The 144,179-nt window shown below is 48.7% G+C and overlaps 1 protein-coding gene across 1 annotated transcript; it reads left to right on the top strand.

Moving 5' to 3' along the window:
• Positions 1–36,434: 36,434 nt before the first annotated feature.
• On the top strand, positions 36,435–94,710 carry SMIM26 (small integral membrane protein 26). The gene is made up of 2 exons (XM_069607533.1): positions 36,435–36,707; positions 93,727–94,710. Exons 1-2 carry the CDS (start codon positions 36,566–36,568, stop codon positions 93,876–93,878), a joined length of 294 nt encoding a protein of 97 aa, XP_069463634.1. The 5' UTR covers positions 36,435–36,565; the 3' UTR covers positions 93,879–94,710.
• Positions 94,711–144,179: the final 49,469 nt, after the last annotated feature.

The following is a 144,179-nucleotide window of genomic DNA, read 5'->3' as shown; positions in this document are numbered from 1 at the left end:
ATGGAAATAACGAAGCCACAAGTGGCGCAAAACCCGTTTCCGCCTCCGCCGCCACGGACACGGAACCGGAAATACCATGATCGCCAAAACAGGAAACAGAGAGGCGGCCATCATATAAAAGCACAATCCATTGCCATCCAGAGCCAGCACAAGCACAATCCTAACTCTGAGAAGCCAAAAGGGACCACCAGCATGTCTGCCAGGATTCCTGCTCAGAGGCAGCGCAAACAGCGCTTCAGCGAGGCGGAGCTAACCGTCTTGGTGGAGCACATTGTGGACAATGCTGAGATGCTGTTCAGCGCCGACCAACGGCGTGCCACACAGCAGCGGAGGAAGGAGGTGTGGGCCGAAGCTGCACGCAAGTGCACCGCCGTGGGCGTGGCAGTGAGGAGCGTGAAGGACTGCCACAAGCGTTGGGACGACCTGAGGCTGAGGGTACGCAACCTCATTTCCACGCACCGCCAACGCAGCAGTGGGACAGGCGGAGGACCCCCTTCCCCACTGAGGCTGCAAGCATGGGAGGAGAGTTGCAGCAGCGTCCTCCACCTAGAGGGAATCCATGGGATCGGGCAGGCTGAGGCAGGAGTGAGCCCACCTGCAGATGCCGGTAAGTGCCCAAACATGAATGCCACATGTAAATATGCAGTTGTGAGTACTGGGCCAAAGGACCCATTAACAACCCCCTCCCCCCAGGCAGTGCGTGTGTGGGCCAAAGGACCCATCATGATCCGTATGGCAACCAATATCACTGAATGCAGACACCAGCAATCAGATGCATGTGACAAACACTATTCAATGTACAATCTTAATGACGCATGTGATGCACCCATCTGCCACCACAACAACACTAATTGCATGCCCTTTGTGTCCCCACAGCCGTTTCAAGTGACAGTGATACTGCACAACAGGCCAGCCAATCTGCATCGGCAAGTACACTAGCCACCGCCACCACACAGGAGCATGCTGCCGGCAGTTCTGCACCTCTGGCCACATTACCAGCCACTACAGATGTGCGGCACACCACCACCACCGACATCCCCACCGTCTCCACACTGGCTGAGTCTAGACAGGTGCCACGGGAACCTATCATGGACACCCAACAGAACACCGAAGGCAGCAGCACTGCAGAGGGGGCGGCCTGCAGTGATAACAGTGCCCCGCAAGAGCACTCGGAAACGGGGCCACAGGGGGAGATGCCCACATTGGAAGACCTGGGCTCCTTCCATGAGCTGGGGTTCAGCCCCACTTCACTGGGGAGTCCCATGAGGTCGCCCACCCCATCCATGGCCGAACTGAATGCCCGCATGCAGCGGATGGAGGACCAGCAGGCTACCCTCACCCAGCTGGTGGAGAGGCAGCTAGAGGAATCCAGGCTGCAGAGGGAGAGCTACAGCGCCTCAGTGCGTCGCCTGTCGAGGTCCATTGGACGCTTTGCGAGCACCATAGTGACCCTTGCACGCCATGTGCGGGAGGGCAACGACCACACCTCCAGGCTTGTAGAGGCCATGTTGGTTGGCCAACAGGCAAATCTGGCACGGATGCCCTCAATCCCAGATTCTGGCCCATCAAACACTACCACCCCATCCAGCTCCACTACTGCCAGTCCAAGGAGGCGCTCGAGTAGGCTAACGGGTCCTTCGGGCAAGGTTGCACAGGCACAGAAGCGCACACGGAAGTGATGGCATGTGTGTGGGGCAGTGCAGGACACATGTGGACTACAAGGGTGTGAGAGGGGTGGGCACGTTTGGGTGGTGGGGTAGGTAGTTTTGGGGGTTTGGACAATGGGCTCTGGGTGGGGGTGGGCACGTTTGGGTGGTGGGGTAGGTAGTTTTGGGGGTTTGGACAATGGGCTCTGGGTGGGGGTGGGCACGTTTGGGTGGTGGGTGGCCCCGGGTGTACAGCTTCCCTGACCAATGCACCTTCTTCCCTGTTGTTATCACATCAATACATCACCATTTCAAATCATGTGTGGACATTGATCATTTATTTTGCAGTGCAACTATTAATTCATTGTCGTCACCATGTTTGTGCATTTCTGTGAATGTGCTGTGACTCAAAAGTAAATGCGAATCAGGGCATCCCGTGCTCTCTGGCCATCATGTGGACCCCCAGGGGGAGGCGGTGCCATCCCATCCCCATCCCCATCCCCATCCCCATCTCCATCCCCATCCCCATCTTCCTCATCTGCGTCTGGTGGCATTGGGATGTTCCTGCGCAGGCATATATTGTGCAGCATGGCACATATGAGCGTGATTTTGCCCGTCTTCACTGGGCTGTACAGCAGTGATCCGCCAGATCTGCTCAGACAGCGGAAACGGGCCTTCAGCAGTCCAAATGTCCTCTCAATCATTCCACGTGTGCGGATATGTGCCCTATTGTATGCCTCTTCATGCCTGTTCCTTGGTCTCCATACAGGTGTCATCATCCATGGCGTGAGTGCATATCCCGCATCACCTACATGGGATGTAGATGGGGGAACATGTCAGTGTTTGTGGCATCATGTCCTCATCTGCTGCTGTGCATTCGTGTATCATCATTCATTCATGCATATGTACCATGCAGTGTATGTAGGTATGTCTTGGGCATCACGAGGTATGTCGCTGACTGCATATGGGCCTACACATTAACTTGCATGTTTACTGTGCCCTGCGGGTGACATTTGATTGTGTGCATGTCACGGTGCAGTGCTGTCCACACATGGCAGAGTGACTCCACTGTACGGAAGTAGTAAATACACGTCGTCTCATTTACATGCCTCTCATGCTTTTTGGGGCAGTGTTTCAATTGAGGGTGGGTGTCTGCAGTGGCACAGGGTTCATGGGACAGTGACGGGATTGGCTGTGGCAGCGTGTGCACGGGCACATTGTGGTGCCCTGTCATGTCTTCCTTCATGATGTTTGGCATCCGCTGTGTATTTGGTAGATGGAAGGGGGGTGATGCATGTGCGGTCACAGCGGCACACTCGCAATGCTCATTGGCCTGGACACACACACACCACTCCGACAGGGTTGTAGCATCGTCAGCTGTACTCACCCAATATCCATGTGCTTTGTCCGGCATAGCGTTCCATGTACTGTGGCAACATGGAATTCCGCAGTACCATTGAGTCATGTGATGAGCCTGGGAAACGTGCGCAGCAGTGTGTAATCAGTTGCATGGCATCACAAACCATCTGGACATTCAAAGAGTGATACTGTTTCCTATTGCGGAACACCGCCTCAATTGCATGTGGTACTGTCAGCTCGACGTGGGTGCAGTCAACTGCGCCTATGCAATTTGGCATGCCTGCTATGGCATGGAAGGCCAACTTGGTGGCAATGACCTCGGGGAGGGTGCGGGGTAGGGCTATGTGTTCCGACACATGGCGCAACAGGGCATCCAGTACCTGTACCAGGATTTTTGAGAAACACGGTTGTGATATGCCGTGCAGCTCACCAACCGTGTGTTGATAGGTGCCAGTGCCAAGGAAATGCAGAACTGAGACAACCTTCAAGAGGGGGGGGGTGGCAGTGGGGGTGTCAATTAGGCTGCTGATGTTGTCCACAATCATGGCGGTGATGTGCAGGATTGTTGCGCGGTCCAGCCGGTATAGGGTGTGGATCTGTCCTGGGGTGAGGTTCCAGGGTGAGGCCCTGATGCGTGGTATTGGTGGCTGGCGGCGGGGTCGGGCTGGCTGGGCAATGGGGTTTGCCATAGCTGCAGGGTTGGCTGATTGCCGCTTGCGCCTCCTCCGCCTACGCCTCCTCCTCTGCGCCATTACTGCCACCATGTGCAGTGCTGCCTGTTGGTTGAGTAGGCCCAGTCCCAGTGCTACTAGACCTGCTGCCTGCATGGTTCTGTGTTGTGTTGGGCTGGGTGTGGCCCTTTTGTAGGCTCCCAGTGGCCTGCTAGGTCCAGCTGGGCTGATTTGGTGCACCTGTGCCCTGATTCAGTTCAGCAGGCAGTGTATAACGCCATGTTCGCGGTGGCGGCGGTTCCGCCACCGTGATCACGGTATTTACGCCATTTTTTTGCCGGTATTTCCGTGTCCGCGCTAGTTGTGATGCTCACGGTGTTTCGTGTTGACGGTAACGGGGGGGTTTCCGTGCAGACGGACTTAACGGGAACCCTATTTCCGCGGTGGCGGTTTAGGGTGGTGCTATTACCGGGGCCGCGGGTCATGATTGCGCGGACATGGAAACGGTGCCGGTATGGTTTTACCGGCAGTGTTAATTCCGGACCGGAATACTTGTAATGAGGCCCATAGAGTCCTAAAGAGCAGAATACACTCCTGAGACCTAGCAGAACACCCCCGTTATTGTGGACATTTCTTCTTGAGGAGAATGTAATTGAGCAACTTCTCTGGCATTTTAAATTGCGTGCACTGTCGGATGTAGCATTTAAAAGTGACATCAACGTGGTCATTAGCACCTTTTTCTCAAGTAATATCGGCTTGGTCCCTCTGAATGTCTACTATCTGGGAGACATTCAAGGTTTATCTTCATGCTGCATAGGCACAGAGAATGGAGTCCATAAGGAGGAGTTTGACGGAACTCGAGGTAGAGATCAGACAACTTGAGATTGAAATGGATCAGCCCCAGCAATAACATCCTGCTTCCATCCATAAAAGTTAAACTGGACCAATTCCAATCACTGGCAGATGAGGAGGTGAAATTAGTTTCTGCCCAGAACAGACCCGAAATATGGAAAGGACAGAAGATCTGCCGCTTACTAGCCTTACTGTTGTGTTCTGAAAGAGCCATCGCCTCTTTTGTTTTGCTATAGTCACCCCGAGTGGGACGGGTATGCCCAGATGTGGGTCCCATGACTGCTGGGCCGAGAGACCGAAGTTACTCCTCACTGATGAGGCCCAACAAGGCCAAAACATGTTTGCGGATGCTTGTGGTCTCGTGCAGAAGGGATGTGACCTAGTAGTTTGGGCTGGACTGCCCCTTTTGGGCTGGGACTAAGACTGATTTGCATATGGCCTTTCCCCTTTTGTAATGGCTTGGCCGGCAAAGAACAATAGCCTGGAGGGTTGCCCAGAGCAATGCCAGAAGTTAAATTAATTCTAAACCTTCCAGCCATCACCTCTTTTGTTTTGCATTCTGAACGGGGGCCTACAAACATAGCGACCATATTGAACGATGAAGGGTCACTCATGTCAGATCTGAGTGACATAGTGAATATGTTTCATACTTATTGCAGGACACTGTATGCTAGGAAGAATACACAATTCCCTATGGAACCTAAAGCAAACCTATGCGATATACCAATGCGCAATTTAAATCAGAGCACCCTATACTCCTAAATGCCCCAATCACGGCAAAAGATATAATGAATGCCATTGCAGCACTACCCACCTCAAAAGTCCTGGTATTGGATGGTCTAACGGTTGTATTTTTTAACAAATTTGGTCCTAATGTGTCTCTGCACTTGTTGAAAGTCTGGCAAGCAGCTTTACAGCAAGGCTCCCTCCCTCATTCTATGGCGAAGCCATGATCACGCTAATCCTGAAGCCCAGGAAAGACCCCACTTATTGTGCCTCCTATAGACCCATAGCACTATTGCCTATGTGTGGTGGCACATATCTAGTTGGCAGATATTAACTCTTGTCAGGAAGTTCTGTGGATTAGGGAGCAGATATAAAAAAGGGGAGGGCAGTGTAAGGAACTCTTGGTGACATCAGTAAAGACAGACACACGTGATCACAGTTCAAGGGTGTTTATTAAACTGTATGCAGGTTGGAAAAACGCCTAATCTAAACCTAAATCTAAAATAGGAGCAATTATCGACCATCAAATGAAAATAAGGCAGTCCTAGTGGCGTTGTGTCAAATGAAAAAGGGCCTTTACTAAGAAACCTATTGCCAAACCTTACAACTAATACAAAAAGGGTGTAGGATAGTTTTCAAAACAAGAAAGAAGTGTTCACAAATAATATGTCAGGATATGGTAGCCTGGGTCTTCCTTCCCCACGTTTTGAGCACAGGGTAAGGTGGGATATTGGAGCACAGCACAGTCTCGAGCTCTGCCAGCATGAGACAACAGTTCTGTTTTAGCTTATCAGGAGCCTTGATGGCCAAGTCTCTTTTACCTTCAAAAAGTCTCTTGCCTTAGAGGGTGAGTAAAATAAAAAACACAAAGTTCCTTTTCAGTTACCAATCACTTTCCACAAATCAAATATACAGTCCCCTTTCAGTGGGTTTTGGGTGATGACTTCCACCCCGGGATCACCCTCTTCAGGGCTTGGATCGTAAAACAGTTCCTATGGAAATCAAGGCCTTCACTGGTTGAGTCTCCTGTTTCCGAGGCTGTTATAAGTTTACAAACAGAAAGTTCTGCTCTATGTATTTCTCGGATGATGGCTTCACCCCTGGGTCCCCCTCTTCTGGGCGTAGACCCCTCATTGCTTTCAGCCTCCCTCCACCGGGTTCACTATGGCTTATTTCTCAGGTGATGGCTTCACCCCTGGGTCCCCCTCTTCCGGGCACACACCCCTCTTTGCTTTCAGCCTCCTTCCACTGGGTTCACTATGGCTTTCTCTTGGTTCCCAAATCTTAATGTATTTTCTAACAGTGCATAGTGGACATCCCTCTACTGGGTTCACGTTTGTCAAAGCACTGTTTCTTGTGACTTTAGACTTTGTCCCCTCTTCATCAGCATCCCTCTTCTGGGTTCACTCTGGCCAACTTCACATTCACATTTACTTTCAATGTTTGCAGGATTTACTTCCCTTGCTTTCTTATAGTTCTTAGTTCAAAGGCTTCTGACTGTACAGGGATTTTTCTTGACCTCCTGTATGACCACTTTGAGCTATCTCGGCGCTCTCCTACGGTCTTCTGGTATCAGTAATTTCACTCAGATGGGGATCGACCAGAGTTTATCGGTGCAGCACCCATGTGGTGCCGGTCCCCTTCTTCAGCTGGTCTCTCCTTTACAATTATACAGTTCTTTGAACTTCTTTTACTTTGCCACTTTGCCACTTTCATTACCCACAGCCTGGTTCTTATCAGTTTCCCCCTCCACTCACCGGCTGTGATGAACCGCTTGGTTGTCCTCGCAACTGGAGTCAAGTCCGGTACCACAGTAGCAGGAGTCTCCCTCGCTCCGGTTTATCAGCGTCAATACGCTCCGTGTATCGTTGACATCTGCTGCAGGAGACTTGGGCTATTGTCCTCGGTTTTACGATTCCTTTTGCGCAGGTTTTGCTGGGTTTTGTCAAGAAGGGCAAGGTTGTGTCTCTCCTCGTCAGCCCCTCGATGTTTGTCGCCTTTCTCCTCCTCTTGAACTGCCTAGTCTTCATAGGTTTCTCATTGTGCGGCCTGCCTTGCTCGTACTGTGCTCTCTTGCTCCCCTTTAATCTCTGTGGGGAAGGGAAAGGGCCGTCAGGTGTGTGTGATTCTGATTTGCCTGACTTTGCCTGACCCTGGTATTGGGACAAGTCAGGTAAACGGCTCTGGCGTTGGTCCATTGTCTTTCATGTTGTGCGAAAGTGTTCAAGTTGGAAAAGGGGGGGGCAGTGTTTTAGAATGTCCTACGGAAGAGGAATGGGAAAAAGTGTTGAAGGAAGGGGGATACCACGTCTCACCGGTCAGTGTCTGACTCCCACTCCCCGAGGACCCCCATCCAGGTGATCCTCCCTCACTAGTCCACCCCCAGGATCTGGATATAGCGATGGCCATGTCCTGGCCACCTGGATGACAGATCCCCAGGGTTTATCCAGGGAGACACCTTCAGGTTTCTCACAGCGAGTAAACAGGCATAGGGTGCAAGCTTTAATTGGCCACTGAGTGTTTTTTATGTTGAAGGGAAAGTGTGAAAGGGAACTGTATCTGGGCAATCACAAAAAACAGAGGCTCTGCCAAAACTAGGGTGAGTTGGCAATTAGTTGACAAGTTGTCCCACTGAGCTTGATCATAACCCTGGGGAGTGGCTTCCTGCAAGGGTTTGACAGCTGAGAACTAGGTCTGCTCCCCGTCACAGTCTTCAGCTACAACCCAAAAAGACTCCTTTTTGGGACACTGAGAATGCTAGGATCCCTCGCTGATTGTTTCAATGTGTCCCTCTTCATCACACGAGTGAAGCGGCTGCATCCCCCCTGCACAGCCCCCACTCACTCGCACAAATACTTGAGCAGCGTCTCCTGATTCTAGAATAGGTCTCTGTAGTACAGGCAAGTCCCAGTTCGGTCCAGAACCTTGCAACGTGCCACCTCAGCAAGTTCTACCCCATGAGGCAGACGGGCGGCTGTGAGCCCGGTCTGCTGCAGGGCATCCCTCTGTATCTGGTGGGTGATAGGGCACCGCTGTCACACCAGCTCAGGGAAGCCTTTCAAAAGCTACCCTGTGCTCGTGTAGCAGCAACGTCCTATTTAAATGAAAAGCTCCAAGCTGTTGTGTAGGAGCGGAGAGCTTATCACTTAAATAGTGCGCCGCTGCCACACCAGTATGGGCAGTCTTTCAAAGGCTGTCCCATTCTGGTGCAGCAGCAGCGCCCTATTTAAATGAAAAAAGCCCTGCTCCCAAGCTGGAGCACCCAGAAAAAGGGACATTTGTTTTTATGAGGAGTAAATCGTAATATATTTTTCAGTTTTTCGGGGGTGGGCTGCAGGGGTAGGTATGTGCAGTGCATGTAACGGACAAATCAGAGCAGGCATATTAACCATTTGTGCAATCTAACTGGACTCAAACTTACTTTTATCTCTTATTTGATTCATGTTTTATTTGACTTTTTATTTTAGTAGAATTATTTGAGTACTGATTAAATTAGAATTTTTAAGTTTTGGCTCCACCTTGTGGTGGTTAAGTTTCCCTTTGCATGTGAGCCAAAATGAATGCCCCAAATGACGACTCAGAGATAAGGTGTCAGGTTCAGTCCTTACCTCTTTACTTCTGGACTCCTTTGCTGGGAAGAGGTAAGGCCTGTCCTTCAAGGTAGCCACCATGCAACCCATGAATCCTGAGTGAAGCCAGCTGAAGGTAAGGGTAACTCCACTCTAGCTGACTCAAGCAAAAATGGAGGAAAGCGTTTCCAAAATGAAACCTGATCAGATAAGCAGCAGGTAGGCGAAATAATGACATAGGGTTGGCAGAGGCAGATATAGAGTCTGCCTTTTGCTTCGCTGAACTGTCTTTTGTCTTGGTTATCTGCAGTTAAAAGGTTTTGCACCTTGCATCATTCATATTAGCAAACGTTTTTTAGGATCAGACAGCAGGCGACCATTGCTAAACACAGTCGGTCATTGCTGACTTTCGCCAACGTCCAAACCAACCACGGTTGCCTATCCCCAAGCCAATCATTGCCAACCATGGCCCACCATCCCCAATCATAGCCAACCATTGCCAAGCATCGCCAAACATGGTCAATTCTTGCCGATCATGGACAGCGATTGTGGACCATGGCCGACTATAGCCATCTGTTGAACCATTAAGGTTGTTTCGTGAGTTGAGTCCCCACCACAGAGATCTGATGATCACCTCTAGACTGCGCCTTTTATAATTTCAGGGTCTATCAAAGACCTTGAAATTATATGAGGTTAATGGTCAAGGTGTATTATTGAAGGGGGTGCGTGTGGCTAAATGGCCGCGGAATAGGACGTGGTTCAAACAAGCTCCTACTGATCCGCCGTTGATCCTATGGAATGCAGAGGCTTTGAGTCGGCTGCTAAATATATAGAAACTAAAACCGAAGCGTGAAGATATGGAGGACCCTGGGGGCCAAAATCCGAAGTAAATCATGGCATGGGAAGTAAACTGCGAGCTGGAGGAGTTTGCTGTAGCCGGGCCGTGGACCTACCCAAGATGGTGGCGAATGCTGAACAAAGGACTTAGCCGCGAGGCTGCAAGTCCGAATGAGCAGAAAGAAAAGTGCTGGCAACTGCCCAACGAGAACAGACCCGAAAGGCACGCAGTTGAAGATCAGATTGCAGGACTCTGACAGCGGCTTCATACGAGGCAGGCCATTGCTGGAATTACTGAAGAAAGGAAGCGGTCAGCTGATCTAACGCTAAGTAGTAGCACTGTGCAGACGAGCGGTTCAGGCGATCAGGGAAATATACATGAGGACACACATTGCCAGCAAACGAGGCAACAGTGTTTTTGAGGGGCCGCTCGGCTGCGGGGAGGCATTCAGAACATTTGATAACTGCACTTTGATCGAGGCTCTAGCTCCGGACACAAGAAGGGATCTGGCACGACAGAAACCGCATACGAGAGCAAGGGCAGAGGCACTCAAGGTAACAGCTGCGGACTAACAGAGACATATAGCCCCGTAACGCACACTGGCAGATGGCGAATGAGCCAGTTAAAGTGAAACTGACACGATGGGACAAGCTCCTATATAGTGGTGGAGGAGACGCTACACAACACAGTGCAAGGAATGCATGGTGAAGCAATTAAGGATACCAAGGTGAAGGTGTAACCTGGAGGAAGAGCATGGGCACCAGAGTGCTACCATAGCACGTAGGCTAAGCTGGTGACAGTTGTTTGAAGGTGCATGGAAAAAGAATCAGACGAACACAGAAGGCCGATGTAAGGGCAGTAAGCATACACACTGGCCAACAGCCTGCTGACGCACTGAACAAGGAACTTTGGGAATTGCCCTGATGCCAAGTGAGCCAATATTAGCAACACCTGCAAGCAGGGTGCACAGAGGCCAATGAGTCCTGTTAATTTAGAGGACTGCAAATACCTGGGAAGGAAGTAAGGAGCCGGAGTAGACATCCGACCCCTCGAGGCTGGCTAAGTCCAAACTTGCATCCCAGACCGGCGCAGACACTGAGAGAGACTGGAAGACAGATAAACATAGAGCAAAAGTCAAACCATGGCACGGAGCTGCGGCACACCTTGCACTGTAGCTGAATGGTGGGCATAGGTGAGTGGGAAGCATACAGGAGCGAGGACAAGAGCTGCACGTATGAGATAAGCTCCGCGATATACAGATAACAAAGCGAGATGCAAATAATGCCCAGGGGGGACGAGAGAGCCACTGCAAGGAGAACACATCAGAAGAATTAGTGACAAACAGTGCACACCTCCCACACGGAGCAAGCAGACGACAGTCAGAAACATCACGGACGCCAGGGAGAAAGAAGACCTCCAGGGAGAAAGCAATAGCTATGTCAGCTAAAGCAAATAACAGTAAGGTGAAGCAGTCGTCCTTGGACACGTTTGCCAGACCGATGCAAACGATGGAAGGCGCAAAGTCACAGATGAATGAAGCAAGCGAAGGAGAGGCACAAGGCAGGTTGGAAAAGCAAATACTGGTCACAATAGCGGAATTGAAGGCATCTCTGGAGTTTAAAATAGATGCAATGCAAATAGACATGATTCCCCTGAAACAAGACGTCAGAACACTGTCGGAGCACACTAGGACGCTGGAACAGGAGGTGAAGACCAATGCCAGCAGCTGTAAAGACAATTCCCTGGAGGTCTCTACCTTGAAGCTACAAGTGCAGAACCTGGAAAATAGGGCAGAGGAAGCAGAAGGCCGTGCCAGGCGTAACAATGTGCGAATCATCGGACTGCCGGAAGACGAGGACGGTCATGACCTGACCAATTATATAGGGAACTTGCTTTTGCAAGAAGTAGGGGCCGGTGTGCTTACCCAGGTGTTTACAGTGGAGAGGGTGCACAGAGCCCTAAATTGGAGGTCACAGCCGAGGGCCCCACCAAGGCCGATAATTGCCAAGATTCTCAACTATAAGGACAGAGAGAAGATCCTGGAACATTTCTGTAAAGGGGGCACCATTAGTTGGGCGTCAGCAACAGTCACTGCATACCCAGATTACACCTTTCTGGTACAAAAACAAAGGATGAGCTATGGGTTGGTGAAGAGAAGATTTCGAGCGGCCAGCCTCAAGTTTATGTTATTGTACCCGGCAAAGAAGAAGGTGCTGCACAAAAACCCTGCTTGGTTCTTCGAAACCCCGGAGGATGTGAGTAATTGGATGGACTTGCAGAATATGCCATCTGAGCAGCGTGACCGGAACCAGGAGGAAAGTGATAAGTGAACTGACGATGGGGTCCTTAATGTACATTTTTGGGGGAGGAAGAAATGACTTAGGCTGAGGTGAAAGAGACACTCAGACAATTACGTAGATATATTTGTAGAGAGAGAGACTGGAAACCCCCATAACTATAGCAGAGCTAGATCATGTGATAGAACAGCTGCCCACCTGTAAGGCCCCAGGAGCGGACGGATTCCATAGTGAATTTTATAAAGCATACAAGACAGAAATACTTCCCCTACTACTAGAGATGCTAAAAGACGTCAGATCCCCGCGAGGCGACGGAGGGGAGAGCAGCATCATCTCCAACTGGAAACAGAGGCTGTGACTCCTGAACAACAGAACAGAGTATCCCCTGGAGGACTGGAGAGGGATCCCCGAGGGGAAAGTGCAGACTCGGAGGGAAGGCCCACGCCTGAGCACACACAGTGCAGTACGTAGGAGACCTCGCGATCATCACTCTGAACTGCTCTGATAGAGCCTAGCGAAGGACTACACTGAGTGCGCCCTAGCACAAAGGGCGCTCCCTCACCCGAATAATACCGCCAGAGAAGTGAAAACACAGGCACAACAAGACAACGGTATATCTGCGGGTAGATCAGCTGGAAACGAAGGGCCACACATCACGAACTGACCATATGGGCACAGCAATCAGTGGGGGATCTCCCCTGGCAGCGCAGGCTCTGTGCTTGGGGTGCGGTGAAGCGGACGCCATGAAAATATTTTTGGCAAAAGGCAACAACAAGCGTGTCATGACTCCTGCCCCCAGCCCTCTGAGACATCAGGCTGGAGCCAGGCCACGATCCCCTATATGGCCCTTAAGGGCCTCTCCATCCTACCAGAGATCCACTTGGAGTCAGGCATGGCACCTGTGGCACCAGGCTCACACATAGCTTTAAAGAAGCGCCTGGCATGGAACTTGTAATGTATTGTGGGCAAGATGGATGCCCCCACATTTCCTTGAACTGAGTATGCGGTCTAGCCTTTTGGGTGTGGTTCATCCCAGGGATACATGGGATACCTGGAAGCTATTTAAACCACACCCAGCCTGAGAAACACGCTTTGTGTTTCTCTGCACCTGCAGCGTGACACTCACCGTGCTCAGATCGGTTTCCTGAAGGCCTTCGCCTTTCCTCTGCATCCCGCGCACCTTCAAGAACAAGAACAGCATTGGGGAGCAGTCGGCTTCCATCCATCGCCCCTCCTGTCCTGTGGGCAGCTACCGCAGTGTCATCTCCATCTCGGCACGTCGCATCCTACGGGAGGATAAACGAACAAAAGCATAGACATTAGTAAGCATTCTTCATATCTTAGCTTACTCAAAAAACTCTAAGAAGAGTCATATGCTTCCCTGAACTCAAGCCGCTTGGGGTAACTTCAGCTCCGGAGCATCTCATCGACCTACAAGGGGAAAAGACATTCCAGGTTAGCCCGGAAAGCATAAGAAGGCGCCGCACATCATGCTTACTCACTGCACCTTACCCTCTCAGCCGGCAGCCACACTGGGATATTGCAGCACCTGAAAAGGACACAGAGACAAACACTGGTCAATACAAGGAAGAGCGGGCAGCATCGTGCATCGCGCATCGCGCATCGCGCTCTCACTCACCGTTAGTGCTCGGCTCCCCTCAGCAGCACGATGCCATCTCCGACCCCCTCTAACACCTAAGGGAGGTGAGACACGTTATAGAAGTGACAAGAGTCAAAAGGACAGTTCATAAGACTTGTTCAACCTACCGGTCGGGCTGAAGTTACAGCAAGCCCAGTCCGTTGGGCCCGTGCCAGTGAAGCAACTAGGCAGCGTAGAGCCCTCATCAGTCGACGCACCCCTGCACCGAAGGGCAGGGCGGAGAGCGCACAACACAACAAAGAAAGGTGAGGAGTGGACAAAGGGGAAGGTTTGGTCCCCAAGGGAAGAGGGGGTCAAGCAAGCAGAGACAATAGAGTTAAACTCTGGCAATCCTGTGTTTCAGGCCCAGTCTCCAGTAGAACAGATTCCAGGGAAGTGTTTGAGGTCGTAGGAGGTCCAAACAGGCTGATTGGCGTCCCCGTGGATACCATGTTAGCGTTAAAAAGCGTCAATCCTGCTTACCATTCACCCAGAAGGAGGGGCTGACCAAGGGCAACCCCCAGTTGATAACTCCCCAGGAGGCCCCCACAATGTCGTCCACGGAGCCCCAGGTGGCCTCTGGCCCAGAAACAAATGATCCTCCATCGAAGCTGAGTCTGGTGCTACCAGAAATGCGATCTGGCTTTGCCGCCATCAACACAAAATTGGATGGTATGGCATACAAAGTGGACAGAATGCAGGAGCACATAGACAAAGAGAGCAGCAGGACTTCAGAGGTTGAATCCCGAGTCAGTGCACTCGAACACACTAGCAACGAAACGACGCAAGCCATTACGGAACTGCGGAGAGAGGTGAAGTCCATTAAAGATAAGAACAAGGACCTGGAGGCGAGGTCGATAAGAAACAATATCAGAGTGATGGGGGTACTGGAATCTGCCTTGCAGAAAAACATGGAGGTCTTCATGGAGAAGCTCATTGTGGAAGTACTGCAGAACCCGTCTCTGTCCTCCCAATCCCTGGTGGAGAGGGCGCACAGGGTGTCACAGGTCGCCCCCAGGCCCGGCCAGAACCCTCACCCAATCATAGCACAGGTTTTGAATTATCAGGACCGGGATGCTATACTCCGCAGAGCAAGAGAACTTGGAGATCTCACCTATGAAAATGCCAAGGTATCCTTCTTCCCGGATTTCACTCCTGCAGTCCAGGAAGCCAGGCTGACCATCCTCGCGGCGAAAAGAGCACAGCGGGAACATGAGATACAGTATTCGATGCAATACCCTTCTAAATTAAGGGTGCAACATAATGGACAGAATAATTTCTTTACACCCCCAAGAGCGGTACACAACATTCTCAAATCTTTGCCGAAATAACTAGATAAGTCCCACAGTCCCGAATGTGGAGAATCCCGATGAGATGGGCTCGGCCCAGAGAACTTTTGGTACCTACTGTGAAATGATATTAACAAGGTGGACATTGTCAACGGGGCACTCCCGATGGGTCTTGGTAACATAGTGGTAAAGATGTAATGAGTAAGTCCAGTTGCTTAGGTGCAATTTGTTTAGTTAATCAGGTTCTCCCTGCGAGGTCTGGAGCGGACAAGGTCACTTGGGAGCCAGTGTCCAGCACCCCCAGCCCGTTTCCCAAGGTAATGAGGATGTTGAGGGATCAGGGATGGGGGCTCCAGTCACTGCAGGTTGTGGGTGGGCAGTGGCGGTGGGTGGAGGGGGTTTTGGGATTGTTTGGGGATGTTGATGAAAGGGGGGCAGGGGAGTAGCTGCGGGAGTTTCTGGTTTAAGTTACAACAAAAAGATTTGTACTTCAAGGAGGAGGCTGTCAGTTGGATATACAGCTGCATGATGGGGCGGGGTGAATTAGCTTTCATAAACAGCCCTCACCCCAGCTATGGCATATAAGGTCATTATTTGGAATGTGCGGGGACTCAACAACCCGCACAAATCTCGTAAGGTGGTGCAATATTGGGAACGTCCTGGGGCTAAGATTGCTATGCTACAAGAGCTCATCTTATGGCAGGGGGAAACCTGGGAGTCGCCAAGAGCTGGGGAAGCTGCAAGTATTACACTTCATACTCTGCCTACTCTGCCTACTCTGCCGGGATAATGACGCTTCTGCACAAGTCACTGGGGTTTCATTCAAGTGAGACACATATAGATCCACAAGGAAGGTATGTCCTCGTCACTGGATGCTGGAGGTCCACATTGCTCACACATGTCAATATATATGGTCCAAATGTGAACGACGCCGGGTTTTTTCTTAATCTAGTAAGACTGTGCCAGAGGTATATGCATACTAATATAGTGTGGCCAGGGGACTTCAATGTGGCATTAGACCTAAACAGGGACAGAACCCCAGGACATGGGAGGCGGCGCTCCAGGGCTGCGGAGGCGGTCCTCAGTGGTTTGAGCGAGTTGTAGCTGGGGGATGTTTGGAGACTCCTGAGGCCACAGGGAGAGGGGTATTCACACCATTCAATGGTACACAACACCTCGTCCCGGTTGGATTACATCCTCCGTAGCCCAAACCAAGTACACTGCACGGAGGACTGTGTGCTGCTCCCCAGAACACTCTCTGACCACTCCCCTGTGCTGTGGTCACTGCTCCTAGGCATGGCACAGCCTCGCCCCCAATGGAGGTTTAAAACGGCGGCACTGGGGGACGTGGTATTCAAGAAAGAAATTCATAGCTTGATCCAAAATTACTTTACTGAAAACCTCGGCACCATTTCCACGATGGGCGGCATTTAAGGCGGTCCTCCGCGGAGGCTTCCTGTCCCTCGAACTGGGGGTGTTAAAACTGATACAGAGGCAACTAATTGACACTGAGCCTGAAATTAAAAGGAGGGCGGAGGAGGTGGACAGGGGAGATGCACCGGGCCCGCAAGCTAAATTAAGAGGGATGCTGGGCCGCTTCGGTGCCCTAGCCGAAAGAGAGATCAAATACTTAGCGCAGCCAGCAATGGCCCGCAGATATGGAGAGGCAGGCAGGCCCGGCAGACACCTGGCTGCCATCATGAGACACGAAAGCGTATACAGGGATATAAGCGCAATAAAAACGCCTGAGGGGGGAGGTAGTGGTACACCCAAGCGGGATTGCGGACGTCTTTAGCCAATACTATGAGTCCCTGTATACCTCCAGGGGTACCCCGCCAGAAGCGAAACTGCAGAACTATATGAGAGAGGCCACTCTCCCAAAAATTAGTAATGAGGCAGCGGATGCCTTGGCAACCCCCATTACAGTAGATGAGATTGTAAATGCGGTATTGAATGAGGCTCAGTACACCTGCACTCCCTTCTGGGATTGCTGATCCCCGGCAGGTCACGAAAAAGGTGTAGATTTGACCCGGTGGCATGCACAGTACACACCTGGAAAAGGACTCTGAAGAAGATAGGAGTGGATCGCCCATTTGACCCGGCATCACAATCTGTCTGGAATATAGAGACCTTGGCCTCAACTTGCGACAAGGCCATTATTCAAGACTGGGAGGGGGCGGGCATCGCATGGATGATATGTACCCAGACAGGAAGTTTGTCTCTCAGGAATTATTTTCAGAAAAGATGGGGGGCAGCTTCCAACGCAAACTCCAGTATTTTCAGAATGAAAGCAGCTTTCAGAGAATGGTCCCCGGAGTACCCAGAGATGCCTCAACAACCCCACTACTACACTATATTAGAAACTCCCCCAGGTGTAGGGGGTTGGTGTCCACACTGTATGAAATATCTAGACTGATACACCCCGGGAACCACTGAAATGTAGGGGAAGTAAGAAGCAGGACTCTGGGGCAGAATTCACAGACAAACAATGGGAGGTTATCTGCCGCACCGCGCACGAGGCAGCGTTTAATTCTAGGCTACAGTTAATTCAACTTAATACTCACAGAATCTACATCTCTCCAGCACACATACACCAGTACGACTCCACAATACCTGCCAAGTGTCCGAGATGTAATGTGGACCCGGCAAATATAGCACATATGATGTAGGATTGCGATAAGATACGCCCCTTCTGGGAGGGAGTGGTCAAGGTTATGTCAGAGGTGCTGGGACATTCAGTGCCAGGAGAACTGTTGTGTTGCATGTTTGGGTGGCACCCCCGGGTGCCGAGGCAATATCGTAGGCTGCTATCCCCATGTATGATTATAGCGCAGAGATGCATTCTGATGAAGTGGAGAAACTCCTCCACACCAGGGGTGCAAGCATGGTTGAGAGATTTAATATGGTTCAGCGAGACAGACTCGAATACGCAAATCTTTGCGGACTCCCCAACCGACCCAAGGATAGTTGGAACCCTTTCACTACGTACCTACTGAAGAGAGAAGGTCCTCAGACATGCCCCGACAGTGGGAACTAATAGTGTGCTGTCATAACTGTGAGCCCTCTCCAAGGATCGAGTAGCAATAACACCTGATCTTGCCGTCTCTCCCTCCACGTGTTCTCTCACCCCGTGTTAAGTATGTTTATTCTCCCATGGCGTCTTCTTGTACGAATGCATGGTTTACTGTGATATCTGCAAAGGTTAAGCTGTACCCTGTCGAACACTCAATGTAACAGAATGTGAAAACTGTACGTGGCCCAGATGGTGGAGGTATGAATCAAAAAATAAAGATTTTTTTTTTTAAAACAACCCTACCCTGTGCTCCCCGCAGAGGCCACTGGTAGCGCTGGAAGGAGTGAATGCACAGGTTAGGCGATGTTTGGATGGATGGGAAGCCCAGGGAGTTTGAGGGACTGGTGGAGGACACAGGGTTGCATCAAGGGCAGCACATAACGTACTATAGACTCCGGCAGATCATTCAGAGGATGTGGCCCAAAGCTGAATTGGCCCAACAACCGGACGCGTGATAGAAACATTTTATGATGTGGCAGAAGAGGGGGCATTAGGTCTCCCGAGTCTAAGAGTTGCTGATGTCTAAGATAGGAAAGGAGATAGTCCAGGAGAGACTAAACTGGGAGGAGGAAGTGGGGGAACCAATGTCAGATGGGATGTGGAAGAGAGTACAGGGGTACCTCAAAAGGTTATCGAGAAATGTACGGTTGCAGCAGATCCAGTTATATGTAACCCACAGAGCATACTTAACCCCCGGGAAAATTGGTACGTTCAACCAGGCAGTTCTACAGATATGCCCGAAGTGTGGGGAGGTGGATGCGGGGATGGTACATATGTTCTGGTCCTGTGGGGAGATAAGCAGATTTTGGGATGAAGTGGCACAAATCATGGCCAAAGTGGAAATTAACCTGGATGTGAGTACACCCTGGGCATGCCTGCTGGGGGGGTTTCCAAGGCCTCGTAGAGGTAAACATGTGAGCAAAATAAAGGACCTAGCGTATATATTGGCGAAACGCAGGATAACGATGAGCTGGAAAGCACGAACAAGACCATCTGCAAATGTATGGTGGTGAGATAAAATAAAATGGGTGATGTGGAGACGGTGGTGTGGCAAGAAGCTAGGCATAGAAACGATGAAGCAGAGGATGGGGGTCTAGAAGTCTGAAGACAACTGGTGGCCGAACTGTCTCTACAGGATCAAGCAAGCCTGGAAAGTGACAAGTTGTGGAAAGTGGAAGTAATGGGGGAGCAGACCAAATGGGGCAAGAAGCAGTCTGGTGCGGGCGATGTAGGCTGGGGTTGGGGGGTTACGGATGGGGGTAGGGGAGAAAAATAAAAGCATATTACTGTGCGGGTACATTTAAGGTAACCACTGGTTTGTAAAGATGTATGGTTGTATGTTGAAAATCAATAAAAACATTTTATTTTTTAAAAGGTGTATTATTGAAGTGGCAAGAGTACATTTAGTTTATGGAGGGTGTTTGTTAAATGTTAAAATGTTAAAGGTATTTGTACCGCACACCGTCACCAACGGAGTTGGTCCCCAGGCCCTCTGGCGGATCTGCAAATGAGAAGGTAGGATGGGTTAGTAGGTGAAGCGGGAGTAGGATAGTAAGAGGAGTGGTGTTCTGTTGGCAGCTTCAACTCGGTATATACCGGGTGCTGAGCTTCGGTGCGAGTATTGGATCGATGTCAGTCCTCGTGTGCTGTTGTTGTTGCTTATGTGTTGTTGGGGTGTTGTGAATCTTTTGTCAAAGATTATATGAGAGAGACAGGTAGAGAGAGATAAAGACAAACTCTTACCATTCCAGCACCCAATATGGCATCCTGAAAATCATCATTGAAGGGATAAACACATGTTATACGTATAATTCCCACCTATGGAACACAACCAATCACTAGGGCACCCTTGAACGGCTTTAATATGCATGCCAATTAATCTGTTTTTACATAATGCCTGCTTCTGCTGTATGCAGCTCCTTCTTAACAAATGTATGATATACACAGCCTATAAGATAGTTAGACCGGTACTATTGCTTTGGAGAGGTTTAATACATTTTCTACCATGATCTCCATGTGAGCAGGAGTAGGTAACATTTTTATTTTATTTATTTCAAATATTTTCATGGTGAAACATATTCTAATGAGGCCTCACAGCGTTGACAACATTGACAGCTTCCACGGCCGCAAGGTTGATGAAATAGGAACTGTTCCATTTTCTAAGAGTATCATCAGGTATGGCAGACTTTGCTTAGCCAGGGGATTACACCAAGAACTGCACTAGAAGCAGCTAACATGCTTTAACAAGCTTGTGGCAGTGGGGCTTCAAAGGGAAGGCTGTATCAATCCTACTCAATGGCAAATAATCTGGCAGGGCTTCTGTATTGAGCTGCACAAAAGAGGAATACATCAGTTCAGTACTCCACTTATGCACATCTTCTGAACTAAGGACGTGAGACCAAAGGACATGCAGGACAGTAGAGGTGGCACTTTGCAGCAGCACAACATCTCACTTATCTCCTGACTCAGGGTCTGAGCCCAGGCCATTGTAAAAGGAAGGCAACATAATGTGTGCCTGCTGCACCCATGCACCAAAGCAGTATCCCACTTGTGTTCGGAATTGAGGGCTTCTTACCTGCAGATGCTGTAAGAGGTGAGAAGCACAACATGCATGCCTACTGTGTTGATGTTTCTGCACAGCATACTGTAGTGCAGCGCTCTGTGTTGCCCACATTGCTTCTTCCCACACCACAAGGGCACGCCGCTTGTGGTACAGGGAGGAGTGTGGGGGTGTCACAGGGCGCTGCACAGAAAAACACAGAGTGGCAGGCAGAGAGGTTGCTCCCATGGGGCTCTCCTGCGTGTCGAGCGAGCTACACTATGCACACCAGCCGGGTGTGATAGCAGCATAGATGCTTTATGAAGAATAATACTGTATCTTGTTAACAATAACAAGACAATGAGTCTCATTACGGGTTTGGCGGTAACCCTGCCGGTAAAACTGTGGTATTACAACCCCGGTGGCCAGGAAGTCAGGCGCCGGTAATTCTGTTAGTCCCCATTCCCATTGAGTCCCATAGACCTAAATGGGAATGGGGATCACGGAAGCACCGGCACCGTTAATAACGGTTTCGCCGCTTCCGTGAATCTCTGCAGGCGGGTCTGTTCTGCCCACCAGGTTTGACCCTGTTGAGCGGGGTGGCACCCGTCCGCAGAGTCGTACTGTGCCGGTCCGGTAGCAGCAGTGCCGGTAGGCTTACCGGCACCGTTGTTACTGGACTGGCACAGTCGTAATGAGGCCCTATGTGCTTTATTTAAGGAAGTCAACTTTATGTGTAGAAATGCTCACTTCTGCATATAGAAATGCTCATTTCTACACGCCGGTAAAATAGCTCAGCGGGTTGAGCGCTCACTGCTGCGTTCTGAGCGTGATCTGCAGGTCGCAGGTTCGAATCCCAGCAAAGCCAACTCAGCCTTTCATCCTTCCGAGGTTGATAAATGAGTACCAATTTCAGTTGGGTGATATTATATGTAAATATGTGCTCTGTAAAGCGCTTTGGATAAAGGCACTATATAAATAACACCTCATTATCATTATACATATCTTTCAGGCATAGTACCTCAATGTTCCTCTTCCTTGTCCTAGTACCTACTTTTAAGGTATCAGCCTCTTTGACAGAAACCCTTTAGGTGTCGGCAAATGAGGAAGGCCACACAGCTTGTAGATGTTGTTTGGCACACAGCTTGCAGACTTAATTGGTGCTGTAAGCACGCTACTGGTGTTATAAAAATGCTGCTTGATTTATAAGCACTCTGTGTTTATTTCATTGAAGTCCTGTTAAGCACAAACATTGTCAAAGCCAACAGTTTTGGCTTGTGTATAATATTAGGAACTTTCCGGGCACTGCTCAGATACCCAGGTAGTTGCACCCTTTTGCACCTGCAACTATCAATGGGCAGTTAATACCAATATGACTGTGCCTGGCAAGTGCCTTTGCCACGCCTACAAAAAAGCCCAACTGTTCGCATTGCTAATGCTTGTTGTATCAGTGTGCTCCCTCTTGTAGATGTTCCTGTTGCTGTCTGTCACAGACACACCTTGTACCCACTGACTTTCCTTATGTATTGCTCTTTGTGGTTGTTTTTATTAGTGCCTCTTTGATAGAAAATTGTATTTGGAAGGTTGCATTTCTTGATTTATGTAAGGAATCTGTGGTGGTATATTGTGAGGATGTATCACTTTGTTGAAATTACTGTTCACGCTCTTTCTTCAATATAACATTTTGACAAAAAAAGTGTAGAACCTAATGGGGGAAGTCTTATGTGGTGTGTTAAAGCCCCTCAATCAGGAAGATGGGTGAAATGCACAAAGGTGGTTCATGAACTCATAGATGTGGCACCAGGGACTGTAAAGCTTCATATCTTGACCTGCTGGAGAACACCTGGGCACAGTGGCGTACTGAGCAGGGGCATGGGGGGCACCCTGCCACCCCACAGACTATTTTGAGAGTCTGACTGGTACTTTCGTCAGTGGGCCACCTCTCCCATTCGGCACTTCAGTGCAGGTGCCCAACGGGAAAGATGTCCCGCTGGCAGGACAATGTGTGCTGAGTAATTCCTGCTCAGCACGGTCATTGTCCTGGCAGCAGGACACCTTAACCTTTCCAAAACCTTTGCCAGGACAATGTCCCAAGGAGCTCCGGGCAGCAGCAGAGGGGTTCTCAAGTGGCTCTGTGTCAAAAGAGCATTTCAATGTGAGCCATTAGGCACTAATGGGAGGGAGGGGGGTACTATTAGCAGGGACTTTTGTCCCTTTAGAAATGTGCATGGGAGGGAGTGATCAGGTGTGAGAAGGTTGCATAATGCTGCAGGCTTTATGAAATAATGACTATGGCTTTTCCCAAAGGGGATTTGTTAGGCTCACATTAGTCTGCATGATGCTATTGTGACTTTGCATGCAGGATGGGGAGAATAAAACTAAATCGATTCTCTTATAGCTCAACATATTTCTATAACAATGTATATTGTAAAGTTAATAATGAAAGGGTAGTTTCTTATGTAATGTGCTTTGCTTTCAAGGCATTGCTATAAATAAAGTATTATTTAAGCACATGAAATGTAAAGGGAACCTTAATAAATATCTATATAAACTAAACCTTTGGAGATGTGCTCAGTTGCTTAAATTGTCCACATCCCCATTTCACCATTTAACCAAAGTGTGTGATCATGGGTAGATCATGTAATCAGACTGTGTCTTATCTGCAGCTTTGTAAGTGATTCACTTCAAAGCTTTTGTGTTAATATATCATGCTGTTATTTTTTTTTAAAAGCCTGACGTCCGTCCATATATAACAGTGCAATTTAGGTATTTTGCACCACAACATTATTTGCCACTTAGCTTATTTATAACAACTTATTCTAAAGTCATTTCCATGGTGCCTCCTGTCGGATAGCACACATTGTTATGTGGGCGGGCCGCCGTTGCGGCCAGGACACTGACGTCCCGGACGTGACGTCAAGGGGAGGGGCGGGAGCGGGGTTGCGGCAGTTGCCGCCACGAGTTTAATAAAGAGAGTTCACTGCACCTCCGGCTCCTGCGTATTATTCCACGCGCTGGTAGGCGTGGGTTAAACATGCACACAGCGGGCCAACAATGGCGACGAGCGGGCACGGGCCCTAGCTAGTCGTGCCGAGGCCTGCAGTCGAGCAGTGCAGCGCGTCGGCGCGCCTCGGGCACGACCCCCGGCAGCGGACTTCAGCAACCCGGCTCCCGTGTGACAACACGCCCTCGCAAAGGACAGTGCCTCGAGGAGGCTGCAGGGAACCACGAAGCCCACAGAAGGGACTCTATAGCTCCCTGCACACGACCCATTGGCGAGAGCAGAACGCTCACCCCTGGGCGAACAGTGCACACACAGGCATGTCGCCCCACGTGCGCAGAGCGCCAGAAGCCAGCGTCGCACGCCCCACATGCAGGCACAGAGGCGAGACGCCCCACGTGTTGAGGGGAACACAGCCCTCGGGCACCGGGCACAGAAGCCACACCTCGCACGTGCCGGCCCACTAGCGACCACCTTCGCCCAGCAGTCATGCCGGACACGGCGAGCACCCCAGCCTCATCCTCGGGTGGGGCGGGAACGGCAGCACCTGCGTCATCAGGCATAGATGCGGCACAAGGGAACAATCAAAACACACCAAGTGAAGGAGGTACATCCCAGGTCATGCAAATGCCAAACCCGTTTGAGATTCGGGATACGTCGAATCTAGGACCCCGATGGACCATATGGCTCTGGGACTTTAAGTTCTACACCGGCGCCATAGGGGTAACTGTCATGATCACTGCTTCCAAGGAGTCAGGAACAGCCCAACGTCCTTGGAAGCAGGCCCCTAACCGTTATCTTAGGCACCAGCCGGGCCCCACTGGGACCTTTTGGACCTTGTCCTGGCGCCGGTGGCACCAGGCTCATCAAAGCCATCGGTCCCAGGACTGGAAGCGCCGGGCTCATAATATGTATGAAGATGCTTGGGTGGACTTACCTGCAGCAGACCATGCTGCTTACTTACCAGCCACATAGGAATCCTCTGTGAACAGGAACTACTTTCTTACCTGGGTGGGGCAAGCTCCACTCCCTGGATACAACACGGGAACTCTTCTGGAACTGGAACTCTTTTCTTACCTAGGCGGGGCCGTGGAGGAAGACGCCTCATCTCTCCAAGGCTATTTAAACCACACCCGATTGAACAAACGTGCTTCGCGTTATTCTGCATCTGCAGCAGAACGCTCACCGAGTCTGTTCCAGTCTTTCTTCCTTCCGATCCTGAACCTGCAAGAACAATACTTACCACTCCTAGCACCTGCAAAGACAAGAAACAACAGGTTAGCACTGCAACCTTTACACGCAGCGCTTTCCTCACCTGATCCATCGGCAGCGAACATTTCTTCACGCTGCACCTCCGCCTGTGAAGACAAAAGCATTGTTATTACTTACCGGCACTCCGCGAATTCCGGATTTCTTCAACGCTGCAACCCAGCATCTGAAAGACAAACGAAGAGACATTAGACAGGTATTTACTCACGTCCATCGCGCTCGCCACAGTAGAACGCCTGCAAATACTCCGGCGTTTTCCAGCATCTCTTCAGCACAAACTCACAAATGCAAGGGAAAAGAGACAGTTAGAGCGCTTGCATTTACTTACGCATTTCCAAGCGCTTCATTCCAAGGCTCTGGCTCCAACTTCGGCTCTATTTACACCATCTCCTATCTCGAGAGCCCTGCAAGACAAATAGGAAAAAGCATTATACAGAGTCCTGTTCTATATTAATGTGCCTGCGCACCTAAAGACTAAAAGGACTAAAAAGGTATCCAGAAACTCACCGCTCGTGCAGTTAACGACGGTAGCGATCCTCTGATGTCAAGAGGCCTATGTTTCACCAGTGAAGGAACGGGCAACGGCACCCTGCACCAGACGCAGATGGAGAGTCCAGCATTCACCTATCTAAGGTGAGCACGTTGACCTGGGGGCTCTACGGAGAAGCTAAGAAGAGAGAGAGAGAGGGACATTCAACAACCCAGATCATTAACCCCCATATTCTTTCACCTGCAGAAATCTCACTCTTCGAGTTCGACACACAGTGCGAAGAGGTTCGGCCCCAGAAGCAAATCGAGTCCTGCACATCACTTTTCGGGTCACAGACACCTTCCTGCCAAGACCAGCGCCTCCGTGGGAATCAGGTGAGCGTTACAGAACGCGAAGCCCACCGCAAAACTCCTACCCAGGCGCAATGGAAACCTCAGACACTGATCAATTAGCCCAGTTGCTTGGGGAACTAAGAGCAGAAGTACATGCAGCTCATCAGGAAACAAACTCTCTAAGAAGAGAGCTGATAATTTCCAAGGAGCGAACAGAGGACCTCGCTAGGCAATTGCTACAAACGCAGGCAGGACAGACACCTTTGCCCGCTCCAGGAGGAAGTTATCCTTCTGCATCATCCTTAAATCCTGTGCAAATCAATCTACCCGGCAATGTGCCCTTGGCCCCGCCCAAACGCTTTTCTGGTGACCCAAAGAAATTTGCAGTGTTCATTAACCAGTGCCGCCTACACTTCTTATGTCGACCAGCTGCCTTCCCAACAGATCAGACCAAGGTGGCTTTCGTGCTTTCTTATCTCAGTGGCAGCGCCGCAGATTGGTCGACCCCTTTAGTCACTCAGGATGATCCGGTTCTGCATGATTTCCAGGCCTTCCAGTCCAGCATGGAGAAACTGTTCGCAAGACATGCACAAGGGCAGGCCTTGGACAATGAACTTCTTTCGTTAAGACAGGGTAATCAAGACCTCTTGACTTATATAGCCTCATTCAACAGACTTATAGTGGAAACTCAATGGCCTGAGGATAAGAGAATAACGCTCTTCTACAGAGGCCTGCGTGGAGAGCTCAAGGATGTGTTAGCTCAAGTCGTGAATCCTCCACAAGAATGCTCAGAATATATTGACTTAGTTGTCCAATTGGACCACAGATTACAGAACAGGAAGGCTGATCGTTCCAAATTTGATACCCGAATGTTTTCTAAACCACAGACCTCTACTAGGGGAGCTGACACTGTGGAACCCATGCAAATAGGGGGCATGAAAGGACCTTTAACCCAAAAGGAGCGGGAAAGAAGAAGACAGCTGCAATTATGCCTCTATTGCGGAAACTCGGGGCACTTTCTTCGAGACTGTCCAGTGAAACCAGCTAAGAAGGCTGTACGAGCCGCAGATACCTGTACCACAAATTCTGAGCAGGGAAACGACCTAGCCCGACAAGAGTAGAGGTCCTCTTGCCGAGCGTTAAAATCTGTCCCGTGACCTCGCATTTCGTGGTGCCTATGGTCCTCATTAGTCCTGAACGTCCGGATCGTTTGCATGCAATTGAAGCTTACATCGACAGCGGAGCAATCGGTAATTATGTGGACCGTGAACTGGTATCAAGGATGAATCTACCCCTTGTCCCTAAGGCAGTAAAAGACGTCATTACTACAGTGGATGGCACGGAGATAGCCTCCGGACCAGTAACGCACGCCACCCAAGAAGTGACGTTAGTGAGCCAAGATGGACACCGGGTGAAAATAGTGTTCGATGTGATCAAGGCCCCTCAGTTCCAGATCATTCTGGGAATCCCTTGGTTAGAGAAGCACAATCCTCAGATCGATTGGCGAGCAAAGACGGTTCAGTTTCCAGAATGTTTTACCACTTGTTATCCTCGGCCTGATGTTTCACTGGCGGCAATCTCTTCTGAAGTTCCCAAATTACCTCCCGAATACCAGGAATTCCAAGACGTCTTTCGGAAGGACCAAGCTAACACCCTGCCTCCTCATAGGTCTTACGACTGTCAAATAGATCTGATACCCGGAACAACTCCTCCTTGCAGTAGGATTTATGCCCTCACCGAGCCAGAGAATCTTCACCTTAGACAATATCTGGACCAGTACCTAGCTAACGGGTTTATCCGTCCTTCAAAATCTCCAGCTTCCTCGGCTTTGTTCTTCGTTCCGAAAAAGGAAGGAGACCTTAGGACTTGTACAGATTACCGCGCCCTGAATCAAATCACTGTTAAAAACAGATACCCGTTACCTTTGATCCCTGAACTCCTGGACCAAGTCAAAGACGCATGTATATATACAAAGTTGGATCTCAGAGGAGCCTACCATTTGGTACGAATAATAGAGGGCGATGAATGGAAGACCGCCTTCCGCACCAAGTATGGGCTGTTTGAATATCAAGTTATGCCCTTTGGACTTTGCAATGCTCCTACCGCCTTCCAGTATTTTATGAATGATGTCCTTAGAGAACTCATTGATGTGTGTGTTGTTGTCTACATTGATGACATCCTCGTCTATTCATCATCTGAAGAAGAACATCGGAAACACGTTAGAGAGGTCCTCGAGAGATTACGCCAACATAACCTTTTTGCTAAGCACGAAAAATGCGTTTTCAACGTAACTGAAGTTGAGTTCCTGGGATTCATATTGTCACCTAACGGAGTCCATATGGATTCAAAGAAAGTCGATGCAATCATCAAGTGGCCTTCACCAACCTCTGTAAAAGGAGTCCAAAGCATGTTAGGCTTCGCTAACTTTTACCGCAGATTCATCCCTGAATTCTCTCGAATAGTCCAGCCCATCACCGCTCTGTTAAAGAAAAACAAATGTTTTGAGTGGTCTACCGAGGCAGACCAAGCTTTTCAGGATTTAAAGACTAAATTCATTTCTGCACCTGTTCTAAAACATCCTCGCCCAGAACTCCCCTACATCGTAGAAACAGATGCTTCTAGTCTTGCTATGGGGACAGTTTTATCACAAAGGGATCCGGTCACACACTAATTACATCCTTTAGCCTTTTGGTCCCGCAAATTCTCGGCTCCCGAGATCAACTATTCAAATACAGACAAGGAACTTTTAGCTATCAGATCGGCTTTTAAAGCCTGGCGGCATTATCTTTTGGAAGCCAGACACACAGTCACCGTAATGACTGATCACCGCAACTTACAGTATCTGAAGACAGCCAAAGCTCAGTCTTCCAGGCAGCTTCGCTGGGCTCTGTTTTTGGCTGAGTTTGACTTTATAATTACTTATCGACCAGGCAGTAAAAATGGAAAAGCAGATGCCCTCTCCCGGATGGGAATAGATGAACATTTGACCAATCCAGAACCAATACCCATAATCCCAGAACAAAGGATTTTGGGCTTGGTCAGCGCTCAATCCTTTGAAGACATTAAGACTACAGTCAAATCACTTTTAACTCCGGTCGACTTACAGGACTGGCAATTAAAAGGAAAAGAATTCTCAGTGGATCGAGACCTACCATATTTCCGAGGACGATTGTACTTGCCCAGTGAGAAAATACAAAAACAGGTAATCTCATGTTATCACGATTCACTAATGGAGGGTCACCCTGGCATAACCAAAACCATGGAAAAGGTCAAAAGACATTTCTGGTGGCCATCATGGAAGAAGGACATTAGAGACTTTGTAATCTCCTGCGGTGTGTGTGCCTAGAATAAGAGTCAGAAGGAGGAACCAGCCGGTCTCTTACACCCACTAGACATCCCTCCCTGTCCATGGCATACCCTGTCCATGGATTTCATCACGGACTTACCTCCATGCTCAGGGTATAATACAATTTTAGTAGTCGTGGATCTATTCTCCAAGATGGCTCACTTCATTCCCCTAAAGGGCCTACCTTCAGCTTCAGTATTAGCCCGAGAATTCTTAGAAAACATCGTTCGGTTACATGGTTTCCCCTCGGTTTTGGTCTCCGATAGGGGAAGTCAATTCATCTCCCACTTTTGGTGAAGTTGCTGTCGTTTAGCCCAAATTGATGTGAGACTTTCTACCAGTCACCATCCCCAAACTGACGGACAAACCGAGAGGACAAATCAAACTCTAGAGCAATATCTACGTTGCATGCTCCAACAAACTGAAAACCCTTGGAAGGACATTCTTTGGATCGCTGAATACGCCTATAACAATTCGACTCATTCTGGAACCGGGAAGACTCCCTTCTTCCTATTATACGGACACCATCCTAGAACCTCTAACCTGGATCCTCCCCAAGAATTCGAAACACCTGCTGTGGATCACTTGCACTCGGAGATCACTCGTGCTTTTAAGGAAGCCACTGCCCATCTGCAAAGAGCTAAAGCTCAATTTAAGAAAGGAGCAGATCAGCACCGTAAAGAGGCCCCTCACTACGCAGTGGGAGATCAGGTTTGGTTATCCACTAAGCACCTACCTCTAAAAGGACCCCGCACTTTCATCCCGAGATACCTTGGACCCTATCTTATCTCTACCATAATTAATCCGGTGGCTGTTAAATTGGAATTGCCTTCGCATTTGAAAATACATCCAGTATTCCATGTCTCCTTACTAAAACCAGTGCAACCAGGAACCTGATTGACCGAACTCCCGGAACCTGTTTTAGTAGATGGAGAACTTGAGTTCGAAGTAAAGAACATCCTAGACTCCAAAATCTCCAAATCTAAATTATATTACCTGGTTGATTGGAAAGGATACGCCCCCCAGGAAAGGTCTTGGGAACCCTCAGAGCATGTCCACGCACCTCGTCTGGTCAAGAAATTCCATTTGAATCACCCCGACAAGCCAAAACCCCCGGAGAAGACACGCTTGGGAGGGGCCTTGAGGGGGGGTGCTGTCATGATCACTGCTTCCAAGGAGTCAGGAACAGCCCAACGTCCTTGGAAGCAGGCCCCTAACCGTTATCTTAGGCACCAGCTGGGCCCCACTGGGACCTTTTGGACCTTGTCCTGGCGCCGGTGGCACCAGGCTCATCAAAGCCATCGGTCCCGGCACTGGAAGCGCCGGGCTCATAATATGTATGAAGATGCTTGGGTGGACTTACCTGCAGCAGACCATGCTGCTTACTTACCAGCCACATAGGAATCCTCTGTGAACAGGAACTACTTTCTTACCTGGGTGGGGCAAGCTCCACTCCCTGGATACAACACGGGAACTCTTCTGGAACTGGAACTCTTTTCTTACCTAGGCGGGCCGTGGAGGAAGACGCCTCATCACTCCAAGGCTATTTAAACCACACCCGATTGAACAAACGTGCTTCGCGTTATTCTGCATCTGCAGCAGAACGCTCACAGAGTCTGTTCCAGTCTTTCTTCCTTCCGATCCTGAACCTGCAAGAACAATACTTACCACTCCTAGCACCTGCAAAGACAAGAAACAACAGGTTAGCACTGCAACCTTTACACGCAGCGCTTTCCTCACCTGATCCATCGGCAGCGAACATTTCTTCACGCTGCACCTCCGCCTGTGAAGACAAAAGCATTGTTATTACTTACCGGCACTCCGCGAATTCCGGATTTCTTCAACGCTGCAACCCAGCATCTGAAAGACAAACGAAGAGACATTAGACAGGTATTTACTCACGTCCATCGCGCTCGCCACAGTAGAACGCCTGCAAATACTCCGGCGTTTTCCAGCATCTCTTCAGCACGAACTCACAGCTCCAAGGGAAAAGAGACAGTTAGAGCGCTTGCATTTACTTACGCATTTCCAAGCGCTTCATTCCAAGGCTCTGGCTCCAACTTCGGCTCTATTTACACCATCTCCTATCTCGAGAGCCCTGCAAGACAAATAGGAAAAAGCATTATAGAGAGTCCTGTTCTATATTAATGTGCCCGCGCACCTAAAGACTAAAAGGACTAAAAAGGTGTCCAGAAACTCACCGCTCGTGCAGTTAATGACGGTAGCGATCCTCTGATGTCAAGAGGCCTATGTTTCACCAGTGAAGGAACTGGCAACGGCACCCTGCACCAGACGCAGATGGAGAGTCCAGCATTCACCTATCTAAGGTGAGCACGTTGACCTGGGGGCTCTACGGAGAAGCTAAGAAGAGAGAGAGAGAGGGACATTCAACAACCCAGATCATTAACCCCCACATTCTTTCACCTGCAGAAATCTCACTCTTCGAGTTCGACACACAGTGCGAAGAGGTTCGGCCCCAGAAGCAAATCGAGTCCTGCACATCACTTTTCGGGTCACAGACACCTTCCTGCCAAGACCAGCGCCTCCGTGGGAATCAGGTGAGCGTTACAGTAACCGACGACACAAGGCTGAAAAACACATTATTCATGGCTGTAGGATCAGCAGTAAGAGACATTGCAGGGGAATTGCTAAATGTGGACACGGTCACATACGGTGAACTGCATGCCAAGCTATCTGAATACTTTGCCCCGCACACCAACGTCGATTATGAACAACACGTATTTCACACGACCAGACAAGAAAAGGGTGAGTCGATAGACAATTTCGTAATGCGCCTGCGCATTAAATTAAAACATTGTGAATTCCATAGATACTCGAACGAGGAGGCCCTCAGGTCTCAAGTAATTGCGGGATGCCTCTCGCAACCATTTCGCAAGCAACTATTACAGAAACAAAGATCTCTAGAGGAAATACTAGCACTGGCGCGCATGGAAGCGGCCGTCGACTCCCAACTGGACAGTCTTGGAAAAGTATCCATACAACAGCCTAGCGAAAACACTGATTCAGTCAACAAACTGTATGCACACCCCAGCCAAGGAAACAAACGCCCCGAAGCCACATGCTTTAAATGCGGATATGAGTACCCGCACATAGGAGAATGTCCGGCCATAGGACAAAAGTGCGCTGCATGCGGAGGCATGGATCATTATAGAGCCATGTTCTAAAACGCGCCGACGTACACGCCCACCAAGCACCGAAATCAAGACAGGTGCCGATACAGTCGCCAGAGCCCACCCAGGTCCCTAGGGGACAGTGAAAGGAGACCCTCCAGAAAAGAGGAAGGCGATCGTAAGAGCCGATACATGCGTGAGGACAGACGCTCCTCGGAAGACAAGAGATGCTCACACAGAAGACGTTTTGTGAGGTATGTTGAAACGCGCTCTCCCACCAGCAGCGACACCCCGTCTTCAGAAGAAGACCAAAGAAGGAAAGGGTACGTGTGGGCCGTGAAAGACAACACCGCAGCTACCCAACACAGTCCCATACTAACGTTGCTGGTAAATGACACCCCATTAAAGTTTCTGATAGACACCGGCACGACCTGTCAACATCATCAGTGAACAAGCGTACGAGTCCCTGGGCCGACAACCCAAGATCAAGAAAGCCACGGTGGACATATATCCATATGGCTCCACGACCCCTCTGCCGTGCCGAGGCATGATCACAGCTTGGTGCACTCATAAGGAACACACAGCAAAATTTCCTCTACACATTATAAAAACAGAGGCCAACAGCGGATGCATATTAAGCTTCCGTACCGCGGTAGACATGGGACTGGTGCACATCCTATACCAGCTGATGGCGCACAAATATTTCGCCAAACCGGACGCAATCGAACAATCATTTCCAAAACTCTTCACCGGGCTAGGAAAACTGAGAAACAGGAAGGTCCATCTCCACATAAACCCTCATATCAAACCGGTTGCCCAGCACTATCGAGGGATCCCTTTCAACATTCAGAGGCAAGTGGAAGAAGAACTTCATAAACTCATCAAAATGAACGTCATTGAACCTGTGTCGGGTCCCACACCACGGGTTTCCCCCATCGTCCCCGTCCCCAAGAAGTCACCGGACGGTTCCATACGCCTATGCGTAGACATGCGCAGAGCTAACACAGCCAACGAAAGAGAGAGGCACCAGGCTCCCAGGATCACCGATATGATCCATCTCCTGCACGGTGCAAGGATCTTCTCCAAATTGGACCTCACGAAAGGCTACCATCAGATCGAGATAGCGCCGGAATCCCGCTACATTACCATATTTGTCACCCATCTGGGTTTGTTTCAATACAAAAGACTCAGTTTCGGCATTTCCTCCGCCGCTGAAATCTTTCAGGGGGAAATACACAAGGTTATCAGACACGTCTCGAACTGTTTGAATTATTCGGACGACGTCCTAGTCTATGGCAAGTCGCAGGAAGAACACGACATAGCCCTCCACAGGGTGTGCCAAGCTCTGGACGAAGCAGGGTTGACGCTAAACAAATCAAAATGTGAGTTCTCAAAGGGCTCTCTGAGATTCTTCGGACACATTTTCTCGGATAAAGGTATAAGACCCGATCCGGAGAAAGTCGAGGCGCTCAACTCAGCCACGCCACCCGTCAACACCACGGACCTGAGGTCGTTTTTGGGCCTAGCGAGCTACTGCTCCAGATACCTAAAAGACTATGCCACAGTCAGCAACACGCTGCGTCTACTCACACGCAAGGACGCTCAGTTCATATGGTCGAAAGATTGTCAAGAGGCATTCGAAGCCATACGGAAAGCCATATCGCAAGCTGAAGACATGGCGTACTTTGATGCCAGCCGCAACACCGAACTCATCGTGGACGCCAGTCCTGTGGGACTCGGCGCCATATTAACACAGAAGGACCCCAAGGAACCACACAGTACACACATAGTGGCATATGCCAGCAGAAGCCTGACAACCACGGAACAGGCGTACTCCCAGGCGAAAAAGGAAAGCCTGGCAGTCGTCTGGGCCTGCGAATACTTCCATCTCTTTCTTTTCAGCAAGGAATTCACCATCATCACCGACCACCAGGCACTACTCACCATATACGGTAGCCCGAAAGCCAGGATGCCACCGAGAATAGCCCGATGGGGTCTGCGTCTGCAGGACTACAGATTTGTGATACAACACCGACCCGGGAAGGAGGAAAACCCTGCAGATTACCTCTCCCGCCACCCTAAGAAAACGACAGCGTCCCAGCCATCCATAGCAGACGCGTACATAAACTATATCATACACCACCTACAACCGATGCCAGTAGGGTGGGCAGAGCTATCAGCACAGTCAGAGGCGGACCCCGGACTCAAAATCGTGAGACACTGCCTGCAAGAAGACAAGATGGCTTTCATAAGACAACAAGCGAGGGGAGAGTCAGAGACCACACGAGAGGAGGTCAAGTGGCTTGACCAAGTCAGGGAGGAACGGACGGTAGTAGAGAACAACGTACTGCTAAAGGGCTGCAAAGTCGTCATCCCGAGAACCCTCCGGGAGAGGATAGTACACGTGGCCCATGAAGGACATCGAGGTGTAGTCGCCACGAAACGTCTCCTCCAGCAGAAAGCCTGGTTTCCGCAGCTTGACCGGCTGATAGAGAACATCGTTGGAAACTGCCACGTCTGCGCCCAAGTGGCACCGCCACCTCACCCGAACCCCCTACAGACATCACCATTGCCGAGCAAAGTGTGGGAAGAGTTAGCGGTAGACCTGTTTGGACCTCTAAGCAACGGGACTCATGTCGTCGTACTCATGGATGAACACTCGAGATACCCGGATGCCCAGATAGTGGACAGCAGTGCGACTTCGAGCGTCATCCCGGCACTTGACAGAATGCTCTCAGCATACGGCATCCCAAAGGTCATAAAGTCGGACAATGGCCCCACATTCATAAGCCATGACTTCCAAAAATTTGCGAAATACATGGGATTCCAACACAGACGAATAACCCCCCGGTGGCCCCAGGCCAATGGCATGGTCGAAAGATTCATGGCCAGCATCAAGAGAACCCTACAAATCGCACACGTGCAAAACAAGCCCTTCGAGCAGGCCCTCAACCAGCTACTCAGGGAATATTGGCACACGCCGCACAGTACGACAGGAGTATGCCCAGCAGACCTGCTATTCCGGAGGCCGATCACCACGAGGCTACCGGAAGATCCAAGGCCCCAAGAACTGACGCCGCTGGAGCAAGTGGCGAAAGACAATGACACCGCGAGGAAGGCAACGTCCAAAGAAGTCACAGACAGGAAAAGGAGAGCCCGCGAAAACATAATGCAGCCAGGGGACGAAGTGTGGTTGAGACAACCAAAAAGCCGAAAGGAAGAAGCCACGTTCGCATCCACCCCTCTCCTCATAACCCATAAGAAAGGCACGATGGTCACCGCACAAAGACACGACAGCTCAGTGGTGACGAGGAACAGTTCGCATTTCAAACGCGTCACACCTGGCCCCGAAGGTGAATGGACGATGGACCGAGACAGCGAGGATGATCGTCCCCGAGACAAAGCCTATCAAGGAGATGGGGAAGAATCAGGAGGCGAAACAGGCACACTGCCGCCTGCCAAGGAACGACCAACCCCGGGCAGGTCGAGACGTCCCCAGAGGAGCCGTATGAAGCCCACCCGACTCATCGAGGAGATGGGGTAAGGACAGCGGCGGGACTTACATGCTAAAAAGGGGGGAGATGACGGATAGCCCACGTTGTTATGTGGGCGGGCCGCCGTTGCGGCCAGGACACTGACGTCCCGGACGTGACGTCAAGGGGAGGGGTGGGAGCGGGGTTGCGGCAGCTGCCGCCACGAGTTTAATAAAGAGAGTTCACTGCACCTCCGGCTCCTGCGTATTATTCCACGCGCTGGTAGGCGTGGGTTAAACATGCACGCAGCGGGCCAACACCTCCAAGTATCAAAGATGGATGATGCTCCTTGCAATGTGCTTTCTGTGAAGTAATTTATGTTGGTGCAATCCATATGCAAATTGGGAGATGTGCATGTATTTTACCCCAGAGCGCCTGGACGGAGTTCTAATAGATGAGTTCCCTGCATCTGTAATGATTCTGCAGTTTTATTTTTTTTGTTGTGTTAAAATGCCATATGCCACAAGTAAAGTTACAAAAAAAAGTAGATTGGGGTAGGGGTGGGCGGTTTGTGGGCGCGAATGAGACAACCTGGAATTGCGTGCACTGCATTTTAGGGGAAAGTAGCAGGCGTTTCATCGTGTCTGTCTCCCCAATCCACCCCCTTTTGCAATGCTAGATAGATACTCCCCTGACTTATTTCCACAACGGAGCGCAGCTCAACATTTCATGAACTGTAACGATTGAAAGGTGTTTTATCTATTACAGCAACGGAGGTAGCGCGCTCGGTGCTCTGCTGCTTTCGTCTGTAACCGCTGGGAGAGGGGCCGGTGCTCAGGCTCACGGGGGCGGTGCTAGAGCTTAATGCAGCCAATCAGCGGTGAGCCAAACACTGCCGAAGACCAGGGGATACCGGATACCAAATATTGCGTGACACCGGCGGCTGCAGTCTCAGTGTCCTTGACGGTCTAACAGGGTTTTCTGTTCTATGTTGTGAGTGCCTCGAAGCCCGCCTGTTTTCAGCGATGGCGACGCCTGCAGAAGTACTGCGCTGGAAAAAGAGAATGTCCATCGTGTACGCGGCGGGTGTATGGACGGTGGTGAGCTGCTTTGGCTACAGATACCTGAAGGGTCGCTGGTGGCCCCAGACGTCAGAATCTCCGGCAGGTAAGATAACGCGCTCGCCAGTCGCATCCACTCTGGCAGCAGGTAGCGGCAGCACGTGTAGGGCATGGCTGGGCGGCCAGTGGGCAGCAGCAGTCAAGGCGTGGGTTAAGTTATCACAGATATGTGTTACTTTCTCCCTTTTTTACGGGCGAGTCTAAAGTGGAAAGATCAGGGTTAATAGTAGGCGTCTTTAAAATAACCTTTTGTCCTGATTTAAAGAGAAAAGGACTGCCATGAATCTAGCTTCTCGATAATTTCCTTGGAAGAACTAGAAAACCGGCAGACCAGAGTTTCTAGCATCCTGAGGTTGTTGAAGGGGAGGGGTGCATACCTGCCAAATCCACTTGGCACATAGCTCTGACAGCCCACACGTGTGCCCTATAGGCAGGGGCGCATTTGCGCAGGAGTCCCTATACTGAGGCTGAGACTGCCGTCGCTGGGGACTTTAGGAATTTCTTTTTGTTAGGAAGCTCATAGTCAGGAATGGAAGAAGCCGTTGTGCTGGATGCATTATCCCTAATATTGACAAGTGGCGTTGCGGGGCTCCATCACTGAATATTCGGATCGTGAAACTTCATACAGTGGAACTTTCTGGGTCCAATTAATGTTTTCTTCCGGGTATTTGGACACGAGATTCCTTTATTTGGAATTGTATACGAGTGATGATATATGATGCTGGCCTAATGTCACTAAACGATAAATAGATTGGGGCGACAACTGAAGAGGGTATATATGTCCACATTCAGAGGTGCTTAGTATTTGGGGCATATAGTATGTATGTGAATGTGACATCATGGACCGGAAACATTTCTATGCATTTATTTCCCGGATGGGAAGGGGTGGTAGGCTTGGGGTGACATTGGCAGTGATCATAATGAAAACGGGAATGTTTAAAGGGGTGTTGGAACAATGGAAATCAACTTCAAGGGGCCTGCCTGACTCCCCTTCATTGCCTGTTGTACGGTGAAATGATTAAGGTGAGTGGGAAGTTATAACGTAAGGTAACCTGGATAGGCACATATGTTTGTATTTTAGGAATTGTTTAAGAGGTTATATGCTGGGTTGGGCATGTGTTTCTGTGGTCTTTGGGGGGTCTATATTAGTCATATTATCTTAACCCAGGATGATGTTGGGACCTGATGGTGAAGCCCCCTGTAGGGGGATTAAGACTCCTCTGATGAGAGGAGGGAGGCTATTTCCCACTAGGGTGGGAGGTCATTTCTGGATGGTTGGGGGCGGTGTGATTGGAAGGGCCAGGCCATATGTGCTTTGAGTTGTCTATAGTTATATTTAGGAGTTAAGTTATGTATTACATATAGGTGATGAACTCTATGTTTAGGGGAACATCTAAAGGCTGGATACGTCTGTTTAGGAAATTGACAGTTATAACATAGTGGCACTCAGGGAAGTCTGTGCTACACTGTAGGGATATTGGGGCACAGATTGAATAGAGATGTGTTTGCTTTATGTAGAGAGGAATGTTGCGGGAGGACTCATGTAGGAAGGCATTCCACATGATTTGAATGTATTCATTGTATTAGTTCTCTGGGGGTAGTAATGTAGGTATATGGGCATTAGTGAGATATTGAAGTTGTTGAAGCATACTAGAGGTATTGGGGAGGAATGAACTAGGGGAAGCGTAATTTAATGTGAGGGTATAAGGATAGATGATACAGTTACATTTACGTGGATGACGGGTATAACGAAGCAACTGATGTAGGTTGGTAACTTTTGGCTAGCATTCTACTCTGCAATTTTAGAACATTAGTTAGACTGTCAAGGTCAATTATGGGGTTGAACTAGATCATATTAATGATAGCACCCAGACAAGATGTTAGTGAAGGTTGTAAATATGGGTGGGAAGTAACCTAATGTAGTGTTAATAATAAAACGAGGATGGGGGTAAGTGCTAAATGCAAAAAGCTAATAAGTAGAGGCACAGACTGGGGATAGTATAGTTCAGAACAGTTATCATGGTGTAAATAGGATAGCTCAAACTAATTCTAAGGTTGCGCAGAATGTTATGGTTTTTTAAAAATGTATTTATGTCTCTATGTTCTTCGCTTAATGTTTGTATGCCGTATAAGTGCGCATCACGTTGGAAATGGATAAATGTAAAGATGCAGTTGTTCTTGGTTTGGTTCCCTTTTCTACAGGGTAATTCATAGAATTTCGCACAAAAGTGGCACACACGGCTGGCGCACAGTGTGCGCATGCGAATGTCTGCGCCAGCAGCGTGCGCTAAAATCGATTTTCGTGCACATCGTATTCATGGATTTTAGCCTCCAAAACCAGCCGTGGCGCAGAGTGGCACAGCGACCCTGCAGCAGCGCCAGTTACGCCCCCAAGAACGCCCTTGCGCAAGGAAAAGCCATCAAAATTCCCAATTCAGTGCAAAGGGCTGCGCTAACCCTGGACCAGGTGCGCGGGAAGTTTCACATGCGATTGGGCTGGGTACGTGTATTTCGGGGGTGTGCGGGAAGTTTCACACAAGATTGGCCTGGGTACGTGTATTTCGGGGGTGTGCGGGAAGTTTCACACGCGATTTTGCTGTCAGAGCGGGGAACGCGTATTTTGGGGGTGCACGAGGAGTCCTACACGTGAATTGGCAGTGTGGGTCCTCCCAGGTGTCCCCTCTACCCCCTCCACGGCCCCTGCAGGCAGCCCACACCACAGGGGACTACCCTGCAACCCTGGTCATGTCCCGCAGGCAGCCCATCCGCCATGGGCATGCCCCCCAGCAAAGCCACATGTCACGTTGCAATATGATCACCAACTCATGTCTCCCAGCACCCCCACCCCCAGCAGTCAGGGGCACCTGCCAGCAGGCCCCCACATATGTCCCCCTGCACCCTCACCCCCCAGCAGTCAGGGGCACCTGCCAGCAGGCTCCCACTCATGTCTCCCACATGTCCCCCTGCACCCCCACCCCCCAGGAGTCAGGGGCACCTGCCAGCAGGCCCCCACACATGTCCCCCTGCGTCCCCACCCCCCAGCAGTCAGGGGCACCTGCTAGCAGGTCCCCACTCATGTCCCACACATGTCCCCCTGCACCCCCACCCCCCGGCAGTCTGGGGCACCTGCCAGCAGGCACCCACACATGTCCCCCCGACAGGTCATCACACTCCAGACCCATGCCCCTCATGGCCACCCAAATCCCACCCAGTCCAAACACCCCACATTGAATTCCCAAAGTCATGATAGAAAATACATAACCAGCATGGCCATGAATCAATATCCCTCAGACCCACGCAATGGTGACACATGACTGTGAAAAGATCAACATTGTGACATGCACAAAACAAAAGAGATAAGACCACATCAGTAAAGTATATAATAAATGTGTATTCAATAATTAACCAAATGAATAAAAAAAAAAAAAAACACAATAATGGAAATAATGAAGAAAAAGCTGCATGTCCAAAATATTCAAAAAAAATGTGTGAAAGCAGAATCCAAATCAATCCAAAAGCAAATGGGTCCAAAGAGTCTGTCCGTCCAACCAAATCCAAAGTGTAAAAATAAGACACATCCGTTGATCCATCGTAAAAAAGAAACTTAAATGAAGTGAAATTCAGTGTAGAACTAGTACAAATCCAGGGTCCATGAGCCCAACCATTGAAAGGAAACCTACAAAAACCCTACCTAATGAAGAACTATATACAAAAAGGTGGGGCATTGTCCAAGCGCCCCAAATGAAATGGAAACCTAACACTAATTAACTATATACAATGGCAGCGGGCTAGTCCGACGGCTCACTTCCTGATTTCCCGGGCCGGGGCATCATCGAACTCCTGCTCGATGTCCCGGGGGCGGTCCTCTTCTAAGACCCTAAGGGTTTGCAGGGACGATGACATTTGGACCTCCAGGTCCCTGCGACTTGCCTCGAGGCACTCGGCCCGCCTCAGAGCCCTTTGCATGGAGTTCTCCGCCCTGACCATCGGGAGCCGTGCCTCTTCCGCCCGCTGCAGCTCCGCATCTATAGCATGGCCTAACCGCTGCCACACGGAAGACACTTCCCGTCCTGGGCAGTCCGGCCGATGCATGCCCCTCCGATGTCGAAGGCCCGAGCCATCATGGCTCCCACCTTGTTGCTGCTGCTGTGCCTGTGCCCATGCCCTGGCTCCTGCTGCCTGCACATCCTCCTCCGGCTGGGGTGCAGTTGTTGAGGTAGCCACTCCTGCTGGACGTCCGCCTCCCGACTGTGGCAGGTATGTGTCCTCCACCAGCCTGGCAGCACGGTCAGAGGCAGCTCGACAGGGTCCCCAGGTGATACATGGGTGGGAAGATGGCACGGAGGACGACTGGCGCATAGGGGGTTCAGGTGAAGAGGCGGTCGAAGCAAGGTTCAGCAAACGGAGGAATCCGGCCTGGGTGACCTGTCCCAGTAGGCTGACGTGGTCAACGAGCCATTCGAGATGACGTGCAGTCTCCCCATGAAAAGACTGCAGGTCACCTCGCATGTCCCGTTGACACAACGCCACCCCACCCAGGACAGGCTCAACCCGGTCCCGGATAGCCACGTCCACAGGGAGAGGAAGGCCAGTTGTTGTAAGCGGATCCCCTCCCTGAAAACGGGTCTGGACATAGGTATCCCTGCTGGTGCGGGATGATGCAGTCACAGGATCGGGGACAGGATTACACACAGGCACCTCTGCGGCAGCCTGTACTGCCTCCTGTCCCTGCACTGCACCACTGGCACCAGTGGAATCCCCACCTGCGGACTCCTCCTCCACCAAACCCCCCACCAACCTGGATGACTCCGTGCCATCTTCCTTCATCGGACCCTGTGGGGTCTCAGCTGCCCCTTCTGCTGCCGAGGAGTCCAACTCCGACCTCCGCCTCTTGGACCTACCCTCGGCAGCTGCGGACTGGGACGCGGCACCGACTCCTCACTCCCTGACGAGATTCCCAACCTGGGAGGGGAGCCGGGCCTTGCGTCTCCGGCTGGTGGCGTGATCCCCGCTGCTGTCCTCCACAGCACCCTCTCCGCCCTCTTCATCAGTTGACGCTGCAGACAGGGAGAGATAGGAGACAGGCATCGGGACACTGTACAATGGACTGATACACACATGCCAGTTGCACATGAGTGGCAGTGTCAAATTCAGACATGGCATCACAATCCCCAACACACATGGCATGTCAACTCACACACCTGAGCAATTCCACAGCCATATGGCAACAGCCAGCACCATCCATACACATACAACAGCATGAGCAGCCAAAGGTGAGCCAGACATCACATGAAACATAGGGTGTGCACTAGACATGCACACACGCCACCACACTTACATGCATGTGTACATCTCCACCAACTGTCGCAGTGATGAGATCGGCATCCATGTCACATCTGGCAATCAGTCTTCTACATATCAGTGTCCCAAGCGTCCATGTTGCATCACTGTTGTACCCTTGTGAAATACACACACATGCACATGGTGCAGATACATGCAGCTGGAACCGACATCCATGTGTGACACCACAACCATGCCAACTTACATACACAGTCATTCAAGCATGTGTGCTCACACATCTGCATTTGGCATGCAAGCTTACACACACATGCACCATCCATGTGTCTCACACATGAGAGGACTTGCATGTGTTAGCCTCATGGCCCTGTACATACACATCCATACATGGCCCTACAAAACCACATGTGCAACCTGCACACCACCACACGCACAGCTTACAATCAGTATGCATGTACACTTACCTCTCGACTCCAGACGGGTCTGCCTCTCAAGGACCTGGACGTGGAGCGCTGGGGATATGCGTTCCAGGACCCTCATTTGATGATCCGACAGGTGGCCCCGGCGCCCCTTAGCATCCGCTGCCTTCAAGAGGCGCCGGGCCTCGTTGAGGGTCCTGGACCTGAAGTCCTCCCAGCGCTTCTTGACATGTTGGAATTTTCGGACTGCAACCCCTTCCGCGTTGATGGCAGTCACGATGTCCGTCCAGATCCTGGTCCGTCCTTCCTTGTCGGCGCGCGAACTTCCGAAGAAGGCATCATACTGCCCCAGGAATTGCTCCACCAGGACACCAACCTCGGTGGCAGTGAAGCTGGTGGCCCTCTGCCTCTCTGGCTGGGGGTAGCCAGTGGTCTCAGATGGTGGTGTGCCCGACATGGCAACCCCAGAGGCAGGCGTGGGTGGGCAACTAGGTCCTGGGGCTGGGCTGTGGAGCGATGGTATCCCAGTCGGGAGTCTTCAGTTCCAGCAGGGGTGGTCACAGCAACTGCACCCCTGCAGATGGCTGGTGTGCAGGCAGCAAATAGCAGGGCACGTGGGCAGCAGGCAGGCAGGCAGCAGCAGATGGCAGGTGGGAGCGTGCTCGGGGCTCTTGGGGGCAGGAAAATGGCCTTCAGGGCCGGAGCGTGGTCTTCCGTGTGGCCAGCTTGATACGGAGTGATTTGGCACATGAAAAAATTGCACGTCAGCGTGTTATTCGAGGAAAGGCCCTTAGCGCGTGAGCGCGTCAGCACACGCATGTGATTCCATTGGACCAAAGGCCCTAAGCGCGTCTGTCGTATCGCGCACGGGCGTTGCCCTGGCAGGGCTTGAAGATCCCACGTGGATTTCCATTGCTCTGTACGTGCTTTTCGTGGGGTGCAGTGCGTGTGTTTTCCAGGCGTTGGGGTTCACACGCTATTACTTCACAGCGGGTGGGTGTTGGCTATGCGTTCTTCTACACGCAAGGCAGACGGTGAGTGGTAGCCCACTCGCCCAGGCCCAATCGCGTGTAAAACTTCCCATGAACCCCATAATACACGTACCCTGCTGAAATGGCGCGTGAGACTTCCCGCGCACCCCAGGAATATTGCCCCTGTGCGAGCGGGGTACGTGTATTTCAGGGGTGCGCGGGAAGTTTTACACGCGATTTCAGCAGGGTACGTGTATTTCAGGGGTGCAGGGGAGTCCTACACGTGATTTGGCAGTGTGGGTCCTCCCAGGTGTTCCCTCCACGGACCCTGCAGTCTGCCCACACCACAGGGGACTAGCCCCCCCCCCCCACCCCTGGTCATGTCCCGCAGGCATTCCATCCACCATGGGCATGCCCCCCAGCCAAGCCACATGTCACCTTGCACTACTGATCAACAGCGCATGACCCCCTGCACCCCCATCCCCCAGCAGTGCAGGGCACCTGCCAGCAGGCCCCCACTCATGTCCCACTCATGACCCCCTGCACCCCCATCCCCCAGCAGTGCAGGGCACCTGCCAGCAGGCCCGACACATGTCCCCCAGCCAACATGTCATCACAATCCAGATCCCTGGCTCTTATGGCCACACAAATCTCACCCCACAGCACCCCAGTCCAAATACCCAACCAAGCTTTACATCCACTCCAAATTGAAATCATCATTACATGATAGATCACAAATAAGCAGTATGCGCATGAGTACGAGTCTGTCAGACCCACACAATGGCAACACATGACTGAGAAAACCCACATTGTAATATGCATGAAACCAATGAGAAAAGACCACACATTGAAGTAAGAAACAAAAATGTATTTGTCAAAATGAAGGGAATGAAATAAAAACACACAATAATGCCAATAATAATCAAAATGCAGCATGTCCCCAAAAAATGATAAATAAAAAAAATGAGAATCCAAATGAAAATGTGTCCAAAGTCACCGTCCAACAAAGCAAATCCAAAGGGAAAGAAAAGCGTAATATCCATTGCTCCATGGTGAAGAAAAATAAAGATGAATGAGAAAAATCCACTGTAAAACTATGTACAAATAGCAAATCCAGGGTCCATGAGCCCAACGACATAAATACTAAATACTAACTATATACAAAAATGTGGGGCATAGTCCATGCGCCCCAAATGAAAGAAAAAAGAAATGAAACTTCACACTAATGAACTATATACAATGGCGGCAGGCAAGTCCAACGGCTCACTTGTTGATGTCATGGGCCAGGGCATCATACTCCTGTTCAATGTCTTGGAGGCGGGCCTGTTCTCCGGCCCGAGGTCTCGCAGGGATAACGCCATGTTCACCTCCAACTCCCTGCGAATTCCCTCGAGGCACTCAGCCTGCCTCAGCGCTCTGCGCATGGAGTTCTCCACCCTGACCATTATGAGCCGTGCCTCCTCCGCCCGCCGCCGCTCCGCACCTATCTGCTGGCCCAACCGCTGCCACACGGAAGACACTCCCATTCCAGGGTCCTCCTTCCCTACGGCCGATGCCTGCCCCTCTGGTGTAGATGGCCCCGAGCCATGAGGCCTCCCACGTTGAGCCTGCCGCTGCCTCCGACGCAACTGCCTCTGCCAGCAAGAAGGCATCCAGGCTGATGGAATCCACCATCGCCGTTGTGCACGTGCCCTGCTCAATGATGCCGGCATATCCTCCATCTGCTGGGGTCCAGTTGCTGTGGTGTCCACCCCTGCTGGACCTCCGACTCCCGACTGGAAACAATAGCAGATGAGTGGCACTATCAAACATCAGTTCCATCATGTCCCTCCACAACACATGGGTCAGTGCAGGCAAAAGATGCATTGACAGGCATGGCATATGCTATGAACATTAGCATACATGTCCAAGGGACTCTTGAAACATACAATGCTGGTTTGAAACTCACATGCATCATGGGTCATGCCTATCACATGCACACACTTCATCCATCTGGCCTCGTACACCCCAGACACAGTGGATACAATGAGTAGGCTGCATCAGTGAATCTGAACATTGTCACAGACATGTGTCATGCATCCATGGCATTTACAATTCACAGACACGCAAGTCAGACATGGACACCATACATGTCCATGACAGCAGCACCCATCTCTCACACCCCATCCATGTCCAATAACAGAGACAGGCATGCATTAATGTGTGCATTCCCCATGCTGCTCCGCATGTTGGATTGTAACACATGCACCAACCATGTGGTTCACACATTACTGGTCTCACATGCATGACCATGATGTCCCTGCACACACACATACGTTCATGGCCTATGTCACACATACAGGCAAGTATCAGACAACCAGCACCCTGCAACATGCCCTGTCTCACACAGCAATGCTTGGCCACTTACCGCTCAACTCCGGACGGGTCTGCCTCCGAAGGATCTGGGTGTGGAGCGCTGGGCCTACACGTTCCAGGACCCTCATCTGGATGGTACTCATGCTGCCCCGGCCCCCCTCCACGAGGCACCGGGCCTTGTTGAGGGTCCTGGACCTCAAGTCCTCCCAGCGCTTCTTGACTTGCTTGATGTTGCGGGTTGCCACCCCCTCCGCGTTGATGGCAACCACAAAGTCGTCACAGATCCTATCCCGTCCTTCCTTGTTGGCGCATGATGTTCCGAAGAGGGCAACATACTGCCCCAGGACATGCTCCACCAGGACACCAACTTCCTTCTGACTGAAGCTGGTGGCCCTCTGCCCCTCTGGCTGGGGGTCGCCAGTAGTTTGCCCCAACATGGCGACCCCCGAGGCAGGCGTGGGTGGGCAACTGGGTCCTGGGGCTGGGCTGTGGAGCGATGGTATCCCAGTCGGGAGTCTTCAGGTCCAGCCGGGGTGGACACAGCAACTGGACCCCTGCAGATGGCTGATGTGCAGGCACCAAATAGCAGGACACGTGGGCAGCAGGCAGTCAGGCAGCAGCAGATGGCAGATGGGAGCGTGCTCGGGGCTCTGGGGGGCAGGAAAATGGCCTTCAGGGCAGGAGCGTGGTCTTCTGTGTGTTTTCGCGTGGCCAGCTTGATACAGAGTGATTTGGCACGTGAAAAAATTGCACGTCCGCGTGTAATTTGAGGAAAGGGCCTTAGCGCGCGCGCACACGATTCCATTGGACCAAAGGCCCTTAGCGCGTAGGAGCGTAAGATACATTACGCGCGTGGGCGTTTCCCCTCATAGCACGTGATGACAGAGCACATGTGGAAAAATTGCACGTCCGAGTGTCATCTCGTGTAATTGGATGAAAGCGCCCGTGTACACGCGTCTCTGACGTGTACGTGTGGGCCGGTTTAAAAGCTGCGTGTAGGACGCCATTTCCTTGTACGTGCTTTTCGTGGAGAGCGAGTGGGTGAAATCTGTACTTCTTGTCGGTTCACACGCGATTACTTCACAGTGTTTCTAGTTCGTACTCGCTGTTACCTCTGACAGCTCTTTTCTGATTTTTTTTTTTTTTGTTGGGCCTGTTTCCTCAAACGGAGTTCACTTCTCCTTTTGTCCTGTCTCCTCAGACAGCGTACCTGTCTCCTCAGACAGCGTACAATTTCTTCTTTTGGCGGGGTGTTGCCAACGTGCACACGTGCGTATTTTTCACATTCTTTTTCCAGACAGACGGTGAGTTCTGCATGTACTTAGCAACTGTGCTTGCCCCGTGTGTCGCGTTCCCCTTCAGAGGTCATTGTAGGCTGCGTGTATGACGCGTACGCTTATTTTTGTGTTTCTGTGTGCCACAGCGTAGTGCGAGTTCATTTTTTCACGCATGTGGTCTACGAGGGGTTGCGTGCACGTTTATTTTTGATTTTGGGCTGCCTGTGCGTTGCGTGACCCGTCATCTTCCCCCAGGGGTCACAGACAGCCTTGTTAGAGCACTAGGGTACAAATTCCATCTGGTATCCTACCGCTTTGACCCCCAATTGCCCAGGACAATAGTTTACTGCAACTCTCATACGCACAACAACATCAGTGCCATGGCTGGGAGGCGACCAAGCGGTAAGGGAGGCAAAGGTGACCGACCCTCAAAAGGTGGGCGCAGTAGTGGACGTGCCCGGGATTTGCAGGGTGCCCCTATGCCCCCATGTGTGGAGGAACAATCAGGGACACCCATGCCCCCCGCATGGTTGAGGGAAACGTGGCTGATACCATCCAAGCTCGGCCCCTGTTGGACCAGCCCATAGTGGCACCTAACCTGACACAGGATGACTCCATGGCTGACTTCCAGGTCAGCAAGTCTAGGCCACGTGTGGCGGTGCAAGTTGTTGTCACCAATCCACGTGCATCTGGGGTAGCTATGTCATCTGCTGCCCCAAGTATGCAGGGTGGGGCAGCTGCAGCTCCATCCACCCCAGCTCTGACTCTCCCAGCCAGGACAGTGTCAGTCCCAGTCCATCAAACTGACGTTCCCCCTGCCAACATTAACCAGCAACCAATGCCTGCATCAAGAACTATGGTCATTGTGCATTCCCACACTCCTACTACCCAGTCCACCGGTGATTCTGCCCCTACTGACCAGAGCGGCGTAAGCCACTCTGGCTCTGCTCCACATTTTAAGAGGAAGAAGGGTGCTCTGGCACGACAGGCTGAGACCCCAGACACGGCTACACACTCCGGTACCTCAAGGAAGCCTTGCTTCAATGATCCGGAACTTGATGCACTTGTGCAGTATGTGTCGGCACGTAGCCACGAAATGTTGGTGACTGCAGGGTGCAAGACCACACCTGGTCAATGTAAGGCACACTGGCAGACCATCGCCGACCGCATAAGTGACCTTGGATTTGTGAGGCGCTCAGCTGATGATTGCTACAAGCGGTGGAATGAACTGAAACTCAGAGCAAAGAAGAAGCTGGCCTCAAATCATGCCGCTACTCTGGTGACTGGCGGTGGGTCTCCACAAGAGGACAACAAACTCGCTGAACATGAGTCTGTTGCTGGGGCCTTCGTCACAGAGGAACAGATCCAAGGTGTGGGAGGACTACCTGATTATGAAGCATTGTCCGGTGAGTGCCCATGCATGTGTGTGTAATGCATGTGTATGTTGTTTGGGTGACGGGTTCTGATTGAGTGCCAGGTGAGGGTGTGTGTGCCTGAGTGGTATGGGTCACCCATGTGCTTCATCCAAAACATTCAGCGACCTTGGATTTGGGTGTGACAGTATCCCTTCTGCCCACATTAGTAATTTGGCTCAACATTACGGCAGTTGCCCTTGAAGTGGCATCTTGCAACAACATTGTTTGTATTTTTCAGTGTTCGTTCAGGCTGATTGTTTCAATTCTCCCACTTTGGCTATGCATTCCTCAGCCCTATTGTCACATTTGTGACATGCTTCTGTCATTGATGAACCCCACATTGGACCACATGTTACCTTGTTAGATGAATGATTTGACCATTCAGGCTAATTGAGTATTGGCCTGATCACAGGAATTTTTGGGGCCTGTTTGAATGTGGAACATGATAGTTGTTTCCTGTCATGTTGAAGTGACAAACCATTGATGTATACATCGGCCTGCAATCACTGTATTTTTGTACACTGGATATGTTGCAGTGTGTGGCACATGCCTATTTTGTCACACTATGTAGCATTTTTCATCTCATCATGTCCATCTCACATGGATGGCTGACAGTAGTCATTCACTGACATAAGGATGTACTTGTGTGATGGCATGTGTATTGGACATGCCACTCACAGGCCAATGTGTGATGGCAGTGCTACCCAGCAGGCAGCAAATGTGTTGCTCTTCCATGTAGGTGTCATCAGTGTCTGCCTTTTGGGTCCCCTTCAAACTCAGTGATAGTGCATGCATGGGAGGGTTATAGTCATGTGGGACATGTGTAAATCATGTACTGGTTATGTAGCTTGTCAGGCCTATTTGTGTGCTATGGTGCTAATGCCTGTATCCATTTTTTGTCTTTCATGTTTTTGCAGGGGATGACGCACTTGATGGTGCAGACCCAGGAGGAATCTCAGGCACGACCGGGCACCAGTAGGGGACGGATGATGAGACCTATGTGCCGTCGCAGGTAAGTGTTTTTGCCAGGGATTATTTTCTGTCCAACCCACCTGTACCAGGGGTAGAACCCTCTATGGGGATGTCAGTGTTGGTAAGTCCGCCTTTGGCGGTTACAGATGCAGGGTCACACTCCACAACATCTGATCCTGTTCCTGGGCCAGCAGATCAGAGGGGGAATGCAGTCCTGCAGCCTCAGGCAGTGCCGGCACAGTAAGGCGCAGATCGTCTTGCCCCAAACAGGTGTGGTGCCCGCCGACGCGGTAGCCGTACGCCACCAGGCAATACCGCATGGGAACAATACATTTACGGTATGGCAACCCAACAGGCAGCATCAGTTGAGATGATGGCTCAAGCAATGGCGAGGGTGGCCACTTCCATTGTCCCCCCTGACAGGCAGATGGAGCTACTACAGCAGGCAACAGACTCCATTTGCCAATCACACAGGGAGGACATGTTGACGTCCAACAGGGACAGACGGGCGGCACTGGAGACTCTATGCCAATCGATATCAATAGAGTCCTAGGGCCACAGGGAAGCCCTGAGGGTAGAACTCCATCACCTCAGGGAGACTCTTGTTGACCTTGAGGCTTCCATTAACTTGAGGACAGAACAGCAGCTGGAGCGGCTCACACGTTAGCTCTCAGCTGAGATGCAGGCAACTCGGGAGGAGATCCGTGCATCACGTCAGGTGCTGCATGGGGATCTCCGCACTATAATCCTCCAAAACGAGACCTTCCACACCCGCATGCTTGCTGCCATGGAGGACCATACCAGGGCTTTGCATGGGCTGCCTCCCATTGCACCACCACCTCCTGTGGCAGCAGCAGAGGGTGATGATGGCGACAGCAGCAGTTCTCCCACATTGGCATAGCCGTGCAGGCCATGAGCCCATGGAGGCGTTTCCCCCCCTCCCCCCAACATCCACACAGGTGGGTGTTGGTGCGCACCCTGTCCCCCACAGGGCCAATTTTTTTTATTTTTGTTTATTTTTTATTATTATTATTTTTTTTATTTTTACTTTTTTGCAGTGTATTGCCTTGTGTGGCTCCCGTGGGCATCCACTGTATTCCGGCTGGGCACGTGCAGGCTTGTCCTGATTTTGGGTTAGATGCTTGGGTTCGTGAGACACACAGCACTCTTGCTTCCCGTTTCCATGGGCTTGCAAAGGGTGTGCCCAAGTGACATTGACTTACACGGTGACGTAGGACTCCCATGAGCTGTATGGGCAGTCTGTAGTCCATACTGTGTATACATTCCTAGTGGATATTGTTGTTGAATTGTACACTGCATGGTGTATTGCCACGTGCTTGTGCATCCATGTCTTTCGCCTAATTTGCAGGTTAATTCCTCATGTCTTCACAAGGCCGTCTACTTTGGAGATGGAGTTCATGTTGTAAGCAGTGCACTTGGACATTTGCGTGGCAGCAGCACTGTACAGTTGGAAGTGGCCGATGTGCTGGCATGTTCAGGTTGTAAGACTACCACTACTTTAACGTAGTACTGTCATGTTTATGCTATGTTTGAGGTTGTGTAGCTGCATTGTATTGTTGGTAAGTATTTGGTCATGTGTGTTGTTAGTTCTACATTACTGTGACCATATTGTGTGTGTGTGTGGGCAGTTTCCATTGAGGACACTGTACCTTGACACTTGTGTGATGTTTTGGGGATTGCATTGTTTGCTCTTACATAGCATGACATGCCATGGTGTGTTGGGTGGTGGTGCTGGGGAGGGGTTGGGTGACATGGCACCGTTGTCATGTTGTATTTTTCAAGGGGGTAATGATTTTTGCAGCATAGAAGTGTGTCTTTTGATGACACACCATTGGTGGTGTTTGTGTAGGTAGGGCACACAATGTAACACTTCCAGGTGACCAATCTCAGGCTGGTATGGTTGTGACAGTTGACTGTCCCTTATGTCATCATCATTGATTGTCAGCTGGCATGTGCCAGGGCTGTGTGCACTCCACAGGGGTGTGATTTTAGGTGAAGTAATTATCCACCAGCTGTGTACGGGCTGCCTCACCCGTGCCCTTTCCCCTCCCATGCGCAGCGGGCGTGCTTGTGGGTGGGGATGTGGGGGCACCACCATGTCCACAGACAGGCCCTGGCGTGTTGCAACATTGTGCAGGACACATGCTGCCACTATGATCATGCACATTACTGGGGGAGCATATAACAGCTGCCCGCCAGAATGGTCAAGAGAGCGAAAGCGTGACTTGAGCACTCCGAATGTGCGCTCCACTATGCCCTGGGTTGCAATATGGGCTGTGTTGTATCTTACCTCGGGTGGCGTTGTGGGGTTCCGAATTGGCGTCATCATGTGGGTGCTCAGAGGGTAGGCACTGTCCCCTGGGGAGGTGGTGATGGGTATCATTAGTGGGGTTGTGACATTGCTCACTATCTAACATGCATGCATGTGCTGTAGCATTTATACTCACCGAGCAGCCATGTATCGCCATGCCGCCCAGCTTCTAGGTCCCAGTTTAGGGTTGACATTCTGTAAATAAAACTGTCGTGGGTGGACCCTGGATAGTTGGCATATACTGATGTGATGATTCCCTTGGCATCACATACTACCTGGACGTTGATGGAATGCGAGTGCTTGCAGTTTCTGTAGATGTGCTCTGATGCCCTGGGGGGACGTAGAGCCACATGGGTGCAGTCAATGGCACCTAGCACTTTGGGGAAGTGTGCCACCCCGTAAAAATCCTGGACAGCCTGCCTTTCTGCAGGTGTTCTGGGCAGGTATATGTGCCTGCGGACTGATGGGCGTGCAGTCATGATGGCCAAGACCTGGTGTAGGCAGCGTGACTGTGTGGCCTGTAACACCCCCCTCCCCACTATAGCAGTTGTCCGTTGAAATGATCCAGTGGTCAAGAAGTGCAGTACATTGAGGACCTTCTGCAGGGGGCTGAGTGCTTGGGAGCACAGGGTGGGTGATGTGAGGTCATCCTCCCACTCATTGACCAGGTTGAGCATTATGTGAGGTGGAAACCTGTACCTCCCATACACCTGGTCATCGGGCATCCCAAAAAGGCTGGTTCTGGGTGTAAACATTCTGGGCCTGACTATCCTCCTCCTCCTGCGGTATCCCACGACCACTGCTGCTAGGAACGGTATATTCATCCTGGCGTCTGTGCTTGTTTGTTGTTTGCGCGCACCTTTATGCTGCGCGGGTCCACGTACGCCTGCTTCCTGCCCGTGTACGTGTTTCCGGATTAGCGCGTCTTTTTTGGCGCACGCGTTAGCCCCGTTTGATTCCATGAATACGTGTTTTGAACGTGCCTGTGGGCATTCCGCGCACTTGCCTCCTATACTTCCCCCCCCCCGTGACGCCCACATTTTCACAAGTTGTTCCCCATTCTGCGTGTCACGCCCCCTGTTCCTCCTACTTTTGTGTGCGCCGCGCTATGTGCGATTTCGCTGTGCGCTTATCGCACGCTGTTTGGAGACGTGTGCGCCACGCAGAATTTTGGCGCACATCCTGGAGTTTCCTCACGCACGGACTTCCATGAATCGCTGTGCGCGGGTTTCGCTGCAATTTTCGCACTGGCACTGCGATTCGCACGCTTGCGCTGAAAATTTCAGCACACATTAATTCCATGAATCGGTTCCATAGAGTATTATGAGTACAATTACAATTGTGTGGTCTGGGCCATTAGAGAACTTAAGTTAAGTTCTGTTCATGTTGGTTAGAGAGACGGTAGAGGTATAAAAGAAAAATGGAAGGCAGTCAGAGTAATTAGTGTGAGTGAATTGACTTACTAAATTAATGTTCATGGAATGTAAAGGGTTTAAATAATCCTCGCAAGAGAAAGGAGGTAATGCTGAGATTAAAGAGGGAAAATGCTAATGTAGTTCTTTTACAAGAAACCCATTTGCTGGAAGAGTCAGAAAGATATAATAGGCTGTTAAATTGTTTCCTTTCAAAATCAAGAGGGGTGGGAGTACTATTTCGCAGGGGATTGAATGTGTGTGGAGAGGGTGACCACGGATGATGAAGGATCATTTTGGTTGATATAAATTATGACGGGATGGTTATCACAATTGGCTCCATCTATGGTCCCTGTGCTGCTGGGAACAATTTCTATAAGAAAATAACAGCTATGTTGCAGAGTATGCGTGGAGAACACATTATTTTGAGGGGGGTTTATTATGTTCTGAATCATCGGTTGGATCAATCAGTGCAGTGCCGGCACATGGCGGAGAGGGCAAGTAGAGCGTTTGATCTTCTGAGTAGTTTGGACTTGGTTGATATATGAAGAATTTGACATCCTGGGGAGAGGGAGTTTACTTTTTTTTTTCTTCACCAGTGCATAATTCATTTTCCAGAATATATTATTTTTTAATTTCTGAAAGGCTTATTGGGAAGACAATGGAAACAAGATCATTCAATGTTGAAGTTAAAATTAGTTAGAGGGTGCAAGATCAGCCACTTCAAGATAGCGTTAAAGACATATATTTTAAAGGATCAAAATGTACTGGCATCTTTGAAATTATTTGTGTCCTTTTATGAAATTAATAAAGATTCGGCTGAAAAATTAGCAGTATGGGATAGTTTTAAAGCGTCTGTTAGGGGGAGTTGATGAATATTCTCGCACGTGGAAATCTGGGATGGCGGAATTGAGGCATCTAGAGAGTAGATTAGGGGAGCTACAATGGAAATTCCAATTGACTACGCATAATAAGGATAAGGTGGAGATGGATAGGGCGAGGGATTCCCTAAAGCGTGAAATTGATAAACAGAGTGAGAAAGGTCTGTTTTATATGAAACAGAAGTATTGGGAATGGGGAGATAAAGGTGGCAGGTTATTAGCAAACAAATTGAATGGTTTAATAGATGAGGTTTATGTTAAACAATTGGTGAATGAACAGGGCATACTAGTGGTAAAAAGGATGATATATGTGATCATTTTAGGAGATTTTACTCAACATTATATGCTCAATTTCCTACATCAGACCAACTGGAGGACTTTTTGGGGAAAATGTATTTGGCAAAGCTGACAAATGAGCAAACATTAGTGATTGATCAGCCAATTATGGAGGCTGAGGTACTAAGAGCTATTGACCAACTTAATGTAGGCAAGTCCCGGGTGTACATGTTCTACCAGTTGAGTTTTATAGCACCATTGGACCAGTATTAGCGCCTTTGCTATGCAGTTTATATAACAGTTTTATGACAGAGGGAGTTGTGTCCAACGATGCAGGAGGCTTGCATTACAGTTCTCCCGAAACCTGGTAAAGATCATACAAAGTGTGAGAACTACAGCCCAATATCATTAATCAATGTTGATGTGAAAATATTTACCAGGATACTGGCCAATCGATTGAATACATGCATTGGAGGATTGATCGGACATTCACAGGTTGGCTTTATGCGTGGGAGGTATGGATATGATCATATAAGAACAATCATAGATTTAATGGGGCTCCCTTAGGAAGAAGTGGAAAATACTCTGCTGATCTTTATGGATGCTGAGAAAGTGTTTGATAATCAATTGGGGCTTTTTAGATCATACACTTAAGAAGATTGGTTTTGGAGATGCTTTTATGAGGACTATCGAAGCTTTGCACTCCTATGGGTAAATGGCGAAATGTCTCTCGTTTCTGTTGACCAGAGGTACTAGGAAAGGGTGCCCCTTATCGCCCCTACTCTTTTAATCTAGTGTTAGAGCCATTGATAACTTATGCAAATAACATGGGGGGGTTGTCCTGAGAGTCTCTCTGCCAGACATTCGTCCTGGTTACGAGAGCCTTACCCAGAGTCTTTAGCTCACTATCTTTCACACAGGAGAAATATCCCAAACATATCAGTCTTTGTCCTGCCCTGGGGCAGTCCAGCACCGAAATACTAGGCAATTCTCCTCTGAACAAGAGTACCAACAGCAAGCCCAGACACGTGTTTCGGTCTGGTTGGACCTCATCAGTAGGGTGGAGCTGTGCCTCTCTAAGAATAGTGAGCAAAGGGTCCCCATCTGGATTCCCCTAGTAACTTAGGGCGAGACCCAAAGTTACTTAAAATAGGCAAATAACAGGGGGTGGGGGGTCCTGGGAGTCTCTCTGCCAGACATTAGTCCTGGTTACGAGAGCCTTACCCAGAGTCTTTAGCTCACTCTTTCACAGAGGATAATATCTTAGGGAATTAACAGATGATGGTCACTATAATCGGAGACAGCCTACCCCTATTGACACACGAGACACAATTTCAGAGGACAACCTATGGAGGTCTACTGGCTGCCAGGTATGTCTCCAGGATGCCACAGGAGGAGCCTAATGTATATTAGAGGTGTTCTAATTCTTCATTGACATTCTCAAATACTTCAACTTAAAAGTTATCTCACATTTACATGCCTGGAAGGCACCAATTGGCACTAGGAGCCAAAAGTAGCTCCTGGTAACTGTTGGTTTTAAGCTAACCAGGCTCTACTATGCTAGACGCAGGAGCTAAATGTCTCCCAGCTCCCCTCAATTTCGAACTCTGCCACCTGCACCACTACCAAGTTATCTGACCACACTACCAGGTGCTTGTTGGACAAGTCCTTGGGCCACAAGTGCAAGACTACCAGAATTGGGAACAACTCCAGAACATTGATGTTTTTACACCAGCTCTTCCTGTTCCGTGCATTGGGCCAGCACCCCCCCCGCACCATTCCCTCCCCATGATAACCCCAAATCCATGTCTCTCGGAAGCTTTGGTGAAGAGCTGCCCTTGAGAGAAAGGGACCCAAGGAGCTTGCCATAAGCGGACCCCATTAAAATCATTCAGGAAGTTCAGCCACATATGGAGATCCTCCTTTAGTCCGGCGCTCAAACGCCCCAAGTGCCAGCCCTTTGTAGTTCTGCCGTCGCAAAGGCAAGACGTCTTGCAGATACCCTGCCCTCAGGAATAACCCTGTCTGGCAAGTTTAACCCGTTATTGATTTAATCCTCCTCAAATGTGCTTAGCCGCATGTTAAAACCGCGTTGATGCCGATAATGCATTCGCATATCTTTTCCTTTGGCAAGCGGCAATCCCTTTCTGCCGTATCAATCTCTATACCCAAATAAGTCGATCTTGTGCATGGCCTGGTGTTTTCTCCGCTGCTAATGGTACGCCCAAATCCCGTGTTAAATTGAGGAACTTGCTGAGTAGAGATCCACAGACATCTGATCCTCCCTCCCCGATAAACGGGAATCATCCAAATGTGTTTTGCTCCTGCCGCCCACCAACCCTTTATAGGGCCCATTCCGAGAAGGATCTTAAGGCTTCAAAATATGCACAAGATATGCTACAACCCATAGGCATACATTTATTCACACAGATATCCCAGTGAACTGAAAGCCCGACAGGTGAAAACTTGCTAGGTGTACTGGTAGCAATCTAAAGGCCACCTCAAAATCCACTTTTGCTAGCAGTGCCCCCTTTCCTGCCCTTCTAGCCAGGCTTATGGCTTGGTTAAAGGAAGCATAAGTGACTGAGCACGCCTCTTCTAACCAATCATTGACGGTGTCCCTTTTTGGGTGTGGTAAGTTGTGGATTAAATGAAATTTCCCTTCCTCTTTCTTTGGAACCACTCCAAAAGGAGAAATGTTTAAGTTGACCATCGGCGGGGCCAGGTATGGACTTGCCACTCTGCCTAATGCCCTCTCCTTCTTGATCTGCTCCCTTACCACCTCCTGGGAAAGCCCTGGCCAATTTCAAGCTCTCTGCTGAGCGTGCCCCAAGAGGACCTTCGTATGGCATCATGAAACACATTGTAAAACCCCTTGTCAAGATGTCCATCATGTACTAGGGGCTATCAAGCAAGCCAAGGGGTATCTTCGCTACTTAGATAGGTGAAGGGCCTTTGACGCTGCGCTCCCTTCAACCCTCATTTATGCGGCCCAGCCTGGGTCATGCTCGTTCTGCGAATGCCCAAGCTGCCCCGCTCCCACCATGGACTAAATCCCTACCCTGCCAACCCCCTCTAGTAACACCTTATTAGGTCATTACCATCGTGCTGAGCTGCTCTTGTTGTGGAGGTTAGGTAAGCATTGCATGAAATGGTGTTAGTGGCCCAAGTGGCGTTGCCCCCTTGAAGAAAAACAAAACTTTATTAAGCACAAACAAACAAATCCATGCACAGATGGTTGTATTGCGCTAGGATTTTCAGACCCCTTGAGAGACAGTCTCCTGTTCTCTTGCCACCATCTGCTCATCCGGCCTGCTTCCGGTGACAGCTAGGAGTAACCCCCTAATTCCCCGCTCTTACAACCAAAGATCCCACATCTGCACAAGCTTGCCGATAGCGGCAAGACACCATTGACAAATTAAAAAAACCTACAAGGAAATTTATAGGAGCAGTTGGATGCATTTTCCCTAACTCCCGCCCCCTCACCGCCATCATACTGGAACAGTAGGAGAAGCGCTCTGGATGGGACCCCATGTGTTGTTCCTTTACCGCATTGAGTGTACGAGAGAGGATATGCGCTCAGAATGCCGTATCGAATGTACCCTTGCATTGTAAGTGTGGAAGGATGCTATGTGGAAGGATGCCAGCACGCACCATTGGACATGATGGAGCGCTGAGTGAAACCTGATGAGACGGGGGGGGCATTTGCCAGATGGGAGGAGGCAGGCTGCCTTAAAGCAAGGTATATGATGGAGAACCAGGAGGTAAAATCGTTTCACAAATGCGAATAGACCATGGGCCTCAAGGAGGAGGATAGGTTCCGATACACCCAGCTGAGACCCTGGTTACTGTCCCCATTTATGAAGCTCTGCATAACCAGGGACTTCACCCCTCTGGAAAAATCTGCTGACAAACTCAGGGGACAGCTAAATGATAGGAAAACTGATTTACCCGCAAGCGGGCCAGACCCAGTGAACCTACGTGAGGCAATGGGCAGACGTGCTAACCCTCCGTATCGGGGAGGAACAGTGGTGGGAAGTGTGGCAAAGGATTCCCAAACTAATTATGGGGGTGCAGATAAGGGAAATGTGTACTAGAATTTTAGTATGATGGCATCAACCCATGAGGAGCTACATAAAATGTACCCTGCAATGTCCCGGCTCTGCTGGCGTGGCTGTACCGAGGTAGGCTCTTGGCTGCACATATGGTGGTCATGCCCGGTGCTGAAACCCTTCTGGGAACCTGAAAATATTTGGCCCACAAATTCGGAGAGGGAGTGGTGAAGCCCTGTTGGGTCTAGGCGATATCTTGGACAAACTTCTGACTAAACCCCAGAGGAAAGCATATATGGTCCTGAGTGTGGCGGCCCTTTCCCGAATATTGCAGAAGTGGAAACAAGCCAGGATCCCTACAGAGTATGAATGGATAGCTAAAATCTGGCACAACAACTTGCTCGAATAGGGAACCTATTCCATACAAGGAGATGGTGCCAAATTACAGGAAGACTGGGACATAGTCTTGGAATTCCTGCAGAAAGACATCCGCGAACAATGGTGCCCCCAGAGAATCGAACTGCTGGATATCCTATAGACTTAAACTTTAAACCTCTTTTACGTGACCAAAAGAATGATGTGCCTGCAGCGATCAAAGGAGGGAGGGGTGGGCAAGAGAGGGGGAGGAAGGGCGAGTTGGGAAGGGGATTGTTAATGTTCACATTTTTTCAAATGCCAATAAAAGTATGTTAAAAAAAAAAAGTGCCATCTAATTAGATTGGGGAAATTGAAAGAGCTTTCGGTAAACCTAATACCTTCCTCAAAAAAAGACCCTCCAGTTTATCCCAAGCTTCCACTGGGAAGTTGGGGGCAGATTCCGCTCCATATATTAGTATAGGAGCTACTTTGAGTCTATACCAAGAAATGATCAGGTCAATGGTGAATTTCTTGTTGATTTTTCTTGTCTGGGTAGCCAATCTATTTCAGTCTGAGACCATCCATCCAGGGCTTTTCAATTGCACTACAGCTGAACGGAACACTTAGGTACAGCATGCAGTCCACAGTCTCAATTCTCAATGTCTATCGAGTTCACTACCCAGGTGAATATTGGCTTATTTTTCGTACCAGGCTTGGGAAGGACCATTATTATTATTTTATTTTTTTGTTTGTTCCACCTCATTTCATTCACTTAAGTACAGCTCTAATGTATTTAGTCTTCTTTGGAGCCCTATCGGGGTGTAATCAATCAGAACCAAGTCATTTGTGAATAGGACCCACAGAATAGGACGATGGTTTATCTTTGGGGGGGAAAGGCCTTCACTCCCTCCTGACTATGCTCCATGTTCGATAAATGCAAATTGAATAGCTCTGGGGCCAGGGGACAGCCTTGTTTCAGGCCTCTGAATGTTCCAAAAGGTTTTGTTACATTTCCTGTGCCTGACATCCTAATTTGGACTGTCGTTCAAGAGTATAGATTCTTAATTGTTTCTAACAGATCTTGTGGGAAGTTCCATGTTGATGATTTCTCCTACAGCCTTTCCCTACTGATGCAGTCGAAGGCTTGTTCAAGATCTTTGAATACTAAGTAGACCTCCTGTTTCGACCTAATAGCCCTCAACTTGAAGATGTTTAACAAAAATAAGTTGAGGCTAGTCCCAGCCCCAGAAACACATCCAGTTTGTTTTTATCAAAATTACCTGAGCCTGTTTATTTTTATTTATTTTTTGATGCGTTAACGGAATGGATGCAAATACCTTCCTAAGGGTATCCAATAAAGCAATAGGCCTGTAGTTTTTTGGGTTGTCTCTGTCCCCCTTCTGAAAGAAATATTGGGACAATTTAATGCTGCTTTCCACATAGCAAGGACCTCTCTTGCCTTTAGAATTTGATTAAACAGGAACCAGCAAAAGTCTACCCAATCCTCTGGTTTCTGTTTGAGCATTCCATTATTTAGGCCATCAGGGCCCGCTGCCCTCAAGGGATTTAATTTTGTAATGAGCTCTATGTCCTCTTGTGAGAACTCAATTGACCATGGTATGGTGGAAGATTCATAGGGAACTGCACTAAATTCAGTGGATGACGCAAAAAGGTCAGAAAAAACTCAATACAGACCCTTTCTGGAACTGAAGGAATTCTGGTAGCCAATTGGAATGTGACCCCCCCTCCATTTATTTATTTATTTTATAGTTTAAAAACATTTTTTGACCAAACGGCTATCGGCCTCCAGAGACAGTTGACCAACTTTGCACAATATATCCCTGACAATCATCTTGAAATTAACAAGAACAAGATAAAATCTTGTCCTTAAGAAAGGGGAGAGCAAGAGCAAAAAAATGTACCTGGCGGCTCGACGGTGAAACTATTGAGAAGGTAACAGAATTCAAATACCTTTGGAATCATGTTAGACAGCTCACAACAAGAGAGCCATGCAAAACACCTTGCAAGAAAAAATAAAAAGCCTCACATCTCAGGCAATGGCAATTGATAAGAAGTTTGGCCATTTCTTCGCTAGTGCCTGTCATCGATTTTTACAAAGCAAAGGTTGTCCCATCGATTTCCTATGGAGTGGAAGCCATGCCAAGTTTACCCAAAAAGATCTGGCAAGCACTTGAGAGTTACTTCTGGAGAAAAGTGCTTAACTTGCCAAACTCCACGGAAAACTGTCCAAAGATACTGGAGGCAATAAACGATGAGCTGAAGGAAAGACGCTGCACCGTTCTGAACCATTGGGCAAAAGAACAAGAAGCAAAACTGCTGGAGATCCAATGTTTAAAACAAGACCTGTTCGCGAATCCAACAAGGATAAAAAAAATGAAAAATGAACTAGATTGGATCGTAACATCTGACCTAGCAGCAACATACAAACTGGCTTCACACCTTCCGCCCCAAATACGGGAACTCCACGAACTACAAGCTTTTGTGGGCAAATACCCAAACAGAAAGTTGAGCAACACCTTCCTAAGAGCACAACTAAACCTACTCTACACAAATGAAATTCTAGCTATCGGAGGCATTGCCAGTTCAAACAAATGCAGATTTTGCAAAAATCCAAAGGAGGTAGAGACAACGAGACACCTCCTACTATCATGCTCGGGGGTCGAAAACATCAGGAAACCTTACCTGAAGAATATTTTAGCCTCAGCCCACATTTAAGATATATGGTGGTCGAGTTTGATTGGAGGACAGAAGACAACGTGGGTGACGGCCGTGGCTAAAATAATGGAACTGATTTTATCGACAGTGGACAAAGATAAAGAAAAAAAATTCAACTGAGACAATGAGCAAAACCTAAGCAAACCATCTTGGTTAAATCAAGAATAAAAAAAATAAACGTTTTTAAAATCCCAGCAATCGTTGCTTTTCATTGATTGTTTGAAATCTGATGAATTAAACTGTCTTCATTCTGCTTTATCATCACATATGTTCATGATATTATCCCAGAACTGGATAATTATAAAATAAATGATTTTTAATCATCCCCCAACAAAATCGGTGCCCATGAGTCAATCTGTTTCTTTGATATAAAAAAGTCCATATATTGATTTCTTTTGTCTGTCAGCCCTCCACATTCCATTATTATATGGTGCAATTTTTCTAACATTCCATTTTCCTGGCAGAATCTACAAAATTGTTTTGTTATTGGAATCTGTTTCGATTTTTGTTAGAACTTCCCTTGTTGGTAATGGATTCAGTCGCAATTTCAAAAATGTATCTCGAATTAGTAGATCTGGAAAAATGTCTAGATAGCTTGGAAGTTGATTGTTTTTTTACGTCCATCACGCAGTTCAAGTTCAGTTGATAGTTTTCCAATCATTACGTTAAATCTTTATTTTTGCGTGTTGCAGGCCTCTTATTAGCATTTCCAGTGATACTTCTTAGATCGCCATTTTCTTTTCCATCTGCTTCTTCCAGGCATTTAGTGCTGTGACATTCAGAGAATTTTCTTTATTCCGGAAAATCTCAATGGCTGGAATATGGTCCTCGCTCATGACTTTTTTCGGTAAAAGTCCAGTTGTTTCCACAGTACCAGTGACCATAATGACTGTACTGCGACTTCAAACCGAATTCTTGGCATGGGGGTATGTCTCTGGCAAAGCCAGGACTTTTCTCCAGAAGATGGCTTCATATTTTTGTCACATTATTTGTTGTACTTTAGTCATTGCATTGCTTCCGTAGATCAGAATGGGTACGACTTTTTGTCTGTAATATGTAATAATCGGTCTCAATGAAAATTTACCAAATTTATGATGGAGAAATCTCCCTTGTCTCGCTAGCGACTGTACTTTAACGTTCAACTGTTCAGCCCATTTATTTTTGAGTCTTGATTGATTAAGACTCCTAGATATTTGATTGTTTTGACTACTGGAAGTGTTTTTCCTTCCTTCAAGGGTTAATGTAGGAGTTTGGTTTGGTTAACATCATAATTTTCGTTTTTACTGTGTTGATAATCAGTTTGCTTGTTCTCATGTACTCTTCCATGGTTCTCAGACTGTTTTGCAGCACTTTTGCCGTTTTATCAAGCAAAACAATATTGTCTGCATACATCATGACTGGTACCAGCACTGCATTGATTTTCGGTGGGTTGATCGTTGTTGATTGTGGTTGCGCTTCGAAGTCTTAGGTGTATAGATTAAATAGCTTTGCCGCTAGAGGGCAGCCCTGTTTTAATCCATTCCAAGTCTCTATCCTCATGGTGGTTGTTCCATCCATTGAGCGTCGAATTTGTATTTTTGTATTAGTTTACAGCTGTTTTATTGGCGTAGTATGGATTGTGGGAAATTCCATTGGGCCACTTTCTGCCACAGTCTTATTCTATTTACAGCAAATGTGACATTACTATTAAGCAGGGCCCAAAGGTCTCGCATATTCTTGTTCCTCCCTGATTTATTTGTACGGCTTCCCACATTCGCTCGTCAGTACCCCATTCCTGCCCTTTGAAGCAAAGACATATGACACAATGATCACTGTTTGCCATAGGCCTGATATTCAGCGATTGTAGACAATTAAAAAGACCATTTGATACAAAGTAGTAATACTTTCTGGGCCACGTGCCCATGTCACTTTAACCGGGATATCACCTCTTAGGAGGCCATTCACCATGCAGACATCTCTCTCTCTCCTTTAGCTCCGATACCCATTGGGCCGCTTTTTTCAATAGAGAACCCCTTGGCAATTTGACCCCCAATTTGTCTAGGCATCTTATATTAAGATCCCCACATATCAAAAACAGAGGAGTCTTCAACTCCACCCAACAGTTTTCCATAAATTGTTTGACAAGGTCCACAAATTCTTCATCCCTGATCCCTGCTGGGTTCCAATATATATTGAACACAACTAACAACCACTGAATTCTGCCAGGGGTTCTCTCCCATTCTAAGAGAACCGTGTGCACATAAGGACTTGGGATTCTTAGTTTCCAATATCTTAAGGCTCTGTCCCAGTTTTACTAGGGTCGGTAAACCCATCGACGGTCTTCCCAATGTTCTGTTTGGGCCAGATTTAAACATACTGCAAATTCTGCACATATCAGCTTATAGGATAGCCAGGTTTCCTGTAAACGCAGAATGTCATGGTTTAGAAAGTCTAGGCCATCCTTCTCAAACAGGTGCCCAAAACCTCTAATATTCCATGAGGCCATACATAAGGAGAAAATGGGCAGTGACTGAGGAAGTTGGAGGTTCGGCCCTGCCCCAAGGTGCCTGCCAACCAGGGCCAGCTTGTTGGAGACCTTGTTGCTCCACTTCAATATTTGTTCATCCTCACCCTTCTGTCAGTTGGATTCCTTCTCTCAGAAGACACTTGTATAGATGTAGCCCTTTCCCCATTCCTGCAAGGGCAGCCCAATTCCTGCCTTGCTTTTAGAAATGGCACTTTTGGGCCTTGAGCTAATAGTTATTTGTAGTTGGAGCTTTTATCCTAGCCATCTCTTGGCCATGGGCTGGCTTTCCAAGAGTTTTAGGCTTAAGCAGCTCACCATCAGTTAGCTCAAAACTAAGGTGGAGGAAGTCAAGGGAGGCATCCAAGATGACATTCTTGAGTGGAGATATAGCACCACCCAATCCAGATGTTTTTCACTCACGAAGGCCACTATCTTAACATCATCTTGACTGATCAATCAGAGTTTGGGCGAGCAGTGTAAGAGTTTTAATACATTCCTCCTATACTTGATTGGACCATCTTTCTCTGATATGAGCCTCTCGATCGATACAAGCAACTTGGGCTGGGCCTTTGGACTCGCCCGGCCTCTCGCATAGCCTTCTTCCCTTGCCCCCCGTTGAGCCAGAAGGCGGTATGGTTATTTGATCTTTTTTACTTGACAAGAGATTTTTTTTGTTGCTCTAACGTATGAAAAAGAGGACTCCCACTGTCCCCCAATCGCTGGAGTGGACGGCCCATGTAAGTGGCTACGGTCTAGCTGGTGTTCTCCCTTAGAAGGCACAGTTTTCCTGAACAAAAAGTCTGGTCACTTCTATCAGCCAATTCTTCATTCATACCATCAGAATAGGTAGATGGGTCCATCAACAAAAGCAGGTACGTCAATAACATTTGGGGCTGTACCCCGAGACGCAACAATTTTTGTAAGGATTTCAGAGGTACACTACTCAGAGTTTGCAGAATTTGTTAGCGTTGGTTTGCGCAAAAAAACTCTAGAGCCGTTTGATTTAGCCTTTTTAGGCATTGGGAATTGGGAGATTATTTATTTTTTTGATTTTCTTTTGGTCGGTCATCTATTTGCGATCGTCCTCGATCCTGCCCGAGTGTCCAAATACAGACTATAATTTCCTAGAGACTGAACTTGTGGCTTCAGAGGGTTTCTAGTGTGACAGTGCAGATGAGTATTAGCAAGGCCCTTTGGCCCTGTAGCTTGACTCGTTCTCACCCCAAGTCACGTGTTAGATCTTGCAACATAGACTCGGAGGTTGCACTATGCAAGTTCGTCAAGGTTTCTTCTATTGGGATAGACTTAAGTGCACTGGTTAAGTGGCCTTTTGCACAGATTCCTACCTATTCCGAATCATGGGAGCTAATTTGATGCTTGGACCACTTCAGTGGATCCAGAATTCCAGTCATTAAAGTTGTTTTCTCCCACTCCTCACCTCTGGCCAAATCGAAGAGCCTAGACTGCCATTGTGCAGAAAGATCAGCTTCCTTGTCAAGTCTTGACTGGACTGATCCGATGAAAGATTGCAGAACAGTGAGTTTGGTATGCACCATCGACAATGGCGTAGCCTGATCTTTTATTGTCTCGTTAAGGGATTCATATAGCTTTGTGAAGGGTTGATGGTGATATTCAAGTATGCCATCATCAAGTTCTGCGGTTGAATGTGAGCTAGCCCTCCAGTAACTACAGGAGGTGGCAGATGGTCCTCTCCGTTCCCCCTCAGAGAGGTACTAGCTCCGGAGTCAAAAGAAAAAACAGAAGATTAATTCCTTGGGCAAGTTACAAGTTGAAGGGAGGGGGGGCAAGAGGTGCTATAGGTGCCAGCTCCTGGGTAATTGCCATAGGTAGACTGGAGTTACAGCTGGAGGAGAGTGGGGCTAGAGGCGTTGTGGGAGCCTGCTTCTGAGTGGTTGCCGTCTTTATACTGGAGATCATCGCCTCCGTTTTACCACTCAACAATACCATAGTCTGTTTATTCCTCCACGTCAAAAGATTAGTTCCCAGAAGTGAGTCATTGGGCACATCCAGACTTTCTGGAGTAGAGCAGTTTGTATTAGCCAGGTCACTCAGTCTGTGTTGCGTTTGCCTAGTAAAGCTCAGGTCGGCAATATCTGCAGCTAGTCTCGCCGCCTGAGCCGCATGCTGACGCTCCAAGGTCTCTATTGGGGGGAAACCGAAATCCCAAGAGCAGAGTTTTTGGTGATGGCCCAGAGGACCCCAATACAACATATTCGGGCGAGTCTGGGCAGTTGAAACCTCAAGATACTCTGCATGTACTTCATACTCCCAGTCTTCATTGGCCTCCTTTGCCACTGGCGTGCCTTGGGGCCTAGGCAAGGGACTGGGAACAGGTATCAGCTGGGGGGTGCGGGGAGACCCATAATCTCAGAGCAATAGGAGCTAGAACCCTTTGCGGGACCTGTTTGGGAACAGGCGAAGGGTTCCTTGTAGGGACCCTCTCACTCACACACTCGCTTTCAGTCACTTCAATTGTGATTTTTTTTTTTTATTTCTTTTCTTTTTTCCTTCCCCATCCTCCTCGACCACCCCCGCTTCACCTTTTTGGGTCATTAGATTGGAGGGCATGGTGTAGGACCGAGGGCTTATCTCCTGTTCACTGTTCTCCCCCATATCTTGAGGTGTAAGAGCAGTTCTTTTGGGCGTGGGAAGTAGGGCCATGTTTGGTAGGAGGAGTAGATGCTGAATCCTCGGGCAGCTTTCCCTTACGCCTAGTACGGGGGCGGTACGACAGCATGGTATATGAACACTTCTCAAGCACTATTACCAGCACAAGAAAGAGTATGTGAGAACACTCTAATCCCCACTTGGTCAGCCAGTCACTCAAGCGCTTATACAGTCGGGCGCCGCTGTCCTACATTTTGATCACGAGTCCAATCCAATGCCTCTATTCACCTTCCAGCCTGCACAGACAGCAGTGACCGCCCACCTCTGCTGCCGCGCTCGCGCTATACACAAGTAACTGTGGGGAAGAAACCCCTCCAACAAAGGAAAGGAAAAGCGGACTCTCCTGCTGCAGTGACTGCCCACCTCTGCTGCCCAGCTCCACTGCGCACTCCATGCTATACACCGCGCTCCACGCCATACACCAGTAGTTGTAGGGTACACACGCCTCCACCGAAGGAAAGGAAAAGCGGACTCCCTCCTGTTGCAATAACACAAACCCAGTGTAGCAGATGAAGTGGCCCGCCAATTCGCGTTTTTGTTTTAAATCGTATCTTGTTTGTAAATAAATGCTTTATATTTATTTTTGTTTTTCATTAATTTCTCTCACCAAACAATTCACATTGACTTTGTACTTGAAGGAATACCTTTTTATAAATTCAAAAGGACTCCTTTCTTTTTGTGCTTAAGTCAGGTGGGTGTGGCAGCGAGACCCTTCAATAGTAAACTAATTGTTTTCTCGTTCAGTGTTTTAGCCACTGGCATTTCCCGCTGATCCAGACAAAATCCTGAAAATACTTTAAGGCTGTGTACGTTTTTCATAACTCCTGTGTTGAAAATGTAAACGTGGTACACCATTAAAGCGTCCTTATATGTAAATCACTTGACCTGGTACCTTATGGTATGTGACCTGGGTAATGAGGTGGAATGTTTCTGTAAGATTATAGCTTAGCTATAGTTTTTAACATATCTTTGATACGGTTATTGTTTTGATTCATACATGCTTTTTATGTGCAACGATGTATTTTTTTAGTTTTGTTAATTATCATTTTTTTTTTTTAGTTTGGTCTGGTAGTGTCACTTGTGACCTCTATAAGCCGAACCTATTGCATTAAAGTACAAATGGGGAGACATGTAATTTGAGGACGGACACACAGCTTGTAGGTGTTTGGTTATTTGCCCACCTATTGACTGCCCATGCCCTTGCTAATCCCTATGGCCATTTCCACCGAGTTTACCCCCTCCGCCCACCCCAACACCTTCTCATGGGAACTCTTTGAGCTCGCTTAAATCCTTACCATCAACCCAATACGTGCTTAAAGTGCCTGCTAGTTTTTTTTTTTCTAAGCAATCTTTTGAGAGCACGTTACTTAATTGGAGTTGTAAACCCGCTACTGCTGTGTCCTAACCAGGTCTGCCTTCAGCAACTCGATTTATAAGCACTCTTTTAAAAACCAGCATGGGCAAAGCACAGTTCTGGCGTGTGTGAAGTGTTAGCCCGCTACCTGCGGGGTTACCAGGCGCGCCTACCAGCGCGCGGAATGATATGCGGGAGACAGAGGTGCTATGAACCTTCTTTTTTTTTAACTTTGTTTTTATTGACATAGTACACATAAGGTAGGGTGCGCAAGCAATCCCTGCCAGCAACACATTAAGCGAACATAACTGCCGGTATTTTTTACATTTTAGTCCCATCCCGCCAGCCCCCGCCCGCCCCACCCCCCCAACTTTTTCAACATAATCCCCTTCCCCCACCCCCCCCAACTTTGCAACATACCAAGTTTTGAGGTTTTTGCAGGTTACAGAAGCAGCAGTGAGAACTTTCTAACATCATTACATGCACTTGTTATACAATTTGACATCGTGGGAGCAGCGCGGTTCAGAGCAAAGTGATGGACAGTCTCCAGTTCTAGGGCCGGCGCTGGGGTAGGCCCGGGGGATACATATTGGGAGCCATCATTACAGTCGCATAGAGACACATTCATCGTGGAGGAGAACTGCTGTCCATTCCTGTGAGAACTCTGAGACTTTATCGTTTTTCACTGCCGTAAGTTTTTCATAAGTAAATATAGCCCTTAATTTACAGAGCCATTCCTCCTTAGTTGGTGCTAAGGGGCTTTTCCACTTTTGGGCCAATGCTAGCCTCCCCGCCCTCAGCATGGCCCCGATGACCCTCGGGAATGCACTCTGTTCCGTTTCCGGCATGGGAGTACCCAGGAGGATTTCTAAGGGGAGAAGCGATGGACAGAATCCCTCTATATCCTTGATCCAGCTGAGAAGCTCCGACCAGTACACCTGAATAACCGGGCATCCCCACCACATATGGAACCATGTGCCTCTTTGGTGACATAGCCTAGGACAGTAGGGGGATACTTCTGCAAACATTTTGGAGAGGGTGGCTGGGGGGCGATGCCAGGAGTGGAGAATCTTGAAACTATGGTCCATGGCTGCAGTGTACAGAGTACCGGTAAATATGGTTTTGAAAACTGCCCTCCATGTATGGTCATCCAACTCCATGCCCAGCCTTTCTTCCCATATACGTTTGAAGGGTTGCCTACCCTCCAGATTAGCTGTTATCAAGGTACTGTAGAACTTGGACAGGGAGCCCTTTCGAGAGACACTTTTAGCTATTACTTCTTCAAAGGGGGTGAGGGGGCGGGTTAGGTTGTCAGCCCACCGAGGGTGAGTCAGAATTCCCTTCAAACGCAAGTACTCAAAGATCGATGGTGGTTTATCACCCAGTGCTTCGGTCAATTGTTCATAGTCTATGAAGCCCTCCTCACGGGAGAGCTGGGAAACTCTCTCCAACCCCATGTCTGACCAAGCTTGCATGTCGCAGAAGCCTCTGGTGTCTAGGTTGATAGGGGGACCCCATAGCGATGTTAAAGGGGCCGGCCAGGACGACAGCTTTTTGTTATCTTTATTTGGCTTCCAGAGTGCCCATAGGACTGCCAGTGTGGGGTGTTCTCTAAGATAGGAGGGGATGGTTTTAGGGGAGGCCCATAGTAGATCTCAAACTTTTTTAGGGTGGGTGTGGATATCCTCTATATATGTCCAGTACGTCCTCATATCCTCTCGCATGTGCTCCATCATCACCCGGAGCTGAGCGGCTTTATAGTATAGTCTGAAGTCGGGGAGGGCGAATCCACCGTGAGACTTCGGCAGGGTCAAGGTGGAGAATTTGACTCTTGGTCTCCTCCCGTCCCATATAAACTGGAGAACTCGGGCCTGTAGAACCTCGAAGGATGATTCAGGAATGACCACAGGGAGGGCTGCGAAGAGATACAGGAGGCGAGGTAATACATTCATTTTAACCGTCACCATACGGCCAAACCAGGAAAGTGTAAGGGGAGCCCAGCGTTTGAGATCGCTGCTGATTTTGGCCAAGATCTCCGGGAAGTTAAACTGATATAGTAGCAATAGGTTCCTAGGAATGCTGGTGCCCAGATACCTGGTGGACACACGTTCTATCCTCACTCCCAAGAATTCCGATCGATCCCCAATGTCTTTGTCCCCGGGACCCATTGGCATAATACTAGACTTGGAGGCGTTTATCTTAAGCCCCGAGAAGGTCCCGTAGAGGTTTATAAGATCAAATAATCTAGGTAGTGAGACCTGGAGGTTGGTTAGGTACCCCAAGATATCGTCGGCAAATAGTGAGAGTTTAAAATCGCAGTCGCCACAGCGTATCCCCGTAATTTCACAATCTTCTCTGATCGCTATGGCCAGAGGCTCCATTGCCAGAGCGTATAGAAGGGGGGAAAGGGGACAGCCTTGCCGGGTTCCTCTAGATAGAGCCAAGGGTTCCGACGTGCCGCCGTTAACCAACACTCTTGCCGTGGGAGTATTATATAGTGTCGAGACCCATCTACAAAAATTCTCCCCGAGGCCCATTTTCTGGAGAACTTTGCCCATATAAGGCCACTCGACACGGTCGAAGGCCTTTTCTGAATCTAAAGCTAGCAGGTAGCCCTCTTTCCCCTGCCTCGAGGTCTCGTACATAAGGCCTAGGGTCTTTCGTATGTTATCGGACCCCTGGTGTCCTGGGATGAACCCTACCTGATCTCCATGTATAAGTGAGGGGAGGAGTTTCGCCAGTCTGTTCGCCAGAAGTTTGGCCAGAATCTTGACATCCACGTTAAGAAGGGAAATGGGGCGATACGATTGACACTGGGAAGGGTCCTTCCCCTCTTTGGGGATTACTACTATCAGAGCTGACATCATCGAAGGTGGGAGGGTGCCCCGGTCCAGCGCCGAGTTGAACATTTTGCCCATAAACGGGGCTAGCGTAGACCGGTAAGTCTTATAAAATTTGACTGTGAACCCATCGTCGCCTGGGGCTGTTCCACTCTTCAGGGAGGATATGGTATCTATTATCTCCTCTGGAGACACGGGGAGATCCAGTATGTCTGCTTTTTCAGGTGAGAGGCCGGGAATCGGGAGAGAGTCCAAGAAGCTGTCTATCTCGGTTCCGTCCCCTACGTATTCCGAGCTGTATAAGCGTTCATAATAGTGGCGAAAGTGTTCAGCTATTTTGCTATCTCTTACAGTTGGCTCTCCTCCCGGTGGCCGGATGGAGTTAACCCTCCTACTATTTCTGAGCTCCCGGAGCCTCCAAGCAAGTATTTTATCAGCCTTTTCCCCCTTTTCCATGTACTTCTGTTTCAGGAAGGACAGGTTTTTTTCTGTTTGTCCCACCTGGAGGTCTGCCAGGCTTGAGCGCAACCTTTGGAGTTCCTCCCACTTCCCGGGGAACATTTGTGTTTTTAGTTTCCCACCAGGTTGGATAGCCTCTATCTTTTCCCTCAACCGTGTCTCCTCCTGACCCCTCTCCTTCTTTTTTCTTGAACCTGTCTCGATAAGAATGCCTCTAATGGTCGCCTTGAATGCCTCCCAAACACCCAAAACTCCGACCTCCCCGTTGTCGTTGATGGAGAAGTATTCGGTGATGGCTGTAAGGAGGGATCGTTGCACCTCTTTATCATGTAGCAGGAGGTCCTTACACCTCCATAGGGACCCAGGTGGCGGGGCCGGGGGCACACCCATTTTTATTCTAACCATGTCGTGGTCTGTCCAGGGAACCACCTCCACCCCCGATTCCGTGACCTCGCCCCGGATCGTGGCGTCAACCAAGATATAATCAATACGGGAGAAAGTAGCATGGGGTTTCGAGAAAAAAGTGAAGTCGGGGTCTCGATCTTTTTCTGTGTGGTGTGTGTCGCTCAAGCCCAGATCGTCGTTAACTGATTGAAATGCCTCGACCAGTTTTTTTTGGAGGCGTTGGTTAGGGCATGGATTGGGCGAGCTCCTGTCTCTATCAGGGCAAAGAACCATATTAAAATCCCCCCCAATCAGTAAAGTACCCTCGGAAAAAGCCACGATTTTCTCTCATCCCCATCCAGAAGCCATCTTGCGCCTCATTCGGAGCATAAATACCAACCAGGGTGAACAGCCGACCCCTCACCTCCCCTTTAACCATGATATATCGTCCTTCCGGGTCTGACCTCTGGGCTTTGAGAACGAAGTGAGCCCCAGGGGAGACCAATAGGGCCACTCCCCGTTTCTTGGCCCGGAAGGACACTGCATAGACTTGATCAATAGCTTTAGCTCTCAGCTTTGGTTCCCTGTCCCGAACCCAATGTGTCTCTTGTACAAATAAGAAATGGAGTCGGAGCCTTGTGAATTCCCTCACCAGCAACAACCTTTTGGTGGGAGAATTGAGACCCCGCACATTTAGCGAACCCACTGTCAAATATTGCAAGGAATCATCCATCATAGCAATGGTAAGAGCTCATATCTCCCTTCTCGGGACGAATAATTCCAGCGCTCCCGCAGTGCTTCCACCCCCCGCTATAGTCCAATAACAAAACCACAGTTGCAAAACAGACCAGAAAACTTGGCTTGGCCCCATTAGAAACCTCTCGAACTAACCCCAACCTTTCCCTCCCCCCTCCCCCCTCCCACCTCCCCCCTGAACGCCTGGTAGACCAGCGGCTTCATCCTGTCGCTGAGCCAGGCCACCATTGTCTCCCTCCTCCGGGCTCATAAACTCTTCAACAACCACAACTTGAGCCCCCCCCCCCCATATCATGTTCAGAATACAAATAATCACAGTGCTTCCCCCAATGACATGGAAATCAAACTAGACCGTGAAGCTTCCTGGGGTTCCTCAAGTGTCAGGTTGCCCAGGGGATGCCGGAGCCACTCTTTTGAACTTCCTGTGGCCTCGGACTTTACGTCTCTCCTGAGAAGCCTTAATTCTCCCGGGTCCGACGGGCTCACTTCCATGATCTCGGTCTTCCCCTTCCACGTTTGGTTCTCCGAGAAGTTCGCCCGACACCCTGCGAATGTCATCCTCCGTGACCAGGGCGTATTTGTACCCTTCCAATTCAAAGGAAAGCGAAAAAGGGTATCCCCACCTGTATCGGACCCCCTTGGTTTGGAGCATTTTCGTCAGCGGGGAACAGAGACGACGTCTTGCCAGGGTGAAGGCGGACAGATCCTGGTACACCGAAATCCGGGCTCCCTCCCAGTCCACCGGGCCCCTCTTACGTGCCAGTTCCAGAATTTTGTTCTTCTCCGTGAAGTAGTGGAAACGCACGAGAATGGACCTGGGGCCTCTGTTGATCGCTCCCGCCCTGTGAGCTCTGTCAATTGTGGGTTCATTCGTGTTCGCCCTATCGAAGAGAGATCCCACTACTGCATTCACAGCTTTGATTATGTCCATTTGCGTTTCACCTTCCCGCTCCGGGAACCCCAAAAAGCGAAGATTACAGCGTCGTTCCCTATTTTCCAGGTCATCCAGTTTTAGGGAGCATTTCTTTTCTCTCCTCTCGAGTTCCGATAGGCGCATGTCGAATTGCGTCTCGAAAATGTCATTCGAGGCTGTGTTGTTTTCAAGCGCCTGGACCCTGTCGTCTATGTTGTCCACTTTTTTATCCAGGGTATCCAGCCGTAGTGTTATGTCTGCTCTGAAGCCTCTTATTTCCTCCAGGAGGGCCGCCATGCCTTTGGTGACCGTGCTAGTGTCAGACATGTCCAGGGGTGCCGGGGCCGCCATCTCCGGGCGGGTTGGCGAGCCTGAGGGTTTGCGTCGAAATCTCTGCAGGGATTCCTTCCAGTTCATAGGCCTCCCCTGACCATCTCCACGGGATCCTCTGCCTAATGCCCTAGGCCCTATGGGCAGTACCGTCGGGTCACCAGATTACACCAGGGGGAGGGCAGTGGAAGGTTGCTCAGGCCAAGTCTCCAAGGCACAGCCGATACGGGCCTATCACTCCTCGTCCCTGGTTTGATTCAAGCCTTTGTGGTCCCTATTTTGGAGTCCTTCAATAAACGCTGTGGTTGGCCCGGGGGGGTATCCCTTTCTCCGTGATGCTGATTGCAGGTTGTTGATTTGGGGCGCCTTCGCCCCTGAGCTCCCGTCGTGCGGCTCCCAAGCTGTGTGGGAAGGCCCGCCTGGGGAGGGGTGGAGGGGTTGTCGTGGGCACCTTTGCGGGGGCCTCCGCCTCTGGGGGTCCCCGATGAAGACTGGCCCCACGGCCGTCGATGGGGTTGAAGATCTTGGGGGGCAGGCCGTGCCTCCTGAGTGCACTCCTGCGCCAGCTCCACAGTCCAGCGGTGGGCTCGGGGGAGGCTCGATCAGCCGGTGAAGCGGGGAGCAGCCCGGAGCACTGCGTGATCTCGTCCGGATTCAGGAGGATTCGTAAGCCCCCGCTACGAGGTCCAGGGGGAAGCGGGGGGGGGGGGGCCGCTCTTCCGCGCCGACCGGCTGTGCTGTAGGCCTCACGTAGGCCGCGGCTTGCCGGCGCCCCGCGCAAGGGGTCGCGATGCTGGGGGAGGCTGGGCTCGCTCCCTCTCCCGGTTCTGAGCCGTGTACTGCTCGAGGCCTTATGTGGTCCCGCTCGGGGCCCTGGGGAGGCGGGATCCGCCCCAGGGAAGTTCGGTGTGGAGGGGGGCAGCACCCGCGGGGCCTGCCCGAGCCGCGGCTCTCCGTTACTTCCTGCGGAGCCGCGGCGCGGGGGAAGGCGGAGCTCCTCCTCCCTCCTCTTTCCGAGGGTCCGATCTCGGTGAAATCTCCACGCCGGGAGATCGGAGTTGGGGTCCGCGGGGGCTCCGCTGAGTCAGTGATCCGCCGGGGGGGTCAACACTGCACTCCTAGGGGTCTGGGGGGGGCTCAGGTCCCTCTTACGGCACCCTTTGGAGGAGACCAGTGCGGATGCGTCCGTGCATCTCGGCGCCCCCTGCTGGATCTATGAACCTTCTTTAATGATAACTTGGCGGCAACTGCCGCAACCCCGGTCCCGCCCCTCCCCTTCCCTTGAAGTCACGTCCGGGACGTCAATGTCCTGTCCGCAACAGCGGCCCTCCCACACAACTATGTGGGCTATCCGACGTCTCCCCCCTTTCTAGCATGCAAGTCCCACAGCTTTCCTCACCCCATCTCCTCGATGAGTCGAGTTGGCTTCATACGGCTCCTCTGGGGACGTCTCGACCTGCTCGGGGTTAGTCGTTCCTTGGCAGGCGGCGGTGTGCCTGTTTCGCCTCCTGACTCTTCCCCATCTCCTTGATAGGCTTCTTCTCGTGGATGATCATCCTCGCTGTATCGGTCCATCGTCCATTGACCTCTGGGGCCCGGTGTGACGCGTTTGAAGTGCGAGCTGTTTCTAGTCACTACTGAACTATCGTTTCTTTGTGCGGTGACCATAGTGCCTTTCTTATGGGTTAGGAGAAGAGGGGTGGACGCGAACGTGGCTTCTTCCTTTCGGCTTTTTGGTTGTCTGAGCCACACTTCGTCACCTGGTTGCATTATGCTTTTGCGGGCTCTTCTTTTCCTGTCTGTGACTTCCTTAGACATTGCTTTCCTCACGGTGTTATCATCTTTTGCCACTTGTTCCAGTGGCGTCAGTTCTTGCGGCCTTGGATCTTCCGGTAGCCTCGTGGTGATCAGCCTCCGGAATAGCAGGTCTGCTGGGCATAGTCCTGTCGTACTGTGTGGCGTGTGCCGGTATTCCTTGAGTAGCTGGTTGAGAGCCTGCTCGAAGGGCTTGTTTTGCACGTGTGCGATTTGTAGGGTTCTCTTGATGCTGGCCATGAACCTTTCGACCATGCCGTTGGCCTGGGGCCATCGGGGGGGGGTTATTCGTCTGTGTTGAAACCCCATGTATTTCGCAAATTTCAGGAACTCATGGCTTATGAATGTGGGACCATTGTCAGACTTTATGACCTTTGGGATGCCGTATGCTGAGAGCATTCTGTCAAGTGCCGGGATGACACTCAATGTCGCACTGCTGTCCACTATCTGGGCATCCGGGTATCTCGAGTGTTCGTCCATGAGTACGACGACGTGAGTCCCATTGCTTAGAGGTCCAAACAGGTCTACCGCTAGCTCTTCCCATACCTTGCTCGGCAATGGTGATGTCTGTAGGGGGTTTGGGTGAGGTGGCGGTGCCACTTGGGCGCAGACGTGGCAGTTTCCTACGATGGTCTCTACCAGACGGTCGAGCTGCGGAAACCAGGCTTTCTGTCGAAGGAGGCGTTTCGTGGCGACTACACCTCGATATCCTTCATGGGCCACATGTACTATCCTCTCCCGGAGAGTTCTCAGGATGACGACTTTGCAGCCCTTTAGTAGTACGTTGTTCTCTCCTAACGTTGGTTCCTCCCGGACTTGGTCAAGCCACTTGACCTCCTCTCGTGTTGTCTCTGACTCTCCCCTCGCTTGTTGTCTCATGAAGGCCATCTTGTTCTCTTGTAGGCAGTGTCTCACGATTCTGAGTGCGGAGTCCGCCTCTGACTGTGCTGATGGTTCTGCCCAGCCTACTGGCATCGGTTGTAGGTGGTGTATGATGTAGTTTATGTACGCGTCTGCTATGGATGGCTGGGACGCCGTCGTAGTTTTTGGATGGCGGGAGAGGTAATCTGCGGGGTTTTCCTCCTTCCCGGGTCGGTGTTGTATTGCAAATCTGTAGTCCTGTAGACGCAGAACCCATCGGGCTATTCTCGGTGGCATCCTGGCTTTCGGGCTTCCGTATATGGTGAGTAGTGCCTGGTGGTCAGTGATGATGGTAAATTCCTTGCCGAATAGAAAGAGATGAAAATATTCGCAAACCCAGACGACTGCCAAGCTTTCCTTTTCCGCCTGAGAGTACGCCTGCTCTGTGGTTGTCAGGCTTCTGCTGGCATATGCCACTATGTGTGTGTTGTGTGATTCCTTGGGGTCCTTCTGCGTTAGTATGGCGCCGAGTCCCATGGGACTGGCATCCACGTTGAGTTCGGTGTTGCGGCTGGCATCGAAGTACGCCATGTCCTCAGCCTGCGATATGGCTTTCCGTATGGCTTCGAACGCCTCTTGACAATCTTTCGACCATATGAACGGAGCGTCCTTGCGTGCGAGTAGGCGCAGCGGGTTGCTGACCGTGGCATAGTCTTTTAGGTATCTGGAGCAGTAGCTCGCTAGGCCCAGAAACGACCTCGAGTCTGTGGTGTTGATGGGTGTTGTGTTTGAGTTGAGCGCCTTGACTTTCTCCGGATCGTGTCTCATTCCTTTGTCTGAGAAAATGTGTCCGAAGAATCTCAGAGAACCTTTTGAGAACTCACACTTTGATTTGTTTAGTGTCAAGCACACCCTGTGGAGAGCTATGTCATGTTCTTCCTCCGACTTTCCGTAGACTAGGACGTCATCTGAATAGTTCAAACAGTTCGGGACGTGTCTGATAACCTTGTGAATTTCCTCCTGGAAAATTTTGGCGGCGGAGGAAATGACAAAACTGAGTCTTTTGTACTGAAACAGACCAAGATGGGTGACAAATGTGGTGATGTAGCGGGATTCAGGCGCTATCTCGATCTGGTGGTAACCTTTTGTGAGGTCCAATTTCGAGAAGATCCTTGCACCGTGCAGGAGATGGATCATGTCAGTGATCCTGGGTGCCTGGTGCCTCTTTCTTTCAATGACGGTGTTAGCCCTGCGCATGTCTACACATAGACGTATGGATCCATCTGGTGACATCTTGGGGACGATGGGGGGATACCCATGGTGTGGGACCCGACACAGGTTCAATGACATTCATTTTGATGAGTTTATCAAGTTCTTCTTCCACCCGCCTCTGAATGCTGAAGGGGATCCCTCGATAGTGCTGGGCAACCGGTTTGATATCAGGGTTTATGTGGAGATGGACCTTCCTGTTTCTCAGCTTGCCTAACCCGGTGAAGAGTTTTGGGAATGATTGTTCGATTGCGTCCGGTTTGGCGAAATATTTATGGGCCATCAGCTGGTACAGGACATGCACCAGTCCCATGTCTACCGCGGTACAGAAGCTTAGTATGCATCCGCTGTTAGCTTCTGTTTTCAGAATGTGTAGAGGGACTTTTGCTTTGTGTTCCTTATGCGTGCACCATGCTGTGATCCTGCCTCGGCACGGCAGAGGGGTCGTGGAGCCATAGGGATATATGTCTACCGTGGCTGTCCTGATTTTGGGTTGCAGGGCTAGGGATTTGTATGCTTGTTCGCTGATGATGTTGACCGTTGCGCCGGTGTCTATCAGGATCTTTAATGGAGTGTCATTTACCAGCAACGTTAGTATGGGACTGTGTTGGGTGGCTGCAGTGTTGTCTTTCAAAGCCCACACGTATCCTTTCCTTCTTTGATCTTCTTCTGAGGACGGAGTGTCGCTGCTGGTGGGTGAGCGAGTTTCAACATACCTCACAAATCGTCTTCTGTGTGAGCGTCTCTTGTCTTCCGACGAGCGTCTGTCCTCACGCGTGTATCTGCTCTTGCGGTCGCCGTCCTCTTTTCTGGAGGGTCTCCTTTCACTGTCCCCTAGGGACCTGGATGGGCTCTGGTGACTGTATCGGCGCCTGTCTTGATTTTGGTTCTTGGTGGGCGTGTATGTCGGCGCGTTCTTACACATGGCTCTATAGTGATCCATACCTCCGCATGCGGCGCACTTTTGTCCTGTGGCGGGGCATTCTCCTATGTGTCGGTACTCATATCCGCATTTAAAGCATGTGGCTTCGGGACGTTTGTTTCCTTGGTTGGGGTGTGCATACAGTTTGTTGACTGAATCAGTGTTTTCACTAGGCTGTTGTATGGCTACTTTTCCAAGACTGTCCAGTTGGGAGTCGACGGCCGCTTCCATGCGCGCCAGTGCTAGTATTTCCTCCAGGGATCTTTGTTTCTGTAATAGTTGCTTGCGAAATGGTTGTGAGAGGCATTCTGCAATTACTTGAGACCTGAGAGCCTTCTCATTAGAGTATCTATGGAATTCACAATGTTTTAGTTTAATGCGAAGACGCATTACGAAATTGTCTATTGACTCACCCTTTTCTTGTCTGGTCGTGTGAAACGTGTCGTTCATAGTCGATGTTGGTGTGCGGGGCAAAGTATTCAGATAGCTTGGCATGCAGTTCGCCATATGTGACAGTGTCCACATTTAGTAATTCCCCTGCAATGTCTCTTACTGCTGGACCCACGGCCATGAATAATGTGTTTTTCAGTCTTGTATCGTCGGTTAGCCCTATTGCACCGGTGTAGAACTTAAAGTCCCGGAGCCATATGGTCCATCGAGGTCCTAGATTCGATGTATCGCAAATTTCAAACGGGTATGGCATTTGTATGACCTGGGATGCACCTCCCTCGCTTTGCGTGTGTTGGTTGTTCACTTGTGCCGCATCTATACCTGATGATGCTGGTGCCGCCGGTCCCGCCCCACCCGAGGATGAGGCTGGGGTGCTCGCCGTGTTCGACATGACGACTGGACGCGGTAGCTTGCTTGTGTGCGGGGTGTGGCTTTTGTGCCTGGCGGCCGAGGTTTGTATTCGCCTCACACGTGGGGCGACTTACCTCTGTGCAGGCACGTGGGGCGTGCAACACTGGCGTCTGGCGCCCGAGGTTTATGATTACCTCTGCGCACGTGGGGCGACTTGCCTGTGTGGGCACTGTTCCACAGGAGCACTCGGGCCCCTTTCTTCCGCTGCCTGCAGGGCGCCGCGTCGCCCTGGGGAGTGAGCGGTCTGCTCCCGCCGACCGGGTTGTGGGCGGGGAGCTGCGGGCCCCCTTCTGGGGGCTCTGTGTTTTCCCCGCTGCCTCCTCCGTGTGCTGGTGCCGTCTTCGCTTGTCCGGGTGCTGCTTAAGTTCCATTTGCTGGTGATGTTCCCTACTCCCCTTGCGTGTTCATGGGTGGTAATAAGCAATTTGAGGTTGTAGAGACTTGAAGTGGTTGCGTTAGTTTGTCACGAGATCCTGTAATTTGTTATTACCTGATAAATTGGCGGCTCCTAGTAAAAAGTAGGGTGTGATATACTGTGATGCCTGCATTGGGTCCTGCATGGTAGTCCGTTGCATGAGTGGCATCATGCTGGCACTGGGCACGATTGGTGCCGGCCTACTTGCTTTCTGATCTTGCCTCTAAAACTTTTCATGGACTCAATCGGTGAACCTTTTTTAAATTATTTTTTAAAGTTTTTGGCCTCGAGGAGAATAAATCAGTTGACCTTTTTTTCTTTGATCATCAGGGCCTGCAACATGGCCGTGGGGAATAGGCCTTTTCTCAGTACCAAAGTGCAATGTTGATGCTGATTTATCAACATATTGATAGCTGCTGAGCTGTGGGGTAGTTTGTGGTGGTGTGCTCTATTTCTGTGCAAACACTAACTTCCCCATTGAAAGGAGCCTTTTTATGGGCGTGAGAACAGTGGGTAGGATGAGGTACAACTGCACATGGGTAAGGTTTGTTACCAGGCGCTACTTTTGGCATCACGGGCCAACTGGTGTCTTACAAACAGCTTTACATGCCATTAACTCTGTGTTTGGGAATGTGCATGAATATCATGAGGGCTTTTTTAAAGCATAAAGAGTCCTCTATAATGGATCAAATGTTCTAGTCTGCATCTCGTATTGAAGTTGGATTTGCAGCAGGTTCTGTACTTGCACTGTAGCTTGCACCTTGTTCCTACAGGTATTTATTTCTACTAGGAGATGCCCGAAGCCGCATTTTGCTCTTGCTAATCAAATCTTTTTTTTTTTTCCTTCAAATTTTTATTTAAGGCAGAAGTTACAGAAGTCATGCACGTCACAGCAAATTATATAGTAGATAAATTACTGGTACACAGTATACATAGAAACCGGTAAAAGCCCAACAGAAGGAGGAAAACAGTAACTGGTAAGGCATTATGTCGCTTGGGTGCATCTCTGCGAGGCTCCAGGTGAGTCCTCGTCGGACACACTTTCAGCCTGATCAATATAACTGTTAAAGGCAGCCCATATGTTCCTGGGACGAGAGCGTTCTGGGAGCCTAGTCGGGTATTCTTCCTCGCAGGACCTGGCCCAGGTAAGTGCACTTAGCCATTTCTGGAAAGTTGGAGGACCAGGGCTTTTCCAGCACTGAAGTACGCATTTCTTGGCAACCATAAAACTTAGCCATCTGTCTGGTATCATCCGTTCCCCAAACCCCAAATAGGATTCCCAACGGGCAAGGGCCAACAGTGGTGCCTGTGATAGCAGCAAGGGTTCTTAATATCCTATCCCAGAAATCCCCTAGAGGGTGGCATGTCCAAAACCTGTGTGAATGGTCCGCACCCTCCAACTTGCAACGTGCACAAATATGTGTATCAGTACGGGCAAATCTAGATGGGGGGGGGGGGGTTATAGTACAGCCTATTGAGCAGTTTAAACTGTATGTGACAGTAGCGGAAATTAAGGGATACTCTCTTGGTATGTGAGCACATCTTTTCCCACAGGTGGTCAGAAATCTCAAGGCCCAGCACATCTGCCCATTCAGTGCGCGCTCTGGAGGGTTGGGTTGGAGTCCCTGCTAGCAGTAGTTTATATAGAGGGGAGACGACACCACGGGTGCCGCTTGAATTAGCTATGTAGGCAACCTCGGGATTATCAGGGGGTTCATCTGGAAAGGTGGGCCACCTGGCACGGAAAGCAGCACAGAGCCTGTATTATTGTAACATCTTGAGTGCAGACCCAGAGTGAGCCTGCCTCCATGACTGTGGATCAATGAACTTCCCGTTGGGAAAGAAATCAGTGAGTGCTTGGTAACCCAGAGCTTACCAGTGCCACACCAGGGCTGCATCGTGTGTGGGTTCTAGCCCAAGGAAGCCCCAAACAGGAAGTCATTTACAGCAGGGGTATGTTTCAGTTGTTGTGTTCAGTAGTCTGCCCCAAGCCAGCAGAGTAGCTGCCACTGGGTCTAGCGGAGAATCAGGTATATAGTCCCGATGGATTATCAGGGTCATAATATTAATCTTGTCCGCAGCTAGAGTTTCCAACTTGACGTGCAGGCGACAGGGTGCTCGGGTACCAGTACGTGGCATAATGGGCTTGTGCAGTTATCCAGTACAATGTTAAGTCCCGTGCAGTAAATCCTCCCTTATCATATGGAAGCACCATGACCGACCATTTCTTTCAGACTGCACCCGAGTACCATAGGAACTGTGCACATATGGTATGCAGTTTCGTAAAGTATTGTCTCCCAGGCCAGATTGGTACATTACTAAAGACATAAAGCAGTTTGGGGACCAGAATAATTTTAATGAGGGAGAGTTTCCCAGCAAGTGACAACGGGAGAGAATGCCATCTAGTCATTTTTCACTCAGCTAGTTGTGCCACAGCTGTATAATTATCTGCTAGTAAAGTGGATCTAAACAGGGATATCCGGACCCCCTGGTATTTAATACCACCGGGGGACCAGCGGAGCGGATATACAGAAGTGGGAACATTTCCGACTTGGAGTAATTAATTGCAAAGCCAGAGCGGGTACCTATGCGTATGATATCTCGCAAAATGGGATCAAGGTGGGTTGCGGGGTCCCTGATGTACAAGAGCACATCATCGGCGTATAGGGATATTATTTCAGGGGCGAATTGACCCGAACTCGAGCCAATGGGGCGGTATGCAGTAGCTTAATATCTGATCATATTGGGACCGACACCCCCATTATCTCCAAGACCAGCCACATATATTTCCACAAGACCATGTCAAATGCTTTTTGAGCATCAAAGGTCACAGCAATGGCGTTTGTGTCTTGGTCGATTCTGGCCAGTACATTGAAAAGTTGCTGGATGTTGTGGGAAGTGGAGCTCCCCGGTACAAAACCCCCTTGGTCTTCGTGGATCAGGTGTGTCACTATTGGGAGGAATCGATTGGCTATCACCTTTGCGTAGATCTTGGTGTTTATGTTCATGAGCGATAGTGGCCTGTACGAGCTACATTCATTGCTTGGTTTGTCGGGCTTGAGCAGTACTGTGATGACAGCCTCGCGGACGGAGGTAGGGAGGGAGGGAGGGGGGAAATGAGGGAGGGAGGGAGGACCGCCAGTCGGAGGGATTCATCCCAGACCTCTAACAATTTGGGTGCTAGGATAGCGACATGCTCCTAGTAAAATTCGGGAGTGAGCCCGTCGGGGCCCGGAGCCCTGCCTTTCGGGAGGTCTGAGATGGCTTTGACAATCTCTTCCAACAGGATAGGGGAATCCAGCAGGTCCCTAGTTGCGTCGGGGGCATACGTCATGGGGATCTGGGTGAGGAGATCTCTCATGTGGTGGTCCTTGTGTTCCGGGGCCTGTGCGTAAAGACTAGTGTAAAATTCGGCGAAGACCTTCAATATTTGCTGGTCCGACCCCTGAGGCATACCTTGCGGATCTTTAACAGATATGATCTGGGTTTGGCCCCATTCCCCTCTTGTTAACCTAGCTAGGTTATTGCCCTCCCCATATTTCCATGCCACTTGCGGGCGGATGAAATAGCGAATCTCCCTAGCAGCATTTGATTCGAAGATCTTAAGTTCCTCACTGATTAGTGCCAGTTTAGCGGGGTCTGATTCAGACGTGCAGTCCCGCTCCAGCTCCTGCAGCTTAGATTCAGAACGGCTGAGGTCATTCCTTATAGCTTTCAACACTCCAGCCTCCCTTGAGATGGACATCCCTCGGATGTAAACATTGAATGCGTCCCAGCGGACTCCGGCAGTGGTGGCCTGTAAGGAATTACATTCAAAGAAGGTCGTAATATCTGCCAAAATGTCAGCTTTGAATACTATGTCTAGGAGGGCTGCTGATTTAAAGCACCGAGAGCTGCATGTAGGTGCAGGTGGTTCAAGTTCCAACAACAGGGTGATCGGTGCATGGTTAAATAGAGTCCGGGTCAGTATCTGGGCCTTGCTTATTTTCCCTATTAAATCACTGCACTCCAAAAAGAGGTCAATCCTGGACGAGTTATCATGTACGGTCGAGTAATAGGTGTATTCACGTAACTGAGTGTGGAGGGCCCTCCAGACGTCACGGGTATCAAGTGTAACGACCCGGTTCTGTCCAGGCCCATATCGAGTATTAAGTTCATATCACCCTCCCCCCCTGATTATCTGGATGCCCACGTAACCCAGCAAGATCGAGGCAACCGTGTCAAAGAAATCAGGTGGGGAGGGTGGTTGGAAACTCAAATATTGGCGCGCACCCTGTCGGACCACTCATCGATCCAGCTATCTATAGATTTGGGTGTGCCCGCCTCTACAATTAACTCTTGGCGTTTCAAGTCTTTGGCCTTACAGGACATAGCATTTAGGGCTGATATATTGTCCGACATCCAGTCCTACTTTGAACTTAATACACCTCAATCTACCTCTACAGGGGTCCGGTGGGAAGCTTTCAAAGTCTTCATCAGGGGAATGTCCATATCTAGGGAGGCGGGAACCCTCAAGGCCATTAGGGCTGCCCTCGTCCGCTCTGAAGCCAAATTACGCGAACTTGAGAGCGCTCATCCTACGTCTATCGACCCCCGCGACTCTATCCCAGATCAGCAAGGAACTCCAATTTTTCAATGAACAAGCCACCAGGGAAGTTCAATACTTCAGTCGCCCACAGGCGGCTCGTAGATATGGAGAGGGGGACAGACCTGGCAGGACACTGGCTACGTTGGCCAGGGGTGAGTGGGGCCAAACCCAGATAACTTGTGTCAAGGACAGCCTGGAGTCGGAACGGTGGTCGGACCAACATATTCTGGAGGTCTTCACGGACTTTTACTCAGAGCTGTACACACAACCCCCCGAGCACAGTGAGTCCCATATGCGCGACCTCCTGGAGCAGATCCCCATGACTATCGTCTCCCCCGCTAAAAGGGACCAACTGGATTCCCCCATCCTGCTGGATGAAATAGTTGAGGCTATATCTAAATTCCCTAAAGGAAAAGCACCTGGTCCCGACGGGCTGACAGCTGAGTTCTACCAGGAGCATGTGGCCATCTTGGCTCCCAGGCTGCTTGAGGTTTGGAACGAGTCACTTCGGTTGGGCACTCTTCCCCCTTCGCTGCGCGAAGCCATCATCGCGGTCCTGCTCAAACCCGGTAAACCCACTAACGAGTGTGGGTCATATAGGCCCCTCTCACTGATGAATCTGGACACCAAAATCTTCGCCAAAGTGATTGCCAACCGCTTCCTCCCGGTCATGTCGTAAATGGTCCATGAGGATCAATCAGGCTTTGTACCCGGAAGATCAACATCCCACAATATTAGGAGGCTGCTTAACATCATGGCACGTATTGACCAGGGGGCGAGTGCGGTTGCGGTCACACTGGATGCCCAGAAGGCATTTGACATGGTGTCTTGGAAATACATCTGGTTGATCTTGGAAAATATGGGGGTAGGGCCCAATATGATAGCATACATCAGGTTACTGTACACTTCCCCGGTAGCCAGGGTGCGAGTTAACTCTCTGACGTCCGGTCTGTTCCCTCTCTTTAGAGGTACCCGGCAGGGCTGCCCGTTTTCCCCGATCCTCTTCGCCTTGGCTATCGAGCCGATGGCCAACTACGTCAGGGAGCAGCATGCGCGGAGGGGGGTGTGGTTGAAGGACTCCCCTGAGATCGTCTCGCTGTATGCGGACGATGTGCTACTCTTTATTAGAGACCCAGCTGTTCATCTGGACCCGATCTTACGTGACGTCACCCGCATAGGCACATACTCGGGGTTCACTATAAATTATACGAAATCTGAGATCCTCCCCCTCACTAGCTCCACGATACAGCCCACCACCGAGTACCCACTCCATTGGTGCCCGAATGGGATTAAGTACTTGGGAGTCCAGGTGTCCCTCGCCAGAGAATCGCTCCTGGCAGACAACTACCAGGCAGTGGCCGAGCAAGCCGAGGCCAAAGTCATGCGCTGGCGTACCCTTCCACTATCACTAGCCGGCAGACTCTCACTGGTAAAAATGGTCCTGCTACCCAAGTTGTTGTACATGTTTGGTAATGTTCCTGTCTGGCCGGGTAGGAAATATTTTACGAATCTGCATAAATTGTTTGCCCAATTCTTGTGGCACTCTGGCGCGGTGCGTAAAAAGTGGTTGGATATGTCACTACCTTACGACAGGGGGGGCTTCACAGCCCCAGACTTGCTGCGATATTGGACTGCTTCACAGGCGCAGTTCGCATCTTACTGGTACCCTGGGCCCCCACCTCGTCCCCACGTCAAACTAGAGGTTCTGGCAGCGGCACTCACTGATGTCATGTCCTTGATTCTCAACCGGCAGTATGTGCCGGACTCTCCCATTGATCCGGTCCGGACCACGGTATAGGCTTGGGGCCAGATAGTCAAAACTTGCGACGAGCAATGTCCGTACTACAAATGGCTCCCTGCCTGGGGGTTTCCCGGGCTGGAACCCACGCATGACACCGCCCTGGCGCGCCATTGGGAGGCCCTGGGATACCGCGCCCTCACCGATTTCTATCCAGAGGGACAGTTTATAACACCGCAGACGTGGAGGCCGGGGCACTCGGGCTCTGTTCTGGAGCTCCTGCAGTTCTACAGACTCCGCGCTGCCTTCCGAAATCTATGGCCTGTCTTCCCCATCGAACCCATGGACTCTCCTGCGATTGCTTACATCGCCAACTCGGGTGGCGCCCGCGGGGTGGTCTCCTCATTGTATAAGCTCCTCTTGACCTCGCCCTCTCCACTTCCGTCCAGGGCCCGTGATGACTGGGCCGCCGAGCTGGAACTGGTACTTACTGACCAACAGTGGGAGAAGATGTGTTCCCATACTAGCAAAGTGTCCCTAAACTTCCGCTACCACACCATACAATATAAACTGCTTAATAGGCTGTATTACACTCCAGGTAGAGTGTCTAGGTTTGCTTGCTCCGATCCTCGGCTGTGCCCTCGCTGCGGCGCGGAGGGCGCTGACCACTTGCACATGTTTTGGAGCTGCCCGGAACTGGCCACATTCTGGAGTAAAGTCATAGAGACACTGTCTGAGATCACCGACACTGAGGTAGACCCTGATCCATTGGGGGTTCTGTTTGGAGTGTGGCAGGCCGGGGGAGCGAGAGACATCATTAAATTCTTAAATGTAAGCTGTATCGTAGCCAAAAAGTGTGTCCTACTAAGCTGGAAGAGCCCCAGCCCCCCCGCATTCCAGAAATGGTTAAATTTACTCACCTGGTCCCGAAACTGTGAGGAGTTGTTTCTGGGTATGCTCCCAGTACGTTCTCGTCCTCGAAACATATGGACTGCATTCAACAGCTACTTGATTAGCCTATATGGCACTTCCTCTGTGGATGAATCCCCCTAACATCCCTATGGCTGTTCGGCTTTTTGGTGCTCTGTGTGTCATTACTCAACCGCTGTTACCATAATTTTGCCTATATGCTCTGTATTCACCTGTATATGCAACGAATTTGTGGTTATTGCTTGGATGTGTGTGTATGCCTTTTGCCTCTGTCAACAAAAGTAAAAGTTTAAAAAAAAAAAAAAATAAAAGAAATCGGGTGAGTCTGCATTGGGTCCATATGTGCTCACTAGGAGATACTCTCTGTTCACTAACGTGCAATGCAGTATGACATATCTGCCCTCGGGATCTACGTGACTGTGTGAATTTGATAGATTTGTGGACCAGAAGTCGGCACACCCCTGGCCTGTGTAGAATAAGTTGTATAGCATCTGTTAGGTCCCCAGGAAGGTGCGACACTCGACGCAAGGCGACTACGGCATGTGTCTCCTGCAGCATGAGTATCTTGACACCGTGTCTCTGGGCATAAGCGATAATCTTGCGTGCCTTGGAGAAGTTACTTAGGCCCCGCACATTCCAGGACATTATCTTAGTGGGCATTCCGTAGGTCTAGGGTACATCCCAGCAAGTGTGATTCAGTTTGTATCTATAGATATGGTCTTTTCTATTGTGTCGCTCTACTATGACATGAAATGCCGCCCAGCCCCACCATTTTTGCTGTTATCATCCCCAACATGTCACCCCTCTCCCCCACCATCCAAAAACGGTTGATGGTGTCCCCTCCCACCCCCCTCCCACAAATGTCAACATTTTCCCCCCAACAGAAGGTCAGCGGACCTGCTCCAACATGAGCCAGTCCACACATGGGCCCAACCGGGAGCAATACCTCTAACATGCCCATTGCAACTGCAGTGGGGTGCGCTGTTGCCGTGCAGTCAACGAAACGGGAGCAATAAAGTACCAGATTTGGTACACGTTATGGAGGTATACATCACTATGACACAGGTTTATCACGCTAGTATATGTGCCAAGGGAGTGGAATACCAAGACGCCAGTGGACACGGTCTATCAGCTTAGGGTAGCATTAGTAACAGGTGATTTGGTAACAAGTATAAGCCTCAGTTGGCGTCACAGCGACGCCGGATGCAGTAGGTCGCAAGGATAATATGAGTTAAACACAGATGATGAGGCATAACAAACAGACCATGCACAATGTTATGAAGAGTCAACATGCTTGATGATACTATCAACCCAGAGGCTAACAGATCCCGTTCATCGACCTGCAGATGGTGCTAAGACAAGCAAGTCACGACTCGATCATTATCCACAGGGTCTGCAGGTGGGTCATGAAGTGGAATCCGTGCCTCTATAAATTTCACCGCCTCACCAGGCACAGTAAAGAAGTACAGTTTTTCTTGAGAGGTGAACTTGAGTCACGCTGGGAACAATATTGCGTAAGGAATATTCCACTCTCTCAGCAGCTTTTTTACACCAAGGAATTGGTGCCTCTCCTGCTGTACTCCCACAGAGAAGTCTGGGAAGATTCTAATGATTTGGGAGCCAAGGGGCAGGTCAACTTTCACGCGCGCCAGACGGAGGATGAGATCCCTGTTTCTATAATTAAGAATTTTAGCGATGACAGGCCTAGGGAAGTCACCAGGTTTGGGTTGTGGTGATAGGGCGCGATGGGCCTGCTCTACCGGGAAGAAGGGGGGACCAATCCGGGTTGTCCAGTAGTTCCTTGAGCAAGTTCTTGACTGCCTACGCCATACGACCCTTAAGAGCATTTTCGGGGAAACCAACGATCCGTATGTTGTTTCTACGTGACCTGGATTGAAAGTCATCACATTAAGCTTTCACAGACTTCATGTCACGGGTAAGGGATGCAACTGTGTCTCGGAGGGTGTGCAGTCCATCTTCGTTGGCCCCAATTCTGGATTCAGCTTCAGTGATCCTGGTGCCCGCCTGATCGATTTGAGCGATGCAAGGTTGGCATTTATATCGTCAACTTTTCATGGAAGGAGGTGAAGTTTTTAGCCATGGACTAGTGAGGTCAGGAGTCGGTGTACCTGGGCGTGAGTCATGTTCCTCCTGATTGGGGGATACATGCTCCGATTCTGACCTTGGTGCCACCTTGGCGATCTTGTCCATGGCCCCCACTTTATTGGCGCTGCAGGATCTGTTCGACATGCCTATGCAGTGAAGAGTATGACTGTGCCAGGTAGATGGCGGTTGGCGATGGTATTCGCTGCCACAGCCCAGGAGAGAATCAAGTCTACGACGGGTGGGGGTCACTGGATGATGGGGAGATCCAAGATCGGTGGTGCGATGAACCAGGGTCCTCCAGGCCACTGGGGTAGACTAGACCATATACCAGCAGGGGCGGTGCAGTTGTGGTGTGGCCAGGTCGGCAGGTGGTCGCCAGGTATACGGAGACGGAGAAGTGGTAGGAGTGGGGCAGGTGGTAGAATGTGAATGTGCAATGGTCACTGCAACAAGTTCGCCCTGAGAAGTAAGGTCCAGGCACACCCAGTTGCTGAGATAGGCCTGCCCAAATGCTGTTGGTAGCTTTTCACTGCAGTGTTGAGGCCGGGCGGTGTGCAATCACAAGGTACGCAGGAGTTGGGAGGAGGCAGTTCACGGTGGCGTAAGTGGAGCAGGTGGTTGTAGCGGGGGCAATTTTGTATGCTCTCTGATCACTACCGCCAGCCCACTGCGGTAAATAGCGTCCACTCAGACCTTCACAGAGCCATGGGAAATGATACCTCGCCAATTTGACAGGGTGCGCGTGGTCCGACCAAACTGGTGTAATGGGACAGCGCTGATCCCAAAGATACGGGCCCCAGTGCAGAGGAGGGCCCCGGCACCGGACCGCGCTCAGTACAGACGTTATCAGCGGCATACAGCGAGCACAGCAAGGTTCAACCGGTGGGGGTTGCCTGGGAGGAGGGGGGACCCACATGGTCCAGTATCACAGGCTCACGAATCCTCCCAGGGGTGCACCCCCCCACTCCTCACCTGAATCCACAGTAGGCCCGCTCCGGCCCAGGGCTAGATGCCGCCTGCGAGCCACCAGCTGCCCGCCGAGACCCAGCGGGCCGCCACAGCAGACGCGAGGAGAAAGGACGCGTCCGCGCCCGAGGCGTCTACCGGAGGAGTTTCTGAGCCAGCGGGGAGCGCCGGCAGTCCACGGCCCGACCGGGGGCCGCACCAGACGGCGAGCTGGCGGCGCAGCGGGCACAGCAGGCAGCGGAGAAGGCAGCTCAGGGCCGCTCACCAGATGCAGGACAAGAGCGGGCACAGAGGACCAGGCCTGGCACGGCCGCAGCGCCCACTCCCACTCCCACCAGCAACTGCGCGGTCATGGCCAGTCGCTCAACCCGGATATGCGGTCGGTACTCGTGCACCCAGCAGGCGAAGATCAAGCTCAGCTGCAGCTCCAGGAAGAATGATCGGGAGTTCCACGCAGCTCGGGCCGCGTCAGCCGCAAATGGGGCCACACACACGATCAGGACACAACAGCTGTATCCAGATTCTGGGGCTCCGTTTTTCGCCAGGGTTGAGAGCAGAGATGCCTCAGATTATCAGCTGCCCACAGGGGTGATGGCAATCGGGAAATTATAAAGTATCCCGCCGATGCTGTAGGATTTGTGTCGTGCTACACGAAGCAATACAGCTAGGTAGCCATTTTCTGGGCTGCCCAACAGCGCGCCCCCCCCGCCCCCCCCTTGCTAATCAAATCTTATTTTTTATTTTCGATCTCTGAAGGAGTCTTGCCTCCCCTCTGTGATGAATTCCTGTCCCGTATCCCACTGTATCCTCTGGCAGGCATGACCGCCTCTCTAAGTGGAAAACGCAGCAGTTTGTCTGCTTGGGCAGGTGAAAATGGATTTCTTCTATCAAATGTATCTGCTGCCCTTTTAACGCCTGTTTGAATCTTTTACTGTCCGGTTGGAGTACAATACTAACTCGGGCAGGGGTAACATTTGGTGATCTGGACACCAGGTGTCTTGTAAACAGTTGGTTAGAACTAGGACCATGATACTGCACACATCAGTCTTGTTTCTAAGAAAGGTTAAAAGAACGGAATGTTAACTGCTTCAGCGAAGAAATGGGCACGTTTTTCAGGGTTAGGACTGTCTGGAAATTATTCCTCTTGCCTGTGTTCAGGGGAATAGTGAGACTGCCCGACACTCGGGCAACAGGGTTTCCTGCAAACTTTCCCTGTGGTCACCTTATGGTCGACATGACTGAGCAGTGAAACGCCACTCATAGGTTGCCAACTTGATGGTACTGTGTAACACAAAGATTGCCCTCCCGCAGAGGCTATGAAAATCTGTTTTATGAAGATGAGGATTTCAGGTACAGATACGTTAACTTTAAGAAGGAGTTAACTTTGAGAATGAAAACATTTAGTGTTGTGACCCCATCACTAAGGGTCATCATAAGTCTCCAAGTCCTTTTGGATACCCCAGATACCAAATCCAGTGCTCCATATACTGGGGACGCCTTTTGGAGCAGAATCTGTTTAACCAGAGTTCCGTCTTTAATAGGAATGAATGAGCGAAAGGCTGTGCTCTAATTAGCTGAGCAAGCTGTAGTCTTGATGCTGCTATCCCTTGATGGTAAGGCCAAGGCCACGATCAGATGTAGGGTTGCGTGTGCATGTATTCTTGGTAGGTTAATGCTAGCTAACAAACTGGGAGCTTAAAGTCCGTTTTCTAGTGGTAGCACTAGTCTGTTTTTTTCACTGGCAATTCTGATGCTGGCAATGAAGTGCTGCTTGCAAGCAGGACGATGGAAGATTCATTAGAGTGCTGAACCTAAAGAAAGATATATTGTTGTAGCAACAGTATTCGTTGCAGTGCCAGTACTGGACAGATACACTTGTCATCCAGCAGTCGATCGTTTAGCTAAAATGTGGGCTTCTTGCGGTCACAAACTTGAATGTTTGTAGTACTCTGATTCTGTAAAGATAGGCGTTGGATTCCAATGATTACCGGTGTTCCGAGCTCTCCAGTGCTGCCACCACTTTGTGACTGATTCGGTCAGCGATGAGCAGCAGACTCTTCTGTGAGCAGGGGTCCTTTAGTGCTTCAACAGAGCCCTTTCCTTCGGGTTGGGGCACACCAATGTTTGAATCTTTCCCAAACATTGGTGTGCACCTCTCACCTCTGTTCCCTAAACATGTTTTTTTTTTTTTTTTTTTAGGCACCGGCAGTACTTTGCTGTCAGATTAGTCTTGATAGAGTTGCAGGAGCAGGGCATCTTCAGTCTCCATTATTATTTTCTTTATTCCCGTCCTTTGGTACTTGTCCTGGGTTAGAACATGTAATGTTAAATGGGAATATCGAGGAACTGAGTGCACCCTACACTTCCAGTTAAGAGGTTGCATCCATTCAAACATTTGTCAGTCACCCAGTTGCTGGTCATTGCCACGTTCAAACCTTCCCGGGCAAAAACTCAAGATGTGGCTTCCATTAGGGGGATCCCGGGCATCATTCAGTTATCCATCTAGGTCTGGTCACGGCTTACATTGCCTTAGCTATTCAGATGCTATCGCCATAAATGGCTTCATGCTTTTTGTTTCGCTTACAAGGAGCAATGTTTTGCTGTGAATCTCGTCCTGGATTTCTAACACCATGCAATCCTTTATTACACCTGTAAGATAATGTCCTACATAAAATAAGAGCCACAGCTTCCTATATAAGGAGAGTTGCATGGGGACAGCAACCCGGCCCTGAGAAGCCAAGGTTCTCTCACCGGCACAATGTGTAGTTGTTGCGAATGAGGCCTTGGATTTACGACTCATTGGAGGGTGGGTAAGGGGGGGTGGAGGAAATGTGGGGGAAGAGTGGGTAAACCGGCCAGGGAAAAGCAAAAAGTACAGGGTCTCTAACTAGATAGTGTCAAGGACCTTTGCTCTACTAATGGTAACGTTTTACCACCTTATTAATTGAGAAGTAATCGTTTTTAGAATTCGACCCTTTATTTGAGAACTCCATACAGTTTATCTTGGGTTTCCTTGGAGGGAGAGCAAGAGTTTTCTATAAACGCATGCACACTCGGTGTTTTGCTCAGCTTTCAAAGTTTAACTGAGTATATGTCACTGACCTCAATACTGGAATAATATACGACGCAGGGTTCGAAATTCTTGGGAGCTATTTAGCTGCTGGCCTACGAGAGCCTGGTTGGCTTGAAACCCACAGCTACTAGGAGTTACTTTTCGATCCCCAGGCCAACATTACAAACATGCATATGTCTTATTAATGTTGAGTGTTTGAGAATGTTAATAAAGAGGAATTAGGACACATGTAAACATAATGGATCATACATAATGGGTAACATTTTGTTTTCCTATCCTATGGAAGTTAGATTTGTGGTATGTTGTGTACTTGATTGTGCTTTTGCCAGGCACTGCTATTAGATGCCCAGGTCCTCGCACCATTTTGCACCTGCTGCCATCAATGGCCAGTTAATACCACCACAGCTGTGCCTGGCAAGTGCCTTTCCCATGCCTACACAAAAGCCCAAACTGTTGGCATTGCCAATGCTTGTATTTTTTAAAAAAATTATGGCATACGTTTAAATGATTATAATCTATATCTCGCTTTTTTTTCCAGATTGTGAAGAACTGCCAACTGTTTTTGAAACTAAGCTGGAACCGAAACATGAACCCTTTTTCACGCAAGAAATGGTATACAAAGAAAACTTTGTACCATACACAACCAGACTTTACATGTTTGTTAAATCAATACTTGGCAAAGAAAACTAATGGATGGTTGTTGTGACAGATTCTGGACTTTAACAGTGGATTGGTTTCCATTACAGTTAGATTGGGCAGTGCCCTAAACGTAATATGTTAAAGCTGTTCTGCAGGTGACCTTTTTCCATTGGGAAATAGTAATGCTACTAATTTGTTTTAAAATATGCAAATCAGGACATTTCCAAATGAATTATTTTAATTTTGTATTTATGAATCCATATCTTCTTTCGGCATTGATCAGGAATCTTCCTGGAAGAAATAATGATTGTGCTTTGTATGTTTACGAATTGCAAGGTTGCGATTTTCAGGGTGAGAGGAGGGGAGTGACGGCACATCAACTTTGTGGAACTCCAAAATGCTGCTCTCTGCTACCCTGCATGTTTTGATGATTAGGTTTTCAAGTTACTAGAGCAACCATTGCGACGGGTCTTCAGCTTCCATCTGGGCCCCACGCAACGTTGTCTAAGCAGGGGCCAGGAAAGATAATGGCTGAAAAAAGCATCACTTGGGGGGGATAATGTAATCTTTAACAGGTCTGTAATAGCAATGATGTATTTAATGGATCATTTACACAAAGTGAAATGGTTTCATTTCCATGACTAAAAACTGCTTGTGAGATATCTGTAACTGGCAGCCATTGCTTACTATTACTGGAGATTTTGAAAATACAGGTTTTACTAACTTCTTTAAAAGGAACTATGTTTTACTGTCTCAATGCAAAACACTTGCTATTTCCTGAACTCTTTAAATATTTGTGGACTTTGTCATCCTTTACAAGAGTGTAAGTGAACAAATGTACAATGAAGGGTGTAGCTCTAATAAAGTATTTACTTTACTTTTATTATGTGTACAATTTTCTATTTATCACATGCAATAATGCTGCTTTTAGGCTGAAAAACCCCAGTGTCACCATTATGCATTTATAACACTGATGCTAACGAATGTCTGAAATTATGACTTCCGATGCATCTCCCAGTTTATGCTGTAGTCCCCCCACCCTGCACCCCAAACTCGTGTATTATGGGCCGGGATGGTATCTGGTGGACCCTCTGGTTGCTCCCAACGAGTCCCCATCGCGTGGCATTGCATTTGAGGGACACATCAGTCCCAAGAGTACAGGGAATTTGAATAATGGTGATACAATGTTTTCCACGTGTCCAAATTTAGGCTGTTCATCCCCCTCATGAAGCGGACATCGTTGCTAACACTGTCCGTTTAAGGGAAGGAAGTTTTCAGACTGCAAATCGACGTCTAGCGTGTGTATCTGTTTTCTCTGATAGTCTAAGCACAGCCCCGCTCAGAGACTGGAAAGGCTTTGAAAACTTGTGCGTGACTGACATAGTGAAAGATGGCTTCTGAGGGCCATTGTAGCACAGTGGATTTTCCTTTGTGGCTTTCTTGCCTAGCCTGCATAGAGAAGGTGCTTCTTGCATTTCCATGGCACAGCAAGCCTTTTGGAGCCCTGAGTCACTGCAATTCATTCCTCCTACAAATCTCACACACCGGGTGCTTGTAGAGAAACAGTGCCACGTTTAAAACTGCTTTTATTTCACTCACCAGTAAAACTAACTTCTGAGATCTATATACCCAAGCTCCCGGGCACATATGGGAAGCATGCTAGAGATCTCAAGTGGGTGGGAATTTAATCCAAAATGTGGATCATTATTATAAAAGCTTGTCTTGGACTCCAGGTCCAAAAATACACATGGGTGACTCAAGGCTAGCCGTTCCGTACCAGTCACACATTTGTCCACAAACGTGCAGACCCTCATAAGTGGAGAGGGTCGCTGGGCTATGTAAGGCCAGAAGAGTCATTCAGACATGTGGGTGTTTGGTGTAGGAGATGGTGGCAGATGTTTGGAGAGAGAACGGTTGTGGAGGAGAAGGTTTAAGAGTAGAGTGAAGAGGTTAGACAAGAGGAGGTGAAGTGACTTGGAAGAGGTGGTAAAGTAACAGGAGGATGTGGGAGGAGACTTGGAGCAGGAGGGAGAAGTACATTAGGAGGGGGAGAGACTTGGGCGAGGTGGTGAAACATTATAAAGAGAAGGGAAAACATATCAAGTCCAAATGGGAAGGGAAGAGGGTCAACTTGGCCCATGGCATAGGGTAGGAATGGGACCCTAATCCAAAGACGGGGAACAATAGCCATGTGGGATTGCAGTGAGGAATGTTAGTGAGGTGGTAAAGTCAACCAACACATGAAGAACAAAGGTGCATCTAACTTACTGGACCAGGAGAAGAGCCTGGAAGGACAGTAGGAGGGCGGGGAAACCCGTAAACCAAAGCTTGGAATCAAGGAGAAACTATTACTACCGCATCTAGCAGAGGAGACTGATGAAGCGCCTACTTACAAGGAAATTATCTTCACAATATCAATTACTGGGAGGTGCGGAGGATCCACCAACTATTCTGAGCTAAATCTATAAGCATTGAATGCAAGTAGTTCGGGAGAAAGACCATTCAGAGTTTGATATCAAGAGGACTTCGTGGTAGATAAAGCGTTTGATGTTCAGCCTTTTTGTGGACCCCAGCCGCCTCTTAGGAGAACCTACATTGGATACCATTGCAAAGTGCAATAGGATAAAATATGAGCTAAATGCCAAATAACCTTTTTCTAACTTTTTATTGCGATTTCATAGAGGGTAAACCAAACTAGTTCCCTAAGGGTCCACATAATGTAATTAGCAGAGGGTGTTCACCAGGATGAGAGGTCAGTTCTTAGGATAAACGCCAGTGTCTGTTTCTTGGGGAAATTCAAAGCTCTGGTCCTGGTCTCTCCTAAGGTGGCCTAACACAATACAACAGAAGGAAAGTCATGGGTGGAACAAAATGATAAAGAAAACAAAATAAGGGCACTCTACTTTTCTCATGCTCCTCTTACTGTCAATATTCTTATTTTTTTTTGTTTTTAACTGTCTCAAGGAAAGCCTGTATTTACATTTTAAATAAATTCCAACACTTGCTGAGCTCATGTTTTGCTACAACCCCCCTGACCCCAAAAACACTAATATATATATATTTCTGAGGCTTGTGGAATCTGCTTAGATCGCATGCTGTGCATAGGCCGACATCTAGTGGAAGCTGCGGAGTATTAGTTTGTTTTTCGAAACTCGAAAATGGGCGTCGACACAGGGCGTGCCAGTAATACTATCCCTAGTGTGACGTCCACTGTACCCAAGATCCCTCACGCATCTAGGATCCTCAAATTGTTTTTTTCCGCCATACTGGTCGGAAGCATTTTGCGGAGTCCCCTGGCCTTAGCCATACTTTTGCTAAAATATTTAAAATATTAATCTATTGACATCCTTCCCCATCCCAACGTCGAACTTCGACTCTCGACGCCGGCTGGAGAAGAAATCGACCGTTGGCTGCTGCACGACGGATTTGGGCCTCGGAAGGCCTCTGGCCTCGGCCCGGGCCTTGGAAGGCCTCTGGCCTCGGCCCTGCAAGTAGGGAGAGTGGGGGGTTGTACATACTCTACACTCGTGGTATATAGGTACACCTTATACATTTCCTACACTTAACAGCCTGCTGCCTCAAGGTGCGTATGGAGGGTACCCCTTTTCAATTCTGCCCCAAGTGCAATCGCAAATACCCTTGGGTCGACAGGCATGCCACGTGCAATCTCTGCTTGCCGAGGGACCACCCCGAAGCGAACTGCAGAGCGTGTAGTAGGTTTAAACCTAAGACACTTAAGGACCATTCGACGAAGCGTTGGGCCCACCACGCCAGGCAGGCGGCCATGGCAGCGGAGGGCGCCTTCAGCGACGCCGTACTTTCGGACGGCGAGGGCATTACAGCGTCGAGGACAGCCGAGCGCAGGTCCCCGACCTCGGAAGGTCGTCCGGCAGGGCGGCTATGGGGAAGACCCCCGGCGACACAAGCGCTTCACACACTACACACACAAAGTCCAACCGAGACTCGACGACGTCGAATTCTCGGAAAGAGGCACAAACAGAACGGTCTGATTCGATGCCCTCTGGGTGCTCGCGATCAAGATCGCCGCATGACTCCAGGCAATCATCCACTCTTGCCAAGAGTGCCTCGCTCCCTAGGCTAACAGAAGTTCGATCGTCGGAAGACGAAGACGACTTCCACCCCCAGGCCGCGCTCCAGGAGTCGGAGCCCGCAGTCAAAATCAGCAAGGCCCCACGCTCGAAGGACAGGGACCCCACCCCCGATCCTTGACGCCAGGCGTCGAAAACCTCCGGAGCCACTAAAGGACAGGGAAAACATTTTTCCACTCACGGGGAGGGGGGAAAAACAGCAGAAGAAGCAGCCTTTGCTCTCTTCCACACCTGTGAAACACACCACTCCCCCTAAACAGACAGACAAAACCAGGTCTGCTGATATGTCTAAAACCAGTAAATCTACTCAAGATAAATCCCATAGACTTGCTGAGAGTCATTCCCAGTTCCAGAAAATGGTCGAGTGAAGACATAGATAGGGTCATGTCAAGGATGTCTTCTTTGGCTGATTTTTATGATAAAAATCCAGAACATTTCCTCTCCTATGATCCACAAGGGGCGACACCCTCAGGCTCTAATGATCCTATCCCCCCGAGTAAAAAGCCCCGGTTTGAAACACTGATGAGGTCAGACCCCTTCGAGGTACAACCTTACTCAAGACCATACTCACTGTATCAAGGAGAGGCTTCCTTTGGTGAGGACCAAGAATTTGGCATGATAGAAGAACAAACCGGGACGGGCTACTATGGGGATGAAGAGGAAGAGGAAGACCCGGAAACATACAGAGTAGATTCCCCGGTAGAGAACTAAGCCCCGGCTACCGACTCACCGGTCGATAACCAACCCCTCCTAAACGAGGTTCTCGCACGCGCAGCAGAACATTTCCATATTGACACCCACGGTGTCCAGGAGGAGAGGGACTTTGCAGAAGAGTTAGTGGGAGAAAGGAGGCCTGTTGCCCAGACCATCCCTATCCTTAAGTCCATTCAGCGAAGAATAGCCTGTCCCTGGTGAACCCGAACCTCACCAGGGCAGTCAATCCCAGGGTTGAAAAACTTTTCAGGGCGGCCCAGTCTGACCCTCTCTATATAAGAGGACATCTGAAGCCAGACTCCCTAGTTGTCACCAACACTCGTAAGAGGGCAGGAACACCCTTATCGTCCGAAGCTCCTCCCGACAAGGAGAGCAAAAAACTATACGGTTTCGGCAGGAAAGTAGCCTCAACGTCCGCCTATCAAGCAAGGATTGCAAACTCCACCACCCTGTTGGCCAGCTACAACTGCCATCAGTGGGAAGAAGTCGCGGCACTCGTAGCCTCTGCTCCTGAACCTTTAAAGGGCCAGTTAGCTCGGATTTCCGCAGAGGGTAGAGCCGTGTTTGGTTGCATTTTGAAAGCAACTTTCGACGCCGCGGACAACACAGGCAGATAGATAGCAGAAGGCACTGTTATCAAAAGACATGCGTGGTTACGGCAGTCTGGTTTTAAGGCAGAAACCCAGGCATCATTGTTGGACAAACCGGTGGAAACCGATCTGTTTGGTAAGGCGGTCGAAGACGCACTGAAGAATGCCAAGGACGAATACGAAACACTCAAGTCCCTTGGCCAGTTAACCAATAAACCCCCTAACCAGAGAGGGAATAGTAATTTTCGTCGCCCACGAGGCCAAAATTCCCAGAGGATCTAACTATTCCCAGGGGCAGGGTACACAGTGGAACAACAACCAACAGTCTACCCAGGGTTACGGCAGGGGTAATAGGAGAGGTCGTGGTAAAGGCAGAGGCAGTCCCAGCAAGGGAGGCGGCACGCCTCCACCAAAGCAGTGACGCTCAGTTCAGGGTCCCTTCTCACGCAACCCCACTAGGGGGACGCATTTCCAACTTCACCCAGGCTTGGGAAGGGATCACATCAGACAGATGGGTGCTGTCAACAGTATCCACAGGATATTGTATAGAGCTACTGCAGCGTCCCCGGAACCATCCTTCACGTCAAAGAGTACACTCTTTAGAACATCAGAAGATTCTCCTTGAGGAGATCGCCATTCTGCTAGAAAAGGACGCAATAGAACTAGTCCCGGGACACCAGGTAAAGAAGGGTATTTATTCAACTTACTTCCTTGTGCCAAAGAAAGATTTGACAATGCGCCCAGTATTGGACTTGCGGCCTGCCAACAAGTATGTCAAGCCCCAAAAGTTTTGTATGACCACGCTACAAGAGGTAATCCCCCTGCTAAAAAAGGGGGATTACATGGCAACCTTGGATATGAAAGATGCTTATTTTCATATTTCCATGTTCCCAGCGCACAGAAAGTATTTGCGCTTCAAGGTGGACAGTCGACACTACCAATTCAAGGTACTGCCCTTCGGGATAGCTTCGGCTCCAAGGGTATTCACCAAGGTACTAGCGGTGGCGGCTGCACACCTACGCAGGGAGGCAATCCCAGTGTACCCTTATCTGGATGACTGGCTGATAACGGGGGAAACCCCAGGAATTTGCAGGACAAACATTCAAAGGACTATCGACCTCCTCCACGAGTTAGGCTTCTCAATCAACGAGAAAAAGTCAAGCCTGGTGCCAAGCACCTCCAAACAATTCCTAGGAGCAATCCTAGATACTCAAGAGGGGTTGACCTTTCCTTCAGAAGAAAGAATTCGGAATATACTACTGCAAATTCCGCATTATCAGTCCGGTCAACAAATAACGGTACGCAAAGCAATGCGTCTACTGGGCATGATGGCGTCATGTATTTACCTGGTCCCCCACGCGCGCCTGCGTCCCATGCAGGAATGGTTGGCGAAACAGTGGTCTCAGGCAAGTGATCAGTGGGACGATCTAGTGGTCGTTTCGCCAACACTGGTACAAAGCCTTCACTGGTGGCCAAGAGAGAATCTCGCACAGGGGAAACCCTTTTACGATCCCGAAGTACAGGCAGTAGTCACTACAGATGCATGTCTGACGGGGGACATGTCTCACCATCTCCACCACACAGCTTAGGGTCTCTGGTCTCACTCAGTGGCCAAGAACCACATCAACCTGCTAGAGCTTCTGGCAGTATTCAGAGCGCTTCAGGCGTTCGAGCCCCACCTACTAAACCTGTCAGTGCAAATCCGGTCGGACAGCACAACAGCCATGTTCTACCTGAACAAGCAAGGAGGGACTCGATCGCCAAATCTGTCCAAGCTCGCCCAGAAAATCTGGATATGGGCACTCAGACGGAACATCTTCCTGTCATCACATGTTCCAGGGGAGCTCAATTCCCTAGCGGATGCTCTGAGCAGAGACTCCCTCCCAGAGGAACACGAATGGGTTCTACACAGAGGTCGTAGAAGATATCTTCTCTCAGTGGGGTTTCCCCACTATAGACTTATTCGCCACAAGCGAAAACAGACAATGCCCAGGATTTGCATCCAGGTTCCCCCAACCAGACTCCCAGGGGAACGCCCTGTGGATGAACTGGTCAGGGATGTTTGCGTACGCTTTTCCACCAACTCCTCTCATCAGGGAAGTGGTGAACAAGATGAACAGAGAGTCGATGACGCTCGTCCTAGTTGCTCCCATGTGGGCAAGACAACCGTGGTTCCCACACCTACGCAGGATGGCGGTGTGCGAGCCCATCAAACTTCCAGCCTGGTACAACCTACTGTCCCAGCACCAAGGTCAAACAGTGCACCAGAAACCCAACTCAATGAACCTGGCAGCATGGCTCCTGAGGTCATAGAGTTTGGACATCTCAATTTGCCACAGAGGTGTATGGACATCCTAAAGGAATCTAGGAAACCAAACACAAGGCACTGTTACTTTGACAAGTGGAAGAGGTTTGTTATCTGGTGCCAGAGTAGACAAATCAACCTGATTGATTGCACTCCTTCCACTATTTACATACATGCTCCACCTGCTAGATGCAGGATTGGTTTTTAACTCACTGAAAGTACACCTGGCAGCCCTGTCGGCTTACACCACTTCCCATAGCAAGGTTTCGTGGTGGAAAGTACCAGTAGTTAAAGCCTTCATGGAAGGAGTAAAGAGACTTCACCCTCCTATTTCAAACCCACCACCAGGGTGGGACCTTAATGTGGTGCTAGCCAAGCTCATGGGCCCCCCTTTCGAACCCATGCATAAAAGCAGTCTCAAACACCTGACTTATAAAACGGCCTTCTTAGTAGCTATTACTTCTATAAGAAGGGTCAGTGAAATTCAGGCTCTGTCGGTGCAGGATCCCTTCTTTACTGTCCATAAAGACAAACTGGTTTTACGCACACACCCTTGGTTCTCACCTAAATTTATATCAAAATTCCATGTAAACCAGTCCATCGAGCTTCCGGCTTTCTTCCAGGACCCACAAAGCTCGGCTGAGGTGAAACTACACACCCCAGATGTGCGTAGGGCGGTCCTCTACTATGTAAATAAAACCAGACCGCTAAGAAAAACAGATCAACTGTTTGTCTCCATAGCTACAGGCAGAGAGGGGGATCGCGTCTCTAAAGGTGCCATCTCGAAGTGGATTATTAACTGTATCCAGCTGTGTTACTCACTCTCTGAAAGAACTCTGCCTTTCACGCCAAGAGCCCACTCTACTAGAGGCATTGGGGCCACTCTGGCTTTCATTGCAAATATACCCCTTGACACCATTTGCAAAGCAGCTACTTGGAGCTCTATTCACACTTTTACTCAGCATTACTGCATTGACACCCATTCCAAGGCAGATGCACAAGTTGGACAAGCGGTTCTAAGACACTTATTTGCTCATGACCCTTCTCACATCCCACCTCCTTCAGGTACTGCTCGCTAATCTATGCACAGCATATGATCTAAGCAGATTCCACAAGCCTCAGAAGGGATACATTGCTCACCGTAATCGTATTTCTGATGCTTGTATCTGCTTAGATTCACATGCGACCCACCCTTTCTCCCCTCTGAGAGAAGGCGCATGATTGCTTGTAGTCTTACCTTTCTGTCTATCTGCTTGGATTATCTGTACTCGCGCTACTCCTCATGTCAGAAAAAATACAATCTGAGGATTCTAGACGCGGGAGGGATCTTGGGTACAGTGGACGTCACACTAGGGATAGTATTACTGGCACGCCCTGTGTCGACGCCCATTTTCGAGTTTCGAAAAACAAACTGTAATACTCCGCAGCTTCCACTAGATGTCGGCCTATGCACAGCATGTGAATCTAAGCAGATACAAGCATCAGAAATACGATTACGGTGAGTAATGTATCCCATATAATCTATCCAATGTAATGGCATGCAGCAATCCAATTAAATAGAATTAATTTTCTCATTTGTGGTTAGGTATTTATGATCCTAGTGTCTCCAAATATTCCTAAATGGTAGTTTAACTACAATGATGACAAGCGTAACCCTACATTATGTATTTTCCCATTGACCTCGCTTGCTGCTCCATTTGTTCCAGGACTGTTGATTTTCTGGGAACACCCCCTGTTCTTGTATACTAGGATATACCATGCCATTACTTCATCTATTCCAATTTCCCAACTGGATACGTTTCATGAGTTGGCTCAGTCTACTTGATTGTGCTGTCCTTCTTGGCCATAACGAAGACTGATTTAAGAAAGTCTTCACATAATGCGTATTGTCCGCATCAGCCCACATTTCCAGCAGAATCCATTTTGGACGTGTCTCGATCAGCCAACCCCGCAGTACTGTTGGTTTTCTAAGGATTGTGTCTGAATATCTTTTGATAACCCTGCATTTCCATATGATGTGATAGTGTTGTCTTGAACCTCATACATTCCGGGCAGCAGTTCTTTTCCTTTTCATCCTGCCCAAGCCTCCATCCCTAGTTCCCCTGGGGGCCATAGTTTACTGTTGCATTCGTTTTTCACAAGGTTTTGTCATAAACAAGTTTAATACCTGTAGAAACTAGCTCAGAATCCATCTTTGCATGAATTGTATTTAGTCGAAGCGGTGAAGCCTTAGGAAGTTCTATGAATGAGTTCAGTTGTTGCCAGAGAACATTTTGGTTTCTAACTTGCCCTTCCCCTGGAATGTCCTTGTGTTGCCAATCTCCACTACATCTGCTTGCATTTTAATGTTTTGCTTCCCAAATTTGTAATCCTTAAAGTCCATATTTTCCCTATCATGTATTTCTTTATTTATATAGCGGTTATACACAGATGAATTGCTTCAAAGCGGGAAGCTAACTGGGGGATACAGTAATCATTTTTAGGCCTTGAAGATTCCGAATGATCTAAACAGAAGAAAAAAAAACTAGCCTACTAGGCCTGATGACTTTTTTTCTCCTAGTGCAAGTGCATGAATTGGCACAGTTGAGACCATGCACGGGAGGTGGGGGACGTAGAAATGGTAAGTGGGAGGAGGGGAACTCTGGGGGGGGGGGGGTTCAGAATAACTGGTCCTAGTACATTTAGGTCATGCATATGTACAAACAGAGGTACAGAGAAGGTGAGGGAGGGGACAAAGAGCCGGGACAAAAGTGCTGAGAGGTTGCCAAGGAGCGTAAGCTGAAAGTGCAGTAAAGTTGAACAAAGTACAGTGGCCCGGAGGCAAGTGCAAAAGACTGGCGGGGGAGCCTGGGACCTGTAGGCTATGGAGGTGAACCAGGCAACCAGTCAGCAAAAACTGAGCAGAGTTAGGGAGGAGACGGAAGGGGATATAGATATATATTTTCCTGAACTTGAGGTGCTCCGGCTCCAGGCTGAGAGGGGCAGGGAGGCAATTCCAGAGGGAAGCACCTGCAGAGGATAAAGATCTACCCCCAAATCTCTGTTTGTGAAAGCGGCTCACCCACTCACCCACAGAGAGTTGGAGGAGTACGAACGGAGGACTCTAGAGGGAGAGTATTTAGGAAGAGAGCGTTGTAGATGGAGCAGGCCCCTGCCCCAGAAGGCCTTGTGGATAATGCAGAGGGTCTTGAGCTTAATCCTTGCAGCCACAGGGAGCCAGTGGTCCCAGGGCTTGAGGCCAAGGATAAGTCTTGTGGTTCTGTTCTGAATGAGTTGTAGAGGACGGAGAGTAGAAGTAGGAAGATTCAGAAAGAGGCTATTGCAGTAGTCCAGCCTAGAGAGAACCAGGGCTCTCGAGGTGATGAGCCTCTGGGGGGGGGGGGGGGGAGAAAAGGTAGAATACCTGTGAGGAGGTGTCGTTGGTAGTTGGACTTTCTGGAGATGTCTGAGAAGTGCGAAGAGAAGGAGAGTGGAGTCGAAGGTGACCCCAAGACTTTTTGCCTCATTGATAGGTGCGGACGCTGGGCCAAGTGAGGCAGGCCATTGGGAAAGCGGGAGTAGGGGTCCCAACGAGTGCGATCTCTGTCTTACTGGCATTCAGGCATAAATCGTTTGCAGCACACCAAGCCTGGATTGCAGATAGACAGTCTGGGATGAGCGAGGAGGAGGAGGAGGAGCGGCCGAGGGTGGCCTCAAAGAAAGTTGCGTGTCATCCGAATAACACTGAAAGTTTGAGGTAAAGGTAGAGATCCTGTGGGCCAAGGGGGCCATGTAGATATTGAAAAACCAGGGAGAAAGGTTAGATCCCTGGGGGACACCACAAGTAGAGAGTGGTAGAGGAGAGAAAATAAAGTGATGCAAAAGGAAATGCCGAGATATGATGCCATACTCGAATTCAACTTTAGTTACATGGATGCAACCTTCCCAGCATCCGAAATGGGCCCTGTAAAATGGATGCCGTGTTCTGAGCACCATCAGTAGCCACCTAGACTTACCAAATGAGCCCAAACAGGCCTCTCCTTCAGATTCCACCTAGAATCGTTATGCCAATCACTCAACCCAGCCAGCTCTTAGACACACCTATCAAAAGGGCCCTGATTAATGCTAGATCCATCATGGCCCACTCACTTGACATCCACGATCTGTTTACAACCCAAGATCTTGATCTACTCGCTATAACCGAAACATAGCTACACGCAGCTTCAGGTCCTCCTACCCTCTCTCTAGCAGTCCTGCACAACTATTTGGTCATTTGCAAGGACAGAATCAACACAAGAGTGGGTGGAGTGGCTGTAATGGCTAAGAACTCGCTAGGCATGAGAGAAATGAACAATCAAGACCAAGCGGGAGAATTATTGTCCATCAAATGGGCCTCTTCTCACCTTCTCCATAACGCTACACCTGGTCCCATACTATGCTTAGAGGATGACATTGGACATCTTCTGTTTGCGGAGACTAAGCCATCCTCAAACTATCCTCCTGGGCTAAGTAAACCTAGGCTATAACGACACCTCAGACAATAACGCTCTGGCTTTAGCAACTGACATTGAAGCCCTCGGCTTCACACAACGCGCCACCAGACCTACACACAAAAAAGGCCGTACCTTAGACTGGTTGGTTATGCTATGGCATTTATAACATGCCTTTACGCAAGTGTTTCAAGGCGTGACAAGGCAAGGGAGGTGGAACAGAGGGAAGACGCAGACAGCGATCTTACTAGGCCGAGTGACATTGAGATCGCGCAGGTGCAGGGGAAAATTCGACCTAAATTGCAGTGTCAATTCTCTCCAGTGAGCCCTGGTCAGATCACAATATCATTTATTTTCAATATCTTGACCTGCAACCAAATCCAGATCTGACCGAAGATCTTGCCCGCCACCCTAACCAGAAACTCCAAGAACATTACCTCTTGTAGCATCCTACCTTGGCTAAAGTCACTTACCGAATACCAAAACACTGAAGCTGATCCATACAAAATGTTGGACACATAACCAGAAACTCCAAGAACATTACCTCTTGTAGCATCCTACCTTGGCTAAAGTCACTTACCGAATACCAAAACACTGAAGCTGATCCATACAAAATGTTGGACACATACAATCTTTCCTTACTCCACGCCATCGACATGGTCGCTCCACTAGGCAAACGCAAGGCCAAACAAGTCGCCCACCTCAACACATGGTTCACCCCAGACATCAAAGTGCTCTGCCTAAATAAGCGAGCTGCAGAAATTGCATGGAGGAAGGACCCTACAGACCCAAACAAGGCTCACTTCTCCTCCCTCTCCAAAGCCTACAAACAGGCTACCCTCCAAGCAAAACATACTACCAACAATGACAGAATCGACAAAGCCAACTCCTCCACTCGTGAACGATTTGCTATACTTCAAGAATTAGTCTACAATTCCCCTTTCTGACAACTGCACCAAAGATGCCCTATGGTGCACTAACATACAAAATGCCCTACTTGACAAAATAGCATGCCTCCAAAAGAAGATCTCTAAAAACAAAAAAAAAAAAAAAAAAAAACCTCTCTCTCTACCCGAGACCTCGCCCGATCCTAAAACCTCTACTCTCCAACACAACATTCTCCCCTCTAATTTCAAGCCGATCTCGGAAACAAAGCTAATCGAAATAATATCTCAGTCAACAAGACCTACACGCTCAGCCTACACACATCACCGCTTTGTCCCAAGATTCAAATTGCCAAGATCAGGAGGTTGCAGTTTCCCAGTCTTGGCGGCACAGAACTGGAATACTCTACCACCATTTCTAAGAGCAGGACATTCATATTGGCTTTCCGTAAACGCCTGAAAACCTGGCTCTTTACTTCGTACCTGCAACCCAGAGGCCGCACATCTCTGAGCCCATCCACCACTATGTTTGATCACACAACCGCATCACCAAAATGTCACCATATAAACCTATGTAACAAGTTTATGTAGCCACATTTAAGCGCTTTCGGCTACCTAAGCATATGTTTGTACCTTGCTCCAGTGCCTTGATGCCCATGGGTTTAGCGCGCTATACAAATGAATAAATAAAAATAAAGGGCCTGAGTTCCACCTGGGAGGGCCGGTCAGAGAGAAAGGAGGTGACATTGCCTGATCTGTGATGGCTAGGGTATCACGGAGACGGGTGATCAGGATATTGTGGTTTACCGTATCGAAAGCAGAAGAGAGGTCGAGGAGAATGAGGCCAGAGGGAGAGTTGGAGTCAAGATTTGAGAGCAGGTCTTCACAGGTGTTCAGAAGAGCAGTTTCCGTGCCTCTGGATGCTCTAAAGCCAGACTGATGTTCATGGAGACAACCAACAGATTCAGTGTAGACGGTAAGTTGAGTGATGGCCAACTTCTCCAGGAGTTTTCCCAAGAAAGTGGCGATTGAGATCGGGCGATAGTTTGCCAGAATGGATGGGTCGGCGGAGGGTTTTTTGAGTAGAAGGTGCACAAGGGAGTGCTTCAGAGGAGAGGGGGGAAACTCAGGTGGCAAAAGAGGTGACAGGGAGGAGGAGGAGGATAATAAATAAATAAAGTCCTATGTTTTGGTGAAGTGTGTGGCCAGGGCTGTGCAGGCCACGGAAATGCAGGCTTGAAAGACTCTATTCTTAGAGCGAATGCATAGTCTATATTGCCTTTGAAGAAGGTGTCGGGACAGTTTGTCTGAGCGTGCATCTGAAGAGCACCATTTCCGTTCTGCTGCTCTACACTTGGGTTTAAGGGCGGCCGGATCATAGTTGTACCAAGAGTTGCACTTTTTGGCAGGCTTCAGTCGGACCCTCATGACAGGGTCAAGAGTGTTGGAGATGGAATGATGAAAGTTGGAGAGGGCTGTGTCAGGGTGGGAGTCAGCCGCAGGAGTACGAGGAGGAGTGTAGGTGGATGGAAAGGCAGCCACTGACACTCTTTTCATAGGTCGGATGACCTTGAAGGCAGGAGGTGGTGTAGGGTGTGCCGTTACTAAAGGAGAAGAGAATGATCAGTCCATGAGAGTGACGTAGGGAGAGGAGAAGCGAGTGGGATGTCTGTGGAGATTAAAGCATCCAAGGTGTTGCCAGCAGTGTCCGTTGGACCAGACGCTAGAATGGAAAGAGAAAGGGAGTCGCACAGGTTGCAGAAGAGTCTTGAGGAGTCCAGAGAGTCGAGATGGATGTTAAGATCCCCCAGCAGGAGGAGTTTGGAAGAGGAGGAAAGGAGAGAAGAGGCCAGGTCCCCACTGTCGTGGAGCTAAGTATGTATTTTTACACCCCCGCTTTAGTGTGACATTCTTGCAGGCTTCACCCACTGCTATTGTAATTGAGGGACTTTACCCCGCCTGTCCTTGTACAGTAATCGTCCCAATACCCGTGCCTCACAGCCCTCTTGTTTCCAGATCATCAAGACTTCTGTTCCCTTGCTTAAAGTGTCACTCATTAATTATTGCTGGCATGAATGCCAACTCATTTGCAGGTTAGGTAAAGATCATCTCCCATCCAGAGGGGGTATTATAAAGGGTGGTAGTTGAGATTCGAGGTATGTTGTCCTGCCATAAAAAGGATCAGTGGATTGGTTCAATATAGTAGCAGCATTAATTTTCCATGGAACACATTGATGTTTTCAATATGTAGAGGGACCTTGGGAAGGAAATCATTTTACACAGGGCCACTCTTGCGACAGCTGGGAGGTCCTGACCATTGGGTTGTTTGCAAAAAATATTTTTCATGTGGGATAAGTTTGTTTCCCTTAATTGTTGGTTTTCCAAACAAATCTGTAGTCCCAAATAATTAAATCCCTATGCTGCAATTCGCAGTGGGGAATTTAGTAATCTTGAATCGGCGCGTCTTTTTACTGGAAATGTGCTTGGTTTGGACCAACTTCCATTTAGACCCAGGTATCAATTACGTTCAGTCCTGACTGCTTTGGTCCTCCCAAATAAAGTAAAAGATCATTGGCATATAGGGAGATCCATTCGTCCCTGCCTGGTTGTCCTCTGAGCATCTTCAATACAGGGTTGCCCCCGCATCCATTCCGCCACGGGCTCAAAAACCACAACAAAAAGCAGGTGGGGAGAGGAAAGAGGACAACCCGTCTTTTGCTTCTTGTTAGTTTATATTTCCCAGTGGTTCTCCCATTACCACTGACTTTTGGAAACCGTTCACTATACAAAAGCTTAAACCACTACCTATAACTTTTTTGCATCACAGCAAACATTAAGCTTCACTCCAGAGCCAAAGACTTTGTAAGAGTGTAGGGAAAGAATCCTCAGCAGGCCATCAATTCTATTCACTAAACCTGAGGAAAAGTGCAGTCCTGTCAGATTGTCCGCGATTGACCACCATGTGGTAGTCATTTTGGTGTTCATGTATTAAATCTGATATTATTTTCAATAGCCAGGTAGCCATGACCCGAGCCAACATTTTGGGTTCACCATTTGAGAAATATTGGTCTCTACGAATCTCAACAATCGGTAGGCTTGTTTTCTTTTGGAATTGCTATAATAGTTGCTTCTCCAAGGTTGGGCTGTGTATACCTTTCCATCTCGAGGAACATACCATGCATTATCTTTGTCACCTTACCGTTCAGGCTCTTACGCAGGTCGATAGGTAGCCCATTTGGTCCAGGAATTTTCCCACCCTTCATCTAGATAACTGTTAGGTCCATTTCAAGTGGGTCTCCCTGCCCCTCAGATAATTGCTTAGCTGGAAGATCTCTCATAAACTTAGCAAATTCTACCTCTGGGCTCTCCTTATGCCTGTTACAATACCCCATAAAATGTTGCCAGAGATGTCCCTATGTCTTTAGTATCCATCACAATAAGGGTCGTATTCCAAGTTTGGCAGTGTGGGGAAAAAGTGCCAGTAATTCTGTTACTGGTACTTTTTTGGGGAAATAATGGAATTAATTTTTTTTGTTGTTATTTTATTGGTTTGTAAATTAAACCTTTAAAATACATAAATGTTACAAAACAGACAAACAACATTCATCCATTTCCCTTTCCCTCATTGTTCTACAGAAGTATCATTTCCCACTGTCCCAGGAGAGATGTAACACATCTTCAGCCGTTATTTATGGCTACATTAGGGGTCAGCAATCGATCTTCAATTATTGCTAAAAGATGTGTTACAGGCAAGACTAGTTTCATATCCCTTCCATTAAATATTTGTTGCCACCAATCTTCAGCGTCCATTGACGGATGGGAGTCACTCCAAGGGCCCAAGAGACGAGTTCTTTCCGTTCTTAGCCCAACGCAGAAGAGCATCAAATGTTTCAAAGTTTCAGGTGCTTGAAGACAACAGCGACAGGTTGGATCTAAATTTGCATATGTTGACCAGGCCCGTAGCCGCTCTTTTGTTTTAAACCCATTTAGCCTGAACCACATGAACAGTCTTCGGGCGTGCGGGTCTGGAAACAGTTCAACGTATTTTTGTGGGTTGTTATATGCCCGAGCTTCAGTAGGAACCTCACACATTATTTTAGAGGACGTTCTTTTTGAACATGTTAGTTCCCAATCCTCTCGCCATATTTTTATTTTTGCTGGATTCGGGTTTCCTTGGAGAGTATCTATCTTAATGACATATTCAGACATAAGAGCTTCACAGCGTTTCATCCATAATGCCAGGATCCCAGGTCCGGAGGAGGTCGCTCCATGGAGTACGCCAAATTGCGGAATCTGTTCACTAGTTCTTGTTTTCCGATAAAGTGATAACAGATTCCAACAAACTCTCGCATGAATTGAGATCAATGATAGTTCGTATCTTATCGAGTACGTAGCCGTTCCTTTTGGCAACTTAAGGACTTTGGTCCAAAAGATGTTCTCAAGAGTAGACCATATCTCCCAAGTACAACCCAACGCATTTTCTGCCCCATATGTAAGTATAGGTATCACCTTTTGCTCATAAAAACGTAAGACTGCTTTCAGAGAAAATTTCCCATATTTATTGTTTATCACCTGCGCTTGACACGCCAATTGTTTGCATTTACGTTTAATCTCAATTTTCCATGGTTCGTCACTGAGGCTGGAACTGAGCATCATTCCAAGGTATTTCACATTAGGCGAGATAGTTAGCTTTTCTTGGTTTAATGACCATGTTAGATTTTTTGCAAGCCTAGTTTTGCCACTTTTTAAGTCTTTCAAAACCAGTATTTCACACTTCTTTGTGTTGATAGACAGGTGGTTTTCGAACACATATTTCTGGATTGCATTAATTTTCCTCTGTAAACCAATCGGTGTTAAATCCAGCAATATAAGATCGTCCGCATACAACATCCAGCTCAACCGGGATTTATGGATCTTCGGCGGAAAGATGTTTAAGCCTTCAAAGGAGTAGCCAATATCAGAAATGAACAACCCAAATAATGCCACCGCCAGCGGGCAGCCTTGCTTGACTCCCTTAAAGGTGTTAATTGGTTGAGACAGCGTACCAGTTTGATCCAGACGAACCCTTATAGAGGTTCCAGTGTGTAAATCTTTTATTGTGGTAACTAGGTCTTTCGGGCAGCCCCATTCTCTCATTTTGTTCCATAGCCGTGCTCGATCTATTGTATCAAATGCATGAGAAAAATCAATGAAAGCAAGATAAACCATTGTTTGGGTTCTAATTGCTTCCATTTTAAGTATATTTAACAACAATAGATTCAACGAGCATCCAACTTGCTTGACAAAACCAGTTTTTCTAACATCTACGTGTTTCGAATGAGTTGCCCATTTGACTAACTTATGCTGCAACATGGTCGCATACACCTTCCCTAAGACGTCAAGCAAGGCGATCGGCCGGTAATTTTTAGGGCATGTTCTGTCCCCTTTTTTAAATATGGGGACAATCACCGCTGATTTCCAGGATTGCGGTGTCTTTCTTTGGAGATTCACTCTCGCAAAGAGATCCACACAGAAGTCTGCCCATAGCTCTGGATGTTGCTTGATCGTGAAGTTAGTCAAACCGTCAGGACCAGGAGCCCTGGAATTTTTGGCTTTCTTAATTATACTCATGATCTCCTCTCTCGGGAAAGTTAACGACCAACCTGCAGCACAGTGATCGTCCAGGTTAGCGTCACCTCCAGAGTCTTTATATAGTTCTTTGAAGTGTGAAATCCATGTTGTTTCAGATACCATGGGAGCTTGTAACGCTGACTAGGATGCCTGTGTGTTGTTAATGAGCTTCCAAAAATCACGGGATTTCTTGTTATGCAGATTTCTTAACATACATTCTGAGTCGCCTTGGGTCATAATCACTTTGTAAGATTTAAGCCAGTTTTTGTAGTGTTGCTTCGCCTTTCTTATCTTCATGCAACGTGTCTCTGGGGCGTCAGAGCGTGCCTGCCGTATTATCCTTCTCATACCCCGTTTCTGTTGTAATACGGCCAAATCAAAGCAATGGGTTCGGTTCAACATAGTATGTTTAGAGCCACCATTCTTGGTTCTAAAGTTTGCCAGTAGCTGAGCATATTCTAATGTCGCAGTATCGCTATTGAATTTGTTTGAGTTCAACGTCCTTTTCAGCTAAACACAGGCGAACTCTACTTGCTCCCACATCGACTTTCACCTGCCATTTTGGTTTAGCACTTACATTTGTACTTATGAATTCCATCTTTAATATTCCATGGTCGCTGTTTGAATTTCGTTGCACTTTTAATGAAGTTACCAATTGATGGAAATCGGCAGTGACAAAAATATAGTCAATGGTAGAACCCTGATTTCCACGGTTCCACGTCAAAGCCGGCGGTATGTCGCCTAGCGTGCAGCCATTAAGCACCTGCAAATTTCTTACGCCCAATTCTTTCATCCATTTAGTTGCCAAATTCTTTGTCTGACGAGATTTAGATTGAAAGCAGTCTATATTCAGATCGCCACAAAGGACTATATTGGCTCCTTCTTGCTCAACCAGTAGGCGATCGATGAGACATGTGACCTCGTCAATAAACACATTGGTTCCAGCCCTCCCATGATTCCAATATAAGTTCAAGATAGTTATTTGTTCTTTATTACTCGAATGTTTGGCCAATTTGACAATCGTGGACTCTTGGATGAAAGGTGAGTGATTAATCGATTTTTCGATGCTATATCCGGATGATCGTCTTACTAAAGTTATAAGACCAGCCATAGGACGGCCTTTCACCGCTTTTATAGCTGGATTTATAGCTATCTCAAAGTCTGATGCGACAGGGCTACTGCTTAACCATGTCTCTTGCAAGCATACTATGTCCAAACCACCCAACCACTCAGTATTCATCAAATGTGTGAAGCTCCGTGAATTCCAAGAGCCTAGTACACAGTGCTTCACGGCGTCAGCATCCTGGCGTTATCGTTCACAGCTATTATTTAGCGTGCCGGCCAACCATTGCCATTCAAATATTTCACCCTGAATGCAGGTATTTGTAGGTGAATTGGGCTCTGCGACGCCTTGTCGCATTTTACCTTGTATTGTTATAGTGAGTTTCTCGCTTTCACTTTCAGGTACGGATTTTTTATCTTAGTCCGACAAGACCTGTTTTTTTCCGTGTTTTATGGTCTTGTTTTGAGCCATGTTTTCGCCAGAATTTTTATCTTCGTCCATCAAGACCCCTTTTTTTTCATAATTTGAGGCCTTGTTTTGATCACTGTGTTCGCCAGGCATGTTATGTCTTGTCGTAGTTGGCCCAATCAGTCGTGTATTGGCTAATTCAGTTGATAATACTGCCGGATTTAATAGGATAGAGGTACTTGAGGCTTGGGGCTCTGTCGCCATCTTGGGCTCACGATAGGCTCCAGAATCCCCATCGTCTAATTTATAGACCTCAAAACCCAATGAAAAAAGTGATACATTCGCCTCCAAAATGGAGGTAGCTATTAAGGACGAAGTGATGTGTAAAATCACTATCGTTCTTTTGCTCATCTAGAAATTCCACAATCTTTAGATCCTCAGTGGTAACTGCACGTAAACTCGGTACATGATGAAGTAGCTTAATAATGTTACGCCTGTTTAAAATCAACCTGTCAGATGAGTTTAATCTCTCAACCATCAATCTGACCTGAGGCGCTAGACCATTGGCCATAAGGGCTTTGTTCCTTACACCCGTGTCACATTCGTTAGTGGTGTGTTTAGCCCGATCGAGCCTGTGCCTGTCATTTTGCGTTACAAGCTGCATTTCTTGCAATTTAACATGTCTACATAATTGTTTTCCGTATAGTTCAATCTCAGTCTGGTCTTCGGGCCCCCTCCTTCCAGGATTAGTAATACAGGAACCAAACTTCTTGTCCCTTTTTTCCTGCGAGGTCCGGAGGGTCTGGTTGTTTAAATTTCCGTTTATCGGCGTTAATGCTATTTTCACTTCGTGGTTACTAGCCAACCTTTCAAACAGCAGCACTGGCTTTATCATGACGTCCGGCATGTACTTTAAGCAGGTTCCGTGTAGCTTGTTACGTTTTTCTTGTAGAGTCAAAAACATTGGACTTTTTACCTTCTCGGTCATATGCGCTGATTGTATTGCCGTTTCGTTGGTATAAAGGGCACTGTCAGGACACTGAACTATTGCAACCTGACTTGCTGCAGTAGGCTGTACCTTCCGTTTTACTTTTTGTAAAACGACAAATCTGCCGTCTATGCAGTCTTTCTCCAGGAAGAAGGCTTTGGGACTCTCTTTGTTGTTGCTTTGGACTTTATCGACAAGAACAGTTGGCTCTTCAAGATCTTCATATTCTGGCTCATTATAGGTTGACATATTTAGCAATTCTGATGATATTTCAGACACCTCTATAATTTCATCGCTTGAGCCTTCTTTCGTTGCGCTTTCGTTCGTGGGTAGAATGAGGGATTTTTTTGATTCAGTCGAAATAGACTCAATCTTTCCATTGGCAAGTACATGTACCACTTTAATATTCCTTAAAAATTTTCTTGCACCGTGCATTTTTTTTTCTTTTTTGCTGGTTGATTTTTTGTTTTTTTGCACTGCTGAATTATCTGATTTTTTACAGGTTCCATACTAAGTGGTTTCGCAACTTGTTTTTCAAGTAATGGAAATAACTTTGGCGCTGGATTTGAGATCGCTATTTCCTCACCTAAGCCAACTTTATTCTGTTCAATATTACTATTAGACGTAGATTTGTCTCGAGTAATTTCAAGTGCCGGATTTGCTGAGCTGCGTGCTTGCACAAACGCAGTGTGAAAAGACACATCAACAATTTCCTCAATCGGCAGTATAACCGGGCCCAAATTTCCTGCACTCGACAACCTTATAGAGCCTCTTGCTGCACTATTCTCTGGTTTATCTATAATTGAAATTGGATCTGACTGCCGGGTAGACGACTCTTGAAGATTAAGTTTTTTACACCGTCAGACTTTACACGATTATCCTGAGTCACCATGTTTGCAGTCTGTAAAACGACGTTAGGTACACATTTGTTGGGAGCCTTGATGTTAACTTTTAGTAGGGTTTGTTCAGAATGTATTTCAGGATTGGGTACTTTGTTTATAGGATTCGGAGTCTCTATTGCTTTCGTGTTACATGTTAGGGCAGGATGTACACTGGCCACAGAATTCTCACTCAACTCGCCGTTTTGAGGCCACGTGTATCTTTTTTAAACAAGGCAAGAGCTTCTTTAGCGACCTCCGCAAACAATTTTTTGTCAATTGTATCATTCTTTTTTTGCTCTTGTAACAGCTTATGCCATTCGTTGCACTTTCCAAACCCCTCATGCATTGAGCGGTTAGTGTTGGCACAAATTTATTCCAATTCTACAACTTTCGAATTTAGCAAAGCCACTACTATAGTTAAATCTCTTGTAGCATCGTATAAATGATCATACAACTTTGTAAATGGGGCCAAGGAGATAGCTAGTGAGGACAAAATCAATGATTGTAAATCTGAAGAGGGCATAGCATTACTTGTTTCGGGACCCTGTGTCAATCTTTTTGTACACTTGGGTAAAAGGTCGAAACTACATCTTTTTCTCCTAATTTTAGGGAATGGTCGTTCCATAAACGACGAGTTTGTTGTCTCGTCTCCATCAGAGTCATCAGTATTAGAAACCACAGATCCATTAGCGTTACTTGTACTTTGATTTCTGCGATAGGCACAATGTTTGCCACTATGCAGTCTTTTCTGTGATGATAATGGTAAGCCTGAAGTGTCGTGAGCATATGCAGACAATGTTTCATTTTTCGACATTTTTGCACGTTTGAAGGGAACATCCACCAGGGTCATCTCACATGGATCAAGTAACACGTTATTAGACCTTTTCAAAAGAGCTTTTGAGCTTCCTTCATCAATAGGAGGTGTGGCCGCACTCGCAGAATTTTTGTTGTTGCCCTTAGTCAGGCTAAATAGAGTTTTCAAAACATTGTTTGCGATTTCCAATGAATCGCGTCGCATATTGGGTTTTGATGTTAGTTTTGGAGATGTTAACAAATCCGATACCATCTCTTTATTTAAGCCGGCGACCATGTCTGCACACCACTTTTCACCAGCATTGGTATTATCATTGGGCTTAGAGGTTCTTAACAAGTCTAATGGTGAACCAACGGATGTCATCGGGGCAGCCGGGGGCCGTGGGACCAATCGACAGTTCACTCCAGGAGAACTCGTCTCCAACGGAAACTCGACGCAGGAGTCTCCATCGATTTTGCTGCACTCGGCAGCTCTGGTCTCAGTCCTCAAACCGTCTCGGTTGACGCCCCCAACTACGCACCTAGGTAGCTCATACGGCGTCGACAAAGATCCGTCATCAGCGTCAGCCGGCACATCCCCGACGCACAGAGTCTCTCCGGGCTCCGCGACTTCCACGGCCTCTCACGGCAGTCCACACTCACCGCCACCACCTCAGCACCAACACAGTCCAGAGGTAAGATTACCGGTGATTGTGAAGTTTCGGATGGGGACTTAATTGGATTTTGTGATGGATTTAAAGTTCCGCACATACTCGATGCCACGTCCCCGTATGCTGTCTTATAAATATTATTATAAAGACTAAGCGTAACTTCATCAAACTCAAATTGTGTGATCTTATTTTGTGTGCATCTATCCTTGCTTTTTGTCGGGGAGTCATGCAAGACAGCGATATTATCATTTAAAGCCGTAGGCACTCTAACAAACACCTCGTTGGCCATATTAGCCAAATCTGACTGTTGCAATGGTGACAGTGTGGTCGAAGAATTGTGTGTATTTGGGATGAAAAGGGGAGCAGTCAGTTCACTTGTGACCTCTCGTGTAGAGGTACACGAGTGATAATTACTTTCTTTTCTTGCGTGGGTATGCTGTGACTCGAGAGTTTTAGTGCTGTCTGCGTGAACCTCGCGTCTCTTTTGTGCCCGTGTTTTCAACATTAAGTGGCAGGGCGTACCTTTTACTTGCGTTTGTTGTGTTTTCTCCGCCACACTCATGATGGGAACCGTCGTCGGGGGCACTCCGTCACCCGCCACACGCCAAACAGCCCAACAGCTCTCCTTGTCAGACCTTCGCTCCTCAGGGCTTAGCGCCGCAAGGGCGGCGGAGGCGGCCTCTTAACCCCTGACCCAGCTGACCACCTGACCAGGCAGCTATGGGGTTAAAGGGGTAGGCACACGCACCTCCCGTCAGGTCCGATGGTCCTCCAATGTTTTTCCGCAGCAAATGCCGAACAGCAGCACAGAATAGGCACTCGCCACAGCCCAACAGCTCTCCTTGTCAGCCCTTCGCTCCACAGGGCTTAGCGCCGCAAGGGCGGCGGAGGCGGTCTCTTAACCCCTGACCCAGCTGACCACCTGACCAGGCAGCTATGGGATTAAAGGGGTAGGCACACGCACCTCCCGTCAGGTCCGATGGTCCTCCGATGTTTTTCCGCAGCAAATGCCGAACAGCAGCACAGAATAGGCACTCGCCATAGCCCAACAGCTCTCCTTGTCAGCCCTTCGCGCCTCAGGGCTTAATTAATTAATGGAATTAATTTTGTTTTTCCCAAACCACCAAATTATAATTTTTAGCAGATTTACTGCCGGTGGAATTGCAGAGTGGTAAATACGTGGAGGTTTGGAGGAAAGTGGTAGATTGACCTCCAGCTTGTTCCTGGAGGTAAATCCTTCATCTTTCTTCCAAAAATAGGCTTATTTGCCATACAGAGGTTTCACCGGCTGTAAATCCACCAAAAATCCCCATGGAGACCTATGAACTCCAAAAAGAGGGGAATTGCACTGCCCTGTCCCCACTTGTAATTCCGTGGTAAACTCACGGCACCAAGTGACGGTAGCCAATTTTGTCAGTAATTCACGTATGTTGTACAAGACTGCCATCTTGGAAGCCTAAAGAGATATTATGCCAATCAAATTGATCTAGTGAATAATCTAAGTGTGTCCAAATATTAGCTAATCCACACCTCTTAACCAAACCACTTACTCCCTTTTCAGATTGGTACATTAAGCGCCACATTTATTTACAACAGAAAATGCTGATCTACTTGCCAACATTGAGAACTCTGCCATGGCTACGGATCCTGTTGTAAATAGCTTAATACGAATCCCTTTTACATATGCTGATAGAATGACTGATCATAAAATCTGGTAAGGGCTTTAGAATAATTATAAAGTGATACTACAGCGTTGGTAAGGAGAATGTACTAACCCTTTCAGTGTTGAACTGGGAGCAAGACGTGGATGTGTACTTGCACCCTTTTTATTTTCAGTATACATAAATGAGTTGGCCATAAAAATTGAGAATCTGGAGTATGCTCCACCTGCTAGCGACAGGTGCTGTAGAATATTATTGTATACCAACAATGCATAGCTGTATTCTTAATATCCAAAAATCCCATGGCTATTAAATGACTAACATACTTGATGAGTTTTGCAAAGACAGTTCAATGGTGTTACATAATGGGAAAACTGCATCAAAGACCTGCCATAAAAACGCAATCAGTTATATTTAACTTTAAATAAGCAGTAGGCCCTGAGCAGGGGGGCATTGCCACTTCAGGAAATGCCCCAGGGCCCATAGTTACAGGCCCGAGTGAAGCGAAGGGCCTTAATGAAGGCCTCGGGGCATTACCTGACATGCTAATGCCCCCCCCCCATCCCTTGCGAGGGGCCTATTGCTATTAGTACCCTGACCTGTAAAACTGGGGTACTAAGAGCAATTTTTTTCTTCTCTGAAACGCTCCAGCGTTTCGGAAAAGAAAAAAAAATGGCCACTGGGGAATGGAAAACAGTCTGTTTTCCCTTTCCATGGTGACCATTCAAAATGAATGGAAAAAGGTAAACAAACAAAATGGTCATAAAAAAAAAATAAAGAAAATGGTTGCTATGGAAAGGAGAGAAGGGACTTCTTGCAGTCCCTTCTTCCTTTCCATGATGGGTTGTCAGGAGCGGACGTGCTGGGAACAGAAGTGTTCCCAGCACGTCTGCTCCCAAAAATGGACCAAAAAGAAGACAAGTGGGGTTAGGAGGGTGGGGAGGGGATTGTTTGGATTGAGAGGTGGGGGGGAAGGGAAAACACTTATCTCGATCCTGGGCGGGAGAATCGGTGTGTGGATTACCCCGTTCCGAGCCTCCTCATTGGCTGAGGGGCTGGCCCTCCCCCTCCCACACCAGGGACGGGAATGAACGTAATGGTGAGAGGGATTCGAGGGATTCCCGGTCGGGTAATGCCCCTGTGAGGGCCAACGAGATTTCAGGTTACAATCTCATTGTCCCTCGCCGGGTACTAATGGTGAATATATTCCCCAAGTATCATACCTAGGAATTATGATGAAGTCAAACGGTTCTTGAAATTCTCATATTGAAGTCCTCCGTTTCAGATGCTGTTTCTGGGAGATTAGGTGCAATACGCTATTTTGCTAAGATTCAAAGCCGGAGATATTGCTCCAATAGTAGACTGTAGATTCAAGCACATCCAGTAGCTCTTTATGGTGCTGAACTGTGGGTCATCTAAGAATGTTTTACACTGGACAGAGAGGAAAGATTGTTTCTAAGGAAAGTATTGCTTTTACCCCAAAAACTCTCCAAATTCCTAAATATATCAGGGATTTGGGCTTGCACCTGCTCTCCCAAGTATATGATATATAGGCTATTTATAATGCGCTTCATACCCAGAGATTTCTAAGCGCAGACCCGAGGATCAAAGCTGTGTTGATCTGTGTCGTCTTACTTCCAAGGCGGGTACGTTGCCCCTGAGCTATCCTCCTGAGACCGAGAAGTAGCGCAATTATGATTATGACCAGTGCAACTATGGAGGCTTATACACAGGCTGGATGAGCATGTGATATTCAGGCAGATTATTTGGCACATGCAGATAAACCAAGATGGATTGGAGTGGAGTTGGCTGAAACACATTAGGTCTTTTAATCCAACTAGAAACGGAGGTGCAAACCCCCCTCCTCACCCCCTGGGGTTAAGTGTTTCCTCTGGGAAGGAGGAGGCCTGCAGAATCTGCAAAAAAGGAGGCGGGGATTGGCGGTAGGGTCCCCAGTGGAGGGATAATATCCGCACAGGGCGCTGAAGAAGAGGCAGCCGGCGTGGTGAAGGGGAGGAGAGGGTGAGCCCCCCCCTCACCCCCAGTGGTCCCTAAACCTGCAAGAGCAGTGGAGAGGGAAAAGGATTGAGCTCCCGGGCAGACCAGAGGGGGCACTGCCCTGGAGCAGGAGTATCACGGCAAGGGAGATCCTTGTCAGGAGAATCGGCTTCAAAAGAACCCAGACACAGAGCTGCGGGGCACTAGCAGCGAGCAGTGACTACAACGGAGGGACTGGTGGTGAGAGGCAAGATCCCAGAGGAAGAAGGAAGGTGCCTCGTGGGGAGATTTGAGACGAGCCGGTGTGAAGGAGGCACCCCATGCTCTGTACAGGAGAGAAGTGGATCGGCGCATCAAGGCCCGAGCAGCAGGAGGGAAGGAGGCAGGCTCACCACCCGGAGGGGGACAGGGGGTGGAGACCCTACGGTCCCTGCAGCAACTGCGGAACAGGTAGATCTATCAGCCGGGTACCGTGGAGAGTAAGGCAAAGCACCCTTAAATACAAGTATAGAGGGCGGCAGAAGGGCTGGATGTCATGATGCCTACCCCCGGGGACCCAGACCAAGTCCAGCAACCCCGGAAGCAGGCATCAAGTTACCCTAAGCAAGCCCAACAACCCCCGCTAGGGCCTATTTGGGTGCAGTTCTGGCGCCTATGGCAAGTCAGTCCTGGCGCCATAGGTGCAGGGTTATAGATTAAAACTTACCTGATGCAGACCATGCTGCAAACTTACCTGATGCAGACCATGCTACAAGAGCTCCAAGCCAAACGAGGCTTGGAAGGGACTATTTTACCTAGGGACTATTTTTTTTACTCGGGTAGGGCTGGGGAGGAATACTTACCTGGGACTACTTTGGAGGCTATTTAAACCACGCCTGAAGAGCAGCACACGCTTCGCTATATTCTGTATCCAGCAGCGTAACGCTCACCGTGCCTGCAAGTCTGCATCCAGTCTTCTGCCACGCCCGCCTCGAGTTTGGAGCTCCTAGAAAAAGGGAGAAAGAAGGAGATAAGGTTAGAACAAGAGCAATACCTTTGATCCTTACCTGAATTCCCGATCCATCGCGCCTTCGAGCTGGAAAAAAAGTTATTTTATGCACGTCGCCTCGCCTGCTGCAGTGCCGCGCTGAACTCACCGGCCTTCGCAGCATCTTCACATTTCACCGCATCCTCCTGCATGTTCCCGCCGCACTCCTGCACCTAAGGAGAAGACAAGAACAGCAAGGTGAGCCAAGGGAATACACAGAGGAATAACCCCCATAGACTTACCTGATTTTACCACCGGGGCTACTATTCTTCTTCCACTGCATCCTTGCCGAACCCCGGCCCCTAAGGGGAAACAAAAGGACAGCAAGGTGAAACAAGGGACTAACAAGGGGAACCCTCCTCACCACAAAAGACTTACCTGATTTTACCGCCGGAGGCATTATTCCCCGAGACTTCATACTTTCTCTCAGCGCCTGAATAAAGGAGAAAGCAACAGGTTACATATGGACATTATTTTATGAACTGTGTTGGGTAATAAAAATCCTTACCAGAACATTACCGGTTGCCACGAGGAACTCTTCAGTAGGGTCAAGCTGCAACCTGCAAGGAATCGGACAAGAGTGAAAGTCAGGCATTTGAACTCTTACGAACTACATACTTACGGCGTCTTGCCGGGAATATCGGAGTCAATATTGTCCTGGAACTCACCAATTCCTTCGAGCCAGTGAAGCAACTGGTTTTCTACACGCCCCTGCGCTCAATGCAGGATGGAGAGCTCATCTTTTCAAATCATCAGGCGAGACTATAAGAGAGGACATCCAAGGTGATCAGTGGAGAGAACAGCGGGGTGGGGGGGATTTACGCTCAACTCCACGGGTGGTTAATTCCCTTTCTCCATTTGCAGAAGAATATTCCTACGGGCCAAGCAAACTAAGCTAGGTGGGCTAGTCCAGTCCGTCATCTCAGCCCTACGCGTCACATTGGTGGAGACTGCAGCAGTCCAGTCCAGATCGACGCCTCTGTGGGAGCCAGGTGAGCGTAACACTGGAAGAGCGAGCATTCTCCAGGGGGAGGCCGGTGGAGCAGAAGTGGGCCGCTAAACTGCCCTAAGTCTACTGGTAAAGTCCCTGCCCGGCTGAAGGGACCCAGGAAAGGGCGGTGAAAACATCAAGAGGAGAAAGGATACTCTACCCGTAAGGGAACGTGGACATAGCTGAAGCAAGAGACAGCGGTTTTGAGTGGGGAGACCTAGATCTGGAATTAACAGACTGCAAAAACCCAGTGACCAGGGGGCGAGAGGGGGTGGTACATCCCCTCAAGCTTTGAAGAGGAGACAGGAACTAAAAACCACCTGAAAAGGGGATATTCGCATAACCACCAGCAACAGCTGAAAGAGACCCAGGGGGCGAGATAACTGCACAGGGCACACTCCATAACGCACAAATGAGCTAGGAGAACAGAGGAACAAGCAAGCTGGAGCACAAGAGAGGACACAGTCAAAGCTAGAGAAGGCCCCAGGAGAGGGGGAGTTGCGGAGAGAGGTTGGGAAAGGTGAGAGGGCCACGAAGGACAAGGAAAGAATACACTGAGCCCTGCCTGGACTAATGCCACTCAAAGGGCAGAGGGGAGAGACCCACAGGGGAAAGTACGCCCGGTTCATATCTTAAGAACTTACTCCACAGCCCAGTAAAACAACCACGATAGAAGGGACACCGACCAAAGCTCCCAATGACAACCAAAGCGAATAGCTGACCGGCGAAAATAGGCCCACCCAGAGGGGGAACACCCCAGACACAATCACCAATATGTGGCCGGTAGCAGAAGCAAGGGACCAGGGCAATGGTCCAGCGGACCGCGCAAAGGACCGGATGGACTCCGTGGTGGAGGAAGGAGGTGCCCCGATAAAGCAGGATTTCCGTGGAGAAATGCTCTCCCTGCAAACCACCCTATTCAATACATTCCAGACTCAGTTACAACTGATTCGATCGGATCTCAACGCAGCGCTTGGGGAGATGAGACAGGAGTTAGGTCAATTGGGGGAACGAACGGACCTGCTAGAAAGAGCCTTACAAGAAGTCGATAAAGAGACTACAGCAAACAGTGAGGCGATTGAGCACTTAACGCGGCAATGCAAAACTTGGAACTACAGATGGAGGACATAGAGAATAGGTCTAGGAGAATCAACATAAGAATGAAGCAGCTCCCAGAAACCATACTGGACAAGGATCTGAAAGAAGAAGCACAGAAGATTTTTGCTGACCTACTGGGAGGGGAGAAGCCTGAAGCAGTGGAACTGGACCGATTCCATAGGGTGGGGCGGCTGAACAAGGGTCCCAACTCCAGACCTAGAGATGTCCTGGCGGCCTTTGCCAGGTATGGGCAGAACGAGGCGGTACTCTGGGCAGCCAGGCAGCAAGAACCGATAATATACAAGGGCCAAAAGATGGCATTATCTCAAGACCTGGCGAGCAGCACGCTAACCTAGAGATGACATATGAGCCCTGTCCTGAAAGAGCTGACCAAAAAGAACATCGAATACAGGCGGACCTTCCCATTCGGGCTGTTCAAATGGGAGGGGATCCAGAAACGGGGTAACCTCCCTACAAGAAGCGGTGGACATACTCCATATGGACATAATGGAGACTATAGCGAGAGAGGAACCTACACCGCTGGAGAACAAAACTAGACCCCAACCATGTGAGTGGTCCCTTGCGGGGGTACGGCATAGAAGGAGGGCGTCACTGAGAATCGCATGCCCAAGAGGTAGGGGTTGGTGCGGAGGAACCAATGAGCCATGTGGGGTAGCGGACTCCTCACAATGCCCAAAAGAGGAATTGAAAGCGGGTGGTGGATATTCTTAGTACAAAAAGGGCAATGGGATCAGGAGGTATAAAACATGTTGGATCCAGTAAGCTTGAAGGCACCAGGGGTAAGGAGGGTGGAAGTTAAGGGAAGGGAGGGGGGGTTATGCTCCTTCCGAAGTTGGGGAAGGGTATGAGGCGGGGTGAGATGAGGGGGGGCAGCAAGCAGTCAGCTCAGTCGGAAAGTAGGGGGGACTGGCGAAGGGAAGACAGGCGAACATGATGGATGGAGGAGAACGGAAAGGGAGCAGGTCTAAGGATGCAGGGGGGGTTGCAATGGGAAAAAGGAAGAGAGCCTCAAGGAGGGAAGGGATGGCAAAGAGGGAGAACAAACAAGTTCAAATGCATGACTCATCATGTGAGAGGACTTGACACCCCTCTCAAAAGGAAAAAAACTAGAGGTTTACGAAGGCGGCAAGACCAGATGTACTAGCCATGCAGGAGACCCACCTGCTGAAGTGGGACCAGGGACGCCTCAAATTGAAAGGATTCTCCCAGGTATTCCTAGCATTGGGCCTCACCAAGACAGGAGGAGTGACTTTGGCCTTTAAGAATAACATAGATTTCAGAGCACGGGATTTACTGAGGGACAGAGGGGGAAGATACATAATTGTCAAAGGAGAGCATGTGGGAATGGCGTACACCGTAGTATCAGCATATGCGCCTAACACGGGCCAAGAATGCTTCCTAGCGGACCTCCTGAAGACACTAGAGGAGTACGCAAAAGGGCATATTATCCTTATGGGGGATCTAAACATGTCTTGCCATAAGAGGGCGGACAGGATGATGAGGGAAGGCTACAGCGGGGGAGCAGACGCTCCCCCTCCCCCTTCCAACCCCCAGCTGAGAGAGAAATTTGAGAATCTTGGACTGAAAGACATCTGAGGGGCAAAGAGAAGGGATATGCATTCCTCTCCGGGGTGCATGGCATGCAATCCAGGATCTATTATATTTGGGTCTCAGCATGCCCGGTAGGGAGGACAGAGGAGTGGAGGTTGGACCCCTGGGGATATTGGAACATAAGGTGGTTTCAATAAAGCTGTATATGCCAAATCGTAAACCGGGAGTCTGGAAATGGAAGCTTCCGGGGGAGATACTCCGAGACCCAGCACAAAGGGAGGAAATAGGGGCGAAGATTAGTTTGTTTTTCGAGATGAACAAAAACTCTGAGACGAACGAAAATACCAGGTGGGATGCATTTATGTAACGCTTACCTTGTCTCTGCAGGAGCGTTGGACTTCTTTGATTCTATGGGTATACTATGATCTTGCTGCGAGCGGTAGAAACCCTGCGGTTAAGGAAAGAAAAGAGGGAATAATAAATATCTATGGGTCAGAACCTTATGCCCCTTCCCACTCTATAGTGTTTCTTCCCCAGGACTCGGGTTTTAACATTACTCTCACCTGTGAGTGATTTTTAGTGGGCTCTCCGTCCTGCTTCTTTAACAGGGGTGCAAGTTGTTGGTGATGCGGCTGCAGTTCTTGGCACTGAGGAATTGGACTGCCTTAACTGCGGTGCGAGAAGCGTCCTCCTCTGGGTGAGTATCTTTAGTTCTTTGTTTTTAGGATTTGTTGCGGAATCTTGAGTCTGGTAGTAGCAGAAAATGAGCTGTGGAGTGCTACTTGTCTCTACTATGGTTAATTAAATGTCTTGTATCATCTTTATTTTGCAGGTGACGTAACACAGCCTTTTGGAGCGAAGCGAGTGTTACGCAAAGCTTGCAAGGACTAAGGAGACTGAGGCAAGTCTCAGCGCATTACTGAAAATGGTGCAGTTTAGTCCCACTATACAAAACCCAAGGTGGGAACCTCAACAATCACTGGCATCTTGAGGTAGCAACATACACTGAAACATAGGGTGATGCCAGGAGAAGAACACTAACAGGCAGAAGGAAGGCAAGAAGCTAGTGAAATCAAGTCAATTATCTCATTTTATTTTGACTTGAAAATGTAAAAAATTAATTAAACATTTTAATCATTTGACATTTATAAAAAACATCCTATATGTCACACATCCATACATTCACTCAATCTAAGTAATTTCATAAAACATTCAATTATTCAAAAGTATTCAAAAACCAGGAAATATACTTCATTTCCCGTAAACAGTTAGAAATAGTTCATTCCCGAAAAATATCTCGACTATTGGTGCCCAAAAGTGTGGATCTTCTTTAGAATTAGGGCATTCCCGTTGGCAAATAGTTACACATTTCTAAAAACAAACAGATGAAACATCTTGTTAAAAACAATTTCAACTAGCTTATTGTCTCCCCTCATACAGTAGTGCTCAAAAAGAAAAAAGACTGAACAAGGGGGAAATCGATCTGTCTCACCACCCCCAGGGCCTCTAATTGCCCACAAATTAAGTCTCAAAGCCTGCTGCATATCTAAATACAGCAGAGGGCTGAATAAGTGCCTCCACCAAAGTCGACAACCTTTCAACAAACCATTAAAACTCCTTTAAACAATTAAGGTTAATGGTATATGCACAAAGACACGTACATTTCTTATTGTATTTGTGCCGTATTTCACACTTCACACATTCAAATAAGCTCCAGACATGTCAGGACTCAGTACCGTAAACATCGTTTTATACCTGTGTAGTGATAAACAGTACCCGCACCTCCCTGGGATCCAGCCCTTTGTGCAAAGTAAATCACTCCTAATTACCTTCCCACACAAATAAGGTTTAAGAAGCACGATGAACTCAGTCTGGAAAAAAGCCAATCACACAGAATATGATGCTTGCATTTATTATCTACAATGACTAATGAAAACTAAGCAGCAATTTATAATAATGTGGAAATAGAGAGTGCAAGCTATATAATGCCAATTATCAATCACAGATGAATATGCAATTATTTGGTCTTACGCTCCTAATGAAATGTAGATGAAGATACGATCTGATCACATCCAGGACCCTCGCCGCTATCTGGTGCCCGGCACTCCTCAGCAGAGGAGGGGAGGACTGGCCAAGCCCCCACAGTCCTACACCAGAGCAGGGATGTGATGTTAGGAGCCTCGGCCCTGATAGCGCACAGCTGGTCGTCCAGGCACTGTCCTTGATACGCACGTCTTTCCAACAGTCCAGGATGAGTCCCCCCTCCCTGGTCCAAGTATAGTTCTCTTATTAGGAGCTGCACGTCAATCATCATGACGTGTCAGCTCTTCGAGAAGCTTCTAGGCTCTTCCCTCCTGGCAGTAAACATGTTTTTTGCTTGGAAAGTTACAAGACTGGAAACAGCCAGTCTTGGCTCCCAGGCTTCGGGCACTGTTTCTTTGCATTCTTGTCTTATCAGTGCACCTGACTTGCAGAGCGAAGACGGGCAAAGCAATGCCTGGCTCCCACGAACTGCATGGAGCCTCTTGCTAAAGCACGATGTTTTATGTCTTCAAAAAAGGCCTTTGCAATTAACCCCTTGCAAGCATGCAGGCTCACCCAGTTTGAGAGTCCTGGTTGATGTCAGCATTTTCCTCCACGCTTCGAATAGGCTCTAATACACACAAGATAGCTCAGTGGGTTAGTGCAAATGCAGGTTACTGCAAGCGCCTAGCAGCTTATCACTACATTCCACCCCTTTCGAAGTGAGGCCTGAAAATGCTGACTCAGTTCCATGATCTGGAAGCATGCACAGTGTGCTGTAGGCCAATTAAGCGTTTCTCTAGCGCAGACATTCTAGTATAAAGGAAAGACATTCTGCGCAAGAGTCCAATGAAGACGATAAGTATGAATATTAGGGAAATCAGCAACCACAGCAATGGGTGCAGTATTATATTAAGCAGTTTAGTGGAGGAGGGAGACCATCCAGTGAATATATCCCACCAGTGGTGAGTAGCAACAGATTGCAGATGGTCAGCAGTTTTGATTAATTGGTTTCTGTCTATTATTAGCTTGTACTCTGCAGAAATAACTGAGGTAGCTAGCGTCTGGAAATCTTTCCAAGCAGTTTGAGCAAATTGTCTAATAGCTTGAAGCCGGGCAGTAATCACTCCATAGGATAGAGTCCAGTTAAGCAAATGCGTGAGCTCAGCATGCAGAGTAGTGTGAGACCACTGGGTTAGAGAATATAGGGTATGAGTAACAATGTCTAGGATAGTCACAACTTGATCTACACAAAATACTTGAGGATTCCCTAATAACCTATAATTGTTAATAAGCAAGGAATGATTAGTAACTACGCAAGCTGTATGCTGATCTATCTGAAAGATGTCAGTCCCATTTATGTGGTATTGCATCCAGGTGCACTCCCCTGCTACGGGATGTATACATGGGTCCGGAACCCTCCCAGTTAGGGGACACACCCACCCCTGATCCCAGGGCATGCAGGTGTGACTGTGGATGGTGTAGTTTTGGCTGTCTAACCATTCCCCTCGTATTTGCGGAACCCACCAGGAACCATTGATTTTCATAGGCAGTACTATAAAAGGGCACCATATTTCTAGAGCATAAGCGGTCCTACTCACTTGCATTAACGCATGGCAGGTGTTATTCATGCAATCAAAAGCAAGCGGCTTAATCCATATGTCTGCTGGTAACTGTAGCTCTGTGTGCCAGTGGGTTGAAGATAGTCGCCCCCATTCGGAGCGGAAAGCTAACACCTGCTGATTTAGCAAAGTTTGCCATAAAATACATCGTGTGTCTTTAGCAGTTTTGTTGACCTGTCCTATGGCAGAGAAAATGTCTTCATAGCTGAAATTCTGCCACTTCCAATGGTTGCCAATACTTGTAGCAGTGTTGCGCAGGGTAGGACTTATCAATGGGCCCCACTGAGCCAGAAGTTTTATAGCGCCGCTGGCATCAGAACCCATAGTGGCTAACTTGTTGCGCACAGTTTCTATGTCAAAAGCATTTAAAGCCCCCGTTCCCACTCCCGCTGCACCCGCAATCAAGGAATCTAAACCCCTAGCTACGCGCAATTTGGTGATGGGCCATAGAAATTGACTCCATTTATAGCAGCTTGGTAGTACTAAGGAGACATTGCCCCGTGACAAGTCTATGTCTAAGTGTACCTCTGAAATAATGGAAGCGTGCATCACATGTCTGCAATTTAAATGTTGTCTTACTATTGGAAAATCTAGCAGTTTTACCAACTCCTCTTTGTGAGATTTGAAAAACACCATCCTCCAAGTGGGATGCCTACCAAGTACAATATTGGTTTTTGATACAAACACCATACTACCATCTGGTATAGGCTGTTTCAACGTACAATTATATGAAGAACATGTGGCTAAGTTATAGTCCAGAAAATCTTGGCGAGTACACTCGTTGCAGTTCTTGGGACAAAAGAAACATGAAACATCAAACAAATTATTTGATCCATTCACTGAAACTTTTGGACCTAAAATCTCGTAGGCGCCAGTCATATGAGTTAGTGATAAAAGGTGTCCAACAATGTGCCAATCTAGAACTCTTGCAGTTCCATGTGGATACTCATTTGTAACACTTTTCTCACAGGTTACGGTGCGGTTGTAGTTATCACGCAGGACTGGAGCATCAGGTGTAGTGCATGCGATTCTCAGAGTCCATGTAGTGTCTTGCAATAACCCACTCTTTACAGAGAAAGCGTTGGTTTGGCAGGCCAGGAGCACCCACAGCAAGGCAAGTCCCATCCCCTTCATACTGCTCTACGTTCGTGGTGTGAGCCTAGTAGCGGGAATATAAACAGGCACATCAGAATTATGCAAAAGTACAACATAAGTACTTCCGACACCTTGACTTAACACTTCCCCAGCCTCAGGCTTTTTGTTAGGATGGTGCACCCACACCTTTTTTCCTGTGCTACCGAAGCCTCCTTCCCCCCTCAATGTAGTGTCTGGAGATTGCTTGCTTTCTACTACTAGGGGGACAACTGCTTGTTCACAAATCAATTGTGCAATTCGGTCATATTTGGTTAATGGTACTGCAGATGCACCAGCATTATGTAAAAGTACCGAAACAGTCCCTCTATAATCAGGATCAATCACACCTCCTAATATGTCAATGCCTTGTTTTGCCAGGCTGGATCGTGCAGCAATGCGTCCATAAGTGCCAGCCGGCAATTTGATGCCAATACCCAGCGAGATGGATTTGGTTTGCCCCGCCGGTATAACACCATCTTCACAGGTAGATAGATCAAGTCCAATGCTGCCTGCAGTGGCTTGTACAGGCAGCTTAGCTTCTTTGTCAGTTTTCCACACAACAAGAGTCTTTGTAGATTCCACTTTCTCACTTGTCAGTCTCACAAAGGGTGTCTGGCGATTTCCCAGTGGACGATTGTTCAGTTCAAACAGTGCATGTGCCAGATGTTTGGACCACCCCTTGAGAGTGTGAGTCTTAGTCAGCTTCTTTATTTGTTGCTTGAGCAGCCCATTGCTACGTTCCACCAGAGCAGAGGATTCTGGGTATCGGCTGATGTGCAGTGTCCACTTTATGCCTTGCTCTAGTGCCCAGTCTTGCACATTGTGTCCAGCAAAATGGCTGCCTTGGTCTGATTGGATTTCATCCGGGATGCCATAGTGTCTGATGAGGTATTCCATGCCTTGCAAGGTAGCCCTTTGATCTGCATGGGCGGCTGGATAAGCTAATAACAGTCCAGAGTATGTGTCTACCATGGTCAACACATAATGCTTTCCATTCTCGGGCGGTAAAGGGCCAATGTAATCAACTTGCCATACGCTAGCAGCTCTTTCACCTCTTCTCAAAGGGCCTTGTGGCTTCCTCTCCAGAGGGTAGTGCTTCACTTCACTGCACACGGAACATTGGGAGGCAGCTTGTCTGGCTTGATCCATGGTAATGGGCAATTGTCTCTTTTTTGCCCATTGATAAGTTCCTGTTTGCCCTAGATGCCCTGAGGTTTGGTGTGCCCAATCCGCCATCCCTTGCAGCACCTCAGCTTCTTGCGGTGTTGTCACTGGGCGAATCTTTGCCATTTGATCCACTTCATTGTTGAACAGGGCAGCCAGTGAGGTGTCAGGGGGCATGTGTGCATCGACATGCCCAATGCAGATTTTGCACCTCTCACCTTTGCACCACATCTCTTCCCAGATGTCTGGCCCTCCCCAGATCGGCGTGTTCTTGATTTGCCAACCATCTCTTCTCCATGCCGGTGCCCAATGTGTCAGGCCTTGATATGTGGCCCAACTGTCTGTGTATATGTATGCAGTCTCTGTTTCCTTCACCTGTTCAATCACGGAGGCCACTGCTTGCAGTTCAGCATACTGACTTGATCCTCCCACACCTTCTCTCATTAGCAGTGTTTCTCGATGGGGCTGGAATGCGACAGCTTGCCAGTGTCTTTGCCCTTTATCATACTTTGCCGTGCCGTCCGTGAACCATGCAGACTTTTGTTCTTCTTCTGTCAATGTATCATAGGCTGGTGCGACTTTGAAGGGAGATTCTGGCAACGCCACATGGGTGTTTGGTTCAGGCATCGCATCCAGATCTACTGCCTCCAGCATTTGTTCTTGCAGTCTGGAAACCCCTGTGCGGCCAGCTTTCGCACGTTGCTGTAAATACCATTTCCATTTGACATGAGTGGCGTCTTGTGCTCTGCCACTTTTCCCATTTGCAGCAGTGTCACGCACCCAGCCCATGATTGGAATTTCTGTGCAAATTGTCACTGGTTGCTCGCCTGTGATTCTTTCAGTTTCAACTAGAGCCCAGTACACTGCAGCAACTTGTTTCTCAAGAGGAGTGTATCTTGTCATAGGATCTGTGAGTTTCCTTGACCAGAACCCCTGTGGCACTCTTTTATGTCCTTGCTTTTGCCACAAGCTCCACACAGCCACGTCATTGTAGACAAGAATTTCCAATTCAAAAGGATCAGTTTTTGTCAGGGGCCCCAGCGTGATGTAATTTTGCAATGCATCTTTAGCCTGTTGGAAGGAAGTCTGTTGCTCTAGGCCCCATGTAAAGTCATGTTTCTTTCTGGTGACTTTGTAAATGGGTTTCAGTATCAGGCTTAAATGAGGTATGTGATTTCTCCAAAACCCCATTAACCCAATGAATCTTTGTGCCTCTTTTTTATCTGCTGGTGGAGCCATCTGCTGAACCATATCAATTACCGGGTCGGGAATTTTCTTAACTGACCCAGACCAGATTGCACCTAGAAATTTCACCTCTTGAGCAGGCCCCTGTACCTTTTTGGGATTTATGGCCCACCCCCGATTTTGCATGTGTGTGATCAACTTTTCAGCAGCATTTTCTACATGTTCTTTCTCAACACTAGTCAGCATGATGTCATCAATGTAATGAGCAATAAATACATTATCCAATTGCACCATCTTTAAGTCTCTGGCAATCAATCCATGACACAGAGTGGGACTATGCACATACCCCTGGGGCAATTTAGTAAAGGTAAATTGTCTGTCTCCCCAAGTGATAGCAAATTGGTCTTGTGATTCAGTGTCAATATCAATGGAGAAAAATGCATTGGCCAGGTCAAGGACCACATGCCATTCACCCACTTCTCTCGTAAGGTTTTCAATCAGAGTAATGATGTCTGGCACCGCCGTAGCTAAGGGCGGCACCTTCTTGTTCAAAATGCGGTAATCAATTGTCAGACGCCATGCCCCATCCGGGCGGCGGACAGGCCAGATCGGCGAGTTGAATGGACTGACTGCCGGCCTCATTATGCCAGCTTTCACCAATGACTCAATAGTTTCACCAATCTCTTTATGTCCTCCTGGCAACCGGTACTGTTTCACACACACTGGGTCAGCAGGAGGAGGTAAATGCAAGGGGGACCATTTGGCATGCCCAACCACAACAGGGTTAACAACTCTCACATGGATTTTCCGATTGCCAAAAACAAATTCGCCTAAATCTGTAGTCACACTTTTGCCCAACAACACATCCATGCCAAGGATGTACTCTGGTATATCTGCAATCAAAACATTTGCTGTGAAAGGCAATCCCTCACCAATTGACATTTTTACATTAAAGGCTTTTGCAACAGTTTCTGCTCCCCCATAACCATTGACCAAAACTTTGGGACCAGACAATTTACTGGGATTGCCATTCAGAATGGTTACCTCAGCTCCTGTGTCTAATAGAGCCAAAACATGTTTTACTTTCTCATCCAAGTACAAGGTAAGTGGCACAAAAGGGCGTCTGTCTCTGGGGCTAGTTCTCTTTATTAACCGTACCTCAAAGACAGAGCCAGCCCTTCAATCAAAAATGGGGTCTGGGACCTCCCACTTGTTCTTTGCCAAATCAGGGTAACCCTTTGCTCGCACTTTGGGCTTTAACACCTCCTCTTCAGAGGGTGCAGAGGGCTTAGTTTTTTCCCGTCCCTGTCTTTTAATTTTTTTCCATTTCTCAAGCAGCTCAGATGTGGGTTTACCATCTATCTCATCTCTTGGAATTCCTGCCTTTAGCAGGTCCACCCACATTTGTTTGCGTGTGATCTCAACAGTATCAGCTTTCTCTTTATACTTTACATTTTTACCACGCTTTTTTTCTGAATCATTGTTTGCAGCCACTAGACGTGCTGCTTTGCGTACATCCAGCCCTTCTAGTTGCCCTAACAGAAGTGCCACTTCACCAATGGCTTTGCCCTGCGCTGGACCCAGCAATGAAAGCAATGCGCCCTTCATGTGACTCGGTGCATTTCTTAACAAACGTGCGCGCATGCCAGCTGTAAACAACTCCATGTCAGGCCCTGCAAAATTTGCACTGTACAGTGCACACTGCAAACCCATCTCTCTAAGCTGGTTTGTTGCTTCAGTTAGTGACTGCCAACAGCCCCAACTCTCTTCCATATCCATTGGACTCCCATACAGATTCATTAGGGCAGTCTGAAGCCAATTAAACAAGGAATGAGAACCTTGCTGTCCGAGCGCACCGCGCACTATCTGTCCCAACATCACATTAGTAGTGAGTGAACCCATCTTTAACAGTTCCTCTGGGGTTAAGAAGATACTATCGGCACCCGTGTCCCAGATGCGAAGGAACCAAGTCAAAAGTGCTTCACCTAGCTTCTGTCTAAATAACTTAGCAATCTCTAAAAGCTCTGTCTGTGTATAATCACGGACAATCCTTGTATTTTGAATATTTGCACCGCCAGCTTGGCCCTTTGATTTGTTAGTGATTAATGGCCGTGCTGGATAAACACATTTCTCTGGAACACATTCCAGCTCTTCTCCATCAGACCAATTTAATTCAGCAAGTCTAATCTCAACAGACTCATTCCAGTCATGTGCTTGCTCAGTTTCACTATCACTGACTTCACCCGACCATAAATTTGGGTCCCAGTTATCTTTCCTAATTAGCGCGCGAATCCTTATCTTTGATGGATTGCCCCGCTGCTGTCTGCGCTTGTGCGTGGCTACACGCACAGCTAAAGAGGCACACCTGTCCTCCATCTGATCAGCCCGTTTAACGGACGATTCAAGGGTCTCTCTCATAATAATTTGTTGCTCTTGGAGCAGGGATATCTCGTCTGTTAATTTACTAATTTTAGCATCTTTAAGCAATTCATTCTCATGCACCTTTCTGAGCGCCTGCAGGAATAACCAGCCTATATTTCCTGCTGCCTTGAGCTCCTTTCTGCATTTCTCAAGCGGTAAACTCTCCAAGCACTTACTAATTACCGCCGGGGAAACATCATTTTCAAGCATGTCCCATGCCATCGGTGCCGAGTACCGATGCAAAATATCTGCCACACCCGACCAAGCATTTGATGCCGGCCATCCTGGAATGTGACAGAGTGCACTATCTTCCCCATTGCATTCATCTTTTGTATTTCTTTTCCAGAAGGGCATCGTGCTCGAAAACCCTGCTCACAGCGCCAAATGTAGTGATAAACAGTACCCGCACCTCCCTGGGATCCAGCCCTTTGTGCAAAGTAAATCACTCCTAATTACCTTCCCACACAAATAAGGTTTAAGAAGCACGATGAACTCAGTCTGGAAAAAAGCCAATCACACAGAATATGATGCTTGCATTTATTATCTACAATGACTAATGAAAACTAAGCAGCAATTTATAATAATGTGGAAATAGAGAGTGCAAGCTATATAATGCCAATTATCAATCACAGATGAATATGCAATTATTTGGTCTTACGCTCCTAATGAAATGTAGATGAAGATACGATCTGATCACATCCAGGACCCTCGCCGCTATCTGGTGCCCGGCACTCCTCAGCAGAGGAGGGGAGGACTGGCCAAGCCCCCACAGTCCTACACCAGAGCAGGGATGTGATGTTAGGAGCCTCGGCCCTGATAGCGCACAGCTGGTCGTCCAGGCACTGTCCTTGATACGCACGTCTTTCCAACAGTCCAGGATGAGTCCCCCCTCCCTGGTCCAAGTATAGTTCTCTTATTAGGAGCTGCACGTCAATCATCATGACGTGTCAGCTCTTCGAGAAGCTTCTAGGCTCTTCCCTCCTGGCAGTAAACATGTTTTTTGCTTGGAAAGTTACAAGACTGGAAACAGCCAGTCTTGGCTCCCAGGCTTCGGGCACTGTTTCTTTGCATTCTTGTCTTATCAGTGCACCTGACTTGCAGAGCGAAGACGGGCAAAGCAATGCCTGGCTCCCACGAACTGCATGGAGCCTCTTGCTAAAGCACGATGTTTTATGTCTTCAAAAAAGGCCTTTGCAATTAACCCCTTGCAAGCATGCAGGCTCACCCAGTTTGAGAGTCCTGGTTGATGTCAGCATTTTCCTCCACGCTTCGAATAGGCTCTAATACACACAAGATAGCTCAGTGGGTTAGTGCAAATGCAGGTTACTGCAAGCGCCTAGCAGCTTATCACTACAACCTGCAAGCCCTGTTAGGGCTAGTCTGATAACTTGTACTCCAATTACCAGGCTGATGGTATTCCTGCGGTCCCTGGCAAGAATTAGTGTAACTCTATCTCCTAAAGAAAAAGTAAATCTAATCAAAATACAAACATAAACTTTAATGAAGAAAAGTTGCTTTCTAGCTGTTCACAATAAACAAGGGAAAGAAAGGAGAAAAAAAAACGAACTCGAAGAAGGGAAAAAGGAAAGAAAAAGAAAACGGGGCACATAGCTACCACTCGCAGAGCGAATATATAAGAATTAATACCTTCATAAAAAAGTATTAGTTCGCCCATGCGGGGAAACAATTCCTCTCTGGCCGGTTCTTGTTTCAATCGGTGACATCAAACCAATCGAAGCAGGCGGACAAGAAATCCACTGAAAGTGAATCATCGCATGCATGCGTTCTAACCTCTGTCTGTATAATAGCAAACAGAAAAACAATTGCCGTAAGAAATCTGTTCTCCCTTTGGAGAAAGAACAAAGCGGCCATTCTATCTGCAACACTCAGCTTAGGGCTTAAATATACCCGATCGATCACAACGGCATCTGTTCCCGGTAAGGAGCACACAAACGCGGCAGCGTCCGTTCCCAAATAAATACGAACTGCGACTGCCGTGAAAGTGAAGCCGTCTTTTATTTCACTCAGCCAGATACATAGAAATAGAAGAAGTACTCACGCGACCACAAGATGGCTATCTGAGACTCAGCCCAGTAGCCTGAGAATTAGAGATAAAGAACAGACTACAGAATCTGAAAAGAGCACGAGAAACAAAACAGCTCTGATCTCTACCCAGAAGTGCAAACCAATAAGTCACTCCAAAAGCGGATGATCCAAAAAAGATGAGAAAGGATGAGAAAGCCAGGGAAGACGAAATGTGAAGGAAGAGGCAAAATAAACCCAAAAAGGGCCTGCCCTACAATCAAAAGAAGAGGGAAATCTATATGCATAATATAATACCTCAAAAACTCAGTTCCATTCGTCCTGTTGATTCAATCCCCTATTTAGACTGTTAGTGTGGTATATCCACCACTGTTCCTTCTGGGACAGATGTGCCGCCGTGTTAGCCGCATCGGTACCAACCACTTTTTCAATTGCCCACCATTTCAGATCTTCTGGGCTGTGTTTAAAATCCAAAAAGTGTGTGGTTAAAGGAGTCCCGTCCTGATTTTAGATTTGTGTTCACTTATTTCTTGTCCGCCTGCTTCGATTGGTTTAATGTCACCGGTTGAAACAAGAACCGGCCAGAGACTAATTGTTTCCCCGTATGGGCGAACGAATACTTTTTATGAAGGTATTCATTCTTATATATTCGCTCTGCAAGTGGTAGCTATGTGCCCCGTTTTCTTTTTCTTTCCTTTTTCCCTTCTTCGAGTTCGTTTTTGTTTTCTCCTTTCTTTCCCTTGTTTATTGTGAACAGCTAGAAAGCAACTTTTCTTCATTAAAGTTTGTTTGTATTTTGATTAGATTTACTTTTTTTAGGAGATCGAGTTACACTAATGCTTGCCTGGGACCGCAGGAATACTAGCGGCCTGGTCAGTGGAGTACAAGTTATCAGACTAGCCCTAATAGGGCTTGCAGGTATAAAACGATTTTTACGGTACTGAGTCCTGACATGTCTGGAGCTTATTTGAATGTGTGAAGTGTGAAATACGGCACAAATACAATAAGAAATTTACGTGTCTTTGTGCATATACCATTAACCTTAATTGTTTAAAGGGGTTTTAATGGTTTGTTGAAAGGTTGTCGACTTTGGTGGTGGCACTTATTCAGCCCTCTGCTGTATTTAGATATGCAGCAGGGCCTGAGACTTAATTTGTGGGCAATTAGAGGCCCTGGGGGTGGTGAGACAGACCGATTTCCCCCTTGTTTGGTCTTTTTTCTTTTTGAGCACTACTGTATGAGGGGAGACAATAAGCTAGTTGAAATTGTTTTTAACAAGATGTTTCATCTGTTTGTTTTTAAAAATTTGTAATGTTCATCCTTTCCTGATGAAGACTTACATATTGTTCCAAGTCAAAACTATTTGCCAACGGGAATGCCCTAATTCTAAAGAAGATCCACACTTTTGGGCACCAATAGTCGAGATATTTTTCGGGAATGAACTATTTCTAACTGTTTACGGGAAATTAAGTATATTTCTTTGTTTTTGAATACTTTTGAATAATTGAATGTTTTATGAAATGACTTAGATTGAGATATTTTTCGGGAATTAACTATTTCTAACTGTTTACGGGAAATTAAGTATATTTCCTTGTTTTTGAATACTTTTGAATAATTGAATGTTTTATGAAATTACTTAGATTGAGTGAATGTATGGATGTGTGACATATAGGATGTTTTTTTATAAATGTCAAATGATTAAAATGTTTCATGAATTCTTTACATTTTCAAGTCAAAATAAAATGAGATAATTGACTTGATTTCACTAGCTTCTTGCCTTCCTTCTGCCTGTTAGTATTCTTCTCCTGGCATCACCCTATGTTTCGCAGTTTAGTCCCACACCTCACGTGGAGTCTTGTGTCTTTTTCACCTAGGTGGCAACGCGCAATGAAAAAAACACTAGGAGGTGGGAAGGTTCGTGGAATGCTCAGGTAAGTATAAGCGTGTTATTGTTGATTGCAAATTAATGTCTGTACCTGGTCTTTTCAGGTTTCGCAGGATTCAGAGTTGGCACCCACGTATTGACACAAACGTAGATGAAATGTCGCAGAATCCAGGAAATAGGACTCAAGAGAAGATTTCTCCGGTCTGGAAACAACTTCTGAGGAAATGATATCAGGTAAGTTTAGTTCTGTAGTCTGTGGATCTTCGAATGAATTAACAAAGTCATTAAACGTATCTACTTTATCGTTACAGGTCTGTGAACAGGAGCGTTGGTAAGCATTGAGCTGCTGTCAGCGGAAACATCGCAAAGCACGTTCAAATGCGCGGGCGGGGATTAAATAGGCTGTACGCCCAACTACTGATCTTACATGCAACCCACACAACGGCCCGTAATGCTGACATCTTGGGGGAACACCTAACCTGTGTATTTCTGAGTTCCACTAATGTGTGTGAGAAATTATGTGGAATGCCAGGCCATGATCCAGCTGGCACCTACATGGTTACTCGTGGTAGACCTGCTGCACTGTTGTGAATGTCCCAACCTAGGGGTCTTTGTGGTGATCATGACAGTTTAAGGCGACTATAAGGGGGGAGCTTATTGCACTAATTGCGCAGAGAGAGAAACCGATGAGGACCCTAGAGGTGCCGCTCACGGGAGAAGTGGAAGAAGCGTGCCTAAAGGCGGCAGACTCACTGACGAGGAAAACGCTAGGGCATACAGGGGGCGGTAGTTCAACAAGAGATTTTGAGGACTAAGAAGGCAGAGAGTGCAATGCCTTTCATGAGGCAAAAATATTATGCTAAAGCGAACAAAGCTGACGTGTTACTGGCCTGCATGTTGAGGGAGTCACAGGGGCAAAACACAATTGTGGTGGTAAAAGATGAAAGGGGACAGAGACTCACTTGGACGGAGGAAATCCAGGAACGCCTGGCCAGGTACTATAGCACCTTATAAGCCTCCCAAAACCTGCAGGTTCAGAAGCTGATAAACTTCCTAGAAAGGGTACAATTGTCACAGATCTCCCCGGAAGAGCAAGAGCACCTAGGCTATGAAATAACAGTAGAGAAAGTGCGGGAAACAATTATGAGGCTTCCCCTATACAAAGGCCCCGGGCCCGGACGGCTCCACTGCCGTCTTCTACAAACCATACGCGAACTTACTAAGCCCTGTTCTAGCGTAGTTATTCAACACGTTCAAGACCTCAGGCCACATTACAGCATCCATGAAGGAAGCTAAAATCACGCTTATCCCAAACCCAATAAAAAGAACCCGCGGAGTGCACCTCGTACAGGCCCATCACACTCATAAACACAGATGCTAAAATCTACACAAAAATGTTGGCGAAAAGATTAGAAACTCACCTTCCCTCACTAGTCCATCCAGATCAGGCAGGGTTTGTCCTGGGTAGGCAGACGGCGGACAACATCAGAAGAGTGGCACACCTGGTGGAGAAGGTCCAGAAGACGGCCACGCCGGCGGTCCTACTTGCGTTGGATGGCGGGAAGGCATTCGACCGGGTGGAGTGGCCATTTCTGTTCAGAGTAATGGAGAGAATGGGACTAGGGCGAGAGTTCCTCAGAATGGTCCAAGCCAATTACAGGGACCCGACGATTCACCTGGCAGTGAACGGGTCGATGTTGCGGCCCGTCAACCTGGGCAGAGGAACCAAACGGGAGTGCCCGCTTTCTCCCCTCCTATATGCAATTTATCTGGAGCCCCCTGTTACAGGCAATAAGGGAGGCGGAGGAGATCCAAGGGATCCCCTTCGGAAGGGACACAACATAAAGTTGCGGTGTTCGCCAACAACCTGTTATTATCCCGCACTAGCCCCAAAGAATCGATACAAGCATGCAGGACTTTACTGGCCAGGTTCCGGGAGGTGTCAGGTTTGAAGGTCAAGCTAGTGAAGTCTGAGCTGATGAATATAACTCTCGGGAAGGAGCAAGCTAGGGAGCTGAAATCAATATCACCATTTCTTTGGAGCCCCGGGGAAATTAAATACCTGGTGGTTAAAATCACTCCCTCCCTGGCAGGGTGATATGCAGCTAACTATCCGACCGCACTTAGGGCTAGAACGATGGACTACCAGAAATGGAGGAATCATAGTGTCATGGATCGGCAGGATGGCAGTGGTGAAAATGGTCACGCTCCCACGGCTGCTCTACCTATTTCAGGTGATCCCACTGTTGATTACCCAGGATTTCTTCAGGGAACTAGGAAAGGCAACGAGGGAATTTGTCTGGGAGTGTAAGAAATTGCAGATAAGCCGCCGCCTACTCTTTGCTCCAAGGAGGATGGGTGGTATGTTGTTCCCCAACTTTCTACAATACTACGACGCAGTGCAGTTGAGGGTGATACGGGAATGGTATCTACAGCGTGAAGGGAAACGGTGGGTGCAGATGGACAGGGCTGTGGCACAACACGATCTGGGGGAGGTCTTGTGGCTCCCGCGTAATGGTAGACCACAACATCTATATAAGAGCGCTACTACAAAAGCGCTAGCTGACACATGGGACAAGGTGGCGAAGGAAAAGACATACCCTTCACCTTTCATGCCTAACTGCAACAACAAGGAGTTTACACCAGGCCGGGAGATGGGGGCCATCGAGGGGTTGCGAAAGGTAGGATGTAGGAAGATCAGGGACATGTTCGTGGGGGTTAGAGTGAAAACCTTCCAGGAGTGTAAACAGGACTTCGGAATAGGAGAGGGGGAGAGACTTAGGTATTTCCAATTAAGACATTTGGTCCTGAACGGGGAAGTAAGACAAGCAGCCACTCGGCAGCTCGCCCCATTTGAGAAATTCCTGTTGACAAATGACGGTTCCAAGGGGCTTATTTCGAGCCTATATAGACTACTGGATGGCGCTGCGCCCCAGCATAAGTGGCCAGATGGGAGCAGACGCTGGGCAAAGCAGTAACAGACGAGGGGTGGGAAAGGTTGTGGAGGAAAATACCGAAGGTGGCAAGGGCAGCGCAGCTCCAGGAAGCTTGGTATAAATACCTATTCAGTTGGCATTACACACTGGCACAGCTACATAGCATATACCCGTAGGTATCTAAGGACTGCTGGAGGGGATGCAGAGAAGAGGGGGGATGTGGAGAGGAGGGAACCACAGCACACATATGGTGGGAATGCCCCAAGATCAAGCCGTTCTGGGAGGCGCAGGGCCAGGTATTTGGGGTGGGGGTCGAGAGGGACCCTAAACATGTCTTACTGGGGTTAAAGGGGGTGGGGAAAGAGGGGGATAAAGGGGGCAGAGAAAAAGCAAGGGTGATACTGATCCTGGCGGCGATGACTCTCATAGCACAGAAGTGGAAAGGTCCCACCATCCCGACGGAACAGGGGTGGCTGCGAAAAGTGTGGGAACTGGTAGCCCTTGAATGGGCCACATATGCAATGAATAATAATCTGCAGAAATTTTGCAATGGAATGGAGGGAAAACTGGACTTCCTGAAAGGAGACTATAGAGCACAATGGTGCCCTCACCGTTTGAAACTCCTAGACCTGAATTAGCGAGGCCCCCAGAGGGCCCAGCAATCTGTAACTAGAGACTGCAAGCTGCCTAGAGGGGGGGAGGAGTTTATCCTGTTGTAAAATAAAGAGAACTTTAAAAAAAGAAAATACCCTGGTCAAAGGGTGAAGTAATTTGGCACATTATACAAAGTAAATAAAGTGTTGAAGAGAAAACCAGAGATGGTACAGAACCTACTGAAATTAAACCGTTAAATCACAGTGATGGTAAAGTACAACAAAGCTCAGAGAACTGCAACCAAGAAAGGAGAATTAATAAGAGATCCCCCGAGAAGGCTCTCCAAAGATGAGAGAAAACCAGTGCTTAATCCAAGAAGTCACAAGAGGCTATTTGCGGATTATGTAAGAGAGCCCAAGAACTCCACCAAGGAAGGGAGAATTCTGGTCCAAGAAATCAAGAAAGACTGTTGGTACATAGAGACTTAGCAGTACCCTCAGGGGAAGTTAAACCTCCTGCCTGGAGATATAGTGATGGGCTCAGTAAGGATAGTTTTGGACAGCGGACATATTTCTTTTGGACATTTCATGACTGACTAGCACCTTAGTTAATATAGGTAGGGAACACCCATAGTGTTAGTGAAAGATGAGTGTTCTTCTTTTATTTTAATAAAACACTTGCGTCCCAATTAATGGAATAATCTGCGCGTAAAAAGGGGTACTTGCGCACGTTTACTGATTCATGGAATCATTGCGCGTGGCTTACCTGAGACCTGCGTTGAATCCGCGCGGGTCCAACACGTCACTGCGGCGTCACTGCTCAATGAAGGCGCACACCGTCCAGCACATGCACCTAAAAAGGGGGCCGAACACGTGGAATTGGGAACAACAAGCGTAAATGTGGGCGTTACGTGGGAAGTACCATAGTAAAATACAATGCCCACATGCGCGCTAACAACACGTATTCATGGAATTGAACGGGGCTCTCCTGCACGCGGGAAAAGGCGCGTTAATCCTAAAACACGTCCACCAAGCGAAAGCAGGCGTAAGCATTACTGCGCACCGAAAACAATACATAAAAAGTGTGCGCGAACACAAACGTGCATATACAGCTACGATGAATGTACCCTTCCTCGCAGCAGTGATTGTGGGACACTGCAGGAGGAGGAGGATAGCCAGGCCACGCATTATTATTTCTTTTTTTTTTGTTTTACCCTGGACCAGCCTTTTTGGGATGCCTGATGACCAGGTTTATGGCAGGTAAAGGTTTCCACCTCATAATCATCCTAGACCTGGTCACTGAGTGGGAGGATGACTTCACATCACCCACCCTGTGTTCCCAAGCACTGAGCCCCTTGGAAAAGGTGCTCAGTGTACTGCATTTTTTGGCCACTGTCATTTCAGTAATGTCCTCATGTGGAGTGAGAACTTCTTCCTCCACTGCTGGTCAATCTCCAGTCACCAGAGTGGAGGAGTAGTTGGCACACAGCTTATCTTTGGTTCCGCGCCGGAGGTC

This window comes from Ambystoma mexicanum, chromosome 4q, assembly GCF_040938575.1.
Source record: "Ambystoma mexicanum isolate Mex_15411 chromosome 4q, UKY_AmexF1_1, whole genome shotgun sequence".
NCBI classification, from domain to species: Eukaryota; Metazoa; Chordata; class Amphibia; order Caudata; family Ambystomatidae; genus Ambystoma; species Ambystoma mexicanum.
Note: the sequence above shows the minus strand (reverse complement) of the source record. Positions and strands in the feature narration are given on the sequence as shown.

Coding starts and splice junctions, on each gene's coding strand:
- SMIM26 (XM_069607533.1), top strand. CDS start 36,566: ATGGCGACGCCTGCAGAAGTACTGCGCTGGAAAAAGAGAATGTCCATC. Junction 36,708..93,726: donor GACGTCAGAATCTCCGGCAG/GTAAGATAACGC, acceptor TTTTTTTTCCAG/ATTGTGAAGAACTGCCAACT.